The sequence below is a fragment of the Cibotium barometz genome, chromosome 6 (genome assembly GCF_041138505.1).
Source record: "Cibotium barometz isolate CiBa-2024 chromosome 6, ASM4113850v1, whole genome shotgun sequence".
Taxonomy (NCBI): domain Eukaryota; kingdom Viridiplantae; phylum Streptophyta; class Polypodiopsida; order Cyatheales; family Cibotiaceae; genus Cibotium; species Cibotium barometz.
The window spans coordinates 62,040,539-62,184,717 of record NC_141051.1 but is presented as its reverse complement, the minus strand read 5'-3'; the positions used below and the strand labels follow the sequence as shown (position 1 = coordinate 62,184,717).

Genomic DNA, 144,179 nt, shown 5'->3' with positions numbered 1-144,179 from the left:
GGGTCCCACTTTCCTGTGTAGGTACTCTAGAAGGTGCCCTAGGCCCTATGGCAGTGTCTATATGATGTTCCAACCGCAAGTGCATAAGGTCAAATTTTAAGGTTTTTTTTTCAAAAAAATCCAAAAATTTTCAAGTTGGCTCAAACTTTGCCAGAACCCATTTTGAACCCCGTCGAACACATTAGGCCAAAAAAATAGCGTATTTTTTCGGGTCAAAAATCGCCTAAAATTTACCAGTTTCCCATACTGACACTATGGAAAAATGGTTCCAGGACCGAAATTTCGACGATGGGTGTTTTCTAACTCCTCTCGAAAAGTTAGATAATCTCCCAAATTTTTGCGACAAAAAATGAAAAATTTTCCAGACTTTTTTTTTTGGCACCCCCTTATCCGGTGCAGTGGCGGTCTTTATGGTGCGGTGTGTGGGTCTCTCCGCACGGTGCGCTGTTCATGCACAATCGCCTTCTTTTATTATTATTTTCTTTTCCTTTTTTTAAGTGCGTGAACTAAATGCGTGTGCAGCTGTCAGATTTACAGCGAATTCAATACATGTGTAGGGAACTCAATGCATGTGCAGCTCTGAGATTTACAGCAAATTCGAAATGTTCAATCTTCATGTGTGTGTATAGATTTCAATTTCTCTACAGGTGCAGGTTAAACAGAGAACTAAAATGCAGGTTTAACAGAGAACTAAAATGCACAAAATTAAAGATGCAGAAAACTAAACTAAGCTAAGAACAGAAAACAAAACGAACAAGCAGAAAATTGAAACTGTAAAAATTAACCCTAGACATAAAAAATTATCCTGAAACAGAATGATAGAAATGCAAAAACAGGCCTCTCTCTTTCGCACACAAATTGAAATTTGCAGGTTTAGCGCCTACCTCCAATCCTTTCTGTGTGTTGAATCCTTGTCCTGACCTCAAGGGAGAAGCGTAGCTAGCCAATCGCACTCAAATTGCAAGACAAATAAAGAGAATTTAACAACAAATTAGTCTTAAATAAATACCAAAATTAGTCCCAAAGCCTGCTCTCCTATCCAATAGTTTTGCAACCGATTGGAGCTTAACAAGGAGTGGTAGTGTGTGTATGGTGCTCAACTAATGTAGGCACTCGCTTCCCGGCAGCGGCGCCATTGTAGAGCGATTCTCTCTACTGTGCAATATAGTGCTCATAGAGTACTACCGATCAACAAATGTGTTAAGAAACACAATGTCAATCCGAGGACTCGACCCGATTAGTGCATGAAGGCTTATCCCATGAGGGAGAGCTCACATACACAAACCACCACTTGACGATTCAACCATTCAACACCTCAATCAATCTCTCAATCCCTTAAATCCACTACACTAATCAAGAGAACAAGCAATGCATGGCAATCTCTTAATCCCATTCAAACATTGATTAAATCTTAGCTTTCCCTAATGCCTGCAAACCCATAAGCGTGCATCTACTAACCCACAAGCTTAAGCAAGCATGGAATGTAACATTCACAAACCTACAAGCTCATAGAGAGAGTCTATCCATGAATAACTCATTGCCAATGAAGTGGGCAAGAGCTTGACTCCACACACACACTACAAGCATGCAACATACATAAGAGAAAGAAAGAAGCATTCAAATAATCATAGATTAATCTACTTCAATGATGCTAAAACAGATTAAGAGAAAGAAGTGGAGCTATACTCATTGGAGCTTGATGCTCATTAGAGTACAATAGAGAGAGAGTTAGAGAGTTGCCATAGCTTGAGAGCTCAAGAGCTTCACTCAATAGCTTATGAGAATGGCAAAAACGTCCACTTTCTTTAGCTAACATCTCTTTTGTAGAGATGTCACTAACCCTAGCCCTAGGCCTCTTTCACACATGGGCGGACAACCCCATAAGTGAGCCTTGCTTAATACACTTAGAACTCTCATTTAGAACCCACATTGGCCTAAAACGATTTACATTGCACTTCGGCACAAAAATATGGAAAAATTATGTGCGTCTTTATGTTCCCATGGCTACAATCCCGCTCTCTCGCATTAATTGCTTCCGGCCTCCTTCCATAATCCGTGTTCCCGCCGTGAGTAGTGTTCCTGTGGAACAAGGTAAAAATATTAATTGTCTACTAATCCTAATTATCTAGGTGATTAGCAAGATAATGGGCTCACAAATTGATGGGTTCTAGGCTAGGATCTGATACCATGTTAAAATTATAGCAATGTGATGAGCTATGGTGGATCAAATGCTAGAATCAACATCATTAACAAAGAGATTAGATGATAATTAACACGTGATTAGTGAGCAATTAATTGATAGCTACATGTAGGCATGGATAATCAAAAACCAGCAAATTCTCATTAGGCCGATGCCTCAATTTATAGAGTTTACATCCAAGCATCCAATCCCATTGATTTCTCCTTGATTCACTCCACCTCTTTTGCGTGATTCTCTCCACCTCTCCTAGAATATCTCCACAACTCCTAAATCTCCTCATGATACCCTTTATTCTCTCCCAGTAGATGCTTCTCACCTTTTCATTGGTTCTCTCACATTTACAAATTCTCTTTTATAGCCTCTGCCAAGGGCTTGTTCCCCCGCACACACCCTATTCACTTGTATATTTCAACAATTCCTATGTCACCAGCTGCACATTCTTTTTCTTTAGTGTCTTCTCCATAATGTTTTTGTATGCCTCAAAGGATGACTAGATTTTTTCTCAACTCTCTTGGGTGGTTTGGGCAATGCAACACGTCTTGGGATTCCCACGGTGAGGGAACATGTATCGTGGGCTGACTTGGTGTCTTCTTGAGTTGTGTGGAGATATGCCTGTAGGATGGTTGACAACGTGCAAGACTATTGGTGGCGAGGCTTTGTTCCATGTCCACTATACCGAGAAATCCAGTTGGGTATTGGCATGGAGAGCAACTTAGAGGTCTTGCTCACTTTGGATCAGATCGTCTTGGACCACAAGCACGGCTGATTATGAGGCTATGACCTGTTTGTATTGGCATAGCATGTAATCCATCATGGATGTAAGGAGCTCCTTGGTGAGGTCAGAGAAGCATTCCAATAAATCTAGGAGAGCGTTGTGGGATGAGCGGATATCCTTGGAGAAGGCTTGCTATGAGCAGAAGCATCCGCCGACATGCACCCAACATAAGGAGTCCATGGTATGGCATTGAGAGGGTGAGGGTGAGATAGATGGTTTTTCATCATGGAAATTGATGAGGGTGAGGGGAGCCGTTGGGAACTTGGGGTGATGGGTGTGGAGTGGAGTAGGGTCTCCTCCAAGAATTGGGAGGCCTTGTAAAGTTCCTCATCTTCAGCAGATTTGCGGCATGCCTCTTCCTCCTCAATGTTGAAATGGTGGCACTTGGATGGGGGAATGGTGGGTAAAGGTTGGAGATCAGGGATGGGGGGAGGGATACAAGTGTCTCCTTATATAATGACTGGCTTGGGCACATTCTCTCTCAGGGGATTGACCTAAAAAATATGTAAGCATACCATGTGAGTTCAAATAAAATATGTAAGTATACCATGTGAGTTCAAATAAATATGTAAGTATACCATGTGAGTTCAAATGAAAGGGATTTTTTAATTCAAACTTTTAAGGTAAATTTATAGAAATACATTTATAGAAGGGAGTTTTTAAATCGATTTTGAAAAAAAAACCATAAGTCCATAAAGAAAAAGGGGTAATTTTATTCATAACAAATTCACCACATAACGGGTTTTTTAAAATAGCCCTTGAGAATGCATGTGATACATAGGGTTTCTTAGTAGTGCACCCCCCGAGACTCCTCCCAACCTGTAGCACGGTTTAAGACTTGGGTTAGTAAGGAGGAGGATGCTAGCTTACCTTGTGGATTTGAGTATAATATACCATGGAGCTCTTGGTGTAAGTATTCGGCCCAATTCACGGGCACACCCTGATGGATTCTCGCAAGGGTGGTGAGGTTGTAGCAATTGAAATGATTTTCCCAACATGTGGTGTATCTGGGCACTAAATGCCTGATACTTGGTAATGGAAATCTCATACAAGAACAAACACTAACACAAAGACATTCCCTTTAGCAGAAAATCATAACAGTAAAACGGAATACAAAACATCATACAGAAAATCCGCTACACACAATAACCCTGAACAGATGATCAGAATTCATTCATGTCATAATCATGCAAGGGATTACATTTTCGCTTCTTCATCTTCTACAATTCTGAATATCCGTTATGCGCCTTCCCCTGATCAACTAACTACATCCCTTCATATCTATCACTTCTCATGAATTCCTAAGCAACTACCCAAAAGGATCATTCACATACATAGAATTCGGATATTCCAACTTAGGTAAAGTTAACCCCTAACACATGGCACAGCCCGGTGGTTGGGTTTTCAAGAAAACCCGACTCGGACCCATAAATCCCTGATCAAACCATCTATTGTCTTTACATTGCTTCAAAAAGAAAACACAACTGCAAACTGAAAGCAAAATCCTACTAAACTAGAAATCCTAAAACACTAGAAAAGCGCATAAATTACTGAGGTAACACCACCGGCTCCAACGGCTTCGGCGGATCATCTTTAGTCTTTGAATCTTCCACCGGCTCCAGATTGACGACTGGAACAGCAATTTGATCTGCAGGCATTATATCCTGTGACACCATCTGAATGACTTCAGCCTGGCCAACTGCTTCCTTTTCAACCTCCGACATAATCTCCACAGTTTGTCCATGATCCCCCACAGTAGCCTGCTCTGTATCCAACTGTCCCTCATTAGGCAACTCCATAAAACACATGGCTTGAACTTGCTTCTCAAACTCCAACAATTTCAACATCAAAGCATCCTTTTCAGACTGTAAACCTGCTACCTGATCCAACAATATCTGCTCAGATTCAGAAATGAAAGCTCCACTTAATGTATTAAATGGCTTCATCACCCAGGCTTCAATCCGATCTCGGATACCTTGCCACAGCTTGACTCCCACCTCAGTTAAGCTCCGCCTAATCACTGCTAAATCAGACTCTGAAACTAACACTCCCTCCACATCTTCATTACTCTGAGATAACATCTGTCTTTCAATAGCCAACAATGGTTGAATACGTTGGGCTAACATCTGATTCTCCACCTGCAAACCCACATTTTGCTCAGACAATACAGCCAACTCCATATGCATCTTCTCCTGCAATTGATTTGTCCATTCTTTAAACAATCCCAACGACATCTTTGTCTTCACCAAATTTCTCTGACACTCTGCTACCTGGTCTTTCTCTTTAACCACTGCCTCCTGAGCCTGAACTAACAACATCTTAGTTTTCACTAACTCCTCCTCCTGATGCTTGACTTTAAGCTGACAAGTAGCTTCCGATCGCGACTGCTCCTGGATTACCCGAACCTGGTGTTTCCACTCTGCAATACTACTCTCCTGCTTCCGAACATACTCTTGGACCTTAGTCAAAGACCAGAGCACATCCTGCAACTCTCCCCCACAAATAGATCCACTCAAAACACTCTGTTCTGCTTCCTTGGCTACGACTAAAACGGAATCCCACTGATTTGACTTAACAGGAGTAAAGTCCATCATCTTTACCACAGCTTGGATCGCAGATGAATCCACATCCAATTTTCTTTTCTTGCTAAAAGTGAATTTCTTACCCACTGAAAGTAATGATGGATCAGTACCAACAGACTCTATGGCCTAATGCAACAAATCTAGCCCTTTCGGAACATCTGGTGAGACCAACACCTCCTTGGCTTCGGAGCGAGTATAGCCTGCTTCCACCAAATCCTGAAACACATTCATCTTGTCAGGCTGATGCTCAAACCCCAATGGAGAATCCACTGCCCCCTCCGGGACAACGTCAACCTGACCCGGTTCTTCAGGACCACCATGCACACCCCCAGAAAAACCTGGTTTGATTCTACAGACGCACGAACAGAAAGCTCCTTACTGGCGGCGGGTTGCTGACGCAGTCGCCGGGGAGAAGAGCGCTCCACAGGAACCACCTTAAGCGGCATCGAACGCCCCATCTCAGCCAGCGCTTGACGCAGGGAATTCAGCTTTGCTAAGCACTCTGCGTTATTCATGCAAAAAGTCTCCTCAAAGCATGCCAAAATTGAAATGTGCATGAAAAAACCCCCACACGTGGTGATATAAAACACAACATCACCCAGTCGGCCAAATCTACCACACATGCCCGACTTTCCATCAGTATCCTCCACTTGTACACTAGCGGACATTCCCAAATTTTCTAACACATCCCCACTTACACCTTCGCCTAATTTGCCCACTGGTGCGGATATTCCTCCGTCTGCTAAAACTCCGACCTCTGCGGATACCCCGACCACTGGTGGCTGACCCACAAACTTCTTCAGTCGGAAACCATTAATCGGTTTCTCGACCAGAGTCCCAAACATATCAGCAAGTCGGAAAGTACCCTGACCACAATCCTCCATGATTTTGTACGGCCCTATGTACCTCAACTTTAATTTACCCGGATGAGGACCAAGCTTCGAATTGTACAACAAAACCCAATCCCCAACCTGAAAAACTTTGAATTTGATCTGCCTACTTACCCAAGCCTTCCGCCTTTGCTGAATCACCTCTGTGATATACCCACTAACAATCCGATCCTCTTCGAGCTGATACAGCATCCGCTGTCGGAACTGAATAGATTCTTCCGGTGATAACCGATCAGCAATAGCCACCCGCAAACTAGGAACTACATATTCCATTGGAACCACCGCCTCCAAGCCATACACCAGCTTGAAGGGTGTCAGACCTGTAGTGACTTTAAAAGCTGTACGGAATGACCATAGAGCAGAATCAAGCTTCACATCCCAGTCATCCCTATTCTCTGCTACTGTCTTCTTCAAAATCTTCACCAAGATCTTGTTGGAACTCTCTGCTTGACCATTGGCTTGAGGATGATAGGCAGTAGACTTCTTATGCATAATCAAATGAGTCTTGGTCAACTCCGCAATGATAGCATTGAGAAAATGAGTACCCCGATCACTAACCAATTCCACTGGGCACCCAAACCTGGTCATAATGTTGTGATACAGAAACCTAGCCACACTCTTGGCGGTATTATCTTTCAAAGCAACAGCTTCCACCCACTTCGTACAGTAATCAGTAGCCACCAAGATATAACGACAACCTGTCCGCTTGGACTTAGGCTTGATTGGCCCAACAAAATCCAAACCCCACTTCTGAAAAGGATCTAAGGGCAGAATCGGATTATCCGCCATGCGGTCTGAAGCTCCAGGCTGCCCCAACTGTTGACATACCAAGCAACTCCGAGCATGATTGTGTGCATCCTTCAGCACGGTAGGCCACCAAAGCCCAGATTGAAGAATCTTCTTACCTGTAATGTCTCCAGAAAAATGCCCACCTGCAATTCCACCATGAGCCTCTTGCAGAACTGCTGATTGCTCAAATTCTGGGACACAGCGACGGATAATCTGATCTATCCCTCTCTTGTACAGAGCACCTGCAATGACCAAAAAAGGTTTACTCCTGAGTGCCAGCTTTCTCCGTTGATCCGTGGAAAATTCCACTGGCATGGTGCCATATGTCAAGAAACTTAACATCTGATCATACCAAGAATCCAATATCGCCACAGTAGCTGAAAACAAAACCGAATCAGGGAAGTGATCATCCACCCCTACAGCTACTTCCCCAATCTCCAACCTACTCAGATAATCCGCTACAGCATGCTCCTTTCCCGGGGTATGTATGATCAGAAAGTCAAACTCCTGGAGTAGAAGCATCCACCTAGCTAACCTACCCGTCAAGTGTGGTTTCTTTACCAAATACAATAAGGCCTGATGATCTACATGGAAAACCACCTTATTGCTCAACAGATAGTGCCGGAACTTGTAAAGAGAATACACCATCCCCAAAGCTTCCCTCTTCGTGACGGTATAATTCCTTTCAGCACTTGTCAACATCCTGCTAGCATAGTACACTGGTCGAAACCAGCCCTTAATCTTCTCCTGCATGAGGACAGCCCCTATGGCAATGTCCAAAGCATCTACAAAAACATGAAACGGTAACCCCCAATCAGGAGGTTGCACTATCGGTGCCACCACCAACATCTTCTTCAGAATTTGAAATGCCTTTTCTTGAACTGGAGACCACACAAAATCCACTCCCTTCTTGGTCAAATGAGTAAGGGGTGCACACACATCTGAAAGATATCGCAAAAACCTACTATGCCACTTAACCTGCCCCAAAAACCTGCTTGTCTCCTTAAGAGTACTTGGTGCGGAAGCCTTCTGAATGGCCTCAATCTTCTTAGCATCAATCAAGATGCCTTCCCGGGACACCACATGGCCCAAGAGAATCCCACGCCTTACTGCAATAGCACATTTGAAGGGATTAAGAGCTATGCGGAACATCCGACAGCGCTCCAAACAGAGCCTCAAGTGCTGTAAGTGCAAAGCCATTTTACCAAAGACACTAAAATCATCAAGAAAGGCGCGCATAAAATCCAACAGATATGGCTCAAATGCCTTCTGAGCCACAAATGAAAATGATGGTGGGCCATTCTTTAATCCAAAGCTCATCACCGTGTAAGCAAATGCTCCCCACTCAGTGATAAAGGCCGTCTTATCCACATCCTCCGGTGCCATCCTTATCTGATTATACCCTGAGAAACCATCCAAAAAACTATACATCTCATGACCAGCCACAGCATCAAGGAGGGTATCACAGAACGGTAACGGAAACGGGTCAGTAATTGTGGCAGCATTCAACTTCCTGTAGTCCACACACACCCTGATCTTGCCATTCTTCTTTGGCACGACCACAATGGGAGACAGCCAAGTCACCTCATGGACCTGCTTGATAAACCCTACCCGTAAAAGCTTATCCAGCTCCTCCTTGACCTGCTTGGCGAAATTTGGATTCATTCAGTACCGCTGTTGGATGACAGGAACAGCATCATTCTTCAAATTGATGCGGTGCTGATGTAAAGCTGGATCAATGCCCTTCATATCAGAATACTCCCAAGCAAATACATCTCGAAATTCCACTAACAGCTGCTGCAAGTCCTCCTTAAATTGACCTTCAACATACACACTGACTCGGACCACCTTGGGATCGGATGCAGTACCTAAATTCATGTCCTGTAATTCATCTTCCTCCACCCTGATGGACTTCTGCAAACGCCGTTCATATTGCTGTTCAGCTGCTATAATGGCTTCCTGCTCGGTTACAGAATGCACCTGCTGAGCCTTGGCAGCTAAAGCTTCTTCCACAGCCCGCTGAAAAGTCTGGCCTTCCATGATCTGGCCTGGTACCACCTGGATCTCCTGCTCGGGCACCACACTATCTTCAGTCGGAACATCCGATGATTGTTCCAAACCCTCGACACTCTGCGGAACTACCGATACAGGGTGTCCAGTATTCTGATATCTGGTGACAATAGCTTCTACATCTACATCAAAGACCGGTACTACCGTTGGATTTGCTTGCATATATGCCTCCTCCTCATCTTCACCGACATCACTTGCCAAATGAATGCCCTGAGCACATAAAGGCTTCTGCCCCTGCTTCAAGAGAACTTTGCATAACATGGACAAGCGAGTTGTCTTCTTGCCCTGCCTGATCACCACAGTATTATCCTCCCAATCCTGCTTGACTCGGGCAATTTTAAACCAGGGGCGGCCTAGCAACATGGCATAGGCAGACCCACTATCCTGCATCCGGAGCACCACAAAATTCACAAGAAACGACAGACCACCCACCTTAATAGATTGATTCTTGAGAATCCCCAAAGGTTGAAGTCGCCTCTGATCTGCCATCCTCACTTGAAAAGGTGCTGGTGCTAACGCTCCCAACTTCATACGGAGGTAAACGGTCTCCGGGAGAATATTGACTCCGGAACCCCCATCCATTAAAACCTCTTCAAACTTGTGCCCGTGGAATACCACCTTAATCACTGGAACTTGAAAATCCACATCTGCGGAATCAGCTTGAGAAACTCCCACAAACGGGGCTTGATCCTCCACCATCTTTGCTGGAACTGGCTCCTGCAGCTTCCCCAACAGCTGTTCCCGAAAAGCCGGTACCATGCTTAACAGCTGATCCAAGGAAATCTGAATAGGCGCATGCATTAGTGCATCAAATAGATCCCCAGAACCTGGTACGGTTTCAGTTACCTTAGGAACTGGATCGGAATGGACCACCGCAATCTTTCCTGGAAGTGGATCACAAGGTGGCTGGGCTGGAATCGGTTCCTCCGACAACTGTGCCTTTAGCAGTGGCTCCATCGGTTCCACCGGGAGCTGCTTCTGCTGGAGTTTCTGAACCTGACTGGAAACTTTTCTACGAACCACCTCCTGGTCCTCCCAACTGATAGGTCCCTTACCCTTGGCACGGGTAACAGCCAAAGTATCCACTAAATCTTGCCCCTTACAATCCCCAATGAGCATACCCGTGGAGCACTCACCGAGCCAGCAAGAAGCCCGAGGGTTAGTGCTAACACACTGCGCATCAACAGAGCTAGAAGCTTTCAGCACTTGGAACTGCTGCGGCACACCCTGAAGATGTGAAACCCCCGTGCTAGCCCCCGCTGCTTTATCTCCCACCATCTCTATCAGGATGGCATTTGCTTGAGCTGGAGGTCGCTGCTGCTGCTGGTCCTGGGGAGGTCCCTAACCCCGATTCCCCTCATTGAATCGAATGACAGGTCTCCCTCTTTCCTCCCTATGCTTACACCATAATTCACAGGCCGGACCAATTCGATGCCCGTCTTTTCCACAGTAATCACACAGTGGCACACCCTGAGGTCCCCTCTGAAACCCTTGCTGCCCCTGCCAATTAGGTCTTGGAGCATAAGGTCTTGGAGGCCTATTATAGGGAACATGCGGAACGGTCAGAACCACCGGATTAGCCTCTGCAACTTGCTGAGGTGGTGCTCTCGGGTGGCACCTTGCCTCTGTAGTTGGGGTTGTACCAACAGGCACTCGTAAGATGGCCTTCCTTCTCACAGATATGGAAGTACTGTTTCTCCTTGGGCAAGACTGCTGCATACCCTAAGGCTTTAAGTTTGTGAAGAAGCTTTTTCTCCTTCTCCCCCCTAACCTGTTTCTCTTTATCTTTTTTCTGCTTAGCCTTCCTTGAGGCCTTTTTCTTCTCACTATGCTTCTCATCCTCCGATTCATCAGATGAGCATGCCGACTCGGCCTCACTATCCGAGTCTGACTCAGTCGAACTATCCGACTCTGAGTCATCCTGCTTCCTGCCCTTCCGTTTGCCCATCTGAATGCCCAGTCGCTTTTCCACCCGAGAGGCAGCTGTCACGAGGTTATCAAAGCCGCCGGCAATATCCACATTTGCGACAGCACTCTTCAAGTTCCTCCGCAATCCTTTGACAAAATAACTGGCAAGCATTTCATCCGAGGGTCTTTCATTACCCTGCAGTCTGGCAGCCAATCCCCGAAACTTCTGAGCATAATCCTCCACTAACAGATGCTTCTGTTCCATGGCCTTGATCTTTTTGACGATATCAGTAGGAGTTTTCTCCTTCCTGAACCGGGCCAAAAACGCATCCTTCAAAGCATTGAAATCTGCAAAGTGGGCCAAGCCATATTGGCTAAACCAACTCATGGCTACCCCCTCCAGGGTTGCGGCAAACTGCTGCAATTTCACCGGATCTCCAAAATGGGCAGGGTACCCACTGGCTTGCCATCGGGTCTCGAATTGAGCCACGTGACAGTCTGGGTCTTCCTTAGGCTTTGCCTTAAATTTGGCAGCCTTAACCATTGGATTGGGTGGTGGTGCAGCCATGTTCACAACTCCTGGTAGTGGATTAGCTGGTGGCGGATTTTTCAATGGATCAAATTGCAACCGTCTCTGACTCCGAACAGGCGGTCTGGACAGAAATAGGGCACCAACAAATTGATGCAAGTGCCGTCGGGCTTGCTCCGGGCTAACGACATTCTGCCCCGGCCCTTCTGCAAGTGGTGTTGTATGCTCGACAGCGTCCGCCTCGTCCACGCCGGCCTACGCCAATTGGCCCTCAATTACGCCAGCAGAAACCGACGTAACTGCCACAGGTGGCGCTTCCGCAGCATCACCGCTTCCACTGCTAGAAGCTTCCGACCTGTCATATCTGCGCTTCCTGGCTTGTGCCCTCGTAAAATGAATGGGACTAGTTTGCCTCTCCCTATCTGACATTCATGCGAGACACAAACAGCACAGCACAACACAACCCCATACCCAACAAATACAAGACAATGCTGAGTATGCGAACACCGCAGGATCACCAATGTGTATCTGGGCACTAAATGCCTGATACTTGGTAATGGAAATCTCATACAAGAACAAACACTAACACAAAGACATTCCCTTTAGCAGAAAATCATAACAATAAAACGGAATACAAAACATCATACAGAAAATCCGCTACACACAATAACCCTGAACAGATGATCAGAATTCATTCATGTCATAATCATGCAAGGGATTACATTTCCGCTTCTTCATCTTCTACAATTCTGAATATCCGTTATGCGCCTTCCCCTGATCAACTAACTACATCCCTTCATATCTATCACTTCTCATGAATTCCTAAGCAACTACCCAAAAGGATCATTCACATACATAGAATTCGGATATTCCAACTTAGGTAAAGTTAACCCTTAACATGTGGTCAGGAGAAAGGACCCAAATCTTGCGGGCATCAACAACTGTTGACGAGTAATCTTGTGCCATTCCTTGAATGTTAGGAGAATGGCAGTGGTGCCATTCTACCTTTTAGGATAACATCAAGGTGGGATGTGAGGCCTTGAGAATGGCAACACTGTCATTCCTTGAATGTAAGGGAGAATGTCACTAGTGCCATTCACCCCATGATTTGCCATTCTTCCTAAAATGTAAGGGAGAATGGCACCACTACCATTCTTCCTTGAATATAAGGGAGAATGGTAGTCGTGCCATTCTCCCCTTCAAGGTGATGGGAGGACTTGAGAATGGCAGCAAATGCCATTCTTCCTTGAAAGTAAGGGGGAATGGCAGTGGTGCCCTTATACCCCTCTAGATTCCCTTCTACCATTTAAGATGACATCAAGGTGGGATGTGATACATTGAGAATGGCACCACTGCCATTCCTTGAATGTAAGGGAGAATGGCATTGGTGCCATTCTCCCCATGAAGTGATAAGAGGCTTTGAGAATGGCAGCACTGCCATTCTTCCTAGAATGTAAGGGATAATGCCACCATTGCCATTCTTCGTTGAATGTAATGGAGAATGGCATGTCATGCCATTCTCCCCTTCAAGGTGATGTGAGGACTTGATAATGGAAGCCACTTCCATTCTTCCCTAAAAGTAAGGGGGAATGGCACTGGTGCCATTCTACCCCTTAAGATGATGGGATGTGAGGCCTTGAGAATGGCACCACTACCATTCTTCCTTGCATTCAAGGAAGAATGGCAGTGGTGCCATTCTCCCCTTCAAGGTGAGTGATGGGAGGCCTTGAGAATGGCACCACTGGCATTCTTCCTAGAATGTAAGGGAGAATGGCACCACTACCATTCTTCCTTGAATGTAAGGGAGAATGGCATGTTGTTCCATTCTGCCCTTCAAGGTAATGGGAAGACTTCATAATGGTAGCCACTGCCATTCTACCCTCAAAGTAAGGGGGAATGGCAATGGTGCCATTCTACCCCTCAAGGTGATGGGATGTGAGGCCTTGATAATGGCACCACTGCCATTCCTTGAATGTAAGGGAGAATGGCAGTGGTGCCATACTGCCCATGAAGTGATAGAAGGCCTTGAGAATGGCGCCATTCCCGTTATTCCTAGAATGTAAGGGAGAATGACACCACTGCCATTATTTCTTGAATGCAAGGGAAAATGGTAGTCGTGCCATTCTCCCCTTCAAGGATGGGAGGACTTGCGAATGGAAGACACTGCCATTCTCCCCTTCAAGGATGGGAGGACTTGCGAATGGAAGACACTGCCATTCTTCCCTGAAAGTAAGGGTGAATTGTAGTGGTGCCATTCTACCCCTCAAGATGTTGGGATGTGGGGCCTTGAGAATGGCATCACTGCCATTCTTCCTTACATTCAAGGAATAATGGTAGTGGTGCCATTCTCTGCTTCAAGATGATGGGATGAGAGGCATTGAGAATGGCACCACTGCTATTCTTCCTTGCATTCAAGGAATAATGGAAGTGGTATCATTCTCCCCTTCAAGGTGAGTGATGAGAGGCCTTGAGAATGGCACCAGTGCCATTATTCCTAGAATCTAAGGGAGAACGGCAACACTGCCATTCTTCCTTGAATGTAAGGGAGAATGGCATGTCATGCCCTTCTCCCTTACATTCTTCCTTGAATGTAAGGGAGAATGGCATGTCATGCCCTTCTTCCTTGAATGTAAGGGAGAATGGCATGTCATGCCCTTCTCCTCTTCAAGATGATGGGAGGACTTGAGAATGGCAGCCACTACCATTCTTCCCTGAAAGTAAGGGAGAATGGAAGTGGCTCCATTATACCCCTAACTATGATGGGATGTGAGGCCTTAAGAATGGCACCACTGCCATTCCTTGAATGTAAGTGAGAATGGCACCACTCCCACTCTTCCTATTATAAAAGGAGAATGGAACCACTGCCATTCTTACTTGAATGTAAGGCAGAATGGCATGTCGTGCCATTATCCCCTTCAAGGTGATGGGGGGACTTGAGAATGGCAGCCACTGCCATTCTTCATTGAAAGTAAAGGGGAATGGCAGTGGTGTGAGTCTACCCCTTAAGATGATGGGATGTGAGGCCTTGAGAATGGCACCATTGCCATTCCTTGAATGTAAGGGAGAATTGAACTGGTGCCATTCTCCCCATGAAGTGATAGGATGCCTTGAGAATGGCACCACTTCCATTCTTCCTAGAATGTAAGGGAGAATGGCACCATTTCCATTCTTGCTTGAAATTAAGGGAGAATGGCAGTCATGCCATTCTTCCCTTCAAGGTGATGGGAGGGCTTAAGAATGGAAGCCACTACCATTCTTCCCTGAAAGTAAGGGGGAATGGCAGTCGTGCCATTCTATCCCTTAAGATGATGGGATGTAAGGCCTTGAGAATGGCACCACCGCCATTCCTTAAATGTAAGGGAGAATTCTCCCCATGAAGTGATAGGAGGCCTTGAGAATGGCACCACTACGATTCTTCCTACAATGTAAGGGAGAATGGCACCACTACCATTCTCCCTTACATTTTCCATTCTTCGTTGAATGTATGGAAGAATGGCAATCATGCCATTCTCCCCTTCAAGATGTGGGAGAATGGCACCACTACCATTATTCCTAGAATGTAAGGGAGAATGGCATCAGTGCCATTCTTCCTTGAATGTAAGGGAGAATGGTAGTTATGCCATTCTACCTTCCAAGCAATGTAATGTGGAAGAGTGGCACCACTACCACTCTTCCCCAAACTATTACTAAGGGAATGATGACAGTTGTGACATTCTCTTCTCATGCCATTGGGATTCTTACAAATGGAGAATGGCAATGGTGTCATTATCCTTCTAACTTGTTTACGGTGTTAAGATTGCATGTATCTTATATATCTTTTGTCTTTTGCAGAATTCCATATTAATGGCTAGTGTATCCATGAGTAATGACTTTGCGACCAGGGATACACACATGGTCACGTATCCTCTCGACATATATGAGAGGTGGATCAATAATTCGAAGGAAATAAAGGAAAGGAAACTTGGTGGGCGGTTGCTAACCATAACTAATATGGGGTGCCTATTGGGCTTGAGTGAACTTTAGAATGTCAGGGGCATTCAGGACGAAATCAAGAATGGAACCATCGTATTATTCAAGTCCAAACAAGATAGGAATGTTGTTGACGTTACAGAGAGGGAAATGACGATAAGGCAAGATAAGGTCACGCAATAAGAATTGCTAAAGGTCTTCAACACAAAATGCTCATCAAAGGTGTCCAATCAATGGCATGAGCTTGCAGAATATTATCAAATGGGAAAGGAACAATATGAGTGCTTGCATGCATGTTGTGAACCTTGGTTGAAGGCCAAATTACAAGTAGGAAGGACAACCCCCGAGTTTCCTCCTGCAGCTGTGAAATATGTGGAATGGATCATTAATGCAAGAGAAGGTGTCCCTACCTCCGAATCTTGTTTTCCATGCAGGGTTTGCATGGTAAATATGGAGATGGAGGGTCAAGTGTTTCTTGCACGTCACTTCCATGGAGAGCTTTCTCCAATTGGGTTATGTGTGCTTGACACCTCCTCCATGAGCTGAGCCAATGATGTGGAATGGAATGAGGATAGGTTTGGAATGCTGAGCAAGGGCTTGATGGAGGCTACATTAGCTCCAAAACAAACCATTCTACTATACAGTTGTAAAAAACCATTTTGTTTTTTTAGTCCCTTGACAAATGCCAATGGTGTCATTTTGGGACTATAAGTGTCAATGAATCAGGTATAATATCTTCATTCCTCATGGGAGAAGTATGGTAATGTGTTTGCATATAGCTTCCTTTCTTAATACTGGGGGAATTTGATTAAGTTTTATATCACAAAATAACTAATTTGCATGGCTCGTTTTTATAATGTAGACATGTGGGGGGACGATATAGAGTTGAGAAGCCCAATGTGCCGTCGTTTAGTGTCCATCCTTAATGATCCGTACATGGAGCGTCTCTCACAGCAATTGGTGCTAGTCTGTCCCATCAGTATGAGAGAGAGAGTGTGTGGAACATTTTTGCTCTACTCCTATACCCATGTCCACTCCGCTTGGAGGATCTAGTCCACATCTAGGTGTTGGGACTTCACATGGGGGTTGGGACTAGGCCACTCCACTCTCTTCTATGGCACCTAGTCCAGGACCTCGTACCACGACCTCGTCAGATACTCGTCAGATAGGAGGTCTACCTCTTCTCGTCGTCATGCTAGTGGGGGTCCCCGTGCTAGTGGGGATGGATGCGGGGGTTGTTTTGGGGGAAGTAATAGATCTTCTTCCAACTCCCCATCAGTAGAGGATATGCCGACACAGCAAGTGGTAGATCCAAATGCCTACGACCCAGTAACACTTCCTTACACTGTGAGGAGGACAAATGGGTCGGTCATTAAGGATATGAAGGGGAAACATGTTATAGCACGCATGAACCACCTTGTAAATCTTGAGTTCAGAAATGTTTTGGGCATTGACAGGAGAACTCAAGACAATGCAAAGAAGCAATACATTCTGCAAGTATTGAAGATATAGTTTCCTATGCCCCACCCTAACTTACAATTTAATGACCTTAAGATGTGGGATCGTATGTGGCGTTTATAGCATCGAAAAATAGCAGCGCTTATAGCAACACTTACATCTTGACACTTTTCCAAATACTTTTATAAAAGCCATGCTAAAACCATCGCTAACCCCTCTTTTTGTTGTAGTGAAAAAAACCACAAATTAAACTTGTAAATGATATGTGGGAGAAGAGTTAACCTAAATGCACAAATTGAAAAACTTACAAAAATTGAAAAACATGTAGAAATTGGACATAAATTTCTTAGGATTTCAATAACAATGCAACAAAATGGACAAATTTTAAGAATTTTATTTCTACCATTCTTGAAAAAAAACATGAAATCAAAAATATAAAAGAAATCAAGCATACGCACACATGCATTCAAAATACATTGTTGGGGCTACTCCACGGCAGCCCGACGCCACTTATGGGAATCCCTTGCACCATAGAAAGAGTGCTAGAACAAACCAATGTCTTGGGGCTTTGCCCAACCACACTCGAGAACATAAAACAGATCAACCGAGAAGTCAAAATGCCATGACCTAGCTCACAATTGCATGGAAAAAGGTGTGTCACACTCACCTCATGAATACTTGTGCTTGGATTCTCGTAGGAGATGATGTTACCGCATAGCCACACTCCAAAGCTCCACTCCATCGCCACCGCCACCACCGTCGCCACACTCCAAAGGAAGCTCGACCCTCCTCTCACTCAATCTCTCTCTCATACATACACTCACACATACACAATGAGCATATATTAGCCCTAATTAAATTAGGCAAGAAAGAAATAAGAGAGAAAGAAAGTAGAGAAGAAAATCACTCTATTAGTTGTATAAGAGAATGAGTCATGCGAGTTACATTTTAGGTTTCGTAGGTGACCTCTAGGGTTTACACTCTTGGGCGAACAAAGTTAGAAGTTTTGTCCTCGGGCTCATTTGGCCACTCTAGCTAGTGTAAAAACCTATTCTAAAGCTAGCACTATCAACCTAGAATCACGTGGTGTGCCTTTAATAGACAAGCAGTGAGCACACACGTAAAATGTACAATACATGGTTTTCCTATGAATTCTGGCCATTTCGACGCTTATGGCCCAAAAGAAGTGAAAATAATACGATGGCTAGCGTCGATGCCATAGAGGTCTCCGGCAAGGGTTAACAATCTTCCATAAGCTTTTGGTCTTGCAGCAGGGACAATATACTTAAAATTGTATAAAAATATCTTCTTGTTAATGAAAAAAGAAGATGGTTGATTGAAAAATAATACTTTCCCAAGATCGGCATGCATAGCTTTGAAAGTCCCAGTGAATGACTCCACATGTTGCCACTTAATGCTTGTTGATGGGTAAACATCTATCACATATACAACACATGTGAATAAACCATAGAATCATAAAGAACATAAATTAAATTACAAAAATCTTACAATGAGCTTGCAATGCAATTGCTGGAGTAGAAGGATGCATGTGCATGTTTCTTATCGTGTACACATGTTTCTTGTCGTGTACACATGTTGCACCTTTGCCTTCCACACCCATATTTTGTTATCTTGAATTCCAAGATATGCCCCTTCCAATGGTATTGCAGCAAGCCTCTTCTTTTCCTTTTTATCCTATGAGGACCTTTGTATGATGGTTCCATAGTCACCCAATTGTTTAACTTGAATTTATACCTTTCCGCACACCCTAATACTTTATAGCTACATTGTGAAGGATGCATGATAAAATGCATTAGGAGTGTGCCTCATGTTAGACTATTGTGTCGACATTGTTTGATGATGAATAGAGGAGAGGATGATGAGAAAGAGGTGCAACCAGCGTTGAGTAGGGAATTTAAGATGTATTAACTCAAATGTACGACTCATTTACGAGGAAAACTAATTTTAAAAAGTTTATTTTCTTAAGTACGTGCAAGCAAGTTTTAAGTTGAAACCCACACAAATAGTTGTGCCAGATTACGTTAAGTAGTGATAACCCCCTATTAAAATAGCCAAAACTAGTGAAGTTAGTGAAAAGTAGATATGACATCCAATATCAGATTATTGGTTGAATGTTGTGTTTCTATTGATCCAGATTTCCTTTTCTGATTAAGAATTTATCCAAATTTTCTCGATGGATATTTTCACATTCTTTCTCAAATTTCTTAAATAAGATATATTCAATAATCTTCTTTTTGAATAAAAGATTCATGGGATTTAGAAAAATCAATTCTACCTATATATCTCAATAAAATGATAATACTCAGAATTTCACTTTTGATAAATACTCATTTTTTGAATTATACCAAAAATTCCTCTTTTAACGTTTAATTGTTTGGATCTCTAATATCATGGGAATTCCTCTTTTTGCATAAAAATAAATTTATAAAAAATTACTCTTTTCTCTTAATTAAGTATTTATTCATAAATACTAAAAAGCATTCTTTCATGACTATGATGAAAATCATTCTTTTTGCATAAGATCTCTAATCCTAGAATATTGTAGGAAGTCCTCTTTTAGCATTATGCATAAAAATAACATATGTATCATTTTTTGAAAAAATTACCATAGCTTCATTGTTGCTGTTTACTGATAATTCTTAAATTTTCTAAAAGAATAAAAGCTTGTAATGAAAATATGATAGAAGTTTTTCTTTTAAGCTTAAATTTAAACTATGTATTCAAATCATAATTTTAACCATAATTATAAGCAAAATTATGATTATTATACTAGATTAAGCTGATTTAGACATTCCAAATTATTAGGATAATCCTTTTCTCATTTAGAATGAGTTAAAGTAATTCTTTTCTACTCATAAACAATCTAAAAGGAATTAACCATTATTTTTACTAACTCAAAATCATGAAAATATCAATTGTTAATCCCTAGCTCATCAAGCCTAGAGTTTAGTTTTGAATTAAGAGATTATCATTGAGAAACATTATTTTGCTAAAGATTTAGCCATAAAGATGACTACTCTTTTAGAGAGAGAGATTTACATAAATAAAGCATTATAATTAAGCATAAAGATTAACTTAATGCTAATTAAATATTAAGAATCTTAGGGGAAGCTTGATTTGAAAAAAAACAATCATTTTGAAAGCTTCTCAAGCTTAAGAGGGGTTGAGAAGAAGAAATTCATTGAGATAATTGGAAAAACCCATAAAAAATAATCTTACCTTCAAGTTTGGCTTGATTCTTAATTAGCAGTGAAGCCTCCAACCAATCAATTGGTCCACCAATAGGAGAAGAGCAACTTCAAGAGTTATTGGAGAAAGAGAGAAGCTCCAAGATCCCAAGAGAGAGGAAAAATTTAAGAGATAATAGAAATATGATTATTTTAAGATAATATTGGCATGTTATAGCTCCAATACGAAAATACAAAGCAATGAGGGTCTATTTATAGGTGAGGGAGGCCACTAACCAATTTCAACTGGGTTCTAGAATTTTTCAGCTTCAGTTTGACTCAATTTGGATAAGATTTGGACGAGTTTGGCTCCCTTTTTGATCTAGTTTGATCCAGGAGAGAGGAGAGATAAAAGTATCACATTTTTTTGAATTTTAGAAAACCCAACCATACATGTGAAAAAGGCGTCTACCTCAAGAGTCTCCCTCTCCTTACCAAGGTGACAAAAATGCATCATTGCTCCAAAATATCTCATTGTTTTTCTAATATCTCTTAATTTTTAACTAATAAACCTTGTACTTAGTCAACTCTTCATCTTGTGTGAGAATTTACTCATTTTTGGGTATTTTCTTTTATTCTTTAAATTTATCTCATCCCAACACTTGGATTAATCGAATTGGCCCACTGGTATCTTAATTGGACCATAATCCAAAAATTTCTAAAAATGTAGACCCTTAGACTAAGGTCCCTTATACCATTTTCAATTAAATCTAATTCACATTGGAAAGTTCATTTTGAACTTCTGTTTTAGGGGAATCCATTTTAGACACAGTATAAACGGGTAATCACGGTCCTTGGAACTATAAGGTAAATACCATCATATATAGGCCTCAAGCAAGTCAGGGATTCTACACAGTTGCGATACTTCCATCTGAAGACCCAATTTCCAATTTATGAATCTTCATTCTGAATATCAATTTGTATGAGTTTCATCACATAATTACAATCTTTTACTGGTACTTCATAAATTTTTGACATTGCTTGCTTCTTGGTTGATCCACTTTAGCCAATTCGCTCTGATACCAGCTGAAAGATCCCTGCCCCCATTGTACATCGAATTCGGGAGTGCTAGCAGCGGAAGTAGCACTTCTTGCACATGCCAAAGTCTCCCACTCGGGGCCTCACCCACGAATATCCAGACAAGAGACTAATCCCTCGATTCTTCCAAAACCGAACCCAAAAAAAACTTCCCTGGCCCGGAAGACATGGGTGATTCTACTAGGAAAATCATCTAGTGCAAGAATTAATCTAACGAGTCAAGGTCTTAACTAACCAAATTGATCCAACCGAACCCGTAAGTCACATGATCAGATCAAGAAAGAGACTTGCACTTGGATCAGACCAACGCTTTTTTCCACATCAAGAGGAGACACAGCCATTGATTCTTTTCCATGGAACAAGGATTATCCGTGATTTACTTCAACTATCGTAACTTAATAGAATTTAGTCTTATTTTAGGGATCCATCAGTCCAGCCTAACCCCATCCAATCCCATGGGTTAGCCAATCGCCCAACCACTGTATTGATAGGATCCATTTAGAAATTTGGTTATGTTTTGCCCCGGGTACCAAGGAAAAGAATTCCCAGGCCCCCTAGCCGGCGTTTCAAGCAAAGTTCAAGATAGCCACACCATTTACACACCCAATATGAAATTGCCTTTTTCTCAGATTCAGCTATTTTTAAAATAATCTTTTAATGAAACCATACTATCACTGATCATAATCCTCCAAAATATCTAGCTTGAATTCCAATTTCCAATCATTCCTCGGTGCTCATGTACCAAGGCTTCTCACCCCCTGTCTTCACTTTCCTAGTCACATCTCCCTGCCAATGTTTCATGACGTCCACCATGTGGGATGACATCACTACCGATGGTCGGCTTGTACTCATCCTTGATTTGATTTATGACTCTAACTTTCTTATCTTTATCCAACTTTGGCCATAAAGTCATTTGCGAAGACAATGTGGCAAAGCTCGCGGATGCCGCTCTTCATCTCTTGCCCGACATTATCCAAAACCACATTGCCATTGACAATTGTGTAAAATTTTTTTTCCATCGGCGGGTGTGGGCTGTGTCGAAATGTCGTGAGATGATCCTGAGCATGGAGTGCTTCTGGCGCTAGATGGGAAAGGACGCTCACGTGGGGGCGTAGACCCATCCATGCCCCTACTTGGACAACAACCGCCTCCACCTCCACTACTCGAGCGTTGTCCTCTCAAGTGGACGAGCGACCTGAGAGAGGGGTTTTGGTGGCTCTTTGTGGGGTTTCTACAGGTGAACTAGGGTTAGTGGTGGTGGTGCCCCCGAAGTGCCCGCCCCTCTCCCAAAATATTATTGTGCCATCGCTCTTTTGTCGGGCGTGGCTTGTGCTAAAAAACCCATAAATTGGTCAGGCAACATGGCAAATGGAGAGAAGGATAGAGAGTAAGCTGGTGTCTCATATGAAGTGCGAGACAAGCAAGTTTTGAAGTTGAAACCCACACAAATAGTTGTGCCAGATTACGTTAAGTAGTGATAACCCCCTATTAAAATAGCCAAAACTAGTGAAGTTAGTGAAAAGTAGATATGACATCCAATATCATATTATTGGTTGAATGTCGTGTTTCTATTGATCCAAAGCTTAATCCAAATTCGGGACAAGTGATTAAAATGTGGCTTTTTTAAAAACATTTTTGGTGCTAATGGTTGAGAGAAATAAGATAAAATAAATAATATACTACAAAAGTATAAAAATATATAATAAATAAGTATAAAATAGATATAGAATACAGATAGATATATATGTAATCTATACTAATATATTATCATGGAATGTTATATATATATATATATATGTGTGTGTATTATAAATATGATAATTTAACATAAATCTATATAAATAATATAATGCAACATATAATACAGAGAGACATAGATAGAATGCCTAGAGAGACATAGATAGAATGCCTGTGAGAGAGAGACACACTGAAAAGTATCTATACACATAGACACATACACACGTATATATTTGTAAATACACACAAGGGTATACGAACACACACATACAAGGGCACACACTCACACATGCTTGCACACATACACATGACGTAGTACAAGTTGCATATTTGGCATACGCTCATGCAAACTTCATGCCCCGGAGACTTGTATCTCGAGGGGTTAGTAGATTGACAGTTTTTCATTGGCTTGGAGATGGTCGATCGTTGTTGAGAAGAAGTGGCAGTCAAATAAATTGCTGGCGGCGGAGGACTAAGGCTTTTTCTCTAAAAGTTGCTGGAAAACAATCCAACGACAGGTGGCTGCGGGTCACGGCCGCGTTTTGGATTGCTTTTAACCTATTATATAAGGGTTGTCAAAATTATGATGGCCCATAATAAGGAAGAACACCTCCAGCTTTCAGTCGGTGCTCAGCCGTTTGATTTGACGTCCAATCAGTCTTGAAACTGTGAAGAAAGTCCGCGTGTGAACTTATACGATTTCCAGCTTTCCCACCTCTTCAAACCTTCTAGAGACTGCCTCAAGGCCAAGTCTACTACTAAATTTAATTTAGAAGATCAATGGCCTCCAAATTGAAGGCTAAGGTATGCGCCCTTCCAATTTCAAGTCTACTACTTTGAGTCGCTAAATTTTAAACGTAAACCCCTACATATTGGCCTCCATAATCTCGAAGGCCTTCCAATTTCAGCCCATACTGAAAAGGTCTGAAATAACGTTCATTACTTTACAAATACTTATTCAATTGACACTACATAACCATAACGCGCGGGCTTTTCCAATTACGTTTTCCGGACGGCTCAAAAGGTTCGAACCTTCAATGCATCTTTCCGTTTGAAAACGTTACAATGTTTGCACTATCTCAAACTCTTTTTGCTTGGATACTTCTGTCATTATAAGCTTTCGCACCCAGAATCGTAGATTATTTCCCAGGTTTCACGGTTGGACCTAAACATTTATATATATATATATATATATTTATTGAGCAAGTCAACAATTATATATATATATATATCAGTAAACGCACACACGTAGATCAGATAGAGTTGTACTGTTTTGGGCAACCTCTACTCATGCAAGAGCAGTCAGTGACCCTTAGACATGTATAAATGATCGATCACATTAATGCATCTCCACGGCTACTATAAGCTTCACCTCTCTGCTATATAGATTTGTGTGAACCTCTTGTGCTAATTTCGGATACTTAAATCAATCTCTCTCTCTCTCTCTATAGTGAAAACCACTTATGACCTCTTGTGCCATATAGATTTTTGTGAACCTCTTGTGCTAATTTAGAATACTTAAATCATTCAATCCCTCTCTCTCTCCCTCTCTCCCTCTCTCTCTGTGTGTTTGCGCATATATATATATATATAGATATAAAATATGTTCACTCTATTGATGATCCCGAAAAACTTTCCATACAGGCTTACTTTCACCTTACTCTTTGCCTTCACCCTCTGTAACGTGGCCTCTGCAAGAACTCGCTATTTCAATTTCACGGTTGGTTAAACAGGCCTCCCTTGTATTTATACATATTAATCGAAGCTGTAGCAGGGCTTTTGATTGTATTGCTGCATTTAATAATTGCCCTATATTTAATCCTGGGCGCTGATCATGACTTTTGGTCTTGTCAGATACAAAACACCAATGTTACGCGCCTTTGCAAGACGAAGTCTCTCTTGACTGTGAACGGCGAGTTCCCCGGCCCAACAAATTATGTGAGGGAAGGAGACAAGGTGGTGGTTAACGTTACAAACCTTGTCTCATACGGCATAACCATACACTGGTATGATCTCGCAATAATTTTTACTAATTTTTGAATATGACGGGGTGCTGGTGTTGACAATTAACTCTATTGACGTAATGGTCTTTATGTAGGCATGGTGTGCGGCAGCTGCGCTCGTGTTGGGCGGATGGGCCAGCCTACATCACGCAATGCCCCATCCAAACCAACCAATCTTATGTGCACCGGTTTCAGGTCCTTGAACAAAGGGGCACCCTCTTCTGGCATGCCCATAATAGCTGGCTGAGAGCCAGCCTTTATGGTGCTTTTATCATTCTCAAGAAAAACAAGACCCCCTACCCATTTCCCAAACCCAACCGAGAGCTCCCCCCTCTCCTTCTAGGTTAGACAAACCTCAATCATTATGCTTATAACTTCCTTGAAAGAATTAAAACCTCTTCAACAAACATCTAGCATTATACACGATCACTCATAAATCAAAGTATTGCTTTTGTCTAGGTGAGTGGTGGAACGCGAATGTGGAGGATGTTATAAAACAGGCACTTGTTGAAGGTGGAGGTTACAACATCTCCAATGCCATTACTATCAATGGACAGCCTGGGGACCTTTACAACTGCTCATCCAAGGGTAAGTATCGTAATAGCTGGTCCTAGTGCCTTCTAATATCATGAATGGTTGCCCCTAAGCAGCCAAAGTCTTCTTCTATGTATGCACAATATTGCAGTAGAAAGGAAGGAAAAAGGGGAGAAATATGTGTTATAAAACTCAAGGCAATTTTATTGTGGTTGTAGTTATAATGTGCTAACTTCCAAGGCAAATTAGATTCTAATCTGTACTATGCGTGTGGATGGAATATATGCATGCAGAGACGGTGGTATACACTGTGACGCAAGGAGAGACGGTGATGCTGAGGTTAATCAATGCAGGCATGAACTTCCACATGTATTTCGCGGTGGCCAATCACAGCCTCACAGTCGTGGAGGCCGATGCACAATATGTGGAGCCATACACGACAGACATTATAGTGCTGGCGCCCGGCCAGACCTCCAATGTCCTCCTCACGGCCAACAAGCCCATAGGCCAATACTACATCGCAGCTTCCGTCTTCTCGATGCCCAATACGTCCTTAGTGCCCTTTCCCCCCACCGCCACCACGGCCATCCTCAGCTACAACGGCTCCATGCCCGAATCCACCAACTTGACTTTGCCCACCTTCCCCTTGGCCAACGACACCGACTTCGTCAACCGCTTCTACTCCAGCCTCAAGGGCAGGAACTACTCGGAAGGCTACTACTACTACAACGTCCCCAAAACCGTGAACGTGGAATTGCTCCACACTATAGGCTACTCTCTCCAGCCTTGTCCGACCGGACCCACCTGCGAGGGTCCCAACCAGACCCTCATCAGAGCCACCATCAGTAATATCACCTTCGTCAACCCCGACGTCTCGCTCCTCCAGGTAAGCATATCACACCATCCCTTTTACCATATTTAAAAGAAAAAACACAAGTCAAAATTTAATACTATTATATTATTAGCAGTAGTAGAATTATTATATTAAAGTGTGACTATCTTGAACACCTAAAGTGGTCATAGAATTCAAATAGAAGTTTTCTTTGAATATCTAGAATCTATGGATTTTTCTAAAACTCGTGCATTTTGAAATTAAAACTCTTGGTCAAAGAGACATTGACGTTGATGTTTTTAGCTAAACTAACTAACAAAAAAGACAACTTATGTGAGGGGTTTAAGATACATCACTATCTTACTATACATACTTTACATATAATATAATATTGAAAGAGTAAACGTGTGACTATAAATCAATAAATTTGAATCTATATTCAAATCTAATAATATATAGAGCTTCTTTTTTCAGAGAAAGAGACCTTTAAATAGATTGTGTGTGTATGATATTATGACCCGCACATATAGGAGTGTCTGTTTAAGAGGTCTATGATTCATTTTGAATACGTCTAGTGAGGCCTTATAATAGACATGAAAAATATACAAATGAGATGAGTGTGAAATCCATTGTTCTAGGCCTACTATTACAACATAAGCGGGATTTACACGACGAACTTCCCGGACGTGCCACTATTCCAATACGATTACACAGCAGTGAACCCGGACATAAAGGTGGCATTGCCGGGGACGCGGGTGCGGGTGATCCCTTTCAACAGCACTGTGCAGGTGGTATACCAAGACACGGCCACGCTCTTCTTCGAACAACACCCCATCCATCTCCACGGCCAAAACTTCTACGAGGTGGGCAGGGGCAACGGCACTTTCAACGCCTCCACTGACCCTGCCTCCTTCAACCTCGTCAACCCTGTCTCTCGCAACACCGTCTCCGTGCCTGCTGGCGGTTGGGCTGCCGTCCGCTTCCAAGCTCTCAACCCAGGTAATCAATATTATTATGCAGCACCTCATCCTTTATTATGAATCTTGCTTACCTTAACGTCTCTCTCTCTCTCTCTCTCTCTCTCACACACACACACACACACTCACACACACATATTAGCCTCTACCTTATCACACAATATGAATTTCCGTCTTTATTTCTCTCATAATCTTCATTGCTACTCTCTTAATTTGCTTTGAAGTATTTTGAGTTCATTTTGAAAAGTCCTTCTTGACGTTGAAGAAGAAAGTCTTTTTCTAAAGAAAAATTTGTCATTGTAAATAAGATTTCTCATGAATCAAATGGATGATGCAATGTGCAGGGATTTGGTTTGTGCATTGCCACTTCGATATCCATGCATCATGGGGGATGGACATGGCATTCATCACCCTCAATGGGGTAGGAGAAAATGAGATGTTGCCACCACCACCAGTCGACTATCCTACATGCCAACTTTAAAAACATACATATAGCATCACGAGGGAGGGACATGGCATTCATCACCCTCAATGGGCTAGGAGAGAATGAGATGTTGCCACCACCACCAGTCGACTATCCTACATGCCAACTTTAAAAACATACATATAGCACCACAGGGGAGGGACATGGCATTCATCACCCTTAATGGGGTGAGAGAAAATGAAATGTTGCCACCACCACCAATTAAATATCTTGCTTGCCAACTTTAAAAACTGTAGACATGATATGATTTGATATTGATGTCTTGATCCACGGTTGTACACCTTGCCTCCTTATTGCCATTAAACATTTGTTATTTAAATGTGTCTCTTGGACACTTCAAGCATTTTCCCTACAAACTAAATGTTTCAACCTCGATAGTACAAGAAAATGTTTTGTATTATGGTATATTCAATGGTTTGACATGTAATAGTTGGCGGTGCCCAATGATGACCAAGTGTGTGGACATTTGGTGTAACGTTAGTGTGGTGTAAACTTATCATTATGTGTGTCTGGATTTTGAATATTGAGAGTGCGCAAAAAGAAGAATGGAATGGAACAATAGCTTCTCCTATTCTTATCTATCGTTGTGTGAGAGCTAATTAGGATTTATGCAAGTATTATCTGTATATCTTCATTCTATTTACATGTGTGAGAGCTAATTAGGATTTATGCAAGTATTATTTGTATATCTTCATTCTATTTACATGTGTTTTGACTACCCAAACATTGGATTTTGAGTTTTGTAGCTCAAATTATGAACATAAAAAGATAAGGGTATGTTGTAGATTTGGGATACCTAGTATAACATTTAGTTAAAGTGTTAATGTATGTGAATTTTTTCCAGAATCTTGGTTGAAGCTTGATGTTGCAGGTTGGAAACTTGAGAAATTGTAATGTATGCATTATAAGTGGTAAAAGTATTTTCTATTGCTACGTGGTATTTGCTATTGCTGCGTGGTATTGGAAAGCTCTTGAGAAGCTAATTCAGACATTTTTGTACGAGGGGATTGATTTGGAGCTTACAAAAGATCTACAAGACAACTTTTGAGCTTGTACTTGATGCTTAATGCAATCATGTATGCAGCAAATAAGAATTTGGGAGTGAAATGTGGGCATGTATATGGTTTAAGGATGGTTTATGTTTTTGCATTGAGAAATAAGTGATTATACAAGTGGTGTTGACACTACATTGTTGATAGGATTTTTACATGACATACATATATTAGTGGCTAGCATGGAACCACATTGGTTACACTAGTTGGTTGAGTGTGATCATTGAAGCATTGTATTCAGTAAACATGGGTGATGGTCCGGTGCAAATTGTGGGTGAAAATCTTGATCAAATTAACTTTTAAATATGGAAGTACTGCATGTAAAATTTCTTGAAAGGAAAAAGTCACTAGAGCTTGGTGATAGGTGATGAGAGCAAGAGCCATGACTTCTTACAACTAATCCAAAAACATTCACAACTTTAAGCACATAGAACTTGGTTAGAAAGAGCATACAAAGTGTTGCATTACTTCTCTATATGTGTGACAGATTCTATGCTATGTCATATATCAAGAGGATGTGGATAATCCCAAGGATGCATATGATACTTTGGTGAAATTGTGTGGCACTAAGATTCAATTGAAGAAAAAGATTCATAGTATAACTCACAATAATAAGAGCATATATGATTATGTACAAGAGATAAAGGGATATGTAGATGCACTTGCATCCATAAATTGGATGATAGTGATCTTATGGCTATCACATTGAGTGGTAAAAGAGTATAAGTCATTTAATACCTCTATCACAATTAGAGGTGGCAATCCACCAAATTTTGAGTAGTTGGTCTCATTGTTTATTATTGAAGAGTTAAATCTTAGGTTTGGTAAACGCACTAGTAGCAATGAGCATGCAAGGGACTAAGCATTCTACTCTCATAGAGGTGCAAGAAGTAGGGGGATATCTATATCTAGAGGACGTATAGGTGGGCGTGGTTGGATGGATAGACCACCATAATAGAATTCCCAATCATCATGTAGTGCATAAGGTGGTAGAGGATCTTATTCCCAAAGCATGGGGAGATCTAGCTCTAGAGGAAGATTAATTAGCAATCTCAATAACAATAAATCAATGGGATTGATCATCACTAGTATTGTGGTAAGATTGACCATATGGCAAGAGACTGTTACAAAACATAAGTGCCGTGTGGTGGAAGAGTCCAACATGGAAATTATCATTATCTAGCAATGATGGGAGTTCAAATCATTTGTTTGCTATGAAACATGTTATGTACAACATGACTTCACATGGTGAAGCTAATGAGACATGATACATGGATTCAGGAGCATCAAACCACATGACTTTCCATAGAGAGTCTTTTGACAAAATGTCACCTACACAATCATAGGGTTATGTTGCTATAGGAGATGATACACAACATCCTATTACTCATGTTGGGAGTGTGCCATATTAAGGATTCAGGATGGTAGAGTTAAGACTATGCCTAAAGTATTGTGCATGTTATCTATCACTAAGAATTTGGCATCGGTTGGAAAAATGGTAGAGCAAGGATTGCAAGTGAGATTTATTCAATGAGCATGGTTTCTTTGTGGAAGACTTTACAAAGACCAGCTGAAGTGTTCTATGTGTCATCTATATCACTAAGAATTTGGCATTGGTTGAACAAATGGTAGAGCAAGGATTTCAAGTGAGATTTACTAAGAATGGTTGCTTTTTGGAAGACTTTATAAAGACTATCTGAAGTGTTGTATGTGTCATCTATATCACTAAGAATTTATCATCGACGGTTGGACAAATGGTAGAGAAAGGATTTCAAGTGAGACTTAATGAGTATCATTGCTTTGTTGAAGACTTTATAAATGGATTTAGGCTCGTTCAAGCATGATGTGATTTTACACGTATGTGATGCGTGTCAATTTGGAAGAAAACAAGATTTCCATTTCCCAAGGAAGGCCAAATGAATGATAGACCTTTAGAGATTGTGCATGGTGATGTTTGGGATCCTGTACAAGCCCAATCCATTGAAGGAAGCAAGTACTACATCAGATTCATTGATGACTTTAGTAATATGATATGGATCTATTTCTTGAAAGAGAAGAGTAAAGCTTTGGCAATATGGTCATTGGATTGTGGCTAAGGATAGATGGAGGAGGTGAGTACACCTCACATAAATTTGATATATGGGATTAGAAAGCAACTTACATGCAAATATACCCCTCAACAAATTGGGGTTGTTGAGGTAAAGTATAGAGTGATTTATGATGAAGTGGCTATACTATAAGAGAACGAGAGCATAGCTATGTCCACAACGTTTTATGATGCGATCCCTAGCCCATTGGTCAAAAAACTGCATGTGTGTTAGATTTGGGAACCGTTCATGCATACATTGCACCACCACATATATGAAGTCTTTATCCTTTTTCTCCCGCCAAGAGTATATTAAGGACTTTGTGAAAATCCCATTACTTTGGGAATTTTCTTTTCAATCTAATTTTTGGTGTATCTTGAGAATACCAATCTAAAAGTTGTCGGAGAATGTGGATTTAAAACCTACTCTTCAAGAGCTTTCCAATGACATGTCACATGAGGGGGTTTTAACAAAATCTTAAAAGGGTTTACCGTGTCCCCCCCATTTTTTGATCTTGCAAAATGGAAATTGGGATTTTCCCAAACTCTCTAATATGGTCTTTGCCATGATTTGAAAGCATCTTTACACGTTTGATTAACTACTTGGTGAAAGTTATAATAAACCCTCCATCCCATCTCATCCATAAAAGGGCTGCTCTCCTCATTAAGAGTATAATAAAGCATACCATCCTCAGGAACCTCGTTTGTCTCCATAGGTGAAGGCGACCGCTTACCTCCTCCAAATCATCCATCACACCCACCCCCCCACTAACTGATCATCGATAGCTCTAAGAAGCTCTTGCACTATCACCACCAAAGTGGCATTGTAAGGTTGCCGCAGGTTAGGAAGATGGCACCGCGGATGTGAGTAGGGTATATTGTGTGGAGGGGATAGGAGTAGGCCACATTGTGTGGTAGGAGCTGAAGGATGAGTAGGCAAAGTGGAAGGGAGAGGGGTAGGAAAAGTGGAAGTGAGAGGGGTAGGGAATCTAGTGGGATGCATGGAAATGGATGATTACCAGAAAGATAAAGTCTCTGGCACATAGAAGATAGGGGATACACCCGAGCGGCTCAATAACTTGGCCCATACTTTAAGTTTAGCTGCCACTAGGATGCTTATGTCTCATAGACACTACATAAATTTGGTTCATCCTTTGGTATAGGAGGTGTACTCAAGGATGCCCCTCTCGGATATGCTGGGTCATTTTTTGGTGGTGGGGTCCACATCTATAAAACTTAATATCGCTAGGATTTGCATCTCTAATATGCATGTATGCATAGAGCCTGTGCATGCTCTAACATGTATGCATAAAGCCTATGCAGGGATTTAATATTCACGTGATCACAAGATTTTTTGTGATAATAACACATGTGAACAAGTTATTCACATGTTCTCATGTTACCGTTCACAAAATAACAGGTCACTTGCCATTTGGGAACCCCTTAAAAGCTTGGCTACACATGGGAATAAGCTATTCACATGTTCTCATGTTACCATCTTCACATAATAGCAGGTCAGTGGCCACCCAAGAAGATTTTTTATGCCCAACAAAGATAATTTTTTTAGGCCCTTCACTACAAGACAATGCTGCCATACACACGTTTCATACACGCGATAAATTACAGGTGCGTGTATGGTTGCGCATGTATTTGAATAGTATCGAGCGCGTGTATATTGGCATTTAATTTCGCGTGTATATGGGCATCTACCAGGGCGTGTATACTGGCATCTAAATTTGCGTGTATGCTGGTTTCAGAAACGCGTGTATAAGCGCATGTATATACACACAATTATACACGTATTAATACACGCATCAATACACGTTTTATTAAGAAAAACTAAATTCCTTTACAAAATTAAAAACTATTTTCTTTAAACCATCTCATAGTACATTACAGTATATATCATTACACAATCCCACTACATGCATTTACAACAATGAAAGATATTCAAATATAAATCATGAGATAATTAAAAGATAACATATACAATAGAAACGTCATCAATTTAGAACGATACCGTGATGGATTGGTTAGGGTTTGATCTCATCTTCAATAAGATCCATCCTTGCCAAACGATCAACATCAATATCCATTTGATCAATTTGTAAGGCTACGATTAAATTTATTTCACTATCGATATTTTGTCCATTGATAATGGTATCGATGTCCTGATCATCCTCATCAACACCACCATCATCCTCAATGGTAGGGTCATTCTCATGATCATGATAAATGGCACGCTCATTCTCATTATCATGATCATCTCTTATTTCTTGATCATCGATCACAACATCTTCATTGGCATGTTCGTCGACATCATCTTCATTGCGGCTTGTTACATCCTCCATATGCTCCATATCAGTGAATGTATTATACATCACTTTGGAACGTGGTACAATAGGGATGACGTACCACCATTTAATGTCATGCACCATTGGCAGATAGATAACCTACTCAAATACACATACTGCAGTAATTAATTAACATATCAAAAGTCAAGGGGTATGTGAGCTTAGATATATATGTACATGAAACACATTAGTAAAAAAATGCATACCTGCTCACATTGTTGTGGCAATACGAGCCTATCTTTCTTTGTTTGCCAAAACTTTGTAGATTCAATAGTTACATAGTCACTTGCATGGCATTTTATCGTTGCATTAGGTCCTTTTTCTACCACGTTCATTTGCCATTTGACATCTAAAACATACACAAAGAAGCGACGAAAGTCAAGCCTAAATACGTCTTGGATTGTGCCACAATAATCATCCATTTTTCCATTAGCTCCCTCAAAGCTACTAATGACACCGCAATCTTGTGTATTCCTCTTTTCATCAATTCTTTGTGTTCGAAAATGCTTGCCTTCACACCATATAGCATTGAACATAGTGCACTGGACCAAAATAGAAGCAATATTTGTGTAAGCAATGTGAATAAATATTAAAAGCAAATCACTTACAACTAATGCAAAACATTAGTTCTGTGTACCTTTAACATGCATCCTCGTGCCAATACTCCCATTCTTCCGCCGTGATATGCAGCCCCTCGTCGCTCTCTACTCTCTCCATTTCCTCATGCAACCAATCAACATGGATATCATTCGAAAGTGTTGCTAGATGCTTAGGGTACATCTTACGAGAGCCATGTTGCCTCCGAAAGAGAGCTCTTTCTGCTGGCCTTTTTGTCTTTGCATCCTCATATCTTGTAACCCATCTGCTCATCACATCACTATTAAGGATGCAAGTGAAATTGAGATCATCAATCAATGTTCTGTCAATTACTTTACTCTGTCCTTTTCCTTGAGGCACAATAGAGGTCATCCTCAAGTCCTCTTCATTGCTCCATAGTCATGGCAAAGAGCTATCCACCTGACCAAGAAATTCTGAAATATATATAAGAGACTCTTGTATCAACCAACCCTCGGCCATGCTTCCTTCGGGCCTTGCACTTTGCCTCACAAAGTCTTTTAAGGTCTTCATGAAGCGCTCTAGAAAGAACATTCAACGTGCATGCACAGTGCCACATAAAGCAATTTCGTCCACTAAATGCACAATGAGATGTAGTTGACTTGTGAGAATGGTTTGCAGAAAAGTCTCCTCTACCAAACAAACCACCTCCACCGCCCGCCATAACACGCGCATAATAAATATTGATTTTATTATTCTGGAAAGTCATGCATTGTCCACATCAACACTGCTTTTAAGTCGAAGTGTCGAGAAGAGGGAGGCCTACTAATGTCCACCACCGCAACACCTCTCCATAGTTCCTCCAACTCATCAATCAACGGTTCGAGATAAACATCCATATGCTTGACTTTATGTTTCCCTCGAATTAGAAGGGATAACATAAGATGTCCCTTCTTGAGCCATTGATGGTGGAAGGTTGTAATTCACCAACACAACTAGCCACACGCAGTATGTGGTGCTTTTGAAACCAAATGGATTCACTCCATCTATACCTAGGCCAAGTCTCGAGTTTCTGGGCTCTGTTTTAAAGCTGGGCCACTCATCTTCAATATGCTTCCAAGCAGGAGTGTCTGTGGGAATTCTCCACATGCCATCATCCGATCGATGTGAGGAATGCCATGACATGAGCTCTGCTATGGATTTGCACTTGAACATGTGTTTAATGCGAGGAATTATAGGAAAGTGTCGCAAAACTTTACGAGGTACATCAAAACTCTTCACATCTGTTCTATACCTTGCCTCACCACGTGGGACAATGTCGAGCCTCCTTATGCATCCCACGAAAGAGAATGCAATCATTGACGCATGCATGTATGCGATCATAATCCAATCCTCCAAGAGATGTCACATAGCGCCTCGCTATGTCTCTTGAGGTGGGTAGTCTATTTCCCTTTAGAAGCATGTTTGATAATAGCCTGCATCCAATATCATCAATTAGTCCTAAACCTTATACCCTAAAACACATTCAAATTTGCAAGTTAGAATGCTTACTTCAATAATGCATCAAGACTTGCGTTGCTCCATCCATAAACTGTTTGTATATTGAGTAGTTCAAGTGACGCACGTAAAATAGAGAATGTGCACCCTTCAAAAACCAGTGTCGATGAAGCCTTGTAAAGATGCTCTTGTTCTATATCATCGTCGTCCATACCTTTGGGATCATCCTTAAAAAGATACCGCACCATATCATCAAACACTTCCTCTTCCACAACTTCGTGGGGTGCAGGGCTATTGTCATCTCTTTCCCACTCATCTCTGACAATAGATCCCGAAGCACCAGCATCTTAATGAAAGTATAAAAAACGCGTGTATTAACGCGGCTAGATCCTAAAAATCGTGTGTATTAACACGGATACATCCTAAAAATCACGTGTATCAACACGGCTACATGCTGAAAATCGCGTGTATGAACGCGGCTACATCCTAAAAATCGCGTGTATAAACGCGACTGATTTATTATACACGAGAAAATACACGCGTTTTTACACACGACGACCTATTCAGCCTAAAAATAACCCGCCTTCCCCAAATAAACATTTTCAAAAAATAGATCTACTCTCCTTCGTCGTCGCCTTTTCCAACAGAGCACTAAACCTAAGTGCAAGGAGCAGACAAGGAGCACACACGGGTGAGGGAAACTGACCAAAAAGAAGACTCACTTTTTCAGAGGTGAGTCAGTTTGTCCTTTGCCCTGTCTCTTTCCTTAGATTTTTTTTATGCTATTGTCTCTTTCCTTTATGGGTTTGTCAGTGTCCTTCTCCTTCTCTGGTTGCCATCTGGTGAACGATTGTGATAGGGGGCGACAGTGGGCCTTTTATAAGGACGATTTGTCGAAGGTTGGTCGCTTTCAAAAAAAAAATCCGTAGGCCGTGTGTATGTCTGCGTGTATCCTGTCTGCACAGACGGTTCACGGGCATATACACGTGCTTTTGGATGGGTGTATACACGCGTTTCTGGACGGGTGCATACACGCGACTGTGTTTCCCCATTCTATGGTCTTAGAGCTGATAGGTGGCTTGGATGATGGTATTTGTGTGAGTCAAGAGACAGCCCATGATGCACATGAGGATGGTGATAGTCATGCATGCAATAATGTGTGTGCAACCTTTGAAGATAACCACATAAGATGGTGGAAAATCATATGTGCGCCTAGCTTACATTTGTGCTTTGATGCAATCATGTATATACTTTTATTTTTGCAGATTCTTTATGGATATTCCAGGTTCTTCATCCGATCCATTTGCATACAGCAATTGGCTGATGGAGATGCGAAATCATTTTGGGTGCCATCCTAGTCTAGTTGAGCTTACAGAGTACATGTATGCCCATCCCCCTCCTTCCATGCCTGGTGTCTATACCCCTACCACGAGTATCTAGGGCACTCCATTGCCGTCTATGCCTATGAGTCCGACGAGACGGCATGCAGCTTCTCCTCTTCCATGCCCACCGAGGAGACATACCTCGTCCCAAACACACTCACACACACCCTCCCAAGCACCGTCATGTCAGGGCTCACAGCCACTATCACGTACTCCCTCAGAGCCATCGTCACGTCAGGGCTCACAGCCACCATCACGTAGACAATCCCCCAGTCGTGACTCCACCCGCAGCAGTAGGAAGAGTGGGAGTGGAGGATGCGGTGGGTGCTTTGGTGGGGGAGGTAGTAGGGCACGCGGTGAGAGAGGAGATAGAGGGAGAAGAGTTAGAGGAGACAGTTTGGATGAGGAGGAGATGAGAGAGGTGGAGGGAGTGATCTACTATGATGTGACGGATAGGGGCGGGATAGTGATGGATGCGAGGGGGAAAGAGGTAATGGAGTACATGCGTGGGGTAGTATCAAACTTGTATAGAAATTGTTTTATTAAATTTAAAGATCAAAATAGCCAATTAGTTGGGGAGGTGATAGAGGATGCGTGGGGTAGTATCAAACTTGTATAGAAATTGTTTTATTAAATTTAAAGATCAAAATAGCCGATTAAATTTAAAGATCAAAATAGCCGATGCAGGCTTCACGTTCAGGTTGTGGTGTTTATTCTTCATTGTTGTTTGATTGACAAGAAAAAAGGATGCCTCTAAATATGCCATTAGGTGATGGTTGACGTGTCCATTGAATGCCCTATTCTAAATAGAAAATAAAAGCATGCCATAGCAGTAGAGGAAGGAGTTGCTTGGGCAATGACCTATCACAATTTATATTGGAGTAAGCCACTTTATATATGTTTATACCAGATTCACACCTCATCTCCTTTTTAGTCAAGTTTTCCCTTAGTTGTCTATAGGCCTTTATACTAGATATACATGCTTCTTGTACCGTTTTGTAACATTTTTCTAACCTTGTGTAAGCTCTACTAGTCTCATATAATTTCTTAGTGATGTATGACACTCTCTCCTACATCTATAAGCTGAAAACCAACATTTAATTTATGCCCAAGCTGGGTATTTGGGTGAGCAAATACCAGTGTAAGATCTCCATTGGGATTAACCCTATAAAGTATATCGATTTTTCTCCTTGAAAACACCACCTACCAGGGCTTTGGGTCACCTCAAAGCTAGATGCTACATATACATCTTGGAAAAAGTTCTAGATATAGTAAGACTAAGCATCTTATAGCACCTAGCCACACCTCCACGGTTTCCTTGTATAGAGTGATCCTTGTGGGCTACACTAGAATTTTCTCTAGACCATTGCTAGCCATAGGATATTGCGGTCCATTGCAATGTGTTTGCGATGTTTAGGTCTTAGGAAACCTCGTTGTTGTGGTTTCTCGTGTATGTCCTCTATCTTGTTCCACAATGGTTCTATTTCGGATTATCTATGAGCATGGTCCTGTGAGGACCTTACATTATCTTGGGTTAATCCATGTGTTAATCCATGTATTTCCCACCCTAGCTCTAGGTCGGTCCGTGCGTAACACTTGCTATTTTTGACCATTCCATTCCAAAGGGCAATTCCATGCTTCAAGATCTAGAGGGATTTCTAGAGTTTAGGGTATATATCTTGGCTTTCTAGAATCTATTAAAAGAGCAAAGTATGATTCAAAAGTTTGCATCATTTACATTGATAAAGGATTCTTTAGTGCATCCCATGTGCACTCTAGGATGGATGGGATTAGTGGAAGGGAAAAAAAACTTGGTATTTTTGGACCCAAATGATGTTAACACTATGGCTATTTAGAAAAAATGTATGCAAGAAGGAAAGAATATATTACCTCTGGTAGAATTCAACCTTACTACAGCTGAGGTCGGTTGTCATGTGCATGACATGTACATGCTTGATCCCATTGCTAATCATTAAAGGGTAGCAGGCAAAATAGATAGATTAGGGCATGAGCATGGCAAAGGAGGCACCAAAAAGGGCATCGTGTGGATGCAAGACTAGGTCGGCTGGTGGGTCAGGGTGCTGTGGGCATCGCTGGTAACAGACCATCTATTATTGTTCTTTACTGGTGGTCAACAGCACTCGGCCAGCTTATGGGGTAGTCACAAGGTCTATATAAGGTTCAAGCCATGATCTTTGTAGGCATTCAGCCCCTTATGGATTGAGTCTTAGACTAGGATTTTTGGAGTCCAAGATCACCTTTTCAAGGTAGCCTATGGCTTTCTAAGTTGCACATCCTTTTTGTGCTATATGAATATATTGAAACTGAGCTCTCTCTCTCTCTCTCTCTCTCTCTCTCTCTCTCTTCCCTCCATCTCTTGCTTGTGTTTTGCATCAAGTTGTTCTAGGACAAGGGTGTTTAGGGTTGAAAGAAGACTCCCAGAACTTCCGCATGTGACATTGGTAACAGAGTATTAGGCTCAGCGAGACTAAACATTGATTCAGTTCGAGATGAAGGTGCATAGTCCAAGGAGAGTAACTCGACATGGAAGAAGTTCCTAGGAGGTTGGTTGGTGGTGTTCCACAAGACCCAAGGGGAATGGCAATCTTGTAAGTCGGATGCTAGGAAAGGCTTTCAAGCAACGGTTCTAAGGGAGGGTGATCCTCCAAGGGGTGGAGTCAAGAGTGCCAGACTCAATACTCAAGAAAAGAAGACCAAAGAAAGTGTTTAGGGACAGGGCAAGAAGGCAAGGGGACAAGGTGGAGGTGGAACAGATGCACAAATCTTGATCAGATTTGGAGATAGAGTAGGGATTTCAGTGAAAAGGTTGCTAGGAAGGGAAGGATGACAAGTTTGGAAGTCCATGCGGAGACAAGGGTTTGATTACAGCATCCAGGGTGAGAAGTGAGAATCCTGTCATCAAGTTTAGTAGAGGGGATGTCATGTGTATGACATGTAAATGCTTGATGCCATTGCTAATTCCTAAAGGGCAACAAAAAAAACAAATAGAATAGGGCATGAGCAGGGCAAAGTGGATACCGGAAAGGGTATCATGTGGATGCAAGATGAGGTTGGTTGGTGTGGCTGAGGGGCTACAGGTGTCGTCGGTAGTAGAGAAATTGTTGTTGTTTTTTGCTGTTGGTGGTCAATAGCAGCTGATCCGCTCCTCATGGAGTTGTCCCAAGGTAAGACACAAGCCAAGATTCTAGGCGTTCAGTCCCTTATGAACCAGGGCTTCACCTTTTCAAGGCAGCCTATGGCTTGCCAAGTTGAGAGTTGTACATCCTTTTTGTACTATATGAATATACTGAAACTCGACTATCTCTCTCTTCTCTCCATCTCTTACTTACATTTTGCATGACGTTGTTCCAGGACACATGCTTAGGGGTAAAAGGAGACTCCTAGAGCTTCGCATGTGACACCGGTTCATTTGTTTTAATTACTCTAGGATGGCCACATGATTTCTCTACATTTGAGCAATCCTTAGGGATCAGTGGATTCATGCTCACTTTTATGGATGGAACTAGTTTGTTGGATTTGTATCCTCAAGACAAAGAACCTTTGTTTGAGGATATTAAGACATTCTTGGAAGTTTACTTGGCTTCTCCTCATTAGATCTTGACTCTGAGTTTTTAGTTTGTAATGCATTCTTAGGTGATGAGACCAAACACACAATGTTGTGGTACTTAGTAGTAAGAGAGGGCGCAAGTTAGAAAAATGGAAAACATTGAGACCCAAGTATGTAGATTTTTCTTGTGTATCACTTAAGTAAAATTTTATGTACTTGTTTTTTTTTGGACAATTATTTAACTACACTCTACCCATTAATTTGCAACCATGAAAGTATATCTTTATGCTTTATTTATTTGTCTTGTGTTTCACTTAAGCAAAAAAAAATTTACCTATCTTTTTGGGATAATAAGTCTAATTACACCCATTCTTTGATTTGCACTTGTGAAAGTTTTTATAAAATAAAAAACTTGATTTTCACTGTATTTCTCTTTATAAAATCACTTATTTCTCTTAGAAAATTATTTTTCTAAAACCATTATTGTATAGTAATTTTTTACATATTGATTTGCTATATAGCAGTATTTTATTATATAGATTACTATGTAGCAATATTTTACTATATACATTGCTATGTAGGAAAGTTTTTCTAGATCAATTACTATATAGTGAATGCTTTCATTACTTTTGCTATATAGTAATTTTTTATTACATAGTTTACTATATAGTAATTTGTTACTAGTTTATTTGCTATATAGCAAGTGTTTTCTTACAATGAAGAACTAGGAAGTGTTTCACTTTTCCTAGATCAGGACTTTTACTAGATATGTTCATTCTTTCTAGTAATCTATCTAGCAAAATGTTTTTTTTTGCTATATAGGAATGTGTTTAAAGTTCCTTGTGATCATTGGGTCTTTGGTCTACAACTGTCACCCACAAGCGTTACTTGTTCACATTTATTATTATAAGCGATGATGTGCAGTAGTATGCCACCATTGGTTTTCCTGTGCAACGTCCGCTTGTCCTAGGCATTATTGGTGTGTAAATCCTATGTAATAGTGTATACGCATCCCACATGTTGCCATATGTAACTCCCACGTGTAAGGGTCGTAACAATTTTTCTTGGCACTACATGTTCCTAGTGTGGCCCTTTTCCCCTATGCCTCTCGTATCACTCATTTGATTTCACACTCAACTTTGCTTAGAGTGCATCCTCGTAGGGCACAAATGTAAGCCCTATTGTAGTGATGGATTTGCCTCCATGAGGAGTAGCTTGAGAAGTGAGCCTCAAAGCACATGCACCATCTCTCTCTCTCTCTCTCTCTCTCTCTCTCTCTCTCTATGTCAATTCTAGCTTTGGTCGGATAATCATTTAAGGGTTCTTGGCATAGTTGTTACAATGTAAAACTGCGCTTCCTCTTTTTCTCCCCCATGCTCCACCCCCCATAACATTCTTAGATGGCCCTTTTCTTATGTGGCATCTAACCGAGGCTTATGATGCACACCCAACACCTTTTTTCCGGAAGCACAAGGAATGACGGCCTAATCTCTCCCCCCCCAAAAAAAGAAAGAAAAAAGAAAAAAAAGGAGATTTATTGAAAACTCTGACAAAAGCACTTTTTTACCTTTAAAAATGGGGAAAAGCATGGGCGGGCATGCTGTGTGTAACGAGTCTCAATAGCAACTATGTATGCTCATCGATGTTACAAGTGGAGATCATACACCAATGCCAACCATGCAGCTCGTCCTTCGCCAAGGGCGGGGGTCTTTAAAAAAATAGAAGGTCTTTGAACTCAAAATGCAACGAACACTACAATAAGTGGTCAACTACCTGAATATATAGTGGGGACGACATCACTGCCGGACTGTGTTATTTGATAAGTGGGTGATTCATGAACTGGAACGTTGGAAACCCAGGTGCATAACAACATTAACAGACGACCCACTATTGCCCCAAGGCTCTTATACCAGCTTGTGAGCAATGGCATGCACATAGGGGAGGCAAGTCTAGAACCAAAACGTAGCCCAAAGCTACCTACACACAATCGGGGACAGAGAAAGAGAGAGAGATATCAAGATTCATTGGAGCCAAATATGGTCGCTTTAAATATTGCTGCTCACCTCAAAGGGATTTTTTTTTTTACACATCTACTATGAGCCTTGTCACTAATCTTTCTCTGTATAATTTGTTGTAATACTCATGGCATTTGGTATAGAGTCAAAGGCCTGTATGGTAGCTTAGTTAATTAACTGCAAATCATGTAAGAACTAGACTTGTAGTAGCTACCTACATGAGTCCTTCAGATATCATTATCTTACAAGAAGTGGGGCTTGTAGCTGCCTACAACATTGAGATATTATCATGTTACTTGAAGTCTTAGTGCATGAAAACGATGTATAATGCTGACGGTGATTAACCCCGGAATGAGTTTGAAGTTTGGACCCACTAGCGAAATACTTACACAGGAACAGACACAATAATTTGAGGATATATTTATACGAGACTCCCTCTCAAAGACCATAAATCATACAAGCACTAAATACTATCTGATTTGAGATAAATTATGTTAAGTAGGAAAACTACCAAGAAAACTAGGAGTCCCTGGTGTAGTGTCCCTTATACTATGGATGTTGGACAACAATGCCAAGACCTCTTTCATTGTGGGACGATCCTTGGGAAGATCCCGCATGCAAGTTAGAGCAATTCGTACAAGCTGTTGCATCAAGACCATGTTGTTGTTTATGTAGAAACCACTTGATGACGGTGATGATGATGATGTGTGATCAAAGCCTTTGTCAAGTAAAGATACATCTAGCATTTCTTCTAGTCCATCAGGGAACTTTGATTCTACCCATTTAGGAAGGCTTTGTGCCGGAGCTTGTGTAGGTCTTGTTCGAGTCAACATCTCAAGAATCACAACACCATAGCTATAAACGTCCACCTTGGTTGAGATTTGAGCTCCATAAACATACTCTAGAGACAAACCACAAAATCAAAGGCAACACATCAGTCATGATCATTTGAGCTGAAAACCTACATATTAGCCTTCTAATGAGCTTCCAAAGAAACTAGAAGAATGTGCTTTGCACACCTGGGGCCATATAGCCAATTGAGCCTTTGAAGTTGGATGATGATTGCAAATGTCCACTTGTATTAGCATTGGCAAGTATCTTTGCAATCCCAAAGTCTCCAAGACAAGCCTCAAATTCTGATCCTAGCAGTATATTACTAGCCTTCACATCTCCATGAATGATGGGCACATCATACTTGTGATGCAAGCATGCCAAACCATTGGCCACTCCAACTGCTATCTTCCTCAATCCTTCCACCTAGGGCAATACATTCCAAGTTAGAACTACTTCTTCAACTGGCATCACTGGCTTCTGACCATACATTAATTCTGCAGGCATGTATCCTGTCACTGAGCTATGAGTTGTACGGTCAGCCCACAAGGCATATGGTAGCAGCTTTGGCCACTCTCGCATTCTTTCTCTGCATGCCTTAGCCAAAGCTTTAATGATTGGAGGATGTCCTCGCTCACTTTTTCCATTGCCCTCAGGATTGTAAGCACATGTTAGGGACAGTTTGATACCAATTCTAGAGAAGAATTCCTTTGCTTCTTCAACATCTAGCTCACCCCTATCAGCTGTTATTTTCCCAACACAACCATACCGGCAAATCACATCTTCCAAGAGAAATTTACATACTGTTTCCGTACTCTTTGTTCTAAGAGCACGCCCCTCTACCTGATTTGTCAAATCTTCTCTTGCAAGTGCTATATACCGCATCTGCCAAATTCCCAAAGGCATTGTAACTAGATCCACTACCCATTTGTAGTGCATGGCAGGTGGGTAGGTTGGTTGCAATCCATCACGATGTCGTACATTTGAGTACATTTGACATACCATGCATGTTTCCACATATTGGGAAATATCCTTGTACATTCCTTTCCACCAATATTTTTCCTTTATTTTTGTGAAGGTGGCCCACACACTTCTATGTCCAGCCCAGAGACTCTCATGGAATTCTTTCACAAGCTTTCCTTGAGTCTCTTTATCACATATGACTCTCTGTGGCATAGCATTCCTCTGCTTAGGATGCTTCCAGAGGTACCCATCCTTTAGGAAATAACCATATGCTTTTCTGCGGATCCTCTTAAATTCTGAGTCAGACCAATTTCCCTGTCTTGTCAGAGTACTCAAGTATTGACCAATAAGCAACCAATCTCCTTCATACATTTCCTCAGTAAAAGACTCAAGTGCATTTGATAGGCAAATATGGTCCCCCTTTGCATATGCAGTAGTGTAGAACTTTGTACCCACATCATCAATGTCACTAATCATCTCTTTTTCATCTTCATACCTGGCTCTTGATAGCATATCTGCAACTGGATTATCTTTTCCCGCAATATGCTCAAACTCAGGATTTAGTGACTTGATATAGGCAATCCACCTAAGCATAGCAATATCTGGAGTGGTACAACTTGCTATCATCCCAAGAAGTGGCAAGCAATCAGTTTCCACAAGTACAGATGCCCCAATAAGATATTCTTTTTCACATTTTAGAGGAGTGACTATTCCCCATAACTCTCTCTTGATCTGTGGATATTTTCGTTGTCGAAAGCTTAATACTTTTGCTCCAAATCTGATTACATACCTGTGATCATCCTCATCATCTTGCCCTACTGCCCATCCTATCCCAGTAGGACTAGTATCAACTGTAACAATCACAGGCCTGCCACACTCATAATCTGCCTTCCTTAGAGTAGGTGATGATTGAAGCAGATATTTCAGCTTCTGCATAGCTTTAGTATGAGCTACATTCCACAAAAATTTTTGATTTTTCCTCAAGAGTTGATAAAGAGGATCTGCTACATGCGCATAATGTGGGATCCAAATAACATAAAAGACACATGCTCCAAGAAATCTCCTCAGCTCTGTAACATTAATGCATGTCTCTTTCATTCTTTGTATTGCATCTATCTTGGCTGGACAAGGTCGGCATCCACTAGTACTACAAAGATGTCCCACTATTAGCACTTCACCAACCCCAAATACTGATTTCAGCCCAGATAAAGTAAGATTCACTTCTTCAAGTCTGGATAGAATCATATCACAATCCTTTATATGATCTGCCACAAACTTGCGGCACCCCTTTGAATCCAAATCCTCATCTTTGTCTTTCTCATCACAGCCTTTTATTGGCACATCATCCAGAAATGGCATAGTTATTTGTGGTATGAAGTCTCGTAAGACTTTATTCATTCCATTCATCATATGTGCCACCGAGTTGGTGGCTCCCTGTGGTAAGGTACACATCCTTACTAATCCCAAAGGAGTTCTCATTGTGGTCAAGTCCCTGCTTTGTATATCCAGCTGGAACTGATCATATCCTGAATACAGATCACCCATAGAGTATATAGCTTTCCCTGCAAATGCTTCTGCAAACTCATCCACAATCGGACCTGCTCCCACATTCCTGATTGTGACTTTGTTTACAGGTTGCATGTCTTGAATAAAGCGCAATGTCCCATTTTTCTTTGGCACAGTAAACCATCTGTTGGAATATGGAGCACATGATGGCTCCAAAATTCCCATCCTGATCTTTTCTTTTAGTAATTCCATCAACTTTGGCAAGAGAGCCTTTGGCACTGGAATTGGCCGCAGGTTCCAGGGCACATGTGGAACAGTAAAGATCACCATTGGTGCTGTTACACTTGGATCAACACAGCCTATCTCATGCGGCTGAAAAGCAAAGGCTTTCCCATGTTTCACAAGCATTTTCTCAAAGCATTTCTTTTCAACTGGCAACAGAAAATCCTTCTCACCAATCTTCAGCTCTTTTAGAGTTTCCTGTGTAAACTTATGCCCAATTTTCTTCGGATCTCTAAGATTTGGTTGCATAGAAGCTTCATCTATTTTCTCCTTGCTTCCTGGTGGCAAAGGCAAGGCAACTGGTTTCACCTTCTTTGCAACTGTTTTGTACTTTGTATCAACATGAGCATCCATCTCGCAATTCATGTTTTTACATTCTACCCCCTCAAATTCCCGGATTATATCATACATCTCCACAGATGACACCTCTATCATCTCATTTTCACCCTGTAAGCATGCTCTTCCCATATCAAAAAGCACATCCATAGTATCTACAAATGACACCTCATCAAGCACCCCTGAAATAAACTCATTCTTCTCCAAAAAACCACACTGCTCAAGACTTTTTTGTTCATTTTGTACATGTCTACGCATGCCACGCTTCAAATCCTTGCTTTTTACAAAGACCAGTGACCCATAGCTAGAGAATCCCTGAAAATTTGCTGAAAAGTTATTTACATTGATTGAGTCCTGCGAGAACTCATTTTCCCTTGTACCATTGGAATCCCGCTTTACAATGGCACCTGGCCAAAATCCTTCATCTCCCTGTAGTTCATGAATTCTCTATTTATCTTTGGGAGTGACTGTGCTCGAAGAGATTCACGGTTCCTTTCATGGTTAATGCAAACTGTCAAGAACTGAACAGCTTTCTTGCCATCTTTACTCCTTATTCTTGCATATGCCGAGCCATCATCCAAAACTTTTGTTTCCATCCTCACAGCTGTAATGTAGGGTTGCCCAAGGATGAGGGGATACGATGACATCTCCTGAACAAAGAAGTTCTGATCATCTTTCACATTCCCTATAGTTACCCTTACATTTGGACATGCTGCATAGAGCTCTCCAGATGAGTTATTAGCTGCTTTAATCATCCACCCATGATCTACATCCATTGGCCACTTACATTTGTTGTAAAGATTTTTAGCCATAAGATTTATTTCAGACCCATGATCAATTAGAGCGACATATGGCTCTTCCAAATCACCTATCTTGACAAGGGTTTCAGTGGTTGCTCTTGCCCAATGGCTCCTGGAGTAATGACTCTTTGTAAGAACTTCTTTTTCATCATCCTCTTCCACAAAGCGCACTTGTCGTGCCCCATCAGCAGAGTGATTACATTCCACCACATTTTCTCTCTCTTCCTTTTGCTGTACCTGTACTCCATGAGTCTTGGAAGTGCTTGCCTCCCCTTGTGATGGAATAGATTCAATTATGGACTGCCTTTTTCTTCGTATAATATCAATTATCTCATCATGAAATTCTTTCTTTGCAATCCCCAAGACTTCCCCTAGTGTAAATTCCACCCTACTGTTTAGAATCCTCTCTTTAAGCACCTTTTTGAGATCTGTTGCAGCTTTAATATCAGATTGAAGCTTGTAGAGTGGACTTTTCCCTTTACCCTTCTCCTTCTCATGCTTCATTTTTGCTGGCACTTCTTCCATTGATACTTCCTGTGGAGGTCTGCTATGCGATGGAGGCATTTGTGATGGCCCAGAATCCTTCTTTTCACTTCCACGTGTAACTCTTTTTGATGGCCCTCCTTCCTCATTTTCCCTTTTTCGCTTCTCCTCTACCTGTGCCTCATTATTTTGGCATTTAGCAATGTAGGCATGAACAGATAAAGAATCCACAGGCTCCTCCCAGCCAGTCTCAAGACGTATACAATCACCTGCCTCGTGCAAAGCTTGCTTAGACACCTTCTTTGACGTAATTAATTCCATTGTTGATGGCCAAAAATCCTCATTCTCATAATCTTCATCATTCTCAAATCCCTGCTTTGATTGACCAACCTTTAATCCATAGGTTGCTGCCTCAACCATAGAAATGACATGACTAGCAGCCATATCCTCAACCAGCTTTTTCATCCCTCCTTTCCCAAAGTTTGTGCTCAATGGAAGACCAGTCTCTGTAAGATGGATTTTCCCATCTTTGAAAAACACAAGTTGATTTTTAAGAGCCTCTTTATAGCTAGCACAATCTTTCTTTGCATGTTCTCGGTCATCACACCATATGCATCTGTATGTAAACCCTTCTTTGCTTTGAGGCCTTTGCATAGAAGCCTGCCCTAATGGTAGTCCCTTTTCTTCAATCCTGGACATCTTCAATTTTAGGTCACGCATACCCTTAATAAGCTCATCCATCGGCCCTTCTACCTTTGGGATTGTAGCAGCTGGTTTTGGTAGATTCTCAGGGGTAACAGCAGTTATGGGGGTTGCAGAGCCCATCACCATTTTATCCCTCCTCCGCTGCCACTTTGCTAACATGGTGACCGCATCCTCAACATCATTCCAATCACTCTTTAATCCCTGCTCTGTATCCTTATCCTCAAGGAGGATTTCCAATTTCTCTTGGAGATCTTTCCCAGCTGCTTGTAAGAAGAGCTCTGTTTTTTCTCTGTCCAAAGTTGTACGCTCTATCCTTGACAGCTGGGCATAGCGCTTCTCAAACTCTCTTAGCAATTCTGTGGCAGAAATTCCCATTTTAGGTTTTGTGACCCATTCCAAGAAAGTTCGTTTGGTCACTCGCTCAGAATCCTCCATGAAATATTTGTCCTTTAAAGCAAGCTTGAACTCCTGCCAATTTCTGCCACCATGTGCTGTCTGCAATCCTCTTCTGCGCTCTCTTATTTCAGGAACACATACCAGCTCAAAACTTCGAACCATATCCTCCTCAGTCACCCTGTTTAGCTCCATTTCCTTTATGTAATTGCGCAGGTACTTTGTGATATCCTTCCCATCAAATTGATCCACCTTTTTCACAATTGATTGTAATGCTTTGGTCGTGGAAATTTGTCCCCTCTCAGCAGCTTGTTGCTGTTGCATGTACATGGTAAACATCTGAAACATCTGCATAACTCCGGGGTCAAAATGAACCCCCTGACCCTCAGAATTCTCAGCCATAGCTTCCCTGTATATTTCACCACACTCTCACCCCAGCAGTTTCACGTCGGGTTCACCAAAGAGCTGTCGTGACGTGTGCGGTATAGCCAAGAAAGTACGAGACTTCTAGCTGTGACAGTAGGTACCAAATCTAACAAGGAAACTCACACACAAAATTTTCCAAGGAGTATAGGACATCTCCATTTTTTAATGACATATACATGTGTCAATTCACCTCAATACATCCTTGAATTCATCCTGATGATTGCACAAAATTGTATACCAAGTGCTTGTCCCTTTCCAAGCATAGATTCACTGGCTCCTTTTTCCAAATCCTTCAAGCCAATCACATGTAGGCATAGCTTAACCTTCAAATATTTCCAACATACATGTGACCATTCACATTCCATACATCCAGTGTCATCGATTTCATCATTTCAAGATGTCCTTTATCACCTGAAAGCCTGCTTTTAAATTCTAACATCTCACAAACAAAAGATAGCATACGGCATAACTATAACATGCTCATGAATTCCAAAATTGGATCGAGTAGAAGTGAAACCAACTTCCCACGGCTTGAATGTATTTTTGATACCTTTTTCCCACAATTCTCCAAGTTCCAAAACCTTTAACTTTTTCTCCAAAGCCTTTTACTCATTTTCCAAATCCTTAAGGATTTATGAGTTATACGCTTTTTCTAAATCGAAAGTAGTAAAAAAAAACACTTATCTGAACGTTTTCGAGTGAATTTTCTCTTTGATTTTATTTTTGCTAATCTCAAAAGTCGCTTCACAGCAGACTTCGCGATGGAGAAAACGTGGAAAAAGCAAAAGTCGCTTCACAGCAGACTGCGCGATGGAGAAAACATGGAAATAGCTGAAAGCATCTCTTAATGTAGTACTCAATTCCCTCTTCAATTCTAGCACCTACAAGCTATGAACAGTAGATATATCTTTTATTTGAAATTCACTGGTAGATAGCGCACTGGTTCTCCTCTTTCTGCAGATTCCGAACTCTGATATGCGCCGCACCCTTCACCTCTGGTTTTTCCTCTTTTTCCCGCAAGGAAAGCGGCGCCTCACCACCTTTTGCAGCCCAGAATTCGGGATTTTCCAATTTAAAAGGCTGCGCTTGCTTATATTTTGCATAATATCCAAAAATTTCCAATAAAAATATTCTTTTTTATACCACGCAAGCTGCCACCCGCCACCTTGCATAAACAATTCCAGCTGGCGCTTGCTTGTTTTCCATTCTCATTACCTCAACCTTGCACTACATGGACCCGCATCTTGTTTATCATCAATACCGCTTCCTCTAGTTGGCCAGCACGGCCAAGGAGATCAATAATGCAAGCATGGTGCTCAAGAGTTGGGGTAATGCCATAATCTTCGCTCATGGACTCAAAGTATACCTGGCCCTTATCCACTAAACCTGTGTGATTGCATACATTAATAAGTACACTAATGAAGGTGACCAAATTTGGCTTTATACCTTCTCCTATCATTTTGTCAAAGAGATGGAAAACATTTTCACTTTCTCCAAGCTTAAAGTATTCTGGCATCAAACCTTCCAGCATCATCAGTTGAAAAAAAATCCAAAGTATTCCGATTATATCGATTCTGAGCAAGCACAGAAATCATGGCATTCCAAGACACGATATCTCAAAAGGGCATTCTTTCAAAATCAAACCTCACATCTTACATACCTTTGCATTTCCATACATGTTAAGAAAGGTGTTCCCTGCTACAAGGTCCACCATATGCATAAAACTCCATAATTCACACCACACTCATGTACAGAGGCTTCGAGACCTGGCTCAGCCTCAGCTCATCTTATTGAACCTCATTTACAATATGAACATATGTACTCAGGCATCATATAATGACTCATCATGGCACTTAACCCCATGCATCTGGATTTGCATTTAATGGTTTCATATGCATGGTTTCACACCTTAGGCGTGCCATGGCACGACAACGCGCTTTTACACGCATGTCTCTGGCCGCGATTATACACGCGCTGATACTACACAGGCCTGCTACTTTTTTTCACAAGTCATTTTTAGCAGCTAGGAGCACGGGTATGAGCCCAATCCCTTGTAGTGCTTGTGAAAGCTTTGTGAATATAACATGTGATCACAAGATTTTTTGTGTTATCAACATATGTTATTAACATGTTCACATGTTCTCGTTTACATCAGTGAAATCCCTAAGCCTATGTATACTCTAATATGTGAGAGGATCCCACTTCAGAATACTTGCCAGACCTCCTTACATTAGCATGCAATGTCACTTTCCATTGAACTCTAGCATAAGGAGGTTTGGCAAGCATTGTGAGATGACTATGCCTATACACATGTAAACTCTATGAATAGAGAGTATACCTTATGCATAGAAAACGAAACCATGTTGAAACACAGATATATATATATGTTATATATGCATAAAAGAGTATAAACATTCAAAAAGATTATACTCTCCATCCATACATAGCACTCTATATCAAAAAAGATTTATGCATTAAGCTTGTGCATACGGCTTTATGCATAAAAATACAAAGCATAAATCCTTATGCATAAAGCCTTGTGCATAAGATTTATGCATAAAGCTTGTGCATACGACTTTATGCATAAAGCTTGTGCATACGACTTTGTTTCTCATAGTAGACACTACATAAATCTAGGTCATCCTCTTGTATATGAGAGGTGTACTCAAGGATGCCCTTAAAAGATGCAAGTTCACACCTTCTAAGGTTTGCAAAGCCTAGAAAATGTGTCACCTATTTGGTGAAAAGAATTCCTACATCAAAGGAGGAATTGTAGGTTGACATTATCTTAGGATATAATTTTGCATAGCTAACCTAACTGCCATGATTTAGCTATAGAATTCTAGTAACACCTACTTGATTACATCGGCGGAGATGAAGCATGATGTAGTAAGAGATGAGATATAGAATTCTAGTCACACCTACCTGATTACATTTCTAGAGATGAAACATGACGTAGCAAGTGATGAGCTGCTCATCGTAGATCATTATAAAATCCAATTTTGTATGCAACTACTACTGTTGACAGTAAACTGGGCAAACTAAAGTGAACACCATAAGCGGAAGCCATTTGCTAAGTGTAGTCTGAGACTGACACTCAAAGCATGTTATGAACTGTGATATCTAAGCTATTTAAGCTCCTTATAGTACTAGGATTAGGGTTTTGGGGATTAGACCATCCATTGACTAGAGTTAGAATTATTATTCATTTATCTCATCTGATTGAATAATATAAACAATGATGGTTCAATTCTTCAATTGTTCATTCAATTATCTGTGCTAATTGTTGTGTCGCATTTCCTCCTATCCTTGTAATTTTAACATGCTATCAAATCCTTGTTCACTCCATTTATACCTTGGTGCCACCTAGCCTATGAGATCATGCACACTAGCATCTGCATGAGCTTCAGTCACACGACACTGCCTCAGATCTATGCCACCTCAGATCTAGTCATTTTGATCCACGTCGATACTGCACAAACTGCTAAGTCAGACTTCTGCATTCTAGCATTCATCATTCTACACTTGAGTTGTAGATTGAACATCAGCCACTTTCATCTCTAGACATAGATATGTAGAATTTGCATCAGCTTTTGACCTGCCAATGCCATGTTATCTTTTGATCTACCGATGCCATGTCATCTTTTGATATGTTGATGCCATGTAATCTTTCGACGTGTTGAAGCCACATCATCATCCGACCTACTGATGTCGTATCATCTTTTGATCTGCTAACGCCACATCACATTTCGATGTGCTAAAGCTATGTCATCATCCAACCTACCTGCCTAATGCAACATCATCTTTTGACATGCTGACATCATGACCATCTTTTAACCTATTGTTTAATGCCACATCATCTTTCGATCTATTGATGTCACATCATCTTCCAACCTACTGAAGCCATGTCATTCTTTGACGTGCTAATGCCACATTATCTCCTGATCGTCGGAGTCAACTATCTCAAATAGTTGCTTGGATTTGTTACCTGAAACAACTATCAAAGCCAGCTATCTAAACTAGCTACCACCAGAGCTAACTTCTTGAATCAGCTGTCAGAATTAGCTTCCTTAATTGACTGACAGAATCAACCATCTACATTAACTGTCAAAGTCAGCCATTTGAGTCAACCGTCTATACTAACAAGAAGTCGACCTACTACTAATAAGTAATCAACCTACTACTGCTAGTAGTTGTCGACCCGTCGCTACTAACCAAGCAGTCGACCTACTACTAATAGCTATCGAACTGCTGACATCCGGTGACTGACTACTAAACAATCACCACCCATTATCGCATAGCCTTCCACATTCCAGAGTTGGCATTTGGCATTTGCCTAGGTTTACTAATTTGGCTAGGTTTACTCATTTCATTGGGTTTACTTTCTTGGCTAGATTTACAAAATTCAGAATCAACATTTGGAGTCAGCTCTATTAGTGTCAGCTCTAACTGTCAAAATATGAAGGAAAAATTCTATTAACATAATGGCACGCAACCTAATTAGCCTACACTTGCAGGAAGCTAAAGAACTCAATAGTACAAACTATGCAACCTAGAAGTTGAAGATAGAGTCAATACTTTTTTAAAGCTGGGACAGAATGGGGAGTTTCGTGAGAACTTCCTAGTCTCCCCTAACATTTTTTACAATTTTATTTTGGCTCTACTGAGAGCAACAAAATATGCCACTCAATAGAAAAAGTAAACCTACAAAAGAAAAGCTAAAAAGAAAAGCTAAGACAGACTGGGAAGTTATTTTGCTTCTTAGGAGAGCAAAAATAAACTTGCAAAAAAAACCTAAGGTAGATTCTTCAGCTGCCCCAGCTTTTCTTGCAAGTTTTTTTTGCTACTGATTGAGTAGTGTAATTACGCTGCTCAACAAAAAACTTTTGCTACTAATAACGTTGCCGAGATCAGTGCTCTCACCTGCTATAGAGCACTCTCCTCTTACTAATGAAAACCTAATCAACCTTACCTAAAGAAGGCTAGAAGAGAGTAGATAATGTTAATACTTGCTAATAAACCACCCATAACATGCATGGCATAGCCTAGCTCTGATACCAAGTTGGAAAACATGATCTTGGCTAGTCTATGCTGGCTCATGTGCCTAATTTTTTACCATTGACCACCTTTTATATTAAACCGATTTACATGTACTAAATAGCCTTAGAGTGCAACCATTCATTTGGCTAACATTCCAAGAACTCATCTACCTTACTTCCACATAAATGTGCCCCATTATATATAACATGATGGGAACTATATTTCTCAACATTGGTAGTGATCCAAGTATACACAGGTCTATGAGGGTTAGATACCCTATTGACATGTTGAGATATAATGGATGTTTATCCAATCATTATGCTTACATAATTAAAGAAATATAGGAGTTGGATCCTACTTGTTTGTAGCCAGGCACTTGGAAATAAAAAATGGGAAGATGCCATAGATGAGGAGATGGCAACGCATTGGATGAAAATGCAACATGGAACTTAGCACCTTTGCCTAAGGAAAAGAAGGTTATTGGATGTAAGTGGGTATATAAGATCGAGCATAACTTAGATGGATCAATGAGCAAGTATAAGGAAAGATAAGTTGCCAAGGGTTTGTAAAAACATTCATGTTGCCATTACAAGGGATCTTGTAATGGAAATGCTCGTCATTCTAGAGGGAGGGCCTATACAGGAATTCAATGACAAAAATCTTTATGAGATGCTAAAAAACGTTGCACCCCTCTCTCAAAGGAGATGAATGCAAAGATCAATACAAGGTATTCTAGGAAACATATGTTAATGGGATATGCTAGACTAGACTCTATTTTAAGGTTGAAGAGGAGGTTAAGATATCCATTATCCATAGTGTGTTATTGCGGGTTTAAGTATCCCAAGGAAGCGAACCCCATATTTTCAAGGTGTCCACTATTATACCTGCTTGAGGGATTGATTTTGTGAATAGGATGAGACCTAGAGGGTATCTTGGAGAATAATGGATACATTTTGATTATGTCCACATAGTAAAGCACTTTTGTACTATGGGGGCTCATGTGTATGACCCATTCAAAATGGATCTTCTTACTATTGCTACATGTGAATTTAAGGTACATCATCAACATGCTCAGATAAGATCTAGGGAGATGTTGAATGAACAAATTTTGAAACATGGCCTTTTGCTTGCTTAAGTTAGGGGGTTTATGTCTGATAAAGCACAACCAAATTGGATAGCAGTGCAATGCGAATAGTTTACAATGGAGGTCCTCATAACATTATGCTGGGAAAAGAAAGATCTTGTGGTCTCTTCATTAGGAGATAAACGTGGTCAACTATACAAGAAAATGTATTAACCTCCTTTTCAATAGGAACACAAGCTGTTATATCGAAGATGAAAAAATGCAACCAATGATGAAGAAAAATGCAAGCAGGATGTAGCATAATTTTAGATAGATGAGAATGTCCTTGATGGTGAGCAACAAAATGTGGGTGAAAATCTTGATCAAAATAACTTTTAAATATGGAAGTACCACATGTAAAATTTCTTTAAAGGAAAAAGTTGTTGGAGCTTGGTGATAGGTGATGAGAGAAGGAGCCACGACTTCTTACAACTAATCCAAAACATTTCACAACTTTAAGCTCATAGAACTTGGTTAGAAAGAGCATACAAAGTGTTGCATTACTTCTCTATATGTGTGACAGATTCTATGCTATGTCGTATTCAAGAGGATGTGGATAATCCCAAGGATGCATATGATACTTTGGTGAAATTGTGTGGTAGTAATAAACAAGCAAGGAAGATTAAATGATCGAGGATCTCCAAGCCAATGAAAAATAGTCAATCTACTACCCCTCTAGATACAAGTCTCTGGGGCATAAAGTTTTTCATAAATATGCATGAGCGTATGCCAAATATGCAACTTTTACGTCATGTGTATGTGTGCAAGCATGTGTTAGTGTGTGCCCATGTATGTGTGTGTTTGGATACCCTTGTGTGTATTTACAAATATATACGTGTGTGTGTGTCTATGTGTATAGATACTTATTAGTATGTGTCTCTCTCACATGCATTCTATCTATGTCTATCTAAATTATATATTAAATTATATTTTTTATATAGATTTATGTTAAGTTATCATATTTATAATACAGACACATTTATATATAACATTACATTATAATATATTAGTATAGATTATATATATATCTTTACTTATATGTTTACATATATTATTATATATATTTGTATTCTATATCTATTTTATACTTATTTATTATACATTTTTATATTTTTATAGTATATTATTTATTTTATTTTATTTCTCTCAACTATTAGCACCAATTTTTTTTTAAAAAGGCCACATTTTAATCACTTGTCCCAAATTTAGATTAAGCTTTGGATCAATAGAAACATGACATTCAACCAATAATATGATATTGGATGTCATATCTACTTTTCACTAACTTCACTAGTTTTAGCTATTTTAGGGGGTTATCACTACTTAATGTAATCTGTCACAACTAATTATGTGGATTTCAACTTCAAAACTTGCTTGCATGTACCAAATGTCCGTACTTAAGAAAATAAAAATTTTAAAATTAGTTTTTCTCGTTAATGAGTCATACATTTGAGTTAATACATCTTAAATTCCCTAGTCTACCCTATTGATAGTGCTAGATTTAGAATAGGTTTTTACACTAGCTAGAGTAGCCAAATGAGCCTGAGGATAAAACTTCTAACTTTGTCTGCCCAAGAGTGTAAACCCTAGAGGTCACCTACAAAACCTAAAATGTAGCTCACATGATTCATTATCTTATACAACTAATAGAGTGCTCTTCTTCTCTACTCTCTTTCTCTCTTGTGTCTTTCTTGCCCAATTTAATTAGAGCTAATATATGCTCATTGTGTATGTGTGAGTGTCAGGGATTTCACTGACGTAAACGAGAACATGTGAACATGTTAATAACATATGTTAATAACACAAAAAATCTTGTGATCACTTGTTATATTCACAAAGCTTTCACAAGGGCCTAAAAAATTTATCTTTGTCGGGCATAAAAAATCTTCTTAGGTGGCCACTGACCTGCTATTATGTGAAGATGGTAACATGAGAACATGTGAATAGCTTATTCCCATGTGTAGCCAAGCTTTTAAGGGGTTCCCAAATGGCAAGTGACCTGTTATTTTGTGAACGGTAACATGAGAACATGTGAATAACTTGTTCACATGTGTTATTATCACAAAAAATCTTGTGATCACGTGAATATTAAATCCCTGGTGAGTGTATGTGTGAGAGAGAGATTGAGTGAGAGGAGGGTCGAGCTTCCTTTGGAGTCTGGCTGTGCCGTAACATCAACTCCTATGAAATTCCGAGCACAAGTATTCATGAGGTGAGTGTGACACACCTTTGTCCATGCAATTGTGAGCTAGGTCATGGCATTTTGACTTCTTGGTTGAGTTGTTTTATGTTCTCGAGTGTGGTTGGGCAAAGCCCCATGACATTGGTTTGTTCTAGCACTTTTTCTATGGTTTAAGTGATGAAAAATAGGTAGAGGGAGAGGAGACACACACACAGGAGCAAACCCTAATGTATTAGTCAAACCCTAAGCATAGAGGGAAGCCATGTCCCATCTCACACAATGCATAAATCCATAATCCCAAAAGCTACAACACACTACTTGTGTTGTGTCCACACACAGCTAACCCTAGCTACTGTCCACACACTATGACCAGCTGGACGCGGTCATTTGTGTCTCACACATGTTACTACCTAACACGCCAGCACATAGTGCAACTGGCACAAGCTGACATCAAGCTTGAATCTCAGCAGCCCCTCTCAAGCTCATGATGTACTGCCAGAGATGAATATGTAGATGAGCTTGGGCTATCAAAGCTCTCAACACTCCCCCTCAAACTCATCCCATGTACTCCCAACATAGTACGGAAGTACTCAAACTTCTCCCTGCTAAGTGGCTTTGTAAAGATGTCGGCTACCTACTCTTCAGTCTTCACATACTGCAAATCCACTACTGTACCATCCAACACTTTCTCTCTCACAAAATGATAGTGGACCTCTATATGTTTGGTTCGCGCACATGAAAGACTGGATTATTGGCCAACTGTATGCTTCTCATGTTGTCACAATGAATGAAAACCTTGCCATCAATAGGCTCATCCAAATCAGCCAAGAGACTCTTTAACCATACTCCTTCACATGTAGCTATGGCTGCACCCCTCTATTCAGCTTCTGTACTAGATAAAGCAATAGTAGGTTGCTTTTTACTGCTCCAACTCACCACTGCACTTCCAAATGTAAAGGCATAACCACTAGTAGACCTCCTATCATACGAGCTACCTGCCGAATCTATGTCTATGTAGCCATGTACATCCAAGCCTTTACCATGCTCATAAGAAGACCGTAATGTGCAGTGGTCTTTACATAGCGCATAATGCATCTCACTGCATCCAAATGAGGTTTTCTGGGATTTTGCATAAATTGGCTTACTAGCCCCACAGCATAACTGAGATCCGGTCGTGTGATAGTCATGTAAATAAGACTGCCAACCATCTTTCTATACATAGATGGATCATCCAACTCTGCACTAAAATCAGCCCATAGCTTCACAATCTGCTCCAAATGTGTACTCATTGGCTTACACCCTGTCATCCTATATTTTGCCAGCATATCCAATGCATATTGGTGTTTTACTAACCATGTCTCTGCATGGTCTTTGATCACTTCAATCTCAAGAAAATATATCAATTCACCTAGGTCTTACATATCAAATTGCCCACTCAATTCCTTCTTGACATGCATAACATCTGTAGCATGATCTCCTGTGACAATCAAGTCATCCACATAGATGACAAGCAAGACAATCCCATGATCTGTTTTCTTCACATAGAGTGAAGAATTTGTTGAAGAAACCTAAAATCCAAGGGAGATAAGATATTGGCTTATCTTATCACTCCAAGCACGAGGTGCTTGCTTCAAACCATATAATGCTTTCTTTAACCTGCATACATGAGTGGGGTACCTCGGGTGTACATATCCTTCTGGTTGTGCCATAAAAACTTCCTCTTGTAAATCACCATTTAGAAATACATTTTCACATCCATTTGATGTATTTCCCAACCATTTGCTGTAGCCATAGCAAATGACTACTCTCACTGTTCCCATCTTTGCAAAACTGAACTAAATGTTTCATCATAGTCCAAGCCTTGGGTTTGTGCATAATCCTTAGCTACCAACCGCGCTTTATGGCACTCAATGGAACCATCTGATTTGCATTTCACCTTATAAACCCATTTGCAACCAATGACATTGTTGCCTTGTGGTAAGGCCACAAAATCCCAAGTTTCATTATGGACCAATGCGTCCATCTTAACATCCATTGCCTTCTCCCATACATGCTTCCCAATAGCTTCTTTTGTATAGCATGTAGGTTCCACATGCTTCACCAAAGAGGTCATATATGCATAATGCATAGCAAAGTCACGATATGTCAACCTGTCAACTGGATACCTGGCCCTTTGGAATCTACAAAATGCATGCAGATCACTCTGAACACCTATCACTCTAGCATGTGGAGGCACATATCTATCCTGCCTTGCACACCTGGTGTGCGTAAGATTGGTATGTCAAGTTCCTCATCCAAACTTTCTGAACTTGACAACTCATAACCTGTAATGCTAGTTCCTTCAACCTTCTTTTTCCCTTTATCCACAGCACTACTCCCAGTGCTCACACTCTCATGTCTCAAGCTTTTGGACCATGGATGTATAGTACTACTCTCAGACTCTGCTGGTCTAAACATATAAATAGAACTTGTTCACATGCACATCAGCATCAATGGAATCAATGACACCCTCATCCTTTGCCGTGTACCAACTAGCAAGTTCATCAAACACCACATCTCGTGAGATAACCACTTGCCTAGTATGTGGATTGTAACATTTATATGCCTTGCGATCCTGTGTATATATACCCAACAAAAATACACTGTTTAGCCTTAGGATCTAGCTTCTTTCTTCTCTCATTTGGCACATGCACATAAGCTATGTTACCAAACACTTTGAGGTGTCCAATGTTTGGCCTAAAGCCTATAAGATGCATCTCTGGTGTGTACTTCCATGTATGGCAGCTGTGGGTGTCTTATTAAGTACATACACTGCTGTGGCGCATGCTTCTACCCAATAATAGTCTGGCAAGCTCTTTTCATTGAGCATTTCCCTAGCCACATCACCAATGACTTTATTTTTCCTCTCAGCACAACACCATTTTGCTGAGGTGTGTACCTGCAAGTTAGCTTCCTTCTTATGCCATTCTTTCTCAAGAAGTTCTCAAAATCATGTGAGGTGTATTCACCACCTCCATCTATCCTCAAACATTTTATCCAAGAGCCATATTGCTTCTCTGTAAAAGCTTTGAAGTCCATAAACTTTATCCAAGAGCCAAAAGCTTTGAAGTCCATAAACTTTCCCAATACTTCACTCTTCTCTTTAAGAAAGTAAATCCAAGTCATTCTGTTGAAATCATCAATGAATGGCACATAATACAAGCTGCCTTTAATAGATGGGTTTTGTGCAGGACCCCATACATCACTATGAACAATCTCAAGTGGCATGTTACTCATGTTGCCTTCTTTAGGAAATGGCAACCTTGCTTGCTTTCCAAACTGGCAAGCATCACAGACATGCATATTCCCATCATACTTGAATCTAGGCAGCCCATCAATAATGCCTCTTGCCTGTATGTCCTTTAACTTTTGTTTATTCACATGTCCAATCCTTTTATGTCACATTTCAATGTCTTGTACCACATTTTGGCTTTTAGAGAACATAGCCGATTTCAAAATCCTAGAATCCAACTTAAATAACCTGCCTTCTTTCTTGCCTTTGGGAATGATTGTACATCCATTTTTGAAATTCTCAAAATGAAGCAACCATGCTCGTTGAAACAAACCTGTAAACCTTGTTTAACCATTTGACCCAAACTCTTTGTAATATAAGGCACATACAAGACATCTGACATAGACTTCATTTCACCATTATGCATCACCAATGGCACACTCCGAACATGAGTGATAGCATGTTGGGAATCATCACCTGTCTCCACATATCCTTTCACATCCATTGGCTTCATATGTTCAAATCATTCGCCATGACAAGTCATATGGTTTGATGCTCTAGAGTCCATATACCAAGTGTCATCAATGTCACCATGTGTCATCATAGATCCCACGATATGTTTCATGGCAAACAAGTGATTTGCACTACCATCATGACTGCTTGATGAAAAATTTCCACCATTTGCATAATTTCCACCATGTTGTGCTCTACCCCCTCTCAAATCATTTTGTTGCGGTAATAGTCACGTGCCATATGACCAAACTTTCCACAGTAATGGCATTCCACATTTTGCATAGATACTTGTTAGCCTTGCCAACATCCTCTTCCACAAGGATTACCTCTACCTCTTTGAGGTGTATATCCACGACCAGCTCTAGCACCATATGAAGGCTGAAAAGTCTATTGTGGTGACCTATCCTGCCATCCACGACCATTACCACGACCTTGTGATGCAAATATCCCCCTGCCTCTAAATCCCCTTTATAAATAGAAAGCCTGATTTGTGCCAAGATCATCATGGCTAGTAGATGCATCATGAAAAGAGTCACTGAGTTTGATTTCCTCAACAAGCAAGAGTGAAACCAACTCATCAAAATCTGGTAAACTTGTATTCTGAACAGAGATAGATGTATCAAAAGACTTGTTCTCCTTGCCAAGACCACACAAGGTAATGTCTACCAAATCATCATCAGGCATGGGGGCATTGATAGTTGCCAATGCATCTGGATACTTCTTTATCTCTTGTACATAATCATGAATACTCCTTCCTTTTCGCTTCATAATATGAATCTGTTGTCTCAACAACTGAGACTTACAAGCACTAGTATCTTTATCAAATAGCTTTACCAAAGTATCCCATGCATCCTTGGGATTCTCAGCATCATGTATATGTATGAGTATAGCATCGGAGATACATATAGACAAGTAATGTAAAACTTTGTATGCTCTCTTTGACCATTGTTTATGGCTACAACTTGTTGTTGTGTAGGTTGTCGGGGTAGATCCGATCGGCTCTGGCTCCACACCTGTAACAAGATTCCAAAATCCTTGTCCTTTCAAAAAGCTTTTAATCATGTACTTCCATGCATGGAAGTTCTTTCTATCCAACTTCTCACCCACAATCTGTATTGGGTTGTCTGACATATTTGCTCAATGCAAACACACCTTCTACACACATCCAATTCTATAAATGAGCCATCCTTAGCTCCAACCACACTCTAATAAGTGTCCCAGATACTCCAAAGTACTCAACCAACTTCATTGTTTATGTAGAAACTCACATTGATTGCATTCAAATTGAACTGGCATACTGAGTCCAAAATACCTTGTTTTGGCACGCTTTCCAAGGCTTCTAAATGCTTAAAATTGCAATATAATGGTTGAATCAAGTGTGGATAACTTGCATTGACACCCGAACACTCTCAATGTTGCATATTAACACCAACCAAGGTGCATACATACCAGAAATATCAAATCCCCTTCTCTGTTTTGAGAAAAACCAATAAAACCAGTAGGAAAAGTGCTCTAATTTCTTCAATTCTTATCCAAATTGAGGGACCATGCATTCATTAGCTTAGCAATGATGTTTACTAACTCCATGTAAAAGGAATTAGACCAATTATAAAAGTTGAGAGAGTAATTAGTAGATTAATGACCCTCTATTTCACTAATCGCTGTTTATAGCCTTTTTAATCAGCTCATAATTAGCTCCAAAGTCCATAATTTCTCCAACAAACCACATAGCAAGCTTCTCCTTGGTGTGTATCACACTATTTCTAAGAAGGTTTTGAGGTTAATCAACCACTAAGCTAGTATTTGACCTCCACTATGCAAAACTATGCAATTTTACCCTGTTTTTGGTTTTCAGGTTGCGGCGCCTGCTATTAGGGGCGTTTGGAGAGTTGGTTGTGGCTATTGAATCTATATGTGAGTTCCCAACACTCCTAGGCATGCACCCAAGCCACCAATTTGTTGATTTTTACAAAAGACCGACTCCAATTGCATCAAAATTGAACCTCTATTCTCTGTTTTTGTGAGGGCTTCAAAATAGTATTTTTCCAATCACTTCAATGCATCCAACTTGCTCCAAACTAACTCTAGGGCTTGCACATGAGTTGCCAACACATTCCCTTTTGCTAGATACATGAATCTTTGCCAGATTTGCAACCATTTGCCGCATACATTCACCACAATCAAGCTTCAATGGAGAGCTTGCAAAACAAAAAATTTTCTTTGCTTTGGGCAACTCAAATCTGATATTGTTTGTGATTTTGCGCCTGCAATCTGCTCAAAGATGTTTAGTTTTCCTTACCGGGTAGACCAAGCTCTCAGATTTGGTGAAAAATGGTGTGCTCCAAGCTTCACAGCTCCAATGGCAAGCTCCATAGCTTTTCTTCACAGCTTCTTCTCTCACTCACTCATAAACCCTAATAGAGAGCACTAAGCTCTGATACCATGATGAAAAACAGGTAGAGGGAGAGGAGACACACACATAGGAGCAAACCGTAATGTATTAGTCAAACCCTAACCATAGAGGGAAGCCATGTCCCATCTCAGACAATGCATAAAGCCATAATTCCAAAAGCTACAACACACTACTTGTGTTGTGTCCACACACAGCTAACCCTAGCTACTGTCCACACACTATGACCAGCTGGATGCAGTCATTTATGTCTCACACATGTTACTACCTCTAACACGCCATCACATAGTGCAACTGGCACAAGCTAACTTCGAGCTTGAATCTCAACATCCCCTCTCAAACTCATGATGTACTGCCATAGATGAAGTCGTAGATGAGCTTGGGCTATTAAAGCTCTCAACAGTAAGGGCTTCCCACCATAAGTGGCATCGGGTTGCTAGGGAGTAGCCCCACCATATAGCCACAATGCATTTTGAATGCGTGTGTGCGTATGCTTGATTTCTTTTATATTTTTGATTTCATGTGTTTTTTCAAGAATGGTAGAAACAAAATTCTTAAAATTTATCCATTTTGTTGCGTTGTTGAAATCCTAAGAAATTTATCTTCAATTTCTACATGTTTTTCAATTTTTGTAAGTTTTGCAATTTGTGCATTTAGGTTAGCTCTTCTGCCACTTATCATTTACAAATTCAATTTGTGGTTTTTTTCACTACAACAAAAAGAGGGGTTGGCGAAACAGTTATAGTGTGGCTTTTATAAAAGTATTTGGAAAAGTTTTGGGATGTGACTGTTTCTATAAGCGCTGCTATTTGTCAAACATTATAAACGCCATTATATCCCATGTTATAAGCGCCACTATATCCCATGCTGTATTCGTCACTCAACGGTGTTGTCGAAAAAATTTGTTGTCACTATTTTTGCCACTCAACGATGTAAAAAACATCAATGTTGTTATTTCGCTACTCAGCGATGCTGATAAAACATCAACGTTGCCATTTTTGCCACTCAGCGAATGTTGCTAAAAAATGAAGCATCGCTATTTCTGTCGCTCTCAACGATGTTGTAAAAAAACATATTTGGGACAGCTTGGGGCATATATTAAAAAAATTGTTCTTATTTGTACAAATACACATATCAATATATTAAATTTAAAATAAAACATAGTAACTCGTGAAATATTAATTGTATTGAATCCCAAACGCCATAAAAGGCAAGTTACATCCAAAATGCCATAATAGGCGAGTCACATTGCATATAAAGTTACAAACCATTAAACACAATAGGCTGGTCTCTATTCCTCCTCCTCCTCCTCTTGATCATCATCCTCCTCCTCTTGATCATCATCGTCCTCCTCATCCTCTATTGACTCTTCATCATCTCCCTGTATCACACAAGATCAAGTAATATTAAAACACAAACTAGACGTTAAATTTATAAAAGCTAATAAAACCAAAATAATATAAACTTACAGTAGCATGCATAGATTCATAGTTCAATGTGACACCTTGTTGTTGCAACCATTCAAATGTGGCAAAGATCCCATTGCGATAATCAAATTCGTACTCCTCATCGTGAGAAGGAGAACGGCACACCAAATTTTATTATGTTAAACATACATTTAAAAAAGTACAATTTATATAAGATTTAATTCTTTGAAAACCATAGTTTTGAATAAAAAATGTTAAGAGTTTAAATACTTACAAACTGAGCAAGGAAATATGGCCTTCCACCGGCCGATCCAAGATGAGAAGCCCCTCTTTTATGCATGCATATTTAGGCTGCTTCTCTTTGTTGCTTGAATAAATCGAGATTTTTTTTATACGTCATTTGGCCTTCTTCCAATCCTTTTCTAATTCTCTAGGGGGCTTGATGCCACCACACTTGATGGCCTTGGCAATCAATGATTTCATGTGACTTACATGACCATGCATAACGATACAGCAAGGTCATTAAATTGTAAGTCAAGGTGGGGCACAGGAAACTCTATCTTCAATACTTGCAGAATGTATTGCTTCTTTGCATTTTCTTGAGTTCTCTAGTCAATTCCCAAAACATTTCTGAACTCAAGATTTACGTGTCATTCTCTCCTTGAAAATTTTCATTTGAGATGAGAATATTAAAGGGAGAATGGGAGTGCTGCCATTATCCCCTCTGCCCTAATTTGATGGGAGAATTGCACCATTGTAATTCTCCCTCTTGTATAAAATGGAGGAAGAATGGCAATGGTGTCATCCTCCTTTAATAATTAAACTTTCCAAGGGAGAATGAGAGTTCTGCCATTCTCCCTACTTTGATTATAATGAAAGCATGGTTTTGTTTAGTTTGGTGCATTGTCATTTTGGCAAGAATAGTAGTGTTGACATTCTACCCCAATCACAATGTCATCTTAGCTAGACTTTTCCAAACTCATTCCCCATTGAATATTTGGTTTGAGATGAGAAAGGCAATGGTGCCATTCTCCCTATTATTATATTTGGCTTAGGTTGGTGTTTTATTGTTGGGGAGAATGCCAGTGGTGCCATTCTCCCCCCCGAAACAAAATACCAAAACACTACCATCCCCTTCTTGGAAAATTAGATGTAGAAGATGGTAATGGAGGAGGAAAGAGTGGTACTATTCAAGAATGACAATTGGGAGGAATGATTCATTATCACATTCATATAGATTTTCCTGTCCATTGGTAAAATGTTGATAAAATAATCATGTCTTTTGCAATACACAAATAAAAAGGACACAAAGTAGAAACAAACTAGATATTTATTGGAATATTACTTAACATATATCTCAATTTTAAAAAGATATTTGTGAATGGGGTCTTATTATTACTTCACTATCTCAAATTAAACATAACAAAATATTCACGTCTTCAATTGTAACATTAAAAGACATCAAAGGATTTATACAGAGATATGATTGTGCAAAAGTCAAAGTTGTATTAACAAAAAAATTAATCCATAAATTCTAAATTAAAACTTGAAGGATAAAAAATGAACTATTTGCAAGCACCTTCAATGTTAGCAAAATGAACAAAGTATTCCTCACACAATTAAACATTTTGTTGAAAAGACACAAAAGCATTTATATTCAAAGTGTAAGATTGCATTGGCACGTAGCACATAAAAAATGACATTTGGTAATGAATGAAAAAGTATTCATAGTGTTATGTAATTAATCAAACTCATAGTCTGTGAATAGCTCATCACCTATACAAATATCATCTATGGTTTTAACATAAATATAACCATATTCTGCAATGTCTACATTATCCATAGAGATGGTCCAAGGTGCTAACTCATAAGAAAATACATAACATACATTTGGATTTATACTTGAACTTCTACTATTGTTGATATACCCTGCCACATTGCCATTTCTAACATCACCAACAATGTACACCATCTCCTTCTTCGATGAGACTTTAGGGTCTTCGAAGATGGAATACTTCTTTATCCTTGGATTGAATTTACACATCTTTTTCCAATATTTATATGAGTATTCATCCCCTCAATAATGAAGGATTATTGTCCCTCTCTTGATAAAACTATGTGAAAAAAAGACCAAGTTTAATGCCTATTATGGTAAACTCCCAGACCTCAAAATTGATGCTCCAGATTTGAAACACTTGCATGACTGGAATAGGAAATGTTGTTATTCAAAGTGGATCACGTGCCAGCATATATCTACTCAAACATGTATACCTCCATCCCTTTACATATGTATCATCCCAAAAGTAGCACACCAAGAATAAGATCTCATATTCATCATCAAATAAACATATGAGATACAAATAGATAAAAGAATACCATGAGAAACCATGTGCAATCCTTAAGGACTTTATGTAATAATTAATCCTTAGCAGTGTGTGGCTTGATAAATTTTCCTTTGAACACTACTTGCTTAGCCAGATGAATATCTTGAATATCTTTCATCTTGGATACTGGAGGTGAATCCCTTAAAAGTCTTATTATGCTCAACCCATTCCTCAATAACTTCTTTGACACTATCCCAATCAACATGGCCTTCAGACACAGGTAATTGTCCATACCGGTTAGTCTATATCACACTACGCACATCACTAGGTTCATTAAAGATGTAGCAAGTAAGGTAGCAACTCCCCTAGAAGTAGGGTATCATCCCTATCTTGAACATTAAAAGTACGGGGAAATATGCAATTTTATGGCGGAAAGAGACAAGCCTTGTAAGGAGAGTCATCAATAAGTATGGCCCTTTTTCTAGCATCACATCCAAATACTTTTGAGATTTTGGCGAGGGGTTTGAACTATGCCTTAACACCAAGCTTATCATGTTGGATGATTCTCTTCTTACTAAACATGTAGCAACCTTCTTGACTCCATATCACAAAGAATGGGAGACTCTCCTTTCCCCATAGAGTTGCAAGTTTTCTATCATCTCAAGAACATTGTGTTCTTCTACTGTTGACCAAATACCGACAAATCTTTCAAGTAATGCTTTTAGAAATTCAATGCATCTGAGCCAAAGAACCATAAATCTTACATTTGCAACACATGATGGAGGGGTGTATCTTTTACTTAAACCAACAACGTGTCAATAGTAAGCCATTTAGGTCTAATATTATAGACATCCTTATTGTATCAAAATGCAATGGAATTGGAGGTGGATCTTGAGTGTCATCAAAATTGCTATTTCTTAACTCCTCCAAAGATCTTTCTTCATCTATCCTTATAGTGGAAGTACTCTCCAAATTACATGCATCCTATAAGCTCCTTGCTGCTACATTATCTCCTATACTTAGCTCCCATTCTATCTATGTTTATTGTATTAATAGCATTCCTCATGCCCTTCATTTCTATGAGTTCCAATATTAAAAATAGTTAGTTAAATACACACATAAAAATACTCAGCAACTTTCTATTATCATGACTATCTACAATAAATTTTAGTTTAATGGAAGTATAGCACCACTTCATTATCTACCTTGACTTTCGTCGGTTTGGTCTACTATCATAGGAGAGAATGGCAGGGTGTTGTTCTCCCATCCTTAACTTGGTTTTGAGAGAGATCGTCATTCTCCACTTTTTCCCACTATAATCGAAGGGTTTAGGATCGTCTATCATTCTGGAGAATGAAAGTGGTGCTATTCTCCAATCCTATTGGGAAATTTGATTTTAGGGATCAATGATGAATTTGGTACCATTCTCATCTCCTTAAAGGAGATGGTAGCCCCATTACTTAGGGAAAAATGGAATTGTGTCATTATCTCCTTGAAAAGTTTAGTTTGAGATAAGAAAATTATAAGGAGAATGGCAGTGTTGCCATTCTCCCCTTCCTCCCTCCAAAAATAAAACAATTGATGGGAAAATTGCACCATTGCTATTCTCCCTCATGTATAAAATCAAGGAAGAAAGTTTAATCATTAAACTTTCCAAGGGAGAATTGTAGAACCTCCATTCCTCTACTCTAATTATAATGAAAGCATGAAGCATGAAGCATGGCTTTGTTTCGTTTGGTGCATTATCATTTTGGGGAGAATGCTAGTGGTGCCATTCTATCCCCAATCACAATGTCATATTATTAAAGGACCCATTCACTATTGAATATTTTTGTTTGAGATGAGAAAGGAAGTGGTTGCATTGTCATTGGGGGAAATGGTAGTGGTGCCATTCTCCCCTAAACCAAAATGCCAAACCACTACCATCCCATTCTTGGACAATTAGTTGTAGTATATGGTAATGTAGGAGGAAAGAGTGGTATTAAGACAATGGGGAGGGATGATACAATATCACATTCATATAGATTTCCTATCATAAAATAATCATGTCTTTAACAACACACAAATAAAAAGAACACAAAGTGGAAACAAACTAGATATTTCTTGTAATTTTTTACTTACATATCTAAACTTAAAAAAGACATTTATGAATGGAGTCTTGTTAGTATTCCAGTGTCTCAAATTAAGCATAACAAAGACTCACATGTATTCTATTGTAACATTAAAAGACATAAAAGGATTTATATAAAGATATGAATGTGCGATAGTGAAAGTTTTGTTATTAAAAAAAAACAAAATCCAATACTTCTAAATTATAACCTGAAGGATAAACAATCAACTATTCATGAGCACTTTCAATGTCTACAATGCTTGTGAATTGTGGTACTTTAGCAAGCTTCTCTTTCATTAAGGGCTCCAAGGGGTATCTTGGTGGAGCTTTTCTTGGTCATAATATTCATAACACCATATTGGGGAATATGGGAATTTCCCACAAGTTTGGGACATGTGGTCAAAACTTTAGATTTTCCATAACTTGAATACCATTATTCCAAAATGAACGCTTTATGGCTCTTTAGATCCCATTTTTCAAGCTCTTTTCAATGATAGGTCACATGATAGGGTTTTAAGAAACTTACAAACATGTTATCCACATCCCCCCTTTTCTAGTATTCAAAAATGGGAATTGGGAGATTCCCAAATTCACGAATATGGTGTTTCATAGTAAAAATAGCCTTGTGTATCATTATTTGCCTTTGCCAATTACCACAAAATCTTTTACTCCCCCTGCCTCTAACCTGGTCTCTTCCACCTGTGCGTTGTTGTTGTGATTCATGGGATTGTTGTTTCTGACCATAATTTTAATTACCGCTTTTGGCCACAGCCTCGGCCTCTACCTACACTTGTGTAGTAGAAGGCCTGTTACGCTCAGAACTACCTTTGTTTTGTGAAGATTGGTCTTCACACAAACTCTTTTCTTCAATGATCAGCATTGATGCCAAATCTATAAAGTTGGGAATGTTCTCCCGATTTTTGAATATAGATATCTCGAATGTCTTGTATTGTGGCCTAAGACCACGTAGACATACTTCCACCTTATCATCATCATTAATAGAAACACCAATAGATGCAAGGGATTCCACAATGCCCTTAATCTTCAAGGCATAATCATTCACATACATATTTATCTTCTCCACGGTATGAAGCTCATTCTTTAACTAAATCTTTTGTGCATTGGTATTAATTTCATACAGCTTCACCAAGGTGTCCCATGCCTCCTTGGGTGACTTGGAATCCTATATATTCCCAATCATAGTTTCCTATATACTAATAGGAAGCCAATACATGAATTTCCATGCTTCTTGATTCCAATCCTTGTATTCCTTTACATCTGCAGCAGTTGGATTAATCTCTGGTATCTTTGGAGCCTCCTCATGTTCACCTTCCATGTAGTCCCAACAACCTTTTCCCATCAGGAAATTTGTTAATCTAAACCTCCATGCATGAAAGTTGTTCTTGTCAAGATTTCTGCAACAACCTGGTTAATTCCATCATTCGACATCTTGTCTGCAACACAAACTCACCAAAAACAGCACTCTTGTCTGACCTGCACAAACCGTTATACTCTTTGCTAGGCAGTACTATACTACACCCAAACTGTCACAACCCAGTGACCTCAATTTATATACATACACCCAATGGCAAACTGTAAGAGCTCTTTACAGTACACACAGTATCTGGACAATCAATCTCCCTTCCTACAGTACCAAAAATAGAATTCTGTAGAGAATCGAAACTTACCCGCACAGCAGTACCCCCCGCCGTGAATGCTTGCAAATTGAAAAATTGAGATCAAACGTGGCCGAAATGCGTTTTCGGCTCAAAATTTTTTGTCCAAAGAATAATATTAATTTGATTAAGCTCCTCTCCCATGCGAAGAAATCTTCTCAATCGGAGTTTGTTTACCAATGCCTCCCGAAGAGCTCCCGACAAGGGTGTCGTAGCCAACATAAAGGGGGAAAAGTAGGTGAAGCTCTTACCCTTGTACCGCTTCCTGTGATTCTCTTGCTTTCTACTAAGCTTCTTAGTATGAACTAGGATGTGAAACCATGAAAAGAAGTAGGGGGGAGAAGGGAGCTTAAGCTCTTTCAAGCACACACTCTCACAAACCTTAGAAGAAGACACACAAGATGAGATGCTGAAAATTATTCTTCTTCTTCAAAACAAAAGAGGTCTACTAAAGAGATAAAGTGACTAAAACACACACTAGAGTATATACAAGTGGTCCATAATGTGAACATGCTAAAGTAGAGTGGGTAGGTGTGGACTAGTTGGTGTAGGCCAGCTGTAGAATCTTTGGCAAAGATATGTCAATGCTTGCTACCAAACCCGCTAGTAATGTAAATGTCGAATGGTCATGCAAGTGCCTCATGAGTGTCAGCTCATGTTGAGCTTGAAATATCAACAATCCTAATAATCCCTTATCATATTGGGGTTGAATCATATCAAAAACACAGTCTGCACTATGCACTACCTGTTGGTAATTTAAAGAATGAAAGAATAATTTAGTAGATATTTGTATCTATGGGTTGTAGTTGAACTACTACAGGCCCTCTCTATCTCCATCACATATATCTGGTAGTTGTATCTATGGGTTGTAGTTGAACTACTACAGGCCCTCTCTATCTCCATCACATATATCTGGTTCTTCTTCATCATGCCCTATAGCAAATGCGCACCATCAATTGGGATCTTTTGATGAAGATCCTAGGGCCTGGGATGTGGACATGTTGTCTAGTTTGTATTTGTAGAGGAATGCATCACGATTGTATGGGTTAACAGGTAGGTCCCATTCTTCTTCTTCATACTTCTATTTCAATTTTGTGAGTGAGTAGGAAATATATTCCAAATTTTGTGCTCTGGCCTTAAGTTATTATGTCGCATGTGCATACTTTCTTTGCTAATAGAGAATATGCTCACTTGATTGTTTGTAATAGTTGGCAAAGTTGCTAATCTCAACTGCTGCTTGACTATCAGCAGCTTCTTGTGTTTGCTTTTGTCTTGCATGAGATTCATTCGGTGAAGCTCCATCTCCAACTCTACTTGGTTTGCTTTGTCTAGCTTTAGGTCTCTTAGCTAGATTTCTTTGTGCAGATCTCACTTTTTTCTTTACTTCCTCTGTCATCTCCTCTAGTTTTTTCTGTGGTTTGTTGACTTCTTCCTTGATAGCTTTTAGCTCTTGTTCAGTCTTTTGCAGAAGCAGTTGGGAGGTCATCTTGGAATTTTCTTCTTTCAGACTACGTAGTTGTTATAACTTTTTGGTAGTGATGGTTTCCTAATGTTCTGCTGTGTTCTGTCAGTCTTCCAATTGGGACCTTGTTTTCTTCTTTCAGAACGCATAGCTACTCTAGTTTTTCCTCTGGTTTGTTGACTTCTTCCTTGGTAGCTTTTAGCTCCTTTTGAGTCTTTTGCAATAGATGGGAGGTCATCTTGGAGTTTTTTTTTCTTTTAAACTACGTAGGTGTTGGAACAATTTTTTGGCAGTGATGGTTTCCTGCTGTTCTGCTCTTGTGTGAGTTTTCCATCACGACCTTGTTTTAGGGGAGGATTTCTTGTCTGTGGCCTGCTCTTCTAGTTGAATGAGATTTTCCTTTTGCCGATCAAGCTTTGCATATACCTTAGCAAGTGCCTTGTCCTTTTTTTTAAACTCTTCTAGTTCTATAAGGGCAGTTTGTCTGGCTATGTTTTCATCTTGTTGCATAGACATCTGCTTCTCCAAGATGATGATTTGTTCTTTTAATTAAGATGGTGTCATCTAATCGATGGCATGTGCACTTCCAACTATTATTTTCTTTATGTTCTCCGACTAGTGTATCGATTCTTTTCCATTGGCTAGCGCGCCAACTTTCCTTTCTATTGTTTGTGCTCGAGCTGCCTTTTGAGTGTTCCAATTTGCCTTCATTGGTCTAAGAGTAGCTATTGACATGTAGAGCTTTTTCTTGTGGTACCTTTGGCTGAAATTTGTTTTTGGAGCAGCTCTAGCTTGATCTCTAGTTCTTTTTCCCTTCTAGCTACTTTGTTAGCTTGTGTATTTTATTCCAGAGCTCCTTCACACTAATCTGACTATGTGCTTCCTCCAAAGGTGGTGACTATGAAGGTGGTGGTGGTTGCTATAGTTGAGGTTCCTTGTGGCTATGCAGAAGATGACCCTCTAGCTCCACCTCTAACTCCATCTTTGTCTTGAGGTGGAATTGACGGTAGCAGTAGGTGGCATGTTAGAGTTGGCAGTATCGTGTATTCTTTTAATAGCTGCAAATTGTCCTCCCAAGATGCTTTTTGAGATGCTGTCAGTTCTTCTTCCCACTGCTCCATTAGTTCCACATGAATTTGGATTACGGGGATTTCTTCTTGAGCCTTGATGGCCTTCTATATCCGTAGTTCCCTTTAACAAGCCGTAGCTCCTTGAAATACTTTCGTGCAAGTAGCTCCACATTGGGAATCATCTGAGCGGTATGGTCCACAAGATTATGGGGATTTCTTCTTGAGCCTCGATGGCCTCCTATATCCGTAGTTCCCTTTAACAAGCCGTAGCTCCTTGAAATACTTTCGTGCAAGTAGCTCCACATTGGGAATCATCTGAGTGCCACTGGTATGGTCCACAATGCTGGTTGTTTTTTTTGTTGCATTGCTGGGGTGAGCTACCTGATCCGCTTGCTCTACAAATTGCTTTGGATTTAATAATTTATTGTTCGTAGCTCAATGGCTACCATCTCTAACTCATCTCCTCTCCTTCGTAGTGTTGTTACTTCCTCCTCTACTCTTGCAATGGTTTCTTGAAGTGCCGGAGGAAGTTCTAAGCAACGGATTGTTGATTATCTTGTTGGATTTGAGTGGATAGCAGCTGTACCTATGCTTCCACTTAATCTATCCTCACAAGCCTTTCTTCATTTTCCATCTTTCCCACGACACAATTTGCTATATTTTCTAGTGCTATGAGAATGCTTTGAGTGGATGGGTCAGTTGTTTGCATCATCCTACTCAGCTTGTCATTTAATGTGGCTGGTGCGTTTTGGATTTTCCCATGTGCTACTTGTTCTCTTCTTGGGGTTAATGCACCCTTCACCAAATGCTTCCCTATGCCTTCAAGTTGCTTCTTTTGCTACTCCTTGGTTTCTTGGGCATCCTTTTTCTTCTTTGACTTGAGAGTGGTGATGTGCTGAGACCACTCAAATTTCCTTGTGTGAGATTCTCCTTTGGAGGTCTCTTCTTTTCTTTTGAGGTTGTGTCTGCTTTGTTCTTGGTTGCATATTTGTTCCTAGCTGCTTCTTCTTCTAGCTTTTGCCTCTGAGACTCCTCTTCTTGTCTCTTCCTTGCTGCTTCTTCTTGTTTCAGCCTTTGCATGTGAGACTTCTCTTTCTTGTCTCTTAATGGATGCTTCTTCTTCCTAGTGCTTCTTTATACTCTCCTGGTTTGCTAGCTGAGTCATCCTTCTCTAACTCACCGAGCTATGCCAAGTATTTTAAGTGACCTACCATATTTGTGTGACCTCTTGATAGTCGAAGCTTTTGAGCTTGGTCTTTCATGTTTTTGGCCACCAAATTGCTGCCAAATTCACCTTCTAGCGATGTTCTACTATACTACCACAGTCTGTAGTTGGTTCTGCTTATGTTGGAGTTCTTGGCGAGCATACAGATTAGTTCTAGGTAAAATATGAATTGCTTTTGCTTGTCTAGATCATAACATGTGGAGAGGATATTCCTTGTCGACTTTTGAGAGCTCCTCTCCTCGATGTCAACATCATGATACCTTTAGTAACAAGATTGAATTCTTTGGCTATGTTTTCTAGCGTGACTGGCACGACCTTACAGCCTTCCATATTTACTATGTCATTCAATGACAACTCTGCTAACCGCAGGTCCTCAGCTTTGCTGTTTTCTTACAGACACATCCAGTTCTTTTCTACAAAGCCATACAGTCCAACCTTCTGTAGCTACTCATGCCAAACCATAGGGTCCAACTGTTGGATATGATAACTAAGCTATGAAGATTGATCAAAACATCTTCAAGGTGGGTCAAAGATTGTACAAGACATCATAAATATGAGGGACAAAAATTGGTATATGCAGAAAATTGATATGAGATTAGCACAAGAAGACACTAATTGTGATTAGACATGAACCAGACTTACATAATCACTTGATCACGACTTGTACCTTATTTAGAGACTCCTCTACCCTATTTTTAGTTGCATGAGTTGCATGAACAACATGCACCAACCATTTGTAGACTTTACACACCAACCCAATTGACCACTAGCACATATTAATTTGGACTAAGGAGTTGGGATTACATTTATCCAACACTAACATGGCATTACGGGGATCAAACTCCACCTACTTGCTACTGCTAGACATGGTGGATGTTGGTTGCTGATGTTTGTAAGAAGGGGGAAAGACAGGTGATGGCAATAAAGATTGATATGGCAAGACAACAAGAAAGAGTAAGAGAGCACGTTGCAAATTATTCAAGGAGACTGAGGGTCATGGGGTTTAGCTATGGTAGGGTTTCTTGATGAGGGACAAATTTTAACGGCATTTTCTTCTTCCCGTAATGATTTCCCCAAAAGCAAGGTAGCTGCCCAAAAGTGTCATGATTCCCATGTGATGTGCCACATTTACAACTCTTTGCTCAACGTTCACATTCCTTTTCTTTACATCATACATTCTCTCTTTGTTTGATGTCTCCCATTAGAGTGTTCTACACATGTCTTCTTCTTGGTTACACTCTATAGATGGAGATCGACACCATCATGCACTCATCTGCTATGTTTGCCTTTGTGTCCTCCCGACTATTTGGTTGGTTGCTTATCTTCATCATTTCTTTCTCTATAGGCTTTGAGTCTAAATCCATTTACAGGCTTGGGTAGTGTTTCACCACTTAGTGTTTTCAGCATGAATGTGCCTGAGCTTAATTGTTCTGCTATCTGAGGTGTTGGTTTGTGAGGTCCCTGTTCCCACCGAGCAACGGATTCGGGGTACTAGCAGCGGAAGTAGCACTTCTCGCGCGGGACAGGGGTCCCACGCTCGGGGCCTCGCCCACGGATATCCGGACAAGAGACTAATCCGTCGGTTTGTCCAAAACCGAAACCGGAAAAACTTCCTTTACCCGGAAAGCACGGGCGATTCCACCAGGATAACTCTTTACTCTAACGTAGTCAAGATCATTACTGATCAAACTGATCTGACTGCACCTTTAATGGTACTTGGTCAAATCAAGGAAGAACTTGCACTTGGATCATTGAGATCAACGCTTTTTTCCCCATCAAGAGGCACAGCCGTTGATTCCTATCCATAGAACAATTTCTATCCGGGATTTACTTCATCTATCGTAATAATAGAAATTAAATCTCGATTTACGGATCCATCAGTCCAGCCTAACCCCATCCGATCCCATGGGTTAGCCAACCGCCCAACCACTGTAGTGATGGGATCCAATTTGGAATTTGGTTAGGTTTTGTCCCGGGTACCAAGGAAAAGAGTTCCAAGGCCCCCTAGCCGGAAGTTCATGCAAACATAAAACTAGTCATACCACTTACACACCCAATATGAAATTGCCTTTTTCTTAGCATCAACTAGCTTTAAAACAATCCTTTAATAAAACCATTATGTCACTGATGACAAACCTCAAAGTCTCTGGTTGAATCCTTATTTCCAGTCATTCTTTCATCGGTATACTTATGGCATCATTGGCAACCAGAACGCTCACCACCTGTTCTCTCAGGGGCCTTTTCCATGGTTCCTAGCTCATAGTAATCGGCAATATATTCATATAATAGAATGGAATCTCCGTGGAAGATCAGCAAGATCAACCCACAGATCCATATAAAAGAGCCATGGACTCATCTGTTGAGGACCAGCAAGGTCAATCAACCAGATCCATGCCCGGTTTCAGAAAACAACTCTTACTCCTTATTCCAATATCTTCCACGACGCACGTGTGGGTATCTTCGGCGACTCAGAGCCCGAGCACCGTATGATCAGCACCCTCTAGGATCCTTCGCAGGTGACCTAGCGCTTCACTCATAGGCCGCTTCCTTGGTCCCTCATCCACCGTACCGGAAGCTCACCATTTAAATCGAGCCGAGGCTGGTCAAGACCTCGATCGACCTTGCTACGCGAGACGTCCTCCATTGACTCTCCGTCAGCAGTTGCAACTTTATCAGTTCAGTCTTCATGACCTTAATCCTCAAGACGGTCAAAATGCTTCTCCAGCATTCTTGACATAAAACAGTCATTTACAAACAGTCACAAATACAATTTCTATAACGAACTCTTGTCTTTCCATATTATCCACTCTCGGACCACATTACTTATTCCACATTCCATTCAGTGTGTACTCGTTCTCATCCATTCACTCATATAGACTACATTATCTCACATACATCTTCATATTCATTATTCTACATACATATCCATGTTCGTACGTCCACATCATACATCCAATTTCACATTCATACATACGCATCTACATGCATACATCCACATCTACATTCATACATCCATACCTCCATTTCCACATCCACACATCCACATTCATATTCATACATCCACATCTACATACATACATCCACATCTACATACATACATCCATACATCCACATCTACATACATACATCCATTTTCACATCCTCATTCATACATACACATCCACATACATACATACACATCCGTATCTACATCCATACATCCACATCCACATCAACATTCACATTCATACATATACATCTACATGTATACATCCACATCACATTCATACAACCATATTACATCCATTCTCGTCCTAACACATCCCATATACATCTTAACACATCCTAACTCATCTTAACACATTCTATCACATCTCATACACATCTTATCACATCTTTTTACATCTCATACACCTCTTATCACATCCTATCACTTTCCATACGCATCTTATCAAATCTTATCACATCTCATACACATCTTATCACATCTTTTTACATCTCATACACCTCTTATCACTTTCCATACGCATCTTATCACTTCTCATACACCTCTTATCACATCCTATCACTTTCCATACGCATCTTATCAATTCTTATCACATCTCATACACCTCTTATCACCTCTTATCACATTTCATATCTTTTTTTTTTTTAAAGAGAATTCTTATATTTGATATAAGATTTCTCTACACATTTATTTATACATAAATTCCATTTAAGGAGACTAACACTTTCGAATTTAAAATCAATCTTTTATGCATCTTCTTATGCATAAATTCAATTTGGTAGGAAATTACACTTTTAGAATAAAAGAATTTCTCTTATGCATCTAAGTTAAGCATAAAATCCATTTATGAGGAAAATCACACTTTTAGTATAAAAAGAATATCTTTTATGCATACCTATATGCATGAATTCCAATATGATAAAAGTAACACTCTTACAATAAAATAATCAACTTTTATGCATACCTCTATGCATGAAATTCAATTATGATAAAAGTCACACTTTTATAATAAAATAATCAACTTTTATGCATACCTCTATGCATGAAATCCAATATGATAAAAGTAACACTTTTGATATAAAAAATTTTCCTTTATGCATACTTCTATGCATGAAAATTAAAAATGATAAAAGTAACACTTTTGATATAAAAATTTTCCTTTATGCATACTTCTATGCATGAAAATTAAAAATGATAAAAGTAACACTTTTGATATAAAAAATTTTCCTTTATGCATACTTCTATGCATATTAAAAATGATAAAAGTAACACTTTTGATATAAAAATTTTCCTTTATGCATACTTCTATGCATGAAAATTAAAAATGATAAAAGTAACACTTTTGATATAAAAAATTTTCCTTTATGCATACTTCTATGCATGAAAATTAAAAATGATAAAAGTAACACTTTTGATAAAAATTTTTTTCCTTTATGCATACTTCTATGCATGAAAATTAAAAATGATAAAAATAACACTTTTGATATAAAAATTTATCCATCTATGCATGAAATAAAAATGGTAAAAATAACACTTTTGATATAAAAATTTATCCATTATGCATACTTCTATGCATGAAATAAAAATGGTAAAAATAACACTTTTGATATAAAAATTTATCCATTATGCATGAAAATAAAAATGGTAAAAATAACACTTTTGATATAAAAATTTATCCATTATGCATACTTCTATGCATGAAATAAAAATGGTAAAAATAACACTTTTGATATAAAAACTTATCCTTTATGCATGATATTAAAATTCAATTTCTCCATGATTGTAATAAAATTCTTTCAATTAATCTAGGATGATAATTCCTAGAATATGGTAGGAAGTCCTCTTTTTATGCTTTGAATGAGATTATTTTATGCATAATTTTTATAAAAATTTTGCCATAGCTCCGCTGCTATGACTGATAAATCTCAATTTTTCTAAGGGATAAAGCTTATCATTAAGGAAATAAAAATGATCTCTAATTGGCTCATTAATCCATAATGGATTAAATCATCAATATACATAAACTAAAAGCATAGAAAAAAGCCATTAATTTGGCCTCAAGCATAGCTTAATCTTGGGTTAAGGAAAAGCTTTATGAAAAGCTTGATTTGGATTGAGAATGGGTCATGAGTATGACCATTTCTTGAGTGAGAGAGAGAAATTACATAAAAACTATTAGAATTTAAACATAAATGGAAATTAACTTCAATAGCATTTATTAAATCATGTAACTCTTCACTACTAATCACCAATTAACTTCAATAGCATTTAAAAAAACCATACCAATTAAGCTTCTCAAGCTTGAGAGGGGTTGAGAAGAGAGAACCATTGAGAAAATATAGAAAGATCAATATTCACTAATTACCTTACAACTTGCTTGATTCTTTGTTCACGGTAGAGGCCCCCAACCAATCAATTGGTTAAGTATGTTGATGGAGCCACTAATGGGGATTGAAGAAAGAGGGAAGCTCCAAAAACTAGTGAATTATTAATAAATTCACAGTTCTTGGCTTAGGTGGAGTAGAGTAACGATGCATAAACACTATATCTTTTTCAACAAGGGGGAGGCTTCTATTTATAGGAAAAATTGAGCTCCTAACCAAACAAACTGATTCTAGAATTTTCTAAATCAGTTTGGTCAATATTTGACCATTTTTAGGTCAGTTAAGCTAACTTTTTGGAACTAGACTTGAATGAGGAGAGAGGAGAGATGAAATATCTCAATTTTTATGAGTTTAAAACTCATTCAAGCATGTGAAATATGCACCTCCTTTAAAGAACTCCCCTTCCTTACATATGTGTCATAATGGAATCATTTTAATATTGCTCATAGTTTTTTTACTAATAAACCTTGTACATTTTCAACTCTTCATCTTATGTGAAATATGCACCTCCTTTAAAGAATTCCCCTTCCTTACATATGTGTCATAATGGAATCATTTTAATATTGCTCATAGTTTTTTCTAATAAACCTTGTACATTTTCAACTCTTCATCTTATGTGAAATATGCACCTCCTTTAAAGAATTCCCGTGGAAGATATTGGAATAAGGAGTAAGAGTTGTTTTCTGAAACCGGGCATGGATCTGGTTGATTGACCTTGCTGGTCCTCAACAGATGAGTCCATGGCTCTTTTATATGGATCTGTGGGTTGATCTTGCTGATCTTCCACGGAGATTCCATTCTATTATATGAATATATTGCCGGTTACTATGAGCTAGGAACCATGGAAAAGGCCCCTGAGAGAACAGGTGGTGAGCGTTCTGGTTGCCAATGATGCCATAAGTATACCGATGAAAGAATGACTGGAAATAAGGATTCAACCAGAGACTTTGAGGTTTGTCATCAGTGACATAATGGTTTTATTAAAGGATTGTTTTAAAGCTAGTTGATGCTAAGAAAAAGGCAATTTCATATTGGGTGTGTAAGTGGTATGACTAGTTTTATGTTTGCATGAACTTCCGGCTAGGGGGCCTTGGAACTCTTTTCCTTGGTACCCGGGACAAAACCTAACCAAATTCCAAATTGGATCCCATCACTACAGTGGTTGGGCGGTTGGCTAACCCATGGGATCGGATGGGGTTAGGCTGGACTGATGGATCCGTAAATCGAGATTTAATTTCTATTATTATGATAGATGAAGTAAATCCCGGATAGAAATTGTTCTATGGATAGGAATCAACGGCTGTGCCTCTTGATGGGGAAAAAAGCGTTGATCTCAATGATCCAAGTGCAAGTTCTTCCTTGATTTGACCAAGTACCATTAAAGGTGCAGTCAGATCAGTTTGATCAGTAATGATCTTGACTACGTTAGAGTAAAGAGTTATCCTGGTGGAATCGCCCGTGCTTTCCGGGTAAAGGAAGTTTTTCCGGTTTCGGTTTTGGACAAACCGACGGATTAGTCTCTTGTCCGGATATCCGTGGGCGAGGCCCCGAGCGTGGGACCCCTGTCCCGCGCGAGAAGTGCTACTTCCGCTGCTAGTACCCCGAATCCGTTGCTCGGTGGGAACAGGGACCTCACAGTTGGTATCAGAGCAGGTTTTGAAAGCTAATAAAGATAATTAAATTCTTATCTGAAATTGGTAATAAGAATTCAAAAACAGCATTTTCATAATGTATTTTCATTCCGTAAGCTTCTTTAATGAAGAAATTTTAATCAAAGAAATTGTTTTTATAGATGGAAGTTCCCCATTTATCTGGTATTCCCGACCTCACCCAGTCTCAAGATATGATTGCATTTGCCTTCGAGCATCTCATCTCTTCCGCTTCAACACGAACAAGCCGAGCAAGACTCGCACGCCATTTCGAGGAATTATATTTTCCTAACCCAGTGGAGAGACAACAGCATAAGTGGGTTGCAGGGCTATATATCCACGCCTCTTATAACCGGCGTGCAATGCTGAGGCAGAACCTCTCATTGGCCATGATTTTGATAAAGCTGAAAATGACGCGTGGTGTCATTCTATATCTTTCAACGCCTCAAAATTTCAGACGTGCTTGCCGAGTTTATAGACTCCTTAGTCGATTTATCCCTAAGGAGAAAATAATAGTTCCCTTCGCAGTTAGAGAACTTATGTAACAGGGCATGACTATGGCCCAGTACGGTCCTCTTATATGTCTTTCGAGGAGATTTTGAACTCAGAGCCGAGTTGCTCTATGTATATATTGCAACTTATATATTTAAATAAAGAAACGTTTTCCGGTTAAAAAATTCCTGTTGAATAAATGATTGTTTATGGCGAACGATCTACTGCTGATAAAGAAAAAAAAAATCTGTTATCGGACATATGTCATAGATCTCCAATAAGATCAACTGAGGAGCCAATTATGTCAAAAGTTTATCAAGACGCACAAAAAGGTTGTAATTGTTTGATATAATTCATACAAATTGTTAATTCAAATTGAAATTCGTAAATTAGTAATTGGGTCTTCAATTGGAAGTACCGCAATTGTATGGAACCCTGACTTGCTTGAGACCTAGACATGATGGTATTTACCTTATAGTTTCGAGTATCATGACTATCCGTATATACCGAGGGTATAACTGCAGCTCTTTACCGACAGTATATACGAGTAAATCTAAGACTTGAAATTATAAGCGTTAATGCTATCCAGATGATGATTTTGAATGTGGTTGATATGATTTTTAATTCTGTTTGGGAACTGATGAATTGATTTGGATTCTGATTGAAAAATGATGATCCCTGAAAATGGGTTGAAATGTAATAAGCTGAGCGAAACCAAAATGTGGATGACTGGGACGAGTCCCTGTAATGATAAATGATGAAAATGATTCAGCAAATCACTATGAGATTAGTGGATTGTGCTGTCAAATTGCTACTGTTAATACTTGAGACGGTAGATCAAGTTAAGGGATGACAAATTGATAACTTACTTAACTGAAATTCCCGTGGAGGAATGTTCAGAAGGAAATTTTTCGGTCTAATGGACCATTATCGTAGGAATGATATGATCTAAATGAATTATTATTTAATGATGAGTTCTATATAAGGAATATTTATCCCAGTATTCTGTTGGGTTGACCAGAATCTAAGGAACCCAGAATAAATTGGATCCTAAGAAAAAGAGTTGTCCTCTACTTGCGAGATGAGGACATCTCGCACCTTTTTAAGTGGGGTAGAAGTTTGTAAGATTCCTCCCCCAACCTTCGAGGTATACAGGAGTAAGAATCTCCCTTTCTGATCTTAAAATTATTCCCTCTCTAAAATAAATGAAAGATTCTGTTTAAAAAGGGAAGACACTTTCCCCAGAATACCTTATCTGGAGCCCACCTGTTTTAAAGATTCAAAACAATGAGTTCAGAAGTGAGAACCAGTGTTTTGGATGCCAAGGTTTTGACCATTAGTTAAAAGACTGCCCAACTCCTACCATGAAAAGGGCACAAGGAAGTCTAGAACCCAAATTCAGAGACCAATTCCTTCATACCAATCTAATTAGGATCCGTCTCGGACAAGATTGCTTAACTCCATTAACTAGGTCCGACCCATTGATTAGGGTCGAGATGACCAATCAAATGCTTGGCGACTTAGAGCAACAGATGTAGACAATTCATAAAGATATAAACGCTGCCCAGGATCGACAGAGACAATATACAGATAAGAAGAGGACAGTCAGAGAATTCAAAGAAGCAGTTATAGTCTTCATTGATTACGGACCAAAAGAATTTCTTTATCTCTAGGGGAGTATAAGTAGTTCTCCCCCAGCTATTGTGGATCAAAGAAAGTAGGTGACTTAGCCTACGAACTGCTTTTATCTCCTCATCTCAAAGTTCTTAATGCCTTCTATAGAAATTTGTGCCAAACCCAAATCATGGAAAGCCGATAAAACTTCAGTGGCAAGATACCGTTGACTTCTAGGTTACGCTAACTCCTTCCTTTATATAAGTCGTAACTTTTACTATCGCTCACAGTAATCTTACTTCCATCGATCTCCCTTCTTCTTAATCTCCTTCATGGCTTGGCAACAGGAATTAGTTTTATCCGTGATGATTTCTCACCTTCAAGATGCAAGCGAGTCTGTGAAGAAGGATTTTATAGAACAGTATGAGCGCTCACTTTTTCCTCAATTGGGAACGTCTGTAGCTCAGACCAAATGGCGGACCTATCAAGACATAACTAGGGTAACACCTTGGGGTCAACAGCACTTTCGTAACAATGTCCGCTTGGCCATGGTTATCGAAGCCTTGGGTTTGGGTCCCCGATACTACTGCGTCATGAGATCAAGACATCTTGGGTTTTCTGAGCAGGTCTTCTTACTGGCGTGTTTTCTTCCTCATGAGAAGATATGCCTTTACCCCGTTTTTGGCTTGCCTCTCAGAGGTCCTTTTGTTAGAACACCTCATACCACTGAGATAGGCGCAGCAATAACCCACAGAATCATTCCCATAGATGAGTTACCTTATACTTGTGCAGCTTGTGAGGACTGCTTTTGTGACCATATGATGGACGGGCTTATGGAAGTGTAAAGAGTTCCTCTATCTTTACTGTATAAGTTCCGAGAATGAATAAAGTTTAAATCTTGTTCGTATTTTGAATCTTGCTCTCTTTAAGACTTATCTTGGTGGTTAATCTTGATTAAAATTTTTCTCTAAGTCTCATATTCGTGAATCTTGCGAAATTATCACAAGTTGCGAGATGAGGACATCTCGCGTTTTTTAAGTGGGGTAGAATGTAATATTCCTCCCCCAACCCCTTTTTGATGTCTAGTATCTTCCCCTGTAATCAACCCTCTTCAGAAATATAAAGACCCTGTTGCTAACTATTTTAGCCTAGAGAGAGAAAAATTATTCTAGAGAGAGAATATTCAGATTTTAAATATTTTTGGATAGAAAAATATCTCTTATAATTCAGATGAGTTTCCCTAAAACAAAAATTCAAAAAGAATTTTCCAATGTGCAATTGGAATTAATTGGAAATAGGTATAAAGAACCTTAGTCTAAGGGTCTAGATTTTCAGAAATCTTTAGACTATGGTCCAATTAAGGTTCCTATGGGCCAATAGCATCAATCCATGTGTAGGGAAGAGATAAATCCAAATTTGTAAAAAGAAGATACCCAAAAATGAGTAAATGCTCACATAAGGTGAAGAGTTGAAAATGTACAAGGTTTATTAGTAAAAAACTATGAGCAATATTAAAAATATGAGATATTTTGGGTATCCAAAAATGAGTAAATGCTCACATAAGATGAAGAGTTGAAAATGTACAAGGTTTATTAGTAAAAAACTATGAGCAATATTAAAATGATTCCATTATGACACATATGTAAGGAAGGGGAATTCTTTAAAGGAGGTGCATATTTCACATAAGATGAAGAGTTGAAAATGTACAAGGTTTATTAGTAAAAAACTATGAGCAATATTAAAATGATTCCATTATGACACATATGTAAGGAAGTCGCAGGTGACCTAGCGCTTCACTCATAGGCCGCTTCCTTGGTCCCTCATCCACCGTACCGGAAGCTCACCATTTAAATCGAGCCGAGGCTGGTCAAGACCTCGATCGACCTTGCTACGCGAGACGTCCTCCATTGACTCTCCGTCAGCAGTTGCAACTTTATCAGTTCAGTCTTCATGACCTTAATCCTCAAGACGGTCAAAATGCTTCTCCAGCATTCTTGACATAAAACAGTCATTTACAAACAGTCACAAATACAATTTCTATAACGAACTCTTGTCTTTCCATATTATCCACTCTCGGACCACATTACTTATTCCACATTCCATTCAGTGTGTACTCGTTCTCATCCATTCACTCATATAGACTACATTATCTCACATACATCTTCATATTCATTATTCTACATACATATCCATGTTCGTACGTCCACATCATACATCCAATTTCACATTCATACATACGCATCTACATGCATACATCCACATCTACATTCATACATCCATACCTCCATTTCCACATCCACACATCCACATTCATATTCATACATCCACATCTACATACATACATCCACATCTACATACATACATCCATACATCCACATCTACATACATACATCCATTTTCACATCCTCATTCATACATACACATCCACATACATACATACACATCCGTATCTACATCCATACATCCACATCCACATCAACATTCACATTCATACATATACATCTACATGTATACATCCACATCACATTCATACAACCATATTACATCCATTCTCGTCCTAACACATCCCATATACATCTTAACACATCCTAACTCATCTTAACACATTCTATCACATCTCATACACATCTTATCACATCTTTTTACATCTCATACACCTCTTATCACATCCTATCACTTTTCATACGCATCTTATCAAATCTTATCACATCTCATACACATCTTATCACATCTTTTTACATCTCATACACCTCTTATCACTTTCCATACGCATCTTATCAATTCTTATCACTTCTCATACACCTCTTATCACATCCTATCACTTTCCATACGCATCTTATCAATTCTTATCACATCTCATACACCTCTTATCACCTCTTATCACATTTCATATCTTTTTTTTTTTAAAGAGAATTCTTATATTTGATATAAGATTTCTCTACACATTTATTTATACATAAATTCCATTTAAGGAGACTAACACTTTCGAATTTAAAATCAATCTTTTATGCATCTTCTTATGCATAAATTCAATTTGGTAGGAAATTACACTTTTAGAATAAAAGAATTTCTCTTATGCATCTAAGTTAAGCATAAAATCCATTTATGAGGAAAATCACACTTTTAGTATAAAAAGAATATCTTTTATGCATACCTATATGCATGAATTCCAATATGATAAAAGTAACACTCTTACAATAAAATAATCAACTTTTATGCATACCTCTATGCATGAAATTCAATTATGATAAAAGTCACACTTTTATAATAAAATAATCAACTTTTATGCATACCTCTATGCATGAAATCCAATATGATAAAAGTAACACTTTTGATATAAAAAATTTTCCTTTATGCATACTTCTATGCATGAAAATTAAAAATGATAAAAGTAACACTTTTGATATAAAAATTTTCCTTTATGCATACTTCTATGCATGAAAATTAAAAATGATAAAAGTAACACTTTTGATATAAAAAATTTTCCTTTATGCATACTTCTATGCATGAAAATTAAAAATGATAAAAGTAACACTTTTGATATAAAAATTTTCCTTTATGCATACTTCTATGCATGAAAATTAAAAATGATAAAAGTAACACTTTTGATATAAAAAATTTTCCTTTATGCATACTTCTATGCATGAAAATTAAAAATGATAAAAGTAACACTTTTGATAAATTTTTTTTTCCTTTATGCATACTTCTATGCATGAAAATTAAAAATGATAAAAATAACACTTTTGATATAAAAATTTATCCATCTATGCATGAAATAAAAATGGTAAAAATAACACTTTTGATATAAAAATTTATCCATTATGCATACTTCTATGCATGAAATAAAAATGATAAAAATAACACTTTTGATATAAAAATTTATCCATTATGCATGAAAATAAAAATGGTAAAAATAACACTTTTGATATAAAAATTTATCCATTATGCATACTTCTATGCATGAAATAAAAATGGTAAAAATAACACTTTTGATATAAAAACTTATCCTTTATGCATGATATTAAAATTCAATTTCTCCATGATTGTAATGAAATTCTTTCAATTAATCTAGGATGATAATTCCTAGAATATGGTAGGAAGTCCTCTTTTTATGCTTTGAATGAGATTATTTTATGCATAATTTTTATAAAAATTTTGCCATAGCTCCGCTGCTATGACTGATAAATCTCAATTTTTCTAAGGGATAAAGCTTATCATTAAGGAAATAAAAATGATCTCTAATTGGCTCATTAATCCATAATGGATTGAATCATCAATATACATAAACTAAAAGCATAGAAAAAAGCCATTAATTTGGCCTCAAGCATAGCTTAATCTTGGGTTAAGGAAAAGCTTTATGAAAAGCTTGATTTGGATTGAGAATGGGTCATGAGTATGACCATTTCTTGAGTGAGAGAGAGAAATTACATAAAAACTATTAGAATTTAAACATAAATGAAAATTAACTTCAATAGCATTTATTAAATCATGTAACTCTTCACTACTAATCACCAATTAACTTCAATAGCATTTAAAAAAACCATACCAATTAAGCTTCTCAAGCTTGAGAGGGGTTGAGAAGAGAGAACCATTGAGAAAATATAGAAAGATCAATATTCACTAATTACCTTACAACTTGCTTGATTCTTTGTTCACGGTAGAGGCCCCCAACCAATCAATTGGTTAAGTATGTTGATGGAGCCACTAATGGGGATTGAAGAAAGAGGGAAGCTCCAAAAACTAGTGAATTATTAATAAATTCACAGTTCTTGGCTTAGGTGGAGTAGAGTAACGATGCATAAACACTATATCTTTTTCAACAAGGGGGAGGCTTCTATTTATAGGAAAAATTGAGCTCCTAACCAAACAAACTGATTCTAGAATTTTCTAAATCAGTTTGGTCAATATTTGATCATTTTTAGGTCAGTTAAGCTAACTTTTTGGAACTAGACTTGAATGAGGAGAGAGGAGAGATGAAATATCTCAATTTTTATGAGTTTAAAACTCATTCAAGCATGTGAAATATGCACCTCCTTTAAAGAACTCCCCTTCCTTACATATGTGTCATAATGGAATCATTTTAATATTGCTCATAGTTTTTTTACTAATAAACCTTGTACATTTTCAACTCTTCATCTTATGTGAAATATGCACCTCCTTTAAAGAATTCCCCTTCCTTACATATGTGTCATAATGGAATCATTTTAATATTGCTCATAGTTTTTTACTAATAAACCTTGTACATTTTCAACTCTTCATCTTATGTGAAATATGCACCTCCTTTAAAGAATTCCCCTTCCTTACATATGTGTCATAATGGAATCATTTTAATATTGCTCATAGTTTTTTACTAATAAACCTTGTACATTTTCAACTCTTCATCTTATGTGAAATATGCACCTCCTTTAAAGAATTCCCCTTCCTTACATATGTGTCATAATAGAATCATTTTAATATTGCTCATAGTTTTTTACTAATAAACCTTGTACATTTTCAACTCTTCATCTTATGTGAGCATTTACTCATTTTTGGATACCCAAAATATCTCATATTTTTAATATTGCTCATAGTTTTTTACTAATAAACCTTGTACATTTTCAACTCTTCACCTTATGTGAGCATTTACTCATTTTTGGGTATCTTCTTTTTACAAATTTGGATTTATCTCTTCCCTACACATGGATTGATGCTATTGGCCCATAGGAACCTTAATTGGACCATAGTCTAAAGATTTCTGAAAATCTAGACCCTTAGACTAAGGTTCTTTATACCTATTTCCAATTAATTCCAATTGCACATTGGAAAATTCTTTTTGAATTTCTGTTTCAAGGGAACTCATCTGAATTATAAGAGATATTTTTCTATCCAAAAATATTTAAAATCTGAATATTCTCTCTCTAGAATAATTTTTCTCTCTCTAGGCTAAAATAGTTAGCAACAGGGTCTTTATATTTCTGAAGAGGGTTGATTACAGGGGAAGATACTAGACATCAAAAAGGGGTTGGGGGAGGAATCTTACATGGTTGAACAATTCCTTTGGGCTCTGAGCCTTTCAATTAGGGCTATTATAAGGCTTAGGACATAGACTCCATTAGAACTACTACCTCGAAGACATAGACCAAAGAGAATGGGGTGAATCGAGTGATGTGCGGAATGCTCAGTGTAGAGTGCAACTTATCGTCCGAGTCTATTTTGTTGTGATTGACTATCTTTATGAGGATCCACTTTAGCGCCTAATTTATAGATTCTGCTTGACCATTTGTCTATGGATAGTAAACAGATGATTTTTTGTGAAGTATCATGTTTTGTTGAGTCAGTTTTTGAATCCTTTCATTGTGATGAAGTTTCCTCCTTGGTCACTTACCAACTCCACTAGACATCCAAACCTCATCTCATGATGTTTGTGTACAAGAATTTAGCTATTGTTGTTAGTTGAATTATCCTTGAGGGATTTTTCCTCCACCCATTTAGTGCAGTAGTCAGTTTTCCATGAGGATGTATTTGTTACCAGTCCTCCTTGTTGAAGGTTTGAATGGTCCTACAAAATCCATTCCCCACTTCTAAAAGGGTTGAAGTGGTAGGACTAGCTAATGGTTGTCTGATTTGCTCTGACACATATCACATTACCTAACATGATTCCATGAATCTTTAAGTATAGTGGTCCACCACAAGACTACTTGAATCTTTAAGTATAGTGGTCCACCATAAGCCTACTTGCAAGACTTTTATGCCTGTTAGTTCTCTAGAGTAGTGCCCGCTGTGCTGACACTCCTTAATGTGCTTCTATCACCACAGATAGTATGTCACACATCAACAAACAATTGAGTCAATTTCTTTTTTGTATAAGGCTCCTACAATCTTAAGGTAATGCCTTCTTCGGAGAGACACTTTCTTCCCCTGATCTTTGCTCATGTCAAGGAGGTAGGCAATGTTCCTTATCTAATGAACTACAACATGTTAGCCTACCAATTTCTTTGCATTGCGTGCAGACTCATGTTAAGCTAGCCCTAATGTGTGATGGGATGTTGATGATCTAGCAAGATTGAGCTATCTCAAGAGCTCCATCATCGCATGTGGATAGCCGCTCATCGTGCGATTCTCCTGCACTTTCTCACACCGCTCTCATGAAGATCATGTGGGATCTCCACAGAAGCCAATCGTGGTGATAGCCTAATCACTCAAGCAAGAGGGAGATAAGAAGCAAGAGAGGAGCATGAGAGAATGAGTGATTAGCAGGAGAGAGAGAGAGAGAGAGAGAGAGAGAGAGAGATGGAATCGCCATCGCCATCGCCATCGCCATCGCCATCGCTGCAAGCCCGCCGTGGTCATCCCGATCTCACAATGGACCTCCGCTAAGGCCCCGCCGCCATCCAGAAGGGAGAAGGTCCTCGGCCTGCATCACTTCCTCGACCACCCCATCAACTAGCAGTCCTTGATTCGCCGGGAGGGAAGGTGCGCTCAAGCTCGTTCTGTGGATCCCCTGCTGGCATGGCGTCTTCGCCGGTTCTGAGTTTCCACCAGGAGACTCCCCCACCTCCTCTTCGCCAGTTTGTGATTCCTGACCGAGTTATGGATGGAGCGGACTCCTCGAGCCGTATTTTCAAGGAACGTGCAGTTGTTGGGCGCATCACAGGTCGCTCCATCACCCGTGCTGCCTTGCGTGACCATTTGCAGTCTGCTATGGGTACCCACCAGGGTCGTGTGCTGGAGGTCTCCTATCTCGGACGCGGGATCTTCATGGCCTTACTCTCCGATGCAGCCTCTGTGGCTGCCATTTGCGCAGTGGTCCCTATCCTAGCTGGGGGGCGTGCTTTGTATATCTTGCCTTGGTACCCTTCCTTCTCTGAGGACGAGTTCGAGGCCAGGCAGATTGCTCCACGCTTTCCGCTCACGCTCTCTCTGCCTTCGTTGCCCCGTCAGTTCGTACAGGAGGACTTTGTCATTGCCTTAGCCTCTGACTTGGGGATTGTTGTTCCAGGTTCCGTCCGTTTATCAGCAGGTCCTCCTCGTGTGCAGCTTTTTGCTTCCTCTGCCATTCCGGACTCTATTCTTGTTACTGGCAGAGGATCTTGTCGTTTTACTCAGCGTCTCCTCGTCACTGGCCGACCTGGTCAGTGTCTTCGGTGCCATGAGATGGGGCACCTGGCTAGGCAGTGTCCCACTCTCCCGTCGCCTCGTCAGCAGCGTCCCACCACTGTCCAGCCGGAGTGCAAGGGGAAGACTCCTATGCAGCCAGATGTTCCTTCTTCGAGTCGTCCACCACCCCTTTCTGCTCCTGCTCCAGTCGACGAGTGGAGGCCCGTTCAGCGCAGTCATAGTTTCCAGCAGAGGGAGCGGCGTGTTCCTCCAGTTCCGCCTTCTCAGCTAATCCCTACGGCTAGACCTCTTTCACCGGCTCTCTCTTCAGTTCAGGGCACTCAGTTTTCTCAAGATCACGGTCAGCAGACTCCTCCTGCAGTGACAGGTCTTCTGACCTCTCACTCCCCTCTGTTACCTTCGCCTCGGGCTTCCCAGCTGGCTGCCATGCAGGTTGATGCCCCACCCCCTGCTCCTCTGGCTCTTCCTGCGCCCCCGGTCTCCATCCCGCCCCCTTCGCTTCCTCTTCCACCTCCTCTGCCTCCTCCTCTGCCTTCTAGAGTGCCTCGTGCATTTCTAGACTTCAGCCCGCCAGCTTGGGGTGCAGCGCGTGCAGAATGCAGCGGCCATGGCTTAGGCCCTTTCCTGATCAGACTCTATGTCTTACAGCCATCAGCGAGAGTAAGTGCTGGTTTGCAGTTTGTTGGGGGCACTTCAGGTCCGATGCACTCTTTTGTCTTACCCTTCGGAGGCTCTGAGGTTTGGTCAGAAGAGAGTGTGTTGCAGTTTGTTCGCTCCCATACTTTGTCCCAGTTGCAGGGTTGGCTTGGTGCCCGTCTTGACGCCGACTGGCTCTCTTCTCTGTTCCCATGCTGCTGTGGCGCGTTAGAGTGGTTGGATGCCGAGTCCTGCTTCTGCTTGCCAGTGGTTATATGTTTGCAGGACTCCTTCTCAATGCCATCCTCTATGCAGATCTGGGGCATCAAGCGGGTGGCTTCAGTCTTGCGGTGTGCGCAGACTGTGGTTAGTCAGTGGCTCGGGGATGTTCGCTTCTTTGCAGAGGGGATGAGGATTCCTTGTTTACCTCCACAGGATGATGCTTTGGAGAAGACAGCCTCTTCCAAGAGGCAGAGATTGTGATGCAGTCACTTTTGCTGGCTATATTACATGATGTTTTTTGATGCAGTCATTTTTGCTGGCCATAATTCATGATGTTTTTTGATGCAGTCTTTTTTGCTGTCGCTATTACATGATGTTTTTTGATGCTATGATTACAGTTGTACATGCTCTTTCATGGGATGTATTGCTTCGGTCAGCTTGTTGGCTGTACACTGTTGTGGTTGCCTTACCTATGGTTTGGGGTCCGCTGACTCCTTGCTCGTGGGTGTTTGATTTGGATATACAGTTTTTTCCTCCTCCTTGGTGCTATGCATATCCTCTCTTGGAATGTTAATGGTTTATGCACTTCGAGGATAGTTGGGAACAGAGCTTCCCGACTAAAGCGGGAGATTGCTAGCGCCACTTCGCCATCTGTAGACATCTTGCTGCTTCAGGAGCATAAGCTGGCGCATCCCTTTGGTCACCTCCTGGGCTCTGGGTCCCGCTCTTACTGGTCGCCGGCCATTGGGGACTCCGGTCACAGTTGTGGTGTTTGCATTTCTGTTAGCTCATCCTTTGTGGCTTCGGTACTTCGGCATGGTATTCTGGTACCTGGTAGAGCGATGTATGTGATTGTGAGGATTGCGGATTCTCGGATTGGCTTCTTGTCGATCTATGCCCCGACTCTTGCCAGAGCTCGTTCAGCTTTCTGGAGCCTCTTAGTGGATGCATTGTGTCCTCTGCTTTCCTCGGTAGATTCATGGGTTGTTGGAGGTGACTTTAACAACATTGAGTCTGCCCGTGACTTCCAGGCAGAGGTCGCCCCTGTGTTGACCTCTATCGCACCTTCAGAGCAGGATGCTTGGGAGAGGTTTCTTCTATGCATTCGAGCTGTTGACGCGTGGTATACGCCTTCTTTTACCCACCTGCCTTGCTCCTTGGCCTTTTCTTGGGGTCTTCGCCGTCAGCAGGGCCGATTACTGGAGAGACTGGATAGATTTTATGTTGGCAATTGGGCCTCCTTCCTGGGCGGCTCCACTTGCATCTGGCCTGGCACCTCGATGTCGGATCATAGCCCTGTCTCATTGACTATTTCTTTTGAGCGGCCTCATGCAGTTCGCCGAGGGTCTCGCATTCCGGACAGGCTACTCTCTGGTAGCGATCTTTCTACTTCGGTTGCTCAGATCTGGGGAGCCGATCCCACTTCACAGTCCTCTGCAGTGCAGTACCTACATGCTGAGTTCCTTGCCACTTGTATCAGAGAGTCTAGTTTTTCTTGCCGGGAGACCGCCTCCGCTTGTCGTCGTGAGGTGGCTCAGCGTGAGCGATCTCTGCTTGCACCATTAGCATCGGTGCAGCGTCTCTTGCAGTCCCATCCAGGAGATGCACATTATGCTGGTATACATGCACAGTTGCTTGATGAGATCCGGTCAGTTCAAGAGAGGAGGTCTGAGTTCTCTGGTCACGCAACTGCGGCTCGTTGGGTAGCGCTCGGTGACCGAATGAACAAAGACTTCTTTGCATCACATAGAGAGCGACCTTGTGGGACTGCTCTTCGTGCAGTTTTGGATGACCATGGGCATTTACAGACTCACCCAGATAGAGTCCTGGAGATTTCTACAGTCTATTATGCTGATCTATTCAGTGCTGATCCGTTGACAGATGACATTCAGGCGGCCAGAGCTACTGTATGGTCCCACACGCGACGTTCAGTCACTGCGGACATGGCTCGTTCCCTTTGCTCTTTGTTCACAGTCCAAGAGTTACGTGAGGCGGTAGAGGCTCTAGACCCTGCTTCTTGCCCGGGGGATGATGGCCTCTCTAGACAGTTCTTCATTACTCATTGGGATGCAGTTTCAGGGCCCTTGCTGAGAGGGCTTCAGGAGATTTATGATTCTGGGACCATGCCTCAGTCTCTTTGCTCCGGGCTCATATCTCTTATACCTAAGGGGGGGATGGCACGCTCCTGCGAGACAGTGGCGCCCCATTACTCTCCTTCCTACGGTATATAAGATATTAGCTTCCATGCTGGCAGTGCGAGTGAGGCCCTTTCTTCCAGACATCATTCATGGATCACAGACTGCTTTTATCCAGGATAGATGTATCCTGGATAATATCTTTTGCTACCATCAGGCGGTAGAGTGGGCTCAGTCTACTGGCACTCCCCTAGCATTGCTTTTTCTTGATTTTGAGAAAGCATTCGATAGGGTGGATTGGTCCTTCCTAGAGGGTACTCTTGCTCGCATGGGGTTTCCGCAGCAGTGGATCACCGGAGTATCTGCACTTTACAGATCAGCAGCCAGTGCAGTGACTATTGGGGGTTTTGTTGGCAGATCTTTTGACATCTCTCGCTCTGTGAGACAGGGATGCCCCCTTGCAGTCTTTCTGTACTTATTTGTGGGAGAGGCACTTTCTGACTTTCTTCATGCCCGGCAGAGAGATATACAGGGAGTCACCTTGCCACTTACAGGCGAGCGTGACCTGATTGATCAGGAGTATGCTGATGATACTTTGCTCATGGTCCGTTATGCCATTGCTGTCCTTGATGTGACGCGTTCAGTTCTTGATGTTTATTGCTTGGCCAGTGGTGCTCGCATTAACTGGCACAAGTCATATGGTATGCTGGTTGGCTCTGAGGATGTCCCGACTTGGGGTGTGGCAGAGGGGTTTACTTGGTTGCAGCGGGGTCAGTCCTGTCGCTATCTGGGTTTTCAGGTTGGACTGGATATCACTCCCCAGCAGCAGTTTGCGCCGGTTTTGCAGTCGCTTCGCAGAAAGCTCTGCCACCACTGGTCTTCCCAGCACTTGTCTCTTGCAGGGCGGGTCCTTGTGGCCAATCAGGTACTGTTGGCATCTGTTTGGTACATTGCTTCCTGCTGGATGCTTCATACGGGAGTGATGCGGCAGGTTCGCCGCCTGATTCGCAACTTCCTGTGGAGTGGCCGTGATGGCACTGTTGACACTAGAGCTAGAGTCCGTTGGGAGACGATTATCCGGCCCATTGCAGAGGGGGGCCTTGGCATTATTGATCCAGAGATGCAGTGTCGTGCTTTGCTTACCAAGTTCATTGTCCGCGCCTTGTTTCTGGGCAATGAAACTTGGAAGCTTCTTTTCAGATCGGTTTTGCACACAGTGACCCCGCAGTTGGGAACCCGGGATGGTCATACTTGGGCTGCGTGTATACGCTATATTTTTTCAGATTCTCCTCTGCGTACAGCTCATCTGTCACCCTTCATGCGCTCCATTTTACAGATATGGATCTCCATGAGACAGGGCATGCATAGACGTTCTCCTGCCTCTCTGCCAGAGATTGAGCGTCAGCCCTTGATCTGGAATCCCCATGTGTTGGATACTGAGGGTCGCCAGCTTGGCCAGAGGACCCACATTGACTGGGCGGCTTGGGATAGCGGCCCGGCTGCTTCGATGCATGCTTGGTTGCAGACACGGCAGCTTCCAGCAGATTTTATTGGGGAGGAGTTCTCCATAGGCAGGGGTATTCTGCCTCGGATTGCAGAGATTGATGCAGCTATTCCAGAGCTTTGGGATCGTGCCATTCGGGGTTTACATGAGATGCCTGAGCACTCAGGATGGTTATGCATGTTTGGTACTGCAGGTACACCCTTTCTTGTTTGGAGCTCTCATTGTTATTGGCCTATGGTTTTTATCCCTATGGGCATGCCAGATGCTTTTGGCCATGTCAGATTACAGTTTCATGGTTTGGGTTGCCTACAGGAGCTGCGTCAGGCTGACTGGACTCCCATCCGTGTTGTTGGCTCTTTCAGGAAAAGACGGGAGGTGGACCCGTCTTTTCACATTGGTATGGCTGCCCGTTGGCGATTATGGATCTGGGAGGGACGGCCTCTTTCGCAGCTGACTTGGGACCCCGGGGAATGGGAGTGGCCTGCTGTGGAGACCGGCGCTAGGCATACTTCCTTTTTCGGGTATACTGTTCGGATTGGGAGGCACTGCTTGCTTCGACGACAGTTACATAGACCTACGCGTTCGGGCTCTTGGCTACATGCAGGTCTCTCTCATGCCTTCCTGGCCCAGTACTGGGTATCTATTTGGAGGCTAAGGATTGCTCGGCGGATCACTCTCTTTTTTTGGTTGACTGCTCATGCTGGTCTTGCTGTCGGCACTTGGGGTGCCTTGATGGGCCATGATCCCATTTGTATATGCTGTGATCATCAGGTTCAGGAGTCTCAGGCCCACTACCTCTGGTCGTGTCCTATGGCTTCCTCTGTTTGGCGAGCAGTGGCTCTTCTCCTCAGCAGAGCTGGTCAGCATGCAGGTTTCCTCAGTTGGGGGTCTGTGTTATGGCTCCTTCCTTGGCCGGGACCTCATGTGTTCTTTGAGGGTGAGGGCACTGATGCTGTGCTTATGCTTACGGCGACGGGGTATCGGAGGGGGTACCTCAGTATGATTCCTCCTGACGCCTTGCACATGGAGCATTGGCATAGGGATGATGTTTTTATGGTGATTGCCGCGATTGCGATGTGGAACATTTGGAGAGCTCATTGTCTCCATGTCCTTAGTCACACGCGGCAATCGACACGTGATACTCTAGTTCTGATTTGGCTCGATCTTATCCGTGCACTGCGTTCCACGTATGATGATTCCTGTCGGCCTTCACAGACAGCTCAGGACAGACTCCAGGCCTTCATTCGTCGTTGGGGGTGCACGGGTCTCTTCTTCAGGATTGTTGGAGGACATGCTAGATGGGAGTACACTCCCCCACAGTGGTTCATATTGCACACATCACATCATCCACCGTGATGTAGCACCGACTGCTCACAGGCTTCACGCCTCTCACTGCACAGTTTGTATGCCCCCTCAGTAGGCCACCTCTGGCACTTTTGGGGTTTTTTCATACCCAGTATTATAGCTCTGCGTTTCCTCAAAAAAAAAAAAGAATGAGTGATTAGCACTAATCACACCCAAATCCTAACCCTAAGCATACCACACATGCTATATTAGAGTTGCAAGAGAGAGGGACAGAGAAAAATCAACTTCTATTGCATAAATGGGAGAATGTGAGTTACAAAGAAGAGAAATTAGCTTTTATAGTTCCAAGCTTTTCCTACTAGGCCACTTGGGAGTAAGTGACCCGAGGCACCTAAAACATAGTTACAAGACTTTTCTTTATGGTTTGACCAATTAGCTGAGATTCTCTTGTCGTTCCTTTGAAGTTCAAGAATTTGGATTATGTTTAGGGTGTTTCCCTCATTAAGTGATAGAATTTACAATACAATACGGGTGCCCATTACATAAGTGTGTTGACATGGTTTTGTCATAGAAATGTGTTAACCACATGTTAACATGCTCCCCTTCCAAAACTAGATCACGTCCTTGTGATCGGTGAAGACATTGTTGAGGAACAGCTGAAAGTGTCGCACTTGGTTGGTCCTCTGGTCTCTCTGAAAATGAAAGGGAATGGGGGAGTTTAGTAAGATGGAAAGAAGTCAGTGGATTAATGGCAATTAAGTATCCAACTATTCATATGGGCTCTTATGAATTCTTCTTTCTTCTATGTGCCTTTAGAATGCCTTCTTATGTATATCTTTATGCTTATTTAGAATGCCTTCTTATGTATATCTCTCTCTCAAAAAGAATAGTCATTCCTATGGCTAATTATTTAGCAAAAGAATGCTTCTCATTGATAAATTCTTATTTCAAAACCAAACTCTAAGCTAGTTAAACTAGAGAATAAGAAAATGGTAATTTTATGATTTTATGTTAATAAAATAATGATAAATTATTTTAGATTATTTATAAGTAGTTAAAAACTACTTTAATTGATTCTAAATGATTTCTTATTTCTGCGAGTTTTGACCTAGAGAGAGAAATCATCTAGAGAGTGGTAATTCAGTTTTAAAATATTTTTGGATAGAAACATTTCTAAACTTATTAAAATAAGTTCCCTTGAAATAAAAGTTCAAAAATATTTTCAGAAGGTGCATTAGAAATTAAGTATAATCTGTTCATCAAGAGGCATTATCCTGAGGGTCAAGATTTTTTTAAAATTTTAAATTAAGGTTCCTATGGACCAATAAGATTCATCCAAATGTAGGGAGGAGATAAATAAATTAAAGTTTTAAAGAGGAGTGTGTGCGTATCTGTTTTCTAAAGCTAAAGTTAAGAAAGGCATTTCAGTTATGGGTGGGTGAGTACTTGTTTGGATCTACCGATTCTAGTGGCAGGGTGGTGGCTAACCCATGGGCCGGATGGGGTTAGGCTGGAATCAGTGGAGTTTTAATAATCAAACTGAAAAATCTTAGGATTACGCTAGGGTTCGATTAGCTAGTTAATTCCCTGATAAATTTCTCAATTGAGTGGATCAACGGCTGTGCCTGATCTTGATATGGAAAAAAGCATTGAAATTACTCAAATGATCAAATTATCAGCGATAGTTTTCTTCTATCTGGTTTATTCAGGTGAAGGATAGTTTAGAATTGATCTCGTTAGGAAAAAAAATTCGTTAAGAAAATTCAAAAAGGTGGAATCGTCCCCGCTTTTCAGGCATGGAAAATTTTCCCAGTTTCGGTTTTCGGAGTGACCACCAGCCTAGTCTCGTGCCAGGACATTCATGGGCGAGGCCCCAAGTGAGAAACCCTACCTCGCGCATGAGGGGGCTACTTCCGCTGTCAGTTACCAGGAGTCCGGTGCACGGAGGGGACAGAGGCATCTCACAATTCTCATTAAGAAAATCTGGATTACGGGAAAAGGGTTTTGTGGAGCCAATCTCGAACCGAGAATTCTACTTGCATAGAACCTCTGTTTTCTTTTAAAGGATTGTTTTATGCTAGAATGCTAGAGGAAGCCTTTGGTATGTGATTAACTAACGAGAGACTCGTTGCAATAGCTGGTGGTGGGGAGGGATGTCACTCGCGGCAAAACCTGCCAAGGTCTTGACCAGCCTTTGTATGGTTAAAATGGTGCGCTTCTGGTACGATGGGCGAGGACTGATGAAGCAGTCCCTGAGTGAAGTGCTAGGACACCTAAGTAGGATCCTAGAGGTTTTTGACCAGGTGATGCATGGGCTCGCGGTTGCTAGGACACCCATGTGTACGTCGAGGAAGATACGGATGAACCGAAAGAATGACTTTTGTGAATGGAATTTTGATATTGGATCTCGTTGGTTGACTAGCTGGTCTTCAACGAAGAGTCCGGATGATATATTTTGTAAAACAATGAACTCAATATTTTGGAGGATTATGATAGTAATACTATGATTTCATTAAAAGATTGTTTTAAAGACATCCAAATCTGTTAAAATGCCAATTTCATATCGGGTGTGTAAGTGGTATGACTACCTTGAATTTTTCTTCAAACGCCGGCTGCTAGGGAACTTGGAAACTCTTTTCCTTTGTACCCAGGCAAAAGAGAACCAAATTTTTATAAAGGAATCCCACCAATACAGTGGTTGGGCAGTTGGCTAGGCTCGATCGGGGAATTCTTGCCAAACAAATAGTTACGATTACGTTACATTAGTTAGAATAAGTCCTACAAAGGCCCTTGTTCTATGGGAGGGAATCAACAGCTATGCCTCACTCAAGGAGGAAAAAAGTGGTGATTCTATGGACCAAGTGCAAGGCTCTTCCTTGATCAGACTATGTGACTTTTGGGTTTGGTTAGATCAATTTGGTTAGTTAAGACTTTAACTCGTTAGATCAATTCTCCCGTTAGATGATTTTCTTGGTGGAATCGCCCATGCCTTCCGGGCGAGGGAAGTTTTTCCGGGCTCGGTTTCGGAGGAACCACCGAGCTAGTCTCTTGTCAGGATATCCGTGGGCGAGGCCCCGAGTGTGGATCCCTGCCCTGCGCGAGAGGTTGATGCCGCTTCCGCCACCAGTGCCCTCGGAGGGGAGAGGGGGTCTCACAGGCAGCTGGTATCAGAGCTTTCTTGAAAGCTAATAAGGAAAAATGAATTCTTATGAGAAATTTATAATAAAAACTTAGAAAGAGCATTTACGTATTGTATTTTCATTCCTTAAGCTTCATTAATGAAGATTTTTAATCAAAGAATTTGGCTTTGTAGATGGAAATTCCACTCTTATCTCGTATTCTCGATCTAACCGAGTCACAAGATATGACTGCTTTCATCTTCAAGCATCTCATCTCTTCCACTACAACTCAAACGAGCCGAGCTAGACTTGCAAGCCATTTGGAGGATTTATATTTCCCAAACCCAGCGGAGAAACGACAATACAAGTGGTTTGCAGGGCAGTATGTCCACGCCTCTTCGGACCAGTGCATGATGTTGAGGGAAAATATCTCATTGGCCATGATTCTGATGATATTCCAAAGGAGAAGATAGTAGCTCCCTTGGCAGTAAGGGAACGTCAGGGCATGTCTTTAGCCTAGTATCGTCTTATGCATTTCTCGAGGAGGTTTTGACTTTCTAGAGCGAGATGCTCTATGTACATATTGCAACCTTTATATAAATAAAGAAATGTTTTGTGGAAAAAATCCCTATTGTATAAGTGCTTGTTTATTATATGACAAATTGATGAAGCAAAATTTGCTACTCGGACATATGTCATAGATCTCCAATAAGATCATTTATCTTGTTTAAGAAAATTTTTTCCAAACCTCTTAAGTCTTAGGATCTCGTTGACAAAATCAAAATAAAAATTTAATAATGTATCATTTTTGGTAGAATTATGAGGCGAGGTGTTGAAAAATAGGTAGAGGGAGAGGAGACACACACAAAGGAGCAAACCCTAATGTATATTGCAAACCCTAACCATAGAGGAAAGCCATCTCCCTTCTCACACAATGCATAAAGCCATAATCCATAATACACACAACACTCTATGAGTTGTGTCCACACACATCTAACCCTAGCTAATGTCCACACACTATGACCAGTTGGACGCGGTCATTTATGTCTCACACATGTTCCTACCTAACATGCCAGCACATAGCATAGCTGGCACACACTGACATCGAGCTTGAATCTCAACAGCCCCTCTCAAGCTCATGATGTACTGCCATAGATGAAGATGTAGATGAGCTTGGGATATCAAAGCTCTCAACACTCCCCCTCAAGCTCATCCCATGTACTCCCAACATAGTACAGAAGTACTCAAACTTCTCCCTGCTAAGTGGCTTTGTAAAGATATCTGCCACCTGCTCATCAATCTTCACATACTGTAAAGATATCTGCCACCTGCTCATCAGTCTTCACATACTGTAGATCAACTGTACCATCCAGCACCTTCTCTCTGACAAAGTGATAATGACTCTCTATGTGTTTGGTCCGTGCATGAAATACTAGATTCTTGGCCAACTGTATACTGCTCACATTGTCACAATGAATGACAAGTTTGCCATCAATAGGCTCACCCAAATGTGCCAAGAGACTCTTTAACCATACTGCCTCACAAGTAGCAATGGCTACACCTTTGTAATTAGCCTCTGTACTAGATAAAGCAACTGTAGGTTGCTTCTTGCTACTCCAACTCACCACGGCACTTCCAAGTGTAAAAGCATAACCACTAGTAGACCTCCTGTCATATGAGCTACCTGCCCAATCAGCATCTGTGTAGCCATGTATATCCAAGCCTTTACCACTCTCATATAGAAGACCATAATGTGTAGTGGTCTTTACATATCGCATGATGCGTCTCACTGCATCCAAATGAGGTTTTCTAGGGCTCTACATAAATTGGCTTACTAGCCCCACAGCATAACTCAAATCTGGGCGTGTGATAGTCATGTAAATGAGACTACCAACCATCTTTCTGTACATAGATGGATCATCCAACTCCTCACCATAATCCGGGCGTGTGATAGTCATGTAAATGAGACTACCAACGATCTTTCTGTACATAGATGGATCATCCAACTCCTCACCATAATCAGCCCGCAACTTCACATTCTACTCCAAAGGTGTACTCATAGGCTTACACCCTGTCATGCCATATTTTGCCAACATATCCAATGCATATTGGTGTTGCACTAACCATGTACCTGCATGGTCTTTGATCACTTCAATTCCAAGAAAGTATCTCAACTCACCAAGGTCTTTCATGTCAAATTGTCCACTCAATGCTTTCTTGACATGCATCACATCTGTACCATGATCACCTCTGATAATCAAGTCATCCACATAGATGACAAGTAAAACAATCCCATGATTTGTTTTCTTCACATAGAGTGAAGAATCTGTTGTAGAAATCTGAAATCCAAGAGAGATAAGATATCTGCTCATCTTATCACTCCAAGCACGAGGTGGTGCTTGCTTCAAACCATATAATGCCTTTTTCAATCTGCATACATGAGTGGGATACCTTGGGTGTACATAACCTTCTGGCTCTGCCATATACACTTCCTCTTGTAGATCACCATTTAGAAATGCATTTTTGACATCCATTTGATGCATTTCCCAACCATTAGCTGCAGCCATAGCAATGACTGCTCTAACTGTTCCCATCTTTGCCACTGGACTAAATGTTTCATCATAGTCCAAACCTTGGGTTTGTGCATAACCCTTTGCTACCAATCTTGCTTTATGTGGCTCAATGGAACCATCAGACTTGCATTTTACTTTGTAAACCCATTTACAACCAATGACATTTTTGTCCTCCTATGGTAATGCAACCAAATCCCATATGTCATTATGAACCAATGCATCCATCTCAACATCCATTGCTTTCTCTCATACATGCTTTCTAATAGCTTCTGTATAGCATGTAGGTTCCACATGCTTCACCATAGATGTCATATATGCATAATGCATAGCAAAATCACGGTATGTCAACTTGTCAAATGGATATCTGACCCTTTGGTATCTCCGTAATGCATGCGGATCACTCTGAACACCTATCACTCTAGCATGTGGTGGCACATATCTATCCTACCTTGCACCAGGTGTGCGTAAAACAGGTATGCCAAGTTCCTTATCCAAACTCTCTGAAGAACTGGACGACTCATAACCTGCAATTCCAATGCCTTCAACCTTCTTCTTTGCTTTATCCACATCACTACTCCTAGTGCTCACACTCTCATGTCTCAAACGTCCTGACCATGGACGTACAGTACTACTCTCAGCCTCTGCTGCTGGCCCAGACATAGAAGTAGAACTAGAACTTGCTTGTGACAAGTTCACAGGCACATCAGCTTCAAGTGACTCAATGACACCCTCATCCTTTGCTTTGTACCAACTAGCAAGCTCATCAAACACCACATCTCGTGAGATGACCACTTGTCTAGTTTATGGATTGTAACATTTGTATGCCTTACGATCCTGTGCATATCCAACAAATACACACTTTTCTACCTTAGGATATCCAACTTCCTTCTTCTTTCATCAGGCACATGTACATAAGCTATGCATCCAAAAACTTTGAGGTGTCCAATGTCTGGCCTATAACCTGTAAGCCGCACCTCTGGCGTACTTCCATGTATGGCTGTTGTAGGTATTTTATTCAATATATACACTGCAGTAGCACATGCTTCTGCCCAATAATAATCTGGCATGCCCTTTTCATTGAGCATTGCCCTGGCCGCTTCACATATGACTCTATTCTTTCTCTCAGCCACACCATTTTGCTGAGGTGTATACCTGCAAGTCAATTGCCTTCTTATTCCATGCTTTCTCAAGAAATGCTCAAAAGCATTTGAGGTGTATTCACCACCTTCAACTGTCCTCAAACATTTAATCCACCAGCCATATTGCTTTTCTGCAAAAGCTTTGAAATCCATAAACTTTTCCAACACTTCACTCTTCTCTCTGAGAAAGTATATCCATGTCATCCTGCTGAAATCATCAATGAATGTCACATAGTATAAACTGCCTTTGATAGATAGGTTTTGTGCAGGACCCCATACATCACTATGTACTATCTCAAGTGGCCTGCTACTCATATTGCCTTCTCTAGGAAACCGCAACCTTGCCTGCTTTCCAAACTAACAGGCTTCACAAACATGCATATTCCCATCATACTTGAATCTAGGGAGCCCACTAACAATGCCTCTTGTCTACATGTTCTTTAACCTTTGTATATTGACATGTCGGACAATCCTATTATGCCACATATCAATGTCCTATACCACATTTCTGCTTTTAGAGAACATTTCTCGTGTACCACATTTCTGCTTTTAGAGAACATGGCTGATTTTAACTCAAAAATTCCAGCATCCAGCTTAAACAACCTGCCTTCTTTCTTGCCTTTAGCAATGACTCTACATCCATGTTTGAAATCCTCAACGAAGCAACCATGCTCATTGAAACGAACTTGTAATCCCTGTTCCACCATTTGACCAACTGAGGCCAAGCTTTTTGTGATAGAAGGCACATATAATACATCTAACATAGACTTTGTTTGACCATTGTGCATAACCAATGGTACACTTCCAACATGTGTAATGGCATGCTGAGTATCATCTCCTGTCTCCACATATCCTTTCACATCCATAGGCTTCATATGCTCAAACCATTCACCATGACAAGTCATATGGTTTGATGCTCCAGAGTCCATATACCAAGTGTCATCATTTTCAGCATTTGTCATCATAGATCCCACAACATGTTTCATGGCAAACAAGTGATTTGCAGCGCCATCATTACTGCTTGATGCATAATTTCCACCACCATGTTGTGCATAATTTCCACCATAATGTCCACCACGTTGTGCTCTACCCCCTCTCAAATTATTCTGTTTGCAGAAACAATCTCTTGCCATATGACCAAATTTCCCACAGTGATGGCATTCCACATCTTGCATAGATGTTTGTTGGCCTTGCCAACGTCCTCTACCACGAGGATTATCTCTACCTCTCTGAGGGGTATATCCACGACCACCTCTAGCACCATATAAAGGCTAAAAATTCTGTTGTGGTGACCTGTCCTGCCATCCACGACCATTACCACCACGGCCACGTGATGCGAATCTCCCCCTGCCTCTAAAACCTCTTTGCGAATAGAAAGCCTGATTTCTGCCATTATCATCATGGATAGTAGATGCATCTAGAAAGGAATCACCGAGTTTGATTTCCTCAACAAGTAAGAGTGAAACCAACTCATCAAAGTCTGGTAAACTTGTACTTCGAACCGAGATGGATGTATCAAATGATTTATACTCCTTGCCAAGACCACGCAAGGTAATGTCCACCAAATCATCATCCGGCATGCGGGCATTTATTGTTGCCAATGCATCTACAAACTTCTTAATTTCTTGCACATAATCATGAATGCTCCTTCTATTCTGCTTCACATTATGTATCTGTTATCACAACAACTGAGACTTGCGAGCACTCGTGTCTGTATCAAACAACTTCACCAATGTATCCCATGCATTCTTGGGATTCTCAGCATCATGTATGTGTATGAGCATAGCATCCGAAATACATATAGACAGATAATGCAACACTTTGAATGCTCTTTCTGACCATTGCTTATGAGCGATAACCTGCTACTGTGTAGGTTGTCGGGGTAGTTCAGGCTCTGGCTCAGCACCACCTGTAATGAGATTCCAAAAACCTTTTCCCTTCAAGAAACTTTTTATCTTGTACTTCCATGCCTGGAAGTTCTTCCTATCCAGCTTTTCACCAACAATCTGTACTGGATTATCCGCCATATTGCTCAATGCAAATACAACTTCCGCACAATTTCAAATCTGTAAACAAGCCTTCGTCAGCTCAAGAACACTCCAATGAATGTTCCAGATACTCCAAAGTAGCCAACAATCTTCAAATTTGATGTAGAAAATCAACCTGTATGCATCCAAAATGAACTGGCTCACGTAGTCTAAGATACCCTGATTTGATGCACCGTCCAAGGCTCCAAATTGCAATGTAGTGGTGTAATCAAGTATGGGTAACTTGCATTGACACCTAAACAACCTCAATGTTGAGTATCAACACCATTCGACATGTGTACATATCAATTTTGTAAAACCCCTTTCTCTGTTTTGGAAAAAACCAGAAAAACCAGTAGCAAATTTGCTCTAATTTCTTCAATATTTGTCCAAATTGAGCAACTAGGCATTCACTAGCTTAGTAATGATGTCCACTAACTCCATGTAAGAGGAATTAGTCCAATTGTATAAGACCAATGAGTAATTGTTCGATTAAAATCACTCTGTTTCTCTGCAACCAATAGACAGGCTTTTTAATCAGCTCATTCCCAGCTCAATTAGGCATAATTGATCAAACCAACCATGTAGCATCCTTCTCACTAGTGTGTATTAGCCAATTGCTAAACCAAATTTGAAATACGTCAAGCACAAGTGTTGATTTTGATCCTCCACTTTGCAAAATAGTTGAAATATGCTCTGTTTCTGCTGTCCAGCCAGCACCGCCTGCTCTACAGGGATTTGGGAGTGATTATAATATTAATTGATGAGGTAATCAAGTGCTCAACACACCTAGGTAAGTGGGTAACCAGTCAATGCCCTGATTTTTGCCAAAAACATGCTCCAAATGCATCAAACTTTAGCTTCCTTTTCTCTGTTTTGTGAGAGCTCAAAAAACGAGACTTTTTCACTTATTCAAATGCATGTAAATTGCTCCAAAATCAGTTTAAGGCTTGCATAGGAGTTGCCAATACATTCTTCCTTGTCAGATACATGTGTCTTTGCCAAATTTACATGTATTTCCACCATACATCAGTGCTTCCAAGCTTTAATGGAAAGCTTTCAAAAACCAGAATTTCTCTTTGCTTTGAGTTGCCCTAAATTACTTTGTTTCTTCCTGAATCACTTGCAATCCGCTCAAGGATGTTTAGAATACCTTACCCGGTAGGCCAAGCTCTCAGATCTGATAGTAATCGGTGTGCTCCAAGCTTCACAGCATCAATGGCAAGCTTCACAGCTTTTCTTCACAGCTTCTTCTCCCTCTTCTCTCACTCACTCATAAACCCTAATAGACAGCACAAGGCTCTGTGATACCATGTTGAAAAATAAGTAGAGGGAGAGGAGACACACACACAGGAGCAAACCCTAATGTATATTGTAAACCCTAACCATAGAGGGAAGCCATCTCCCTTCTCACACAATGCATAAAGCCATAATCCATAACACACAACACTCTATGAGTTGTGTCCACACAAATCTAACCCTAGCTAATGTCTACACACTATGACCAGTTGGACGCGGTCATTTATGTCTCACACATGTTCCTACCTAACATGCCAGCACATAGCATAGCTGGCACCACACACTGACATCAAGCTTGAATCTCAACACGAGGGAACCGTGGCCGACATCCAGATCCTCTCATTGATGAGGAAGAGCTTAACCCCCACGTTCGCAAGGCTCTTCATATAGAACTCAGCTAACCCCTCAAAGGTGAAGGGGAGAGCTTGGGCGAGGCTGTGGAGAAGTGGGTTGAGACCATGGAGGAATATTTTGATGTCACCGAGAATACAACAAGAGGAGAAAAATGGCTCGCGCTAAGCTGAAGATTATGGAAACACTCAAGGTGGCATGGAGAAACCATTGCGACACCAACCATCTGGACAGGAATACCCAGTCATGCAATGATCTCAAAGCCTATCTAAGGAAGATATTTTGTCCCCCTAGATTTTTAGAAACCAAGATGAATGAATTCTTAAAGCTAAACCAGGGGAGCAAAACTATTAAAGAATATCACCAGGCATTTGCTCTTCTTCTCATGTACTCACCACCATATTAGACAAAGAGCAACTTATGGCCAGGTTCATTTGGGGAATGAATGAACCTTTAGACACCGGTCAATAATGCCAAGCCAGTTTCCATAGCTGAAGCTTTAAGAATGGCGAAGGACTTCACCAAAGCCTTCATCGTTAAAGTCCTACAAAAGCCAGTCCCTCATCCTTCAAGAAACTCCAGACACCGGGAAGTTCTTCCAACCTTCCGCCTCCAAAGAGACACCAAGGTCCCAACCAAAATCTGGAGTTTGGAAGTTTCAGGAATGAAGGAAGACCTTTTCCTCTAAGCTCTTTCTCAGGAACTTTGTCTCTTTCAAGAGAGCAGAGAGAAGAGCTTCGAAGTGAGAACAAGTGCTTTGGATGTCAAGGAATTGGGCACCAGCTCAAGGATTTTCCATCTCCTTCTATGGGCCAAGGAAGCCAGGGTCCCAGAGTTTAGAGTTAGACTCCTTTGTATGAGTTCAATCATTAGGGTCCCCCATGCCAAAATCAAGGCAACATCAGAAGAGTGCCAGCTTAGCCTATAGCAAAGCAGTCTCCAAACTGTTAAGATTCTAGAAATGGGATTGGTCATGGTGAAGGACATAAGATTAAGCATAAGATTAAGGTGGATTAAACCACACTAAAAACTCCATGACTAGAGAGAGAGAGAGAGATTGCACACTCAACACTATTCCCTTGTATTCACTTGCATATCACAATGAACCATACAATGATATAGGCTTTCTAGCCTTATCCCACTTTACACATCATCATCTATGTGGCAACTCCTTTTCCACTTCTTTTGGTCAACACTCACACACCATACAATATTACATGTGGCATTCCATCTCACCACAATATCTTGCACTTCTAAGGTGCTTTCCCACATACACACATACACACAATATCTTGCACCTCTAGGGTGCTTTCCCACATACACACAACACCGCGATTATATCTCTCAACACCCCCTCTTAATCGAGGTGTTCCACAACTCACCCATCATCCATCATCCATACAATGTAGCATTGCACAAACGCAATCGCTATCTCTCAACACTCCCCCTCAATGATACATTGGAATGTTTATCAACCAAACATGTGTGCCCGTGTCTACCATCTTAGACACCTAGTCCATTTTGAGTCGACTCATCGCTCACAGCGGAACCACTGAGTCCGATTTGAACATGGAAGTTCGGGAGGGATCCAACCCATGCGCATGCACCTCACACATGCATCGTTCTTGCACACATCACAACAACTACCATTTCGAGCTTCTAGGTGAGCTCAGGCAGGTTACCCTCATACCATGGATGATTACAAAAAAAATCTCGTTTTGAGCTTCAAGCTCGGGTACGATTACCCTTCTCATTCATGGGTGAGAGAAAAAAAAATACAATCATGGCTGAAGCCGGGCAAGGCATCAGCTACATTTCAAGAAGAAATATCATCTCAAAAAAGGCTTCAAGCTTCACAAATAATGGTGTGTGTGAACGAACCCTTATAATCAATAAGGGTTTAAAGAACCAAACAAAAAATTAATTAATTTTTTTTTTCGAAATGCTCTGCACCCACGCGCGTTGAATGCGCCTGTGAACGCCGCGTCAGATTCCCTGACGCACAGGGGTCGTCTTCTTCTCTTCCCGCGACTGCTTCTGTTTCGAGTCTTTGCTGCTGCAGCTATTCGCCATAGCCACAGCTTGGAAGCCTTTCTCTGCCTGCATCGCCTGGCTTCCCGTACTGCGTCGCCTTCTTCTTTACTGGCTATACGATGCCTCTACTTGTGTTGTATCTCCTGCTTTGCGTCCAATTGCATTACCCAGTGCCAAGCCGTCTTTGGGCTTCTGCTCTGCAGCTTCCACCGTCCTCATCACTCTTCAACAGCCGTTTCTTTTAATCTGAGCTCGCCATGCGTACTTTGATCAGCTCCTCTAGCTTGTTCTTCAAGCTGCTTATTCTCTATTGCACACAGTAGTCCTCGCCGCCTTGTCCTAGGCGTCAATCAGCCTGCTTCGGCTCCTGCTGCTGCGCTACTGCCCGGCTGTCTCGCTGCAGCAACACCATGTCTCCGTTTTGCCTCCGTCTCAGCTTCAGCTTTTACTTCTTCTACAGTTTCCTTTGCCTGCTTTACCCTTGATGTTGCCATGGCTTGCATCTGTTGCTGCCATCATGTTACAGAGATTTCCTATGCTCTGCACTTTCTTCAACATCTCTACCTTCAAACTGACGTTTTTTTTTTTTTTTTGTAGAGCCACCATTATGGCCAATATGAGCTCTATGTGTAGCTTCTTTTGCTACTACACTTGCCTTTGTAAACCTCTCTAGTGAGGTTACCCACAGCCATCAACATGGCCTTTGAAAGCTCACAAATGAGCTCCGAGCATGCATGCTACATCCTCCATTGTCTCCACCACATATGAGTGCATCCCACTCTTGATGCACACTCATGGACTCCATCTTGAGTCTCAAACCTTGCTTGCTTCAGCCAAGCAAAACATGCACCTTAAAACATGCTCTTTGCCCAAATGTAAGAGCCATGGGATCCACGTATCCCAACAACCAGCAACCCTTCAACATTGAGCATTTTTCCATGCTCAAAACCAAAACTTTGAGGCAAAACTTCACAAAACCAACCTTCTTGAGGCATAATCAGCAGCATATCTTCTCTTGGCAGCTTCTCCTTGATGATGATGAAGACTCCATAGCCTTCATAATGCTGAAATCTCCATTTTCAGCTTCCTTGATGATGAGCAAGCTCTCCATGTTGCAAAACTCCATTTGCAACTCTCTTGGGCAGCTTCTATGCAACCTCCTTGTTGCAAATCTCCTCTCAAATCCTCACAAATGCAAATCTCCTCTCAAATCCTCATCACAAATGCAAATCCAAATGATAATATGAGTGTGCATAATTTTTTTCATAATAAGCTGAAAATAATGCTTAATCAAACAAACACACAACCAAACTAATATACATAATAATCACCCATGACCAAGAGCCCATTTGGCTCTGATACCATGTTAAGATTCTAGAAATGGGATTGGTCATGGTGAAGGACATAAGATTAAGCATAAGATTAAGGTGGATTAAACCACACTAAAAACTCCATGACTAGAGAGAGAGAGAGAGATTGCACACTCAACACTATTCCCTTGTATTCACTTGCATATCACAATGAACCATACAATGATATAGGCTTTCTAGCCTTATCCCACTTTACACATCATCATCTATGTGGCAACTCCTTTTCCACTTCTTTTGGTCAACACTCACACACCATACAATATTACATGTGGCATTCCATCTCACCACAATATCTTGCACTTCTAAGGTGCTTTCCCACATACACACATACACACAATATCTTGCACCTCTAGGGTGCTTTCCCACATACACACAACACCGCGATTATATCTCTCAACACAAACTCCCTCCTAGAATTGGGGAAAACAAAGAGAGACAGTTTCACCTCAGACTGTAGCAGCTAGAGCCATCACTATAGCTGAGGAAGTGGAGGAAGAAAAAGGACAGATCTATGCCACAATTGAGCATCACGGGAATAATCGTCAATTTTCAATCCTCCACACTCCAGCAAAGTATCAAGGTAAGCAATTCAAGCTTTGGCAGTACTCATTCTTTTATTTCCCCAGGATGTCTGCATAAGTTAGTCCTAAATCAAAAATTAGGGAAACCTATGCAAGTGGAATTGGCTAGTGGAAAGATTCTTTTAACACACCTTGAGACAGACCTTATTCAATTTAGTCTAGATGGGAACGTAACAGAGTGCCAGTTCAGAGTCCTACCCTTGGGAATCTATGATGGAGTCCTTGGAATGTATTGGCTCCATAAGAATCAGGCTGGCATTCATTGTCACAATGGAACCATCTCTTTCCTTGACCTTCACTGGAATAAAGCTCAAGGAACTGGAATTTTTGGATCCCCAGTGCTGCAATTAGTCAAGGCTTCTAAATTGTTAAAAGGGCTTAGAAAGAGGCAATTAGGAACTGGAATTTTTGGATCCCCAGTGCTGCAATTAGTCAAGGCTTCTAAATTGTTAAAAGGGCTTAGAAAGAGGCAAGCTATTTATGTCGTTAAGATGAATCCGGTAGATATAAAATGCAAGGCTAAAGAACCAGAGTGGTTAAGTGAATATGCAGATGTGTTCCCTGAAGAGCTGACTGAGATGCCTCCATCTCGCGAAGTAGATCATGAGATCGAGTTAACCCCCGGAGCTCAGCCAGTAGCCCAGTGTGCATACAAAATGCCAGTCCCTGAAGCCATAGAACTTAAGGAGCAGTTAAGACAACTGTTAGAGCACAGATTCGTCACACCCAGTGTCTCACCTTCGGGTGCGCCCAATCTCTTTAAAGAAGAAAGATGGAACGTTAAGACTCTGTATTGACTACAGAGGATTGAATCAATTAACAATTGAAAATAAGTATCCTATTCCGAGGATTGATAAACTTCTCGATCAGTTAAGTAGGACCCAAATGTTCACAAAGATAGATCTCAGATCCGGGTACTACCAGATCAGAATCAAGGAACAGGACATCCCGAAGATAGCATTCAATACTCGCTATGGGCATTATGAGTTCACAGTCATGCCATTTGGATTGACTAATGCCCCAGCGACGTTTAATCCTCTTATGCAGGATATTCTCCGAGAATTCTTGGATGATTTTGTTCTTGTCTTCTTTGATGATTTCTTGGTATACTCAAAAAATGCTACAGATCATGAAGATCATGTGTGCAAGGTCCTCGAAATCCTAAGGAAGCACCAACTCTTTGCAAAAAATAGCAAGTGTTCTGTTTTTGTTGACCAAGTGGAATACTTGGGATTCATAGTGTCTAAAGATGGGATTTCTCCTAGCCCCGCAAAGATCCAAGAAGTCGTAGATTGGCTGGAACCCAAGACGGTAAAGGAAGTTAGAGGATTCCTAGGATTAACTAGATGGTATAGGATTAACCGGATGGTATAGGATCTTTATACCCAGGTATGCTCAGATAGCATTCCCTTTAACTAACCTTCTCAAGAAGAGTACCCTATTTCAATGATCTCCTACGTGTCAGAGTGCCTTTGATAAGCTAAAGGCAGTCTTAGTAACCAACCATGTCCTTAAATTGCCAGATCTTTTGAAGTAGTTTACTGATGCCAGTGGGTTTGCCTTAGGTGGTGCTCTTATGCACAGGAAGGTCATGCAGTGGCCTATGAATCCAGAAAACTCAGTACACATGAGAGAAATTATTTCATCCATGACTTGGAGTTACTCTCTATAGTTTATGCTCTGAAGTTGTGGAGACATTATCTTTTGGGATAGAGGTTCACCTTGATGAGACAGATCATCAAAGTCTGAAGTGGATCTTCACCCAAAGGGATCTCAACATGTGTCAAAGGAGAAGGATGCAGACCCTACAGAAATTTGATTTTAAAATAAAGTATCAGCCAAGGAAAGAAAATGTGGTGGCATATGCGCTCAGTAGAAAAGCCTCCTTGCTTGCAATTAGAGTCGTGTCAAATCCATTAATCAGTGAAGCAAGGGAGAGAATCGTACAAGACAAATCCTTGCCCCTATTGCTACACTTCTGAGGCAAGAAAGCAAGACTCCTTAGGAAATGAGCCAAGTTCTTGGGTACGAATTGGATGAAGGATGCATGTATTATCATAATCGGCTATGCATTCCCAATAATGATGAAATAAAGGGAAGGATATTGAGAGAAGCCCATGATAGTCTGATAGCTGGACATCCAAGGTTTATAAAAACCTATATGTCTGTGAAGAAAGCTTCTTCTAACCTGGATCCAAAAAAGATGTACTTCATTATGTGCGGCAATGCTTAATGTGTCAGAGAGTCAAGGCAGAGCGAGTCAAGATGCCAAGGAAACTGCAGCCTCTAGACATTCCACAGATGAAGTGGGAATGTATCAGTATGGACTTTGTCACTGGATTACCTTCAGTGCAATCAAGTTAAAACTCCATTTTTGTGGTAGTTGGCAGACTAACCAAAGTTGCCCATTTGATTCCAATGAAAGAGACATACACTATAGTGGATGTTGCCAGAGTTTTTCTTAAAGAAATCTTCGGAGTATGGCTTACCCCCACGAGGATAGTAAGTGATAGAGATCGCAAGTTCACATTGAAATTCTAGACTGCATTTTTTGAAGCAATAGGAACTTTCTTGGATCTTAGTACAGCCTATCACTCCAAAACAAATGGCCAGATTGAAAGAGTGAATTAGGTAATAGAAGATATCTTTCGGTCATGCTGTGGGTGGCAGGGAACCCAAGAAGTGATTAAGCCATTTGCATATGGTTGAATTTGCTTACAATGCTTCTTATCATTGAAGCATTGGGATGATCCCTTTCAAAGCTTTGTATAGACAAGATTGCCTTACACCATTGACTTGGTTTGACCCATTAATCAGAGTCGAAATGTCTAGACAAATGCTTGATGCCATGAACTGGCAAATGCAATCAATCCGTAAAGATATTAAGGTAGCCCAAGATAGGCAAAAGCAGTATGCAGATAATAAGAGTTCACAGAAAGAGTTTGAAGAATCAAATATGGTCTTCATTCGAGTACGACCAAAAAGAAGTTCTTTATCTTTAGGGAAGTACAAGAAGCTCTCTCCCCAGATATTGTGGACCGTATGCTGTTATAAAGAAAGTAGGTGATCTAGCTTATAAACTTCTTTTGCCTCCCCATATCAAGGTACATAATGTATTCCACGTCAGTTTGCTTAAGAAATATGTACCCGGCCCGAGTCACGTACTTGATGATATGAACAATTGATTTCTCCAACTCAAGGCCAGATGGTACTCCAACCTGAAGAAATCCTTGGTGGAAGGTCTTCCCTCTAGAAGACGCCACCTGGGAGAAAGAAGAAGAGATGGAAAAAGATTACCCCCACTTTGCGAGATGAGGACATCTCACATTTTTCAAGTGGGAGAGAAAGTAAGATTCCTCCTCAGCCTGAATAATGAATAAGCTTTTACCTCAATCCCCTGTAATCATTCCCTATTTTTGAATACGAGAAAATATTGTTTTTCCTTGTTTTTACCTAGAGAGAAGAAAAAATCTAGAGAGAGGTAATTCAATATTGAGATATTTTTAGATATACAAATTCTCCAAATATCTAAAATATATTTCCCTGAAAGAGAAATTCAAAATAAATTCTCCAGTGTGCATTAGGAATCAATGAAAAATGATATAAGGGACCTTAGCCTAAGGGTCTAGATTTTTAGAAATTTTTGGATTATCGTCCAATTAAGGTTCCTATGGGCCAATAAGATTAATCCAAGTGTTGGGATGAGATAAATCCAATGAATAATCCAAGTGTTGGGATGAGATAAATCCAATGAATAAAATTAAATACCCAAAAATGATTAAATGCTCACATAAGATGAAGATTTGACTAAGTGCAAGGTTTATTAGTTAAAAATTAAGAGATATTACTAAAAAAAGAGATATTTTGAAGAAATTATGAATTTTCGACACCTTGGTAAGGAGAGGGGGACCTTTGAGGTAGGCACCTCCTTCACGTGTGTGGAAGGGTTTTTAATTCAAAACAATTGTGATATTTTTATTTCTCCTCTCTCTTGGATCAAACTGGATCAAAAGGGGAGCTAAACTGGTCTAAATCTTGTCCAAATTCAGTCAAACTAAAGTTGGAAAATTCTAGAACCCAGTTGGACTTAGTTAATGGCCTCCCTCACCTAAAAATAGACCCTCATTCTTTTTTTTTCATATGTGAGCTATACCATCTTAGCGCATGCATTCAAGTGATATACAAAAAACCCATCACATTTAAAAGATACCCCTTTGGCCCATCCAAGGGTGGTAACATGTAGAATAGAAAGGTTTGGGAAGCATATTATCCTTTGGATATTGGATGACATTTTGTGGCATCATAAAGGGGATGCAATAATTCCTTTGAAATTTTAATTAAAAATATTTAAAAGATTAAAAGTCATATGTTTGATTCCTGAATTTAAAATTATAATTCCTCAATGTATAATTTCTTCATCTTGTTAAGTCATTAATATGTTTTCCATCAATAGATCAAAAAAGTATAAGTGTGTGCCTTTTGCAATCTTGTGTAATGGACTTTTCATGGTTAGTGTTTTAAGTAATTATTCAAGTTTACTACTTTTGAATAGCTATGACATTGGAAAAATATTTACTCAATTCTCCACCCTCGTGTTGTTTCTATGGGTGATGGAAGTGATTTATTTTATAAGTCCCCATTATGAGGAGAAGCCATTGTGGTCAGCACTTGGGCACCCAGTTATTGCCAATCTACACACTAGATACTAGCCAAATGTGGCTAGATGGTTAGGAGATGGCCTTTGTAGACTTAGCGCTCTGCTAAATAGGATGTATGCTTATGTGGACTAAGAGACCACATTAGTGAGTGTTGGAAGAAAATCGAGGACACACTGTTCTTGGGTTGTGTGGCCCATTTGAGGGTTTAGACAGTCTTACATGGCTGTAGGAGTTGTGTTAAGTCCCTATGGGAATTATTTGTAGAATAATATGGTCCCAATCGGATGATATAGTCAATTGATCATTTTGGACCAAGTCGTGGGTTGCTTGATGGGACCAACCTATGTCCCATCGACCTACATCCATGCTGACCTATGGCATGCATTCAAACCCTTTTGTAAGCAAGACATCCTCCATCCAGAGTCTATCTAGATCACTATCAAAGCTCCTGACCTAGAGCATACAGGGGTGAGTAGATACCATCAATTTTTAATCAACTTTAAAAGCAGTAATATTGTTTACTCTTCACTTATTTTTATAATTTATTTTCTTTGTATTATGTTGCTTTTTTCCCACTTTTATGTATTCTTACATTATATTAGAGCATAGGCTTTAGGCAAAGCTTATTTTGGCAGTTTGTTATTTTAAGGTAGATTTGGAGAGATTATGTAACCTACAAATATTGCAATCTCTCATTCTCACCCTCCACCATTTGGTGATGGGAAGATGGGAAAAATTACACTCTCTCAAAGTTCAATATTAGGTCTATTCTTGATTCATATGAGTTGTCCAAAACCATAATCGGGGTTGATCCACTCCAAATCCAACAAAACTATAGACTAGATCCTGCTCTCGCTTTGGCATGGAGGAGAAGTAAACTATGTGCCATCATCACCAGCGTCATTGATTTGGTAATGACTATGATTATTTAGCATACTGCCATAGCTTTTGAAGCATGTCAAGTTTTGAAGAACCAATATGAGATGGAATCATAGAAAGATTCAAAACCTTGAGAATCAGCTTGTAACACAAAGGCATTCTGATGGAGAAGTAGTAGAGTAGTTCATATTGCAAATAAAGAATCTATAAGATTAGATAGTAGTTTTGGGGATCCCTAAGACAAGTGAAGAGCTAGCATACAGGTGAATTAGAGCATTTTCCCCAACTTAGTATGATAATTTGGTGACCTCAATGAACACATAGGTTTATAAATTGCCTCTTACTTTTGAAGAGTTTGACACAATGTTGTTGAATGAGGAGATGCATTTCAATGCCAGAGATAGTAGAAGTGATGCTACATAAATGTAAAGAAAGGTAAGAGGAAGTGCTTAGATAACCTCAATGTTTCTAAAAAGAAAAAGAAATTTAAATGTACTCTATGACAAGCCTGGGCATGTGGTCAAATCATGTAGACTGAAGGAAGAAGATGAGGAGAATGACACTTTGAATAATTAGAAGGAGTTTGAGCAGAGTGCTAAAGAAGAATTAGAGCTATTTGATGAAATAAAAGAAATATGTGCCACACTCTTTAGAAGCACTGCTAGTGCCTCATCATCTTCTACCTTTTTGCCAATAGCTGCCAGTTGTTGCTTAATGCTTTTATATCTATTCAAGTGTGTGATTAAAGGTTCACTTTCCTTCATATCCAATTTGTACAATTGTATTAACAAATTTATCTTTGAATTTTGTGTGCCAAATAATTTATTGAGTTCATCCCATGCATCTTTTGCCCATTGTATCCCTGTGATGTGATGAATGATTTCATCATTTAAACTGAGTGCGATAAGTGCCAATGCTTTTTCATTCTTGCTCTTCCACTCATTTTTCCCTTTCACCTCTGGGCATTCATCTCTTCTCTCAACTATCCCCCATAGATTTTTTCTCATCATGATGACCAGATACATGGTTTTTGTCTGCCATGTGTAAAGCTGCTCCCCATTAAATTTGGCTATTTCTTGTGCCGTACTCATGATAATGTGAAGGGGGTCTTACCTCGATCCAATTTCAAGATTCAAGGGCAGTGTCTACATAAAATTACATTAAATCAAGGGTAGCCAATTTTGTACGGAATGGTTGGATTATCAAACCATCTCCGAATTGCAATCTGAAGTTATAGGGATCTATATTAGATACCTAATGGTTAATTTGAACCCTCAATTGCACCAAAAAATAGTGATTAGTATTGATTAATCATTGATTAGCAAATTAATCCTCTATTTTGTGTACAAAAAACAGAGTATGCGAGGATCCTAGATTTGAGACCTTAGAGTTCATTAGGAAGTGAATGGGGTCTTCTTGGGCCCTTTAATTTGCCCAAGCCTAATCAAGGTGATTAAGGAATAGCCAAATGGGGGGTTGCCATGTGGACTGAAATGTTGGGTTTGTAAGAGAGGTATAAGAGTGGTCAAAGGGTGCACTTTTTTTCCCAAAAAGGGGGGGAGGCAATTTTACAATTTTCGGACCTCCATAACTTCTACATACAAGCTCCGATTTGAGCGGAGATTATAGATCCGTGATCTACGCATCAAGAGCTTTCCATAGATATGTTACATGATATGGTTTTGTCGGCTAGATTTTAAATTCCATTTTCCCTCCAAAATTTAAATTCGAATAAAGTAGCTGTTTTGAAGCTTCTAATTAGAAAACGTTTCTTCTTAAGAGAAAAGGTTTGACTCCTTAAACTGCCAAATAAAAGGGCCCAAGAAGCCTTCCATTGAGGTCCTAATGCAAATGAGCTTAAATCCTTTCAAGGCTATCAATAACAATTAGTCTAGTAGAGGATTAAGCCAAGAAACACAAGATTTGACCAAACATTGAATGCTTAATCTCTGTTTTACCAAAGTCACCTACAGATTTGATGAAGAGCTTGGATCTCACTGTACACTTGATCAAATCAAATTCTAACTTCACCAACTTGTAGAGCCCTTGAAAACCCCTAGGACCAAGAGGAATTAGACCCATTGCAACTAGAGAAGAAGAGATATCATTTTTTCTCAGAAAAATGGCACCTATAAATTAGCAAAAATTGTGAGCTTTCGTAGGCAATTTGCTATGCAGATTCGCTTGGCTAGAGCACAGGTGAGATAGCTATGTATGGCTACAAGGGCTTGAGCTAATGTTGTTTCTAGAGGTAGATCAAGCCCCTCCACTGGCTGGGGGTACAGTGGGCTACTTGAAAATAACTAAAAAAGTGATTATTTCTTAATCATCTACTAATCCTAATTAGTTAGATAAAGGGCTCATAAACTTGATGGATTCTAGGCTAGGCTCTGATACCATGTTAAAATTATAGCAATGAGATGAGCTATGGTGGATCAAATGCTAGAATCAACATCATTAACAAGAGATTAGATAATAATTAAGATGTAATTAGTGAGCAATTAATTGATAGCTTAATGTAGGCATGGATAATCAAAAACCAGCAAATTCTCATTAGGCCAATGCCTCAATTTATAGAGTTTACATCCAAGCATCCAATCCCACTGATTTCTCCTTGATTCACTCCACCTCTTTTGCTTGATTCTCTCCACCTCTCCCAGAATATCTCCACACCTCCTAAATCTCCTCATGCTACCCTTTATTATCTCCCAGTAGATTCTTCTCATCTTTTCACAGGTTCTCTCACATTTATAGATTCTCTTTTACAGCCTCTAGCCCCAAGGGCTTGTTCCTGCACACACCCTATTCACTAGTATATTTCAACAGATATGTTAGAATGTGATTTTTTGAATGGCTTTAGGAGATCTTTGTTTGATGCTTATGAGAGAGGATGAAATAGAATTAGTTTCTTCTTTAGGGTAAGCAAATAATTCAAAATGTTAGAATGTGATTTTTTAAATGGATTTAGGAGATCTTTGTTTGATGTTTGTGAGAGAGGATGAATCAAAATTAGTTTTTTCTCTAGGGTACATCTTAAACACTTGGCGATCCTACAAATAATCCAAAAGGGCACAAGGAGATTCCCTTGGTGATGATGACGATTTGATTTGTATTTTGAGTTTCATTAATTTCTTGAAGAGTCAGAAAAGTACAGTTTGCTAGTTTCTCGCCTTGTGCAGACTAGAAGCAAATTCAAGAGGCATTGCTGGTTTAATTTCCTAGGCCATTATAGCATGCGAACTTGAATTTCGACATTGCCTGAGTTTCAAATTTCTAGGAAATGGTTATGGCAGTTACAAAGACGGTTATGGTGGTTATAGCAAGATCAGGTGTTCTCTTGCATGTTATGCTACAATTTGGAATCTCATGCTTATTGGACAAGGGGATCTATAGGTGAAAAGAAGGTTTTGTTTGTTGATGAACCGGTACAAGTGTTGAGCAATCGATTTAAAAATGTCAGGAAGCCGTTTAAAAAATTAGGAAGATTTGCTGGAGCTGGATGCTTTCTTTCTATCTTTCTCAAGGCTCGACATATATATAGATCTGTATAGTTTCTATAAGCGGGATAGGTATATGATCATTGTCCTATATGTGGATAACCTTATCACATGACAAGGAACCATGAAGAGAAGATTCGATTAAGTTCAAATTTTGATATGATAAACCTTGGGCTTAGGCATTTTTGTTTGGGGATTGAGGTTTGGCAAGAGTGAGATGGAATCTTCATTTCGCAAAAAAAGTATGTAGAAGAAATTTGAAGGCATTTGACATGGCTAAGTGCAAGTTAGTGGTTATTATAGCCATGGGAGGTTAATGCGAAGCTTTTTGTAGATGTATCTCCACTTATGGATATGGAGTATAGGAAGTTTGTGGGGATTTTGATCTTTGTGTGCAATGCACAACATATGACATCAACTTTGCAATTGGTGTCCTTGGTAGGTTCTCAAACTAGCCCTGAGAGAACCACTAGAAGGTAGGAATGCAGGTGTTGAAATACTTTGAAGGTATCATTGGGCATGGTTTAACTTACAAATTGGGAAATTCCTTGACTAGATTTTGTGACTCAGATTTGGGTAGGAGCTTGTGTGATAACAGGAAATCTATTTCTTGTTAGGTGTGGAATTACATACTAGATCATCAAGAAGTAGCCTAGTGACTTTCTTCTATAGAGGAGGCATCATGTTTTGCTTTAAATGAAGCAATCTAGTTGAGAAGGATATATTAGGTATGGAATTACATACTAGATCATCAAGAAGTAGCCTAGTGACTTTCTTCTATAGAGAAGGCATCATGTTTTGCTTCAAATGAAGCAATCTAGTTGAGAAGGATCTATTTTTTGTTACTATTGGGTGTGGAATTACATACTAGATTAGCAAGAAGAAGCCTACAAATGGACTTTCTTCTAGAGAGGAGGCATCATGTTTCGCTTCATGTGAAGCAATCTAGTTGAGAAGGATGTTAGGAGATATAGATTTTCTCATACTATTTTCTTATTGGGTGTGGAATTACATTCTAGATCAGTATGCAACCTTACAATGTACTTTCTTCTACAGAGAGGAGGCATCATGTTTTGCTTCATGTGAATCAATCTAGTTGTTGAGAAGGATCTTAGAAGATATGTGTATTGCTCAAAAGGGATCGACACTATTGCTTTGTGACAATAAGAGTTACATGGAAATTCCCAAGAACTCGAGGTTTCGTGCTCACATGAAGCACATTAAGATACAATATCATTTGTGAATGAGTTTATTATAAATGAATAGGTCGAGCTTGTATACTTTGTGGTGATAGAGAATTGTGTAGATATTTTTACAAAGGCTATTGGGAGAGATTTGTTGGAGCTCTATATTCATTGACTCAGTGTTGGATTGAAGAGGTAAGGGGGGTGTTGGAAAAGTGTTTGTTTAATGCTCCACTCTCATGTTGTTTCTATGGGTGATAGATTTGTAAGGCACCCTTTATGAGGAGTAGCCATTGTGGTAAGCACCCAAGAACCCAAAAATTCCTAGTTTAGACATTGGATGATGAGCATAAGAGCACAGAAGACATTGCTAAGGTAGTGATCAAAGAACTAGAAGAAGTGTGGAAAACCTTTCCTATGTAAAGTCCTGGAAACCCTCAGAAAGCACAAATGTTTTACTAAGAAAAGTAAGTGTACCTCTTCTTTACCAACCAAATTGAATGTCTAGGTTTCATAGTGTTTTAAAAGATGGTATATCAATTGATTCCATAAAAGTGTAAGCTGTTATTGATTAGCCATACCAAAGATGGTAAAAAAGTTAGAGGATTCTTAGGCTTGGCAAGGTAGTATCAGATTTTTATTCTCTAATATGCTAAGATTCCTTCTCCTTTGACATCACTTCTGAAGAAGGATGTTCCTTTTTAATGATTTGTGATGTGCTAGAGTGCCTTTGATAAGTTGAGGTTACTTTAGTGACTAATATAGTGTTGAAGTTCCTAAAATTTAGGAAACCTTTCAAAGTCATTATTACTGATGCTAGTGGATTTGCTGTTGGAGGAATCCTAATGTAGGAAGGATGCTCCATAGCTTATGAGTCTCAAAAACTAAGACCTTATGAAAGGAACTTTTCTATCCATGATCCATAATTATTTACAATAGTGTACGCCTTGAAGCTTTGGTAACACTATCCTCTTGGGAACAATTTTACCTTGTTTATTGATCACAAGAGTTTAAAGTATATTTTTACCCATAATGATCTTAACACGATGCAAAGAAGGTGGATGAGAATGCTTTAAGTGTGTCATTTTGAAACCAACTATAGATCACACAAAGAGAATGTGCTTCAAGAGTTTGATTTTAAAATCAAGTATAGATCTTAACATGATGCAAAGAATGTGGATGCAGAGTTTGCTTTTGAAATCAAGGATAATTCAGGCAAAGAGAATGTAGTCACATATGCTTAGCAAGAAGGATTTCTTACATGTGGTAACAATAACTTCAATCCACTTACCTGTTAAGATTAAGGATAAGATTAGATTAGATGAATTCTTCACCCATGTTTTTTATTTTGAATCAAGTATAGATCTTAACATGATGCAAAGCAGGTGGATATGGAGTTTGATTTTGAAATCAAGTATAAATTTGGCAAAGAGAATGTAGTCAGATGCACTTAGCAAAGAAGGCTTTAAGTTATGCATGGTAACAATAATTTCAAACCACTTACTTGTTGAGATTAAGAAGATTGGATTAGATGAATTCTTCACCCCTATTATTGCCTTACTCAAGCACTCAAGCTGGAAAGTGAGACGACTCAAGAAGTGAATAAAGTTGAAGGATTTAGATAAGGGGAAGGATTTTCACACGATAATGAGTTGTGTGATCTTGAGGATAGAGATCTTAAGAGAAGGGTTCTAAATAAATCTCATGATATCCCAACAATGTAAATACTTTCATGGCTATAAAGAAGAGTTTATTTTGGATAAAGATCTCAAGAGAAGAATTCTACATGAAGCTCATGATATCCCAACTATGTAAATACTTTCATGGCTATAAAGAAGAGTTTATTTTGGATAAAGATCTCAAGAGAAGAATTCTACATGAAGCTCATGATATCCCAACTATGTAAATACTTTCATGGCTATAAAGAAGAGTTTCCTTGGCCTAAACTTAAGAAGGATGTACTACAACATGTTTGTCAATGCTTAATCTGCTAGAAGATCAAGGGTAAAAGGATAAAAATGCCAAGAAAGTTGCATCCTTTAGATATTCCATAGATGAAATGGGAATGCATAAGCATGAAATTCATTACTAGATTTTACTAGTTTACCTTTAACTAATGTAGGATATGATTTTATCTTTGTCATGGTAGATTGCTTGGCAAAGGTTGCTCATTATGAAAAAGAAGTGATAGACCTCATTGCATACTACTAGGAGGAAAAATAACATCTTGGTAGCCACATTACTACCTTACCAAATGGGTCGAAGCCTTGGCTACTTTGAAGTTTAATGTTGTTACAATAGCATAGTTTATTATTAGCAACATATATGCGAGATTTGGATGCCCCCTGTGAAATAGTGTCTACTCATGGGACACATTTCACAGGAGAGGTGGGGATGAAATTTTTTGAAGAAACTCTTGGTGAAATACATGAGAAGTGTTCCTTAATATCCATAGGCTAACGAGCAAAGACCAAACGGCCAATGGCATTCTATGTAGCATTTTGGAAAAAAAATGTTGATCGATAGGAGAAGAAATTGGGATAAATTCTTAGTATTGGCACTTTGGGCTTATAAGACTTCTCATAAGGTAACCACTAAATACACACCCTTTAAGAAGTTAGTGTATGGAACTAAAGCCATCACATGCCCTTAGAATATGAACTACCTACCCTAAAGGTCTTGATGCAACATAGAAATGAAGGTGCACAAAAGATGGAACTCATGATTCTCCAGCTAGGAAAGTTGGAAGGAACTCATCGGATAGCAAGACAAAACATGAAAAAAATGCAAGTCAAGAGAAAGGTTGTATTTGATATAAAGCCTTGATGAAGTTAACGAAGAAACCTATGCCATATAAAAAATGGGATTTGGTGTTGATGTTTGATGCTCCATAGGATAAGAATCTTACCACCTAGAAAGGACCATATGAGGTAATTGAAATGCGGGATGGTGAAGCGATGGTACTAAAGATGTTGGAGGGAAGGCAACTCACAAAGATATATAACTCTATATAACTAAGTATTTCCTGACCAAAAAAACAATGAGCTTTAAGGAAGATGGAACCCTCACTGAGTAAACTTTTTAAATGTCAAGTCAATTGACTTAAAGTTGAGGGGGGATTGTCATAACCTTAAAAAATCCATGACATTACATATATGATAATTAGAAGCATGTGTAGGTTTCTTATATTTGTGCATTTATTATATTAATCTTAATAACATCTTTGATTATTAAAGTGGGATTTAAAAAGAATCTCATTTTGATATTGTGGAGTGTATCTTGTAATAAAGAGGTGGGGAGTGGTAGATTGACTTGGGAGTTGTCCCATTCACACTCTACCCCACTTCTATCTACCACTTATATGGATTCGATTCATCCACTTCACCTTATCTCCCACATATACATAGAATGCCATGGCATGTACCCATGGGCTCATGATTCTTAATAACATATTTGACTATTAAAGTTGGATCTTAAAAAAATCTCATTTTAATATTGTGGAGTGTCTTCAACAAAAGTACATGCTCATATTCTCATGGACTAGATAGAAATCCTACCAAAACAAAGGTCGGCCTTTTTTTTGTGTGTGTGTGTGTAGGGAGGGGGGGGCTGCGGGCAAGAGAGGTGTTTGATTGCTCCCTCAAGTCTAGGAAATCCCACTAAGACCTTCCTTTTTCCTTGACTCTCCAAAGTGAAGAGGATTTTTCATCATAGCTTTCACCCTATGAGTCACGCGGCTTTCCTGACTCACAAAAGTGAGCGAAGTCTAAAAAGAAGAAGACAACCGTACAAAAGTAATTGATCTCCACTGTATTAGGGCCACGTGGGAAGAAAGGAGAGGATAACAATTTCACTGTAGAAAAGCGCACTTGGGAAGCTGCATATCCAATATATGGCAGAGGCAAGGAAACATCGTTCTCCTCTCTTTCAGTGAGCAATAATTGATCACGTCCACCACTTCATACCCATCACTGTGTTCCCCGGAAGGAGGCTACACCGCTTCCAGTAGACATCACGGAGACAGTTGATGCCTTGGTCTCCACAGCCAGCCTCGCATGCTACCCAAATTATTACTAGTAACCTTGGTGAGGATATACCTTAGACTAAATCAATACAGCGTTACTAGAAATCTTGAGTGGCTAATGGTTTTTTGTGGAGATAAATGGTTGGGTGCGTTGCTTCTGACTGCCAGGCCAAGGCAGGCATCAACAATGAGTGGTCTCCTTCCCTCGGTTTACTCTTGCTGAACGCATACACGCCTACATTTGAGACATGTAGGCCCTAGGGGGCATTTTTTTTAAAGTAATCTCACCCCTACATGTGTGAATCAGACAAAGTGATCCCGCTGAAATGTATTTTAAATGCCAGTGTCTCAGGTTCACTATCCTAGAACTATGAAGATGAACTTGAGGATATCGTTACTAAGACTAGTAATTGTAGATATTGTGCATGCCTTTAGGACGTTTGTAAGCCTATCTAATGGGCATACAAGTAATAGACTCTTCCATCCAATTCGCCCCCCCTCTCTCGCGTATGCACACACACACACACACACACATACCATTGACCCACAAACACACATCTCGACATAGTAGTTGGATTTCATCAACCTCCAAGAGCCTTTATTTTATGACACTTGTAATTAGCGATAAACTTTTTATGCCAATATTGCACCCCTCTACACGCATTATGGGAATGGGAATGCACGCCTAATCTTTATAAGTTACAAGAATGCCTAAACCTTGAAAATGCTTTGTGTTACTGCCACCTTGTACAGATCTATATGCGAACATCAACATCTTCATTACAAAGACTCCATTAGCTAATGAAACACAAAGGTCTTGAGACGTTCTTGTATCAAAGACAAAGCTAATCCAATTTTCAACCTTCCTTTGCCAAAGAAAGAAATCATAGTATCTAAAAACTCAACGATATCATTATTCACTACTGTAGGTTCATGTGATCTCACAAATCTATATGGAGTCTGTATGTTTGGGCTCCTCATTTATGACCTTGTTAGGTGTATCTTCCAAGATCTAATCTTCTTATGTGATCATTCTACATAAAGTGTGATTAGTCTCCTTGACCAATCCATTTGTGCTAGGTTTATAAGATGTGGTGACACGCTGCTTGATAGAAAACCTATCTACCAAGGCTGCCACTACACATCACTAAGAAAGTTCTTACCTTAATCAAACACTATCTCCTTCAGGCATTCTCCTTTGGACATCCATAGAAAGTAGTGATCTTTTTATACATGAAGCATGCAATCTCCTTCCCCTATTACATTCTTGATAGGTCTTGCTTGATCACTACCATAATAAATTGATTCCTCTTGCTTGATCACTACCATAATAAATTGATTCCTCTTAGGTGTTACAAAGAGTGAGTGGCACAACAATGTCTATCCCCCATTTTTTAAAAGCAACTCAAAGGAGGGATAGGATGAAGTGGTCCCTATGTAGTTGACCTATTTGCAAAGGTCTGACAAATACCAGCAAGTACGGCAAATGGCAAAATCATCCTTAAAAAGAGAAGGCCAATAATACCCTATAATAAGGATTTTATTTTTAGTAGCCTCGCTAACATAATGACCCCCATGCAATCCTTCATAAAACTCCTGAAGAAGAGTTTTCCCATCTACAGGAGAAACCACCCTCAAACCGCCTTACGAAATTCACATCACCACCTTGGAAATAAATTTCAAATTATTTTATAAGGTCAACTTCTATGTGAAATGCTTTTCTTCTTCTTCTTAACTTCACCACTAGGAAATTTTCCCTTTGTAAGATAATCCCAGTATCCTAAAAACCATCAAAAGAACTATATCCCTAAGATTAGCATCAAGAAATCATCACCATCATTATCCATAAAATTAGCATCAAAAAAATCATCATAATTATTATCCATAAGATTAGAATCGAGAAAATCATCAACCTTTAATTTTTCCCCTACATTATCATAGGACCGACCGCCTCTATGTGTAATTCTTTGCTTCTTCTTCTTATCTGCATCATTAGAAAATTTTCCCTTTGTAAGATAATCCTAATATCCTAAAAATCATAGGCTCGAGATAAAGCATCTCCATTGATATTCTTAGACCCTTATCTATCCATAATCTCAAAAGTGTACTCTTGCAAAATAATAATCCACCTTTCTATGGTCAAGAAAGAAGATCATGAAACATTATTTTGGGTGTTTCATCATACACCCATTCCTAAATTTATTAAGCGAACAGATGAAGGGAAACATAATCATCAACGTTGACAACAAGGGAGACTTCCAAGTTCAGTGGCATCTTGTAGGTTACCTCAAGACACTCAAGTGCTTATTCCATTGCAGCAAGGAAATAACGCAAGGTCACCCTATCTTTATTGCATGTATCCCGCAAAAGAGCTAGTCTCTAAGTGGTGGAGAAGACCACGAAACCGAAATTTGATTGATGAGAACTTTCACCCTGTATTTGAGATTCCTCTCATCAATGTACATATTTGTACCCTTCATGCGTTGTGCCATATCATTGAGAAATTGGTGTTTCTCTACAATGGATTTGCTTGGAAGATAAAGAAGGTTCCAGAGAGAAAAGAATCCCTTTACTCATTGGAAAAGGTGTTGTCTGAGATTGGACTACATGGAGGGAATATTCGTCTTTTCAAAGACACTAAGAAGTCAACCAATGAGAAGGATGTACCAATGAAACCATCAATTCGAGGTGTTAAATCAAGAAGATTTCTATCAGAACCCCTCCATAGCCAGAAACACAAAAGCACCAAGACAAGAAAAGTATATAAATCTAACTACAATAGAAGAATCAAGTACGAACAATGGAAATATCTCCATAACTCAGTGAAAGATCAAGACAGTGAATCAAGGCATGCAAAGGCAGAGGTTTGGCGATCAATTGATGTTCTTCTTAGAATGTGTGACAAAGTTAACTGGACACAACAAGATAAAAAGAGCTTTCATATTCAAATGACTCATGGTATCCAAATTAAATTAATGGAGTTGTAATATATATACTCTAATTGAAGCAGGATGCAGTACCACACCCTAACATGGTGCCCTACGCGCGACGAGAGCACGCAAAGCGTCGACGAGATGATGCTGGAGCTTCGGGATCTATTGTCAGAGATGAGTGGGAAAGGGATGACAATAGCCCTGCACCCCACAAAGTTGTGGAAGAGGAAGTGTTTGATGATATGGTGCGGTATCTTTTTAAGGATGATCCCAAAGGTATGGACGACGATGATATGGAACAAGAGCATCTTTACAAGGCTTCATCGACACCGGTTTTTGAAGGGTGCACATTCTCTATTTTACGTGCTTCACTTGAACTACTCAATATATAAACAGTTTATGGATGGAGAAATGCAAGTCTTGATGCATTATTGAAGTAAGCATTCTAACTTGCAAATTTGAATTAGTGTTTTAGGGTATAAGGTTTAGGACTAATTGATGATATTGGATGCAGGCTATTATCAAACATGCTTCCAAAGGGAAATAGACTACCCACCTCAAGAGACATAGCGAGGCGCTATGTGACATCTCTTTGGAGGATTGGATTATGATCGCATACATGCATGCGTCAATGATTGCATTCTCTTTCGTGGGACGCATAAGGAAGCTCGACATTGTCCCACTTGTGGTGAAGCAAGGTATAGAACAGATGTGAAGAGTTTTGATGTACCTCATAAAGTCTTGCGACACTTTCCTATAATTCCTTGCATCAAACACATGTTCAAGTGCAAATCCATAGCAGAGCTCATGTCATGGCATTCCTCACATCGATGATGGCATGTGGAGAATTCCCGCAGACACTCGTGCTTGGAAGCATATTGAAGATGAGTGGCCCAGCTTTAAAACAGAGCCTAGAAACTTGAGACTTGGCCTAGGTATGGATGGAGTGAATCCATTTGGTTTCAAAAGCACCGCATACAGCGTGTGGCCAGTTGTGTTGGTGAATTACAACCTTCCACCATCAATGGCGATCAAGAAGGGACATCTTATGTTATCCCTTCTAATTCCAGGGAAACATAAAGTCAAGCATATGCATGTTTATGTCGAACCGTTGATTGATGAGTTGGAGGAACTATGGAGAGGCCTTCCAGTGGTGGACATTAGTAGGCCTTCCTCCTCTCGACACTTCGACTTAAAAGTAGTGTTGATGTGGACAATGCATGACTTTCCAGGATATAGCGATTGTTCTTGTAAGAATTCTAATTACCTCCCTACTCTAATACTATTGGCTATATTAATTATAAATATTGACTTTATTATTCTAACTTTTATTTATATTTTAACAGGTTTGAAAACATCGGGTAAACATGCATGTCCTGTTTGTGGCCCTTCGTTAGTACATGAGTATGCTGACGGTTTGTATAAGACCATATTCGATAATCATCATCGATTTTTCCCGTCAGATCATCCTAAATATGTTGCTAGTAAGAGTAACATTCCTCCACAAACACTTCGTGCAAAAGATTGGAACCATATTTGGGAGTCTACAAATATTCTTCCTCCAGATGGCATGAACAGGTATAGTAATGTTTTTCAATCTTGTTTTGTGTAGTCTCTAATTGGATTAAAGGTCACATAGAGCAATCCCTTGTGTAGGTACTCGATTTTTTTTCGGCTACCATATTGGATCCATCTTAAGATCAACCATCTTCTTGATCCCATGCACATCTTCAAGAATGTAGAATCTGGTATTTAGAAACATGTTATTGGTAAACGAGACAATGTTAGCGTACGGGAGGACTTGTGGCAGGTCGCAGGACGTATGCGTCAAGCTTGGCCCCACGAGAGGAGGGTGGGCATGTTCGTCTTCTGCCTGCACCATGGATTATATCAAAGAAAGAGGAGAAGCAGGTAAAGCAGGCCATCACCACTTTGCGTACTCCCACTGGATGCATGAGATCATTGAAGGGAGCCTTTACAACCACTAAGAAAAGAGGCGTTGAGCAACTATATGGGTTGAAGTCCCACGATTGGCACAAGATGCTCCAAGTAAGTGTTTTCCAAGTCTTGTACGATGAAATTAAATTTTGTAATGCCATAAACCATACATACATGTGCTCTTATGTGCGCAGTTCATACTACCTACTAGCATCGACCATTGTGCAAATAAGAGTTTGAAAAAATGTATTTATAAGATGGGCGAGCTTGTAAGGTATGTAAAACCCATGTCAGATCACCCTTCTTTATACCTTGCAAAATGAACGTGTATGAGGTATAACATACTATTCATTTATTTTTCAGATATGTTAGTTCCAAAGCAATTGATCCAGCCACGTTGGATGATGCGCGTGTTATGGCAGTGGAGGTGGTTTGTTTGGTAGAGGAGACTTTTTCGCGAACCATTCTCACAAGTCAACTACATCTCATTGTGCATTTAGTGGACGAAATTGCTTTATGTGGCACTGTGCATGCACGTTGGATGTTCTTCCTAGAGCGCTTCAGAAAGACCTTAAAAGACTTTGTGAGGCAAAGTGCAAGGCCCGAAGGAAGCATGGCCGAGGGTTGGTTGATACAAGAGTCTCTTGTATATATTTCTGAATTTCTTGGTCAGGTGGATAGCTCTTTGCCACGACTATGGAGCAATGAAGAGGACTTGAGGATGACCTCCATTGTGCCTCAAGGAAAAGGACAGAGTAAAGTAATTGACAGAACATTGATTGATGATCTCAATTTCACTTGCATCCTTAATAGTGATGTGATGAGCAGATGGGTTACAAGATATGAGGATGCAAAGACAAAAAGGCAAGCAGAAAGAGCTCTCTTTCGGAGGCAACATGGCTCTCGTAAGACGTACCCTAAGCATCTAGCAACACTTCCGAATGATATCCATGTTGATTGGTTGCATGAGGAAATGGAGAGAGCAGAGAGCGATGAGGGGCTGCATATCAGGGCGGAAGAATGGGAGTATGCATGAGGATGCATGTTAAAGGTACATAGAACTAATGTTTTGCATTAGTTGTAAGTGATTTGCTTTTAATATTTATTCACATTGCTTACACAAATATTGCTTCTATTTTGGTCCAGTGCACTATGTTCAATGCTATATGGTGTGAAGGCAAGCATTTTCGAACACAAAGAATTGATGAAAAGAGGAATACACAAGATTGCGGTGTCATTAGTAGCTTTGAGGGAGCTAATGGAAAAATGGATGATTATTGTGGCACAATCCAAGACATATTTAGGCTTGATTTTCGTCGCTTATTTGTGTATGTTTTGGATGTCAACTGGCAAATGAACGTGGTGGAAAAAGGGCCTAATGCAACGATAAAACGCCATGCAAGTGGCTATGTAACTATTGACTCTACAAAGTTTTGGCAAACAAAGAAAGATAGGCTTGTATTGCCACAACAATGTGAGCATGTATGCATTTTTTTACTAATGTGTTTCATGTACATATATATCTAAGCTCACGTACCCCTTGACTTTTGATATGCTAATTAATTACTGCAGTATGTGTATTTGAGCAGGTTATCTATCTGCCAATGGTGCATGACATTAAATGGTGGTACGTCATCCCTATTGCACCACGTTTCAAAGTGATGTATAATACATTCACTGATATGGAGCATATGGAGGATGTAACAAACCGCAATGAAGATGATATCGAACATGCCAATGAAGATGTTGTGATCGATGATCAAAAAATAAGAGATGATCATGATAATGAGGATGAGCGTGCCATTTCTCATGATCATGAGAATGACGCTACCATTGAGGATGATGCTGATGTTGATGAGGATGATCAGGACATCGATACCATTATCAATGGACAGAATATCGATAGTGGAATAAATTTAATAGTAGCCTTACAAATTGATCAAATGGATATTGATGTTGATCGTTTCGCAAGGATGGATCTTATTGAAGATGAGATCGAACCCTAACCAATCCATCAATGTATCATTCTAAATTGATGACATTTCTATTGTATATGTTGTCTTTTAATTATCTCATGATTTATTTTTGAATATATTTCATTGTTGTAAATGCATGTAGTGGGATTGTGTTATGATATATACTGTAATGTGCTATGAGATGGTCTAAAGAAAATAGTTTTTAATTTTGTAAAGGAATTTAGTTTTTCTTAATAAAGCGAGTATTGACGCGTGTATTGATGCATGTATTAATGCTTGTATAATTGCGTGTATATACACGCGCTTATACACATGTTTCTGAAACCAATATACACGCGAATTTAGATGCCAGTATACACGAGCTGGTAGATGCCAATATACACGCGAATTTAAATGCCAATATACACGCGCCCGATACTATTCAGATACATGCGCGACCATACACGTGCTCGTAATTTATCGCGTGTATGGAACGCGTGTATGGCAGCATTGTCTTATAGTGAATTAGATGCTGCTAATTTACATGAATTGCTAAAATTTTAGAATGGTATATATGTCTTCGTAGCCTTGAACGATGGGGAGAGACAGCGTAGTCTTGACTTGGTGGACCTACATATACTGAAGCAAGAGAGAGATGAGATATCTGACTCTATTTTGTATGTTTGTCTAAAGTAAGTTCTTCTTCATTTGAGTTTACTGTATTTGTTTGCTTCAAGTTTAATAATTTTTGGTGTTAATGTTTGTTTTTTTATTTGGAAGTTTGGTAAAGTGTAAGATCCCTGCAGAGTCCCAGACTGAAGTTTTTATTCTTAATTCTCAACTGGCTCCTTTGCTAAAGATCAAAAGTACTCCATTGGATAACATAAGAAGATGGTTTACCTACTGCAACTTCAGAGAAGTCAACACGATAATTTTTCCATATGAATCAACGTAAATATACATATTTTTTAATAATATTTAAAATTTTGATTGATTTAATATCTTGTTTTTAACTCTAGTTTTTAATGTTATAGCAATCATTGGTGCGAGGTGAAAAAAAGAAAGAAAACCCTGCCTCTATAGCCCTTCACCTCCCAAACTTGGATACAACAACACGAACAGGGGCACCACCAGCCACCGGCTGGAACACTTTTTCACACTTCACCACCCACCCACACCATAAGGACAGCTCAAAACCCCGATAAACACATGATTATCCAGCAAAAAACATACACAACACCATCCACACTGTAACAAACTCAGCAATTATACCAAAAACTAGGACTCTGGCCAGGATTTACTGCCAAGGGTATTCACCCTTGCGTCTGACGACCAAGCCTCTGTCTCCCGGTCTCTGCACTCTTCAGAGGGCGCCCCACCAGCTAACCCTCCTTCACTTCCTCTGTAGCTTGGCTACTCTCTGTCTAGTTGCTACCTGCCAAGTGTCGTAGGCAAGCCCCATTGTCTCCAACCCACAAATCAGCACCTCTACTGCAGCCAACACACACAAAAAACCAAGGCTCTCTCTCTCTGGTCAGCATCCACTCTCTACCTGCAATCGTCACCCACACAAAACTAGCCACTCTCTCTTCAGAGGGTGCCCACACCAGCTACCCTCAACTCAGCAGCTCTCACTCTTTGTGTGTTGTGACCAGTAGCTTTGCCAACCACCAGAGCCTTGCAGCTTCCCAGCCCAACACTAACTGCTCAACGCAGCACCCTCCTTCTCTTGCATCCAGCCCAACTCTCAACTTCAGTCCTTATGTAGCTGTCACCAGACAAGGCCTTCCACAAGGCGGCGGCCACCCTTCTCATTTCTTACAAAACAAAACCAGCCGAGCTTCCTTTCCTTCGAACAGCCCAGCAGCTTCGTCCCTGTGCTGTATGCTACTAACCACGCTAGCCACAACTCTCTCTTGCCAGCCTTCTCTGCTGAGCGCTCCCTTCACTCACACAGGCGGCTCCCAGCTGTGAGCTCTCTTCACACTCACCACCACTCCTTCTCCTGCGCTTGGACGCTCACTCGAGAGCCCTTCTCTCCCAAATGGCAACTCCAATCTAGCCCTTCACTCGCCTCCCTAGTTGCCACAATACCCGCCAGGCGGCCCTTCATGCCACCCTCGACAAAATTTACTCGCCAGGCGGTATATAGCTGCGCCTAGCCACACAAAAAACAAAAGCACCTTGGCTACGGCTGCGCTCCCTTCACACCGTCTCTTCACGATTTCCAGTAGCTCTCCAGCTCACATACTCACCAGCCTTCGCAGCATTTCTCTGCTGGCTCCGCTTGCGCTACCCCAGAGACCTCCCCTTCACACACAGCGGCCACCTGTGTTCTCTGTCTGCAGACCCCAGAACTGCGTCTTCTCGCACACAGGCGGCTCCCTCTTTTCACAAGGCGGCTGTGTCTCTATCTCTCGAGTGCCTCAGCAAGCGATTCACTCCTCTACTTGGTGACCCTTTTTACCCGTGCCCTCTGCGCCAGCTCGCCAACCTTCTAGCTAGCTCTCTTCACGTTCTGGCGGCTACGTTGGCAGCTAACAAAGCTTCCCACGTGGACCCTTATAAGGTGGCCACATTATATAGTATATTTTTTATTATTTTTAAAGCCTCAAAATGATGGCCACACATGCCTCCTTATTACCTTGCTTCAAGTTCACGTGCGGCATCCACGACTTCCAAAACGAGAGCTGCCCACGACTCAGAATCATCAGCATCATAACTTACCAAACACGACCATTCCAGTCGGTGCCCTGCACTGCCGATCATCGCCACATGCTTGCTAAAAATGGAGTGCCATCCTTGCATCCAGAATCACCAACCATCATCACATCGGGGTTCCCGTAACACTTTCACGTGCAGGCATCACCATCAGCTCGTAAAAAAAACCATAAAACCACCCACTCTGTACATTTACTAGGGCATTCAGGGCAAAGTTTATTCACACACCACACATCCCATATTTACACACACCCAAAACACTTCTCAGATTTTTGCCTGACATACTTTGCCCAACCCCTAGCCTGCTGAATCATTTATGATCAGTAGAAAGCACATGACCACGTTTTCCTCCGTCAATCCTTTGAGCATCATACAATGTAATCAACACATCTCTATTCCAAGTAATCAAAGAAACATTGTCATCTTTCCAAGACATAATTTGCCACCCCACATCCCACCACATATCATAAGAACTTCTGGAAACAAAGCTCCTGACATACACACCATCCTGCCTCATCTCAAGCCCAAAATCACTGATATGGTCAACACCAGAAGCAATTCCTGCTGAGGGTAAAAACTGATGAAAGCTTCATCATGAAAAACCTGCTGTGCACTAACACCTTCTTGTCCATCAGCATAAGAAACATCACCTTCATCAAAGCCAACCACTACAGGCAAAACAAACTCCCCTTCAACATGCACCATTGCCAAAGCATCTACCTCAGCTCTTGTATGCTCATCTTCATCAAGGCCAATAAGAAATTCATCTATCACAGCATCCATAGTCTCATCCATAGCATCAACATCATTCATAGACTTCTGGTGTTGCTCCTCCTTCATAGCATTAATTCTACTCGTGGCTTTCTTAACATTAATGCACATCTGGTCATCCAACTCCAACTCAGGTTCATCATACTGGAGACTTTCTATATCCCACTCATCCCACAAAGGTTCGTCGTTCAAAGACTTTAAAGCATATTCTTTCACATCACATGCATACCTTTGCTCATGATTCACTTGTACCTCCTCGCAATCTTCCTGTATGGCCTCTTCCTGTCAGGCAACCTCATCACCGAGCACTTCCTCATCAATAACTAGGGCATCCATCTGTGCATCCTCCTCACTGGATGAAGTATCCTCTGTTCCCTCACTAGTAGTGGTACTACTAGTCGTATCATCAACACTCGAGTCAGCTTCACTTTCCTCTTCATCACCAACAGGCTTCTGGTTATCCATGTTAAACTGCTTTTTATCCCCTCTCTTGTCATACAGAGTAATCACCCCTTTCCTCCAATCTTGAACAGCCTTCACCGCTCTCAGCCATGGTCTTCCCAAAATGATGGGGCACCCATTCCTGCTGGCATAACATGACAATCCACAAGCACCTTACATCAAAAGCCTGCAATTCTAACTCCTTGATCATACCTAAGCATTTGACCTTCTGGTGATTGGCCAGCCGAATATGAAAACCTGACGCTTCAGTAATATTAAGACCAAGCCTCTCCACACCTGCTAGAGTGATTACACAAATTTGTGCACCACCATCTATGTATGCCTCTCCCAGATTCTTCCCTTTCTACCAAACATTCACCATAGGACATATATCAGGCAACTCCTGAACAGATAAAATAGTCACTATCCCTTTGGCAGGCTCCTTCTCTCTCGGATTCACAAGTCTTTTCCACTAACGCTTCAATTTGGGAGCTAACTCTATCAATTGCCCAAAAGTAATATTAGCCTTCCTTCCAGCCATGTCCTCCTGTAAACTATAGCTATCCTGCCCAACCCCCAGCAGAAAATCAGTCACCTGAAACTTCCTACGAGACTTCCTCTTCTGCTTGACCTTTACATCCCCTCCTTCCTTCACTTTACCTTTCTTCTTGCTGGGCCTTGGAGCATCCTTGCTTTCCCTTTCCTGTGGCATCCGTTTTCCCAATGGCATCACATCTGCTTCTGTCTCCTTCGTCTTCTCAAGGGTGACCACATCTATCACCTTAGTTTTACCCTTCTCCTCATTTGTCAAGCCACTGTTCCCTGCTTCACCTTTAATTTCAATTCCATAATCATTTGCCCTATTAGGAATCTGAGAGGGTAAGGGATACATATCACCCCCCATTCACTGAGGCTTATCACAATCTGTACTTAGATGTCCAAGTTCACCACAATTCCAGCATGTAGGAATAAACCGTCTACCCCTGCCAAAACCACGGCCACTTCCATAACCTGTCTGACCTTCAACCCCTTCCTGGTAATAGCCTCTACCTCGGCCACGTCCACCACCTATGTTCTCCATCATTTTCAAACTCAGATTCTTCATACGATCCACCATTTGCCTCATGTCCTATTGAAGCCCTTCATCAGAAGCTGTAACAGCTGTGGGTGCCACCTTTGTCCCCTGTGGTGTGACATTATTCACCTGAGTTTCTGTCGGTTGCACTCTTTCCAACACGGTTCTCATCAGTACCGCTTCTACCCTTCTCATTTCAGGCCTCACTGCCATTGGAACCATCCCCAGCTGGTTCATCTGTTGCAATTTCCAATCCTTTGAGTTGGCTATCTCCACTGCATCCTCATAAGACCTGGGCTTCTTTAATTCCACCTTCCAGCGAATGCCTCCCTTCAATCCTGCAATAAAACGATCCTTCTTCATCATGTCCGGAGGTACCTGATCATCTCCCAAAGCCCTGCGCAAAGTCTCCCACAGCAAAGAGAATTTCTTCACATAATCATCAATTGGCTCCAACTCACCCTGTGTCAACCCCTGCACTTCATGCCAAACTCTATCTGGATCCTCAACCTTCTTGAACCTGTTCAAAAGTGAAGTCTTCAATCCATCCTCGGTCATTGGAATGCCTAGCTCAGCATCCTTTAACGACTCCTCAAAAGCTCTGTACCAAATCCTTGCATCCCTCTTCAAACATATGCTCAGCAACCGCAATACCTGTACCGGTTCGTTGATGTGGTTGCTTATGCATGCAACCTCCATCCTTTCTAGAAAATCTGCCACATCTTCATTTGGACCACCAAAAAACTCTGGATACGACATCATTTTAATCCCCAAGCTTCACTTCAAATCCCAAGAAAAACCAGAAACACCTTCCTTCAATCTCTCACTCTGGGGCATACACCCTCGTAAAGAGAAATCCCTGAGCTATCCTCAGTGGGGGCACCAGAAGAACGCGAGGTGAAAAAAAGAAAGAAAACCCTGCCTCTATAGCCCTTCACCTCCCAAACTTGGATACAACAACATGAACGGGGGCACCACCAGCCACCGGCTGGAACACTTTTTCACACTTCACCACCCACCCACACCATAAGGACAGCTCAAAACCCTGATAAACAGATGATTATCCAGCAAAAAACATACACAACACCATCCACACTGTAACAAACTCAGCAATTACACCAAAAGACAGGACTCTCGCCAGGATTTACTGCCAAGGGTATTCACCCTTGCGTCTGACGACCAAGCCTCTGTCTCCTGATATCTGCACTCTTCAGAGGGCGCCGCACCAGCTAACCCTCCTTCACTTCCTCTGTAGCCCGGATACTCTCTATCCAGCTGCTACCTGCCAAGTGTCATAGGCGAGCCCCACTGTCTCCAGCCCACACATCAGCACCTCTACTGCAGCCAACACACACAAAAAACCAAGGCTCTCTCTCTGGTCAACATCCACTCTCTGCCTGCAATCGTCGCCCACACAAAACCAGCCACTCTCTCTTCAGAGGGCGCCCACACCAGCTACCCTCAACTCAGTAGCTCTCACTCTTTGTGTGTCGTGACCAGCAGCTTCGCCAACCACCAGAGGCTTGCAGCTTCCCAGCCCAACACTAATTGCTCAACGCAGCACCCTCCTTCTCTTGCATCCAGCCCAACTCTCAACTTCAGTCCTTATGTAGCTGTCACCAGATAAGGACTTCCACAAGGCAGCGGCCACCCTTCTCATTTCCTGCAAAACAAAACCAGCCCGGCTTCCTTTCCTTCGAACAGCCCCAGCAGCTTCGTCCCTGCGCTGTATGCTGCTAACCATGCTAGCCATAACTCTCTCTTGCCAGCCTTCTCTGCTCAGCGCTCCCTTCACTCACACAGGCGGCTCCCAGTCGTGAGCTCTCTTCACACTCACCACCACTCCTTCTCCTGCACTTGGATGCTCACTCGAGAGCCCTTCTCTCCCAAACGGCAACTCCAATCCAGCCCTTCACTCGCCTCCCTAGTTGCCACAATACCCGCCAGGCGGCCCTTCACGCCAACCTCGGTAAAATTTACTCGCCAGGCAGTATATAGCTACGCCTAGCCACACAAAAAACAAAAGCACCTTGGTGTGGCTGCGCTCCCTTCACATTGTCTCTTCATGATTTCCAGCAGCTCTCCAGCTCACATACTCGCCAACCTTCGTAGCAGCGTTTCTCTGCTGGCTCCACTTGCGCTATCCCAGGGGAGCTCTACGGGAGGCACCGGCAACGATCTCTAATTGAGGAGCTTTCTTCGCGGGAGTAAAGCTATAGGGCAACTATTCTGTCCTAATGGACCAAATTTTTTGGGCCGAAAACGCATTTCGGGCGCGTCTGGACCTCCATTTTTTAGAAAGCAGGCGATTTCGAGCACTGCGGGTAAGTCATCGATTCTCTGCAGAACACTATTTTAAGAACTGCAGGAAGACAGATTGACTGTGCAGACACTGTGGGTGTTGCAAAGAGGTCTACAGTTGCCATTGGGTGTATGTATGCACATTGAAGTCACTGGTTGTGACATTTGAGAGTACTATAGTACCGCTGTGCAGAAAATACAACAGTTTATGCAAAAAAACCAGAGTGCAGTTTCTGGTAAAATTGTGTGTTTGGCAAGATGTCAAATGATGGGATAACTCAAATTGTGGCTGAGAAGCTTGATAAGAATAACTTCCATGCTTGGAGGTTCAGGTTGACTAATTTCTTGATGGGAAAAGGCTATTAGGACTACATAGAAGGTGAGCATGAAGAGGCACCGGAGATACCGGATATAAATCCGACTGCTGCAAATGTGAAAGAGTTTAAAGACTGGAACCAAGGAGCCAGGAAGGTTATATATTGGCTCTCCATTAGTATACAGGACACCATGATTGGGCACATTCAGGATGCCAAGTCCCCTAAGGAGGTGTGGGACACCTTGGTAAAGCTTTATGAAACAAATACCAAGGCACGTAAGATATAGTTGAAGAATGAACTTCATAGTGTTGAGAAAAAGACCATGTCTGTGAATGACTATGCATTGAAGATAAAGGGTATTGTGGAATCCCTTGCATCTATTGGTGTGTCAGTAGATGATGATGATAAGGTGGAGGTCTGTCTACGTGGTCTCGGGCCACAATACAAGGCATTCAAGACGTCTATTCAGACTCGGGAAAACATTCCCAACTTTACAGATTTGGTGTCTATGCTGATTATCGAAGAGAAGAGCTTGGGTGAAGACCAACAGTCTTCACAAAGCAAAAACAGTTCAGAGCAACAAGCCTTCTACACGAGTTCAGGAAGAGGACGAGGTAGAGGAGGCCGTGGACGCGGTCAAGGAGGTGGCCGAATAGGTAATCAAAATTATGGCCAGCAGCAGCAGCAACAACAGTCCCAGAATCAACAACAACAACAACAACACACAGGTGGTTTCTAGAAAAAAAGAAGATCTATTTATTATTAGCTTTGAATATAGATTCAAATTTATGATGTAGATTGATTTATAGAGTCACACGTTCACTTTCAATATATAGTCAATTCCTTTATTTTCAAAGAGACATTTCTTTTAACACATTGACATTGATGTCTTTACTAATCATACAGTGTGCATGAGGGGCCTAGTACACTGTCGGCAGCCAACAGTGTTGTCCAGGTTACAGTCAACATAAGGGACAATAGCAAGGCATCGAGTGTGACCAGCCATAGTGAAGCGCAACAGTGAATAAAGCCAATCGGCATTTGTTTGTCCAAAGTTGACCGACTTGCTGTCTATTGGGCCGATTGGTCCTCAGGCAGCAATATATATAAGTAACTCAAGCATATTCAACAATTCACAAGCCATAGTTCAATTCATAAATTAGCATTTAGTCATAACAAGAGTAGAATTAATGTAAAAGAGCTAGGGTCAACCCCTATGGGGGGCTGACCAAAAGCCTCCTTCATGTAAAAGCATCAGTTACCTTTTTGTAACATAGTTATATAAGAAAAACCTGAGCACTAATCTCTCTCTTCTTCTCTCTCCTCTATGTCTTAATCATAAGTACTTAGCATCAATGTTCTTAAGTATGCTTAGGGATGAGGATCAATACACATGCTGAAGATTAAGCCATGGCTTGGGTGTGCACATGACAAGATAGGGCCGCTATCCCGAGGTAAATTGTTGAAGAAAAACGATGATGTGCTATAGTAGAGAGTGGGCTGATGTACTGATAAAATGTTAATGTGCTATATAATAGCAGAGAGTGGGCTAATGTCGAATGGTTGGAAACTTTGGTGACAAGGGTGATGCAGTACGTAAATGATGATGAAGAGTGGACTAATGTTGGATGGTTGGAAACTCTCATGACAAGGGTGATGTGGTACCTAAATAGTGATGAAGAGTAGAGAGGGATACCGTCCCAAGTGGTGCAAGCTCTGGTGACAAGGGTGCCGCAATACTTGAGGGGTGGTGAGGAGATGAGAGGGTTGTTGTCCCGAGTGGTGTCGATGGTGAAGATAAGCACAGAGGGCTGTCGTCCCAATGATGTGAGATGGTGAGAAGAGAGGGTTGTTATCCTGAGAGGTAAACTGGCCGGGGAGGGGTTGCGGCATGGCATGGCATGGTCTGGGAGGGGGGTGGGCTCACCACATGGCTCTTGGCAGAGCAGGATTGCGGCATTGCACGACTCACCAGGGGGGTCACCGCACTGCTCCTGGTAGGGCAGGGTCCATCACAGCATGCACCGGAGGGGGACTGCTCACTCCACGGTGGGGGTGGGGGCGGGGGCGGGAGCGGGGTTGCGGCACAACATGTACGGTTGTGTGACGGCACTATTGGATATGATAATTCAACTATGAAGATTGATCAAAACATACTCAAGGTGGATCAAAGCATGTACAAAACATCATGAATATGAGGGACAAAAATTGGTATATGCAGAAAATTACTTTGAGATTAACACAAGAAGACACTAATTATGATTAGGCATGAACCAAACTTACATTATCAATTGATCACGACTTGTACCTTATTTAGAGACTCCTCTACCCTATTTCTAGTTGCATGAGTTGCATGAACCACATGCACCAACCATTTGTAGGCTTTACACACCAACCACCACTGGCCACTAGCCTAACAACCACACATTAAATTGGACTAAGGAGTTGGGATTACATTTATCCAACAATCCCCCCTTAAGACCAACTTCTTACAAGAACATGAACAAGACTAACATACCTCCTTGATACAATGAGTAAGAGTCCCCCTTAACAACAACATAGGGTGGTGTACTCTCCTCTACAACTCGTCAAGTTGGAACAACATAAGTCTTGACTCAACCACATACATGACATAATTTAAAAAGCATACTCATCATCTACATCTTTTATACTAAGACTAGAACAAAGATTTGTTTCTTCCTGTTGGTTGACTTCTTCAACCACATGCGCCTTTGCTAGCTTTTGATCTTTTTGGTAGCACTTTAAGGATGGATGATTGGTCTTTCCACAATACTCACAAGGATGTTTGGAGAAACAATCCTTAGTAAGATGATTTGTACGACCACAAATAGTACACATCTTCTTTGCCGATGTCGTA

General features: G+C 40.6%; 1 protein-coding gene across 1 annotated transcript; it reads left to right on the top strand.

Annotated features, from left to right (window-relative positions):
* Nucleotides 1–24,774: 24,774 nt before the first annotated feature.
* Nucleotides 24,775–28,454, top strand: LOC147637951 (laccase-4-like). The gene is made up of 7 exons (XM_086798970.1): nt 24,775–24,913; nt 25,048–25,199; nt 25,292–25,539; nt 25,656–25,784; nt 26,024–26,616; nt 27,201–27,561; nt 27,884–28,454. Exons 1-7 carry the CDS (start codon nt 24,797–24,799, stop codon nt 28,018–28,020), a joined length of 1,737 nt encoding a protein of 578 aa, XP_086655096.1. The 5' UTR covers nt 24,775–24,796; the 3' UTR covers nt 28,021–28,454.
* The last annotated feature ends 115,725 nt before the right edge of the window (nt 28,455–144,179 follow it).

Excerpts from the sequence above, each read along its gene's own strand:
- LOC147637951 (XM_086798970.1), top strand. The coding sequence starts at position 24,797 with ATGTTCACTCTATTGATGATCCCGAAAAACTTTCCATACAGGCTTACT. Across the intron at positions 25,785-26,023 it reads TTACAACTGCTCATCCAAGG|AGACGGTGGTATACACTGTG; the intron begins GTAAGTATCGTA and ends ATATGCATGCAG. Across the intron at positions 26,617-27,200 it reads CCGACGTCTCGCTCCTCCAG|GCCTACTATTACAACATAAG; the intron begins GTAAGCATATCA and ends CCATTGTTCTAG.